Source organism: Malaclemys terrapin, chromosome 4 (assembly GCF_027887155.1).
Source record: "Malaclemys terrapin pileata isolate rMalTer1 chromosome 4, rMalTer1.hap1, whole genome shotgun sequence".
NCBI lineage: Eukaryota > Metazoa > Chordata > Testudines > Emydidae > Malaclemys > Malaclemys terrapin.
Genome location: NC_071508.1, coordinates 128,566,908 through 128,711,086, shown reverse-complemented (window position 1 = coordinate 128,711,086; position 144,179 = coordinate 128,566,908). Strand labels below are relative to the sequence as shown.

The 144,179-nt window shown below is 40.7% G+C and overlaps 1 protein-coding gene across 4 annotated transcripts; it reads left to right on the top strand.

Annotated features, from left to right (window-relative positions):
* The first annotated feature begins 26,952 nt into the window (after nucleotides 1-26,952).
* Nucleotides 26,953-129,567, top strand: BCL11B (BCL11 transcription factor B). Of its 4 annotated transcripts, none has more exons than XM_054027183.1 (4): nucleotides 26,953-27,747; nucleotides 41,527-41,892; nucleotides 73,017-73,232; nucleotides 122,456-129,567. In XM_054027183.1, the coding sequence occupies exons 1-4, from the start codon at nucleotides 27,690-27,692 to the stop codon at nucleotides 124,465-124,467; spliced, it is 2,652 nt and encodes an 883-aa protein (XP_053883158.1). In that variant the 5' UTR covers nucleotides 26,953-27,689; the 3' UTR covers nucleotides 124,468-129,567. The 4 variants fall into 4 exon arrangements, with proteins under 4 accessions (XP_053883158.1, XP_053883157.1, XP_053883160.1 ...); XM_054027182.1 differs by having other exon boundaries at nucleotides 41,524-41,892; XM_054027185.1 differs by lacking the exon at nucleotides 73,017-73,232.
* The last annotated feature ends 14,612 nt before the right edge of the window (nucleotides 129,568-144,179 follow it).

Genomic DNA, 144,179 nt, shown 5'->3' with positions numbered 1-144,179 from the left:
TCCTAATGAGAACCCAGGTATTTTCTTGACATACCGTCTTGCTCCACATAGCAGCTTCAAATCTTTGTAAGTTGATTGATTGCTTGCCCGCTTGATTGATTGATAGAGAAGTTCCACTGGGCTCACAGATACACTTGAGAAGAAAGGCTTTTGATGTCACTATGAACAAAGATAATGATAGACTTACAAATAATGCCAAATGCTGAGTATATGAATTAAGCAGAAACTAGCACTATTCTATGCACAGTAAGACTCGAAGAGGGGTGTGTGTGTGTGTGTGTGTGTGTGTGAGAGAGAGAGAGAGAGAGAGAGAGAGACCCACATATAGTTAAAGGCAACATTCTATTGTTAGGAACATTTGCAGGTCCATCTCCTGATTCTCCTGATGGCCTGCAGATACCTGCATGCAAACAGGGCAGGAGAAATTATTCCAAGGCCTTCTTTTCCTGCAGCACAGAGCTTGGTCTGGAAATGGGTTTCCAGCTCTGACATGCAGGGGCTGATCCCAAGAGGAATCAGATTGATTTTCCTACTATATGTATGTGAGGATCACAAATGTGCCTCTTCAGTGGCTGGGGCATTAGACATGGCATGTTGGTCAAAGGGCAGAGAATACTGTGATAAGTTTTGGGAACACAGTACATATTACAGGGCCATGGACTCCTCTACCCTTCTCTAAAAAACTTATTAACAACAACAGCAAAACACAAAAACTTTAAGGGGCACCTTGATCCTCAGCTGCTGCTGGGCCCATCCTTCTGTGCTGCCTTTGATCTGCACTCCCCTCTGTTCTGCACAATGACAAATGCACTGCACACAGGGGACAGAGTGCAGCACAGCAGGTAAGATCCTTTTAGCTAGAGCTGTGCAAAATGTTCATAGCAGAGCCTAAAATCACAAGATACTTGCTGAGCTTCAGGTTTCATTACAAACTTGAAACTTAGCCCATGCTTGTCAAAAGGTTTGTAAGACTATCTATCTATCTATCTATCTATCTGAGTTTCTAAAAAGAATGATTTCCACTGTATTTAGATGCTAGATAGATATAGAGCTTTGGATCAAAACACTGCTAACTTTACCGCTCCTCATGGGTCAACACAAAACCAGGTGAAGCAAGGTGATTAATTCCAGGAAAACGAGCAGTTCTTGAAAAATTAGAAATTTAGAACGCAATTCAGCAAGGTTTTTAAGCACCTAACTTGGAGTATCCAAGTAATCCCATTGATTTTCTTGTTGAGTCAGGGCCCAAATTGGGTTGTTTGAACCCCAAAACTCAAGCCAGAACATGGGGGTGTAAATCAAAATCACATGAATCCATGTGAAATTAAACCATGGTGTATCATGCCACTTTTCTTTCAGTATTTTGCTCACAGACATTCTGGGACAACAGAAATTCATAACAATAATGCTGTGCCCTTATTGTGCCTTTCAGTCAGCGATCTCACCTCACTTTGCAAAGATTAACAGGACGGGTAAGTGGCTTGCACAAGGTCAAACAGGAAATCACTGTCAGAGCTAGAACCCAGATCTTCTCACTTCCCAGCTACTGTCTTAACCACAAGCTCATTCTTCCTCCTGAATTAAATGCTGTATATTTCTGCTTCTACCAGTGACACATCATGGTTCACTTTGTATGGTTAAATGATCTTTGACTGGACATACTTGTGTGCCTTAGTGCACTTAAAACCAGATGATGTATCTGTTCAGCCTACAGCATGCTAAATAGTGATATAGATATACCTCCAGCCCCTTTTCAGAACTTTCTGCATCCTGTTTGAACTAACTATTCTCTCACTGCAAAACAAAGAGCTGATAATTTGTTCACTAGGAACTGTTTAAATTCAAACCTGACTCTGATACAACATGTGAAAATGTCATACTACAGCACATGACTCTTTTTTCATAGCGCTGACCTATGAACTCGAAAGCAACAAAGCCTGACTAGCTTTTACAGATGTTCCTATGTGAATGTAATCAGCACTGGATAGAGTCCAGTACCAGGACATGAAATACATCTGTTATAAAGTGCCACAGGACTCTTTGTTGCTTTTTACAGATCCAGACTAACACGGCTACCCCTCTGATACATGAAATGTACAGTGTTCATCTTGCTTTGCAAATTTCCACAGGCTTGGGGACATTAAAAGCAAAAGAATAGAAAGTATCTGGCTAACCCAGCTCAGGTTCAGTTGAGTCATTATGTTTTAATGCCCAACCTTTGTTTGTTTTCTATTTCTCCTTCGAGCTCTTTTGTCATGGAGGGTTAAAGATTACTGAGATAACTGGCAATAAATGTGCCTGGCATTGTGACTTTTGACCAATAATTATAACTTGGGTTGACTGAAAGGAAAATGTATCCAATTTTGTTCAACATCCTGTAGCAGCAAAAGTAACAAGGGTGTGAATTAAAACTTTAACCCTTTTTATTAATAGCAAAGGGAGGGAGGGGGACAGTCATTTCTCTCTCGGCCATGACCACGAGCATAGGCCCTGCTCTTTTATCATCAGCATGGACTTCAGGGCAGCCAACCTGGCCAACTGTTCCTTTGTCCGTTAGAACTCAAATGACTTGGTGCTGAGTGGACTTGAGAAATGACTCAGAGTTTCAATAGACACACACCCAGTTACTCGCTTTGCTGCAGACTGAAAATTTTTTAGAGTAACATTTATTTTTCAGAAGAAGCTTTCTAACTGAATGTGTAGCTTGTGCTAGACCTGCAGGCTGAAGTCCTATATTCAGCCACAAAATGGGTGCAGCTTGGACAGCGGCAGGGCAAACTGACCCTTACAACCCTGCGAACATGCTTCATTCCTATTTTTAAAAGGCTGCCTTTAAGGGTAAGAGAATATCTTCCCACTCAAGCCTCAGACTCTCTGCTGAGGCTTCTGGGACATAGATTCTGTTGCAGGAGATAGTGGACTAAGGCTTTCTCTCCATGTTGGATTGTAGTCATTGCTGGCCAGCCACCATAATAGCTCTGCTCCTCAACCTTCCAACACAAGGGATTCACCCTTAATTAAAGAGAAGACAGGAATTACTGAAGAGTGGAGTCTGTGTCCTACCTACAGTCATGACACAAGGCAATTATTACCTAGTTAACATGAAACTATATGTGTTACTTTGTGACAAGTACATAGTAATTCCACTGGAAATAATAGTAATAAGACATAATATTTCTGTGTACTCATATATCACTCTCCTCTCCAAATGTGTTACAAGGGTGATTAAGGATTGAAATACTTGCATTATAGGTGAGGAAAATGAGGTATAAAGAGAGTATGTAACCTGGGCAAGGCCACATAGCTAGTCTGTGGCAGAATTGTGATTATTTAGGCCAGGCCTATTTAAGCCAAGTCCTGTGCTCTAAGCCAGTGGCTCTCAACCTTTCCAGACTATTGTACCTCTTTCAGGAGTCTGATTTCTCTTGCGTACCCTCAAGTTTCACCTCACTTAAAAGCTACTTGCTTACACAATCAGTCATAAAAATACAAAAGTGTCACCGCACACTAATACTGAAAAACTGCTTACTGTCATTTACCACATAATTATAAAATAACTCAATTGGAATATAAATATTGTGCTTGCATTTCAGTGTATAGTATATAGAGTAGTATAAACAAGTCATTGTCTGTATGAAATTTTAGTTTGTACTGACTTCTCTGGTGTTTTTTATGTAGCCTGCTGTAAAACTAAGCAAATATCTAGATGAGTTGATGTACCCTTCTGAAAGACCTCTGCATGCAGTGGTTGAGAACAACTGCCTTAGTGAAGCCAGGCCAGACTGAAAATCTCACTGGTGCAGTTTGCCCCTGCTTAAAACCGTGGAGAGTTGCCCTTATGAAAATCATGGCTACTCCAGGGGTTTACACCACTGCAGCTGCACTGATGGGTGACATCCTAGTGTAGAAAAGGCCTAAGATCAACACCTATTCGTTACACATAGCCATCAGAGGTGGATAGCTACCAGCCTGACCTGTATTTGAACCAATAACCTAGATATGAAAGGTATCACAAAGCCACATCGCCAATATGCTGAGCCATCCAAGCCCCTGAATAACTAGACACAGTTGGTAAACAAATTTTTTTGTTTGTTTCCTCTTGTAAGTAGTTTCTAGCATCTTGGTGCCATGGAGTTAAAAAACAGCAGGTTTAGTTATTAATAATATGTTGTCATGACAATTTTTTGGGAAGAAACGATCCAGGAATACAGCAGCATTCCTAGGCTTAATAGTCTTTCTGGAGTGAGTCATCATTTTGAGGATTTACCCAGTTTTTAAGTTTAAAAAAATTCTTAGAGGCCAGCTTGTGAATCCTGCACTCACATGAGTGAAAGTTTCTCATATGAGTGGGCCCACTGAAGTTAATGGGAATACCCTCTATTCATCAGAGAGAGCAAGGGGTTCGTGCCTCCAGTAGGAGGCACTTGCAATTTCTGTTCAGTCCCAAATTCCAGACCAGCCAATGTGAAGGGCTAACATCCTTTCAGTAAAAAGATGTGATTTAATATAGTGGGACTAGATGGTTTAGGGTAATGAACTGTGGAGTCTTTCACCTCTCAGCGGCCCATTCAAATTCAGGATATTTAGTGAAGTGTGTTACCATGTGATAACTCTTTGGTTTCCCTGTGTAAGATGGAGTGGTGAGCTATTCCAGGTCCACTAGCCAAATTTCCACAAAAATCAGTGCCAAAGTTAAAACCCTGGGTGGAAGACTCAGTAGGCAAGCCCATAACTATCTAAGAATGGAGGTGGAGTTATCCTCCAGGTAAGGGTTGAGGCCTATTGATGGGGATATGTAGGGAAGTTTCTGCTGCCTGCTCTGTGGCTAAATAGGAAACTTCTACTGCAGTACTGTCAATACAAGACCTGTTATGTACACTGAAATTCACCACATTTTTTTCAATAAAGCCCTTTTACATTTGTGCTTTGTAGAGTGGTTTATTCAGCAGTTAAAGGTTTAATTAATTTAAAACATATGCATCTGGACTAAGCTGCAGTCCATGTGAGTCTTTCTCTTTCTGTGTGTTTCACAAACCTAGAGCAAAATTCAGTCAAAAACCATCCAGTTTTGTCTGACTGATTCAAAACCACGTAAAACCACAGAGCTTTTCATTGTTTCTACTGGACACCATAAATCAACCCAAGAAATTTGATTCAGACTCACATGTGACTCTTATTCAAGGTTCAATGAAAAGTTCACATTCCTAACTAAATCCTATGGCCTAAATTTCATACAACTTTAAAATGGCACTCCAAAAGCAAAAGCCTATGTTCAATGTGCTGAAGGTCCCTTAACATACTCCATGGAGTAAAGTGCAGCAGGACACAAACACTCAAGTACTGGTGCATTACAGCTTTGGCTTTAAAAAAGAGATGAGGGTACAAAAAAAAAATCAATTTTCTGGTGCCATTTTCCTTCCACGTCCTAAGTGGGCAGAATCTAAATTTTCACCCACAGCTTCCATGCATGTCCTGTAGAGTATCCCAACATTTGACCTAGATAAAGGCTTGAACCAAATCTCTGCATCTAAATACTCCCTGGCTTTGTAGGAGTCCTGATCAGAATTTAAACTTTCGACAAATCTCTAATTTGTAGCAAGGGACCATCTAGATCATCAGAGTTGATGATGATGATGAATTCAGTGGCTACGATTTCTAATGTCATCTAAACACCAGACAATTTTCAGGCCAGAAAGATCATACATTAGTCAAGTAGAGCATAAGAGACTGTATCACTGTATATGGAGTGAGCGTTATTGGCTAGGCAAGCATCTGATTTTTCCTAATTCCACTGTACAGTAAATCAAGATGTCAGAAGCCCTGTTCACAATATCCAAATATTACTGTGCTGTGGGACCTATTTACAACACTGTAGCTAGCACCTGATACAGTAAAGATGGTTTTACCTTGTAGTATAGGTGAGATTAAACTATATGTTCCAGTTGCATGAAAACACCTTACATTTTACCAAGTATTTAGCATGATTTGGGAACCTAATTAAAACACAACCGAATCACATCTCCAAGACCACACTATGTAGACAGTTGAGACACAGTTTGGTTTGTAGTGTAGACAAGACTGAACAATGTTTTAACTGTCTTTCTCAATCAGGCTAAAACCTTCAACTTTTCCCAGGCTGTAGAAGATTTGAGGTCATGATTAAAACACATTTTGACCCTATCTATCCTAAAAGCCACATGGTAGACATGGTTCAGACTTGTTTTAATCATATTCCTGGATAACGATGATGACTTTGAGCATTCATGTGTTTGTTATGTATAAACCATGTTAGGCGCTACTGTGTTGTAACTGGGTTGCAAGACATACTAGTTCTTTGTAGTATAGTTGGGAACTAAAAGCAAAGAGATTTGGGTTTGTAATCATACTCTTTTCCTATCCAACTGCTCCTCACTCCCTCAGTGACAGAACCCTCTTCTAAGTCTTTCCCTACCCCTGAAAGAGTTAAGTGCATCTTGTCAATGATATGCAGTTATCTGGAACTTTTGTTTATACAGAGTGGCAATAAAACCTTCAGTGCTCTAGGCCAGTGTAAGATGGGTCAATACAAGCTCCAGCAGTTGTATATAAATTAACCTTTTAAGGCTGGCCTAATCCATAATGATTCTTTGACAAGAATTATTCCAAGAGGCTGAGCTGCAACAAATTCTAACAGTGGTAGCTAATTAAGTAACTCACAACCGCTGAAAGCCCAGCTGCCTCATAAGATCAGATATCTGAGGGAACATTTTAAAAGGGTTTGACAATGTATTTCCACGATCCTTCTTAGAACGAGGGTCTCCAATGATCTTATGCTCTTAAAGTGCAGAATGAAAATATCAAGAGTCTGAATATATACATGAAGGATGTTTTGGAAGATTTTTTTGCTTTCACCGCAACACTGACAAAATATGAAATACGCTCCACTCCAGAATGCTGTAGTGGTCACCCAAGAGATCTCATTTGTTCTGTGAGAACAAGAGTTAGCCATGATGGTGTGATGGTGCTTTTGAACTGAGAAGCCTGCAGCATATTTGCAATTGTCAGAATTAAGAGTGAAGAAAGACAAAACAATCTCCCCACTCCTACCTTTGAAAATGTGTAATGACTATCTTGACGTGCACTGTATATTAAGCCCTGAATGTCTGTCTGAATGCAAATGATTCATTTGATTGCTAGCTGTTATATTTAACAAACAGGCATGATTCCGCTATCATTAAGGGGCAGAAAGATACTCTTCTGTGACCTGGGGAAACCTGAGCAGTGATGGAGTCTTTTAATGTCAGATTATGTTCCAAGTTGGGAAATACAAAGTGGGCTGACTAAAAGGAGAAAAAGCAAATGCATAATTGAAGGCAGTGAGAATAAACTTTTCCAAAAAGTTGTTTGTGGTTAAATGGCACCAGAGTCATGTCTTTTTCAATGAGCATCTGCAAAGTTTCTAGCAGTGAAACTGTGCACAGAACTGCACACTTGTCAAAACTTGCCTTCCTAGGCTAAAGTGGACACTTAAAGCAGCTCTCTGCTTTTAGAACTGGTCAGTCAGAATATGCCATAATCCCCCAAAGGTTCATTTCCACTTCCTTGGACATCTATCTACCTAATCCCTTTACTGATGGACATTAAACCTTTTGGATGAAAGGCACTAAAATATAAACTATTGCAACAGGTACATGGTCACATAGGTCTTTGCAGTTGTTGCTATACTGCAATGTCATACTCTTTCCTTCACTGTTATGGAAGAAGGACACTCATGCTCAATGGTGAGAAATACTTTTTTTGCAAACTGCCTGTGTCCAGTTTCTTTGCGGATTTTTAGCAAATCCCCTTAATGTGTTCTTTTTGTGGGGAGACCAAGGTTGTGTAGCCACTACAGTGCAGGGTGCTGAGTATCCCGTAAGAGTTGCTCAGCACCTGGAGGATCGAGCTCTTTGCAAAAAGGCAAAGAAAATGGAAATCTTTTTCTCATATCATGTTAGGTATACTTGCAGCTTTTGCTAGTGTACCTTCCTCTTTGAAAATTGACCCTGTTTTGTAAAGAGTTGTCCAACTAACATCGTGGGCCAGCAAACGTCACAGGCCAGCAAACTTTGCAAAACAACAGTAGGTGTGCGGAATTTGATTAAACTGGACAAAAAGTCACACCACAAAGATAAACTCACAACATACTAACTGTTTTCAGTTTCACGTAAAACACAGTACAGCTTTTAAAAAGCTTTAGCATCACTTCATCCATCCAAAGCTGCTCCTCCAATGTTACTAAATCTGTGACAAAGTTGGAGATGTCTGGGCCTTGCAAGGTTTTTTTCTAAAAAAGGAGGGTTGAATTTTGTTCTGACACACACCCAGTGATGCACTTATGCAAATCAAGGAAGCACCCCCATGGAGGCACTGCAGCACTGAGCCTCATTTTCTAGTACTGACTTTGGTGGTTTACAATCAATCAATAAGAAGCTGTCCAAAAATGAATCATTCAGCAAAGACAAATAACTTGGATAGGAGAAATATATCTTTGATCTAGCAAAGCGCTTACGTCAATGGGATGACTCATGCTTAAAGTTAAGCACATGCTTAATTGCTCTGCTGGATTGGAGCACAACATACAGAGTAACGGTTGCAAGATTTTCACTTTCTGGGAATGTTCTTGGAATGAACAGAAAAGAATGTCTCTTAGAAATGTTTGTGGGAAATGAATAAAAAGACATGTGAGTGCCATCACTCACATTTTATGTATGAAAGAATGTTCGCTGACTCTTTTTTATAGTATTCCCCAAACTATTCATCATGCAAACCTGTACCTAGTTTACAATAATAATGAAGAACGAGTTTTGTTGCCTTCTGCAATCTATTTATTTTGAATTGCGAAATTTTCAATAGCACTTCACTGGCCAACAGTCGAGCAGACATGGAGACAGAATGAATTTCCCAGTGTTTGGCCTTCCAGAATAAAGGTGAGGGCAACTGGTGATGCAGTGCTACTGCAGCCAGTCTGTGGATAACTAGAGGACTTTGGTCTCAAGAGCTCTCAGTCTGATGCCTTTCATGAGCACGACATTCGCTAAAAAGAAATTAAAAATCATAAAAGAAAAGTGCTAGAAAATCAGGTGCCTATGTTAAACCAGCCCCTGGCACTGATCTAACTTAAATGGTGAGTGCTTATGAGGCAGATAATCCAGCTTCTCATTGATCTTGGCAATGCTAGTAGGGGGCAATATTTACATTTGGTTCAATTGCTCTTGGACAATTTTTTTTCCACAGTATTAAACACAAAGAGACTTTCCATTAACACCAGGGAAGCAAGGCTTTTCCTTCATCTACTTTTTTGTCATCTATTTTTAAAAATGTATGGCTGGATTTTCTACTCCCTTATGCTGGTCTTATACTGGTATAAGTGCGCTGAAATCAGTAAAGTTGCACTGACACAAAACCAGAGCGATAAGCTGAAGAATCAGGCCCATAGTATTTATAGAGGCAATACAAATAAACTTTTACTTTCCTCTAGTGGCTGAGTTCCCCTTTGCCCCTCTTCCAGGAAAACAGCGCAAAATCATGTTCCTCCCATATTTCCTCCCTGTTTTCCCAAGCTCCCTTCTGTTCTAGCCTGTAACAATTGCTGCTCTTTGGTGAGTGGAGCTAGCAGTTCTGTCATGCACCGGGGAAATGAACAAGATCTCCTTCATGTTGTGGCATGATGATTTGGAACGTGTCCCTTTTCCAGTGATCCCAACGTGGGTGCTGCATCAACAAAAGTGGGGGCTGAGGTGACAGTAACCTGGGTATCAGAAGTGGCAGCACTGAGGAGCAAGCATCGGGGTCAACAGACTGTGCTTAGGCAGCATTCTCCCACTGTGAGATAAAGACAGTACCCTCCCCATTCCCCATTGTGTCCAGCATAGCTAACGAGTGGACCAAGGGCACAAAGGAGCCAACAGCAGCTCTTTGATTCTAGGGCCAGTTCTATGAGCACCCCAGCCCCATCATATACTAGAGCATCCCAGAGCCATCTGCCAGCCGGGGTAGCCAGAGCACAGTGCTCTGCCACAAGGTTATCCTCCTATCACTTGTGGGTGAAGCAGCCAGTCAAGCCAGCTCTATGCATGCTGAGGAGATCTGGCCAATTTCTGTTCCTTTGCACGACCACAGCAACAAAAAGGAGCTAGAATGGGCTGGAGAATCTGGCCCATACAATTTCTGACCCTTGCATCATAACCAGAGAAGGCCTTATTCTCAGCTGCCTTGCTTAGCCATTTAACACCTGTGCAAGCTGTGTGAAGAGCTAATGTAAAACACTACTGTACTGACTTGGTAGTATTTTACACTCACTTTGGACAGGCGGGTACTGGAGAATCAGGCCCAGAGCCTCTATGTTTTGTTTTATAAAGAGCAATGTATATTTCGCAATAGGCCTTATACACTTAATGTATATAATCATCAGAAGTTATTCCCTTAACCTATATTTTAAATAGATGGCTAAATTTGTGGTTTGCCTTCTATGCCTACAAGCTGGCATGTAGCCACGTGTTTGTACATTTCTTATTACAGATTATGGGCTGGATTCTAAAACCTGTTGCACCAATTTAAATCTGGAGTAATTCCACTTACACCAGTGCAAATAAGGCCAGACTGTGGCCCACTGTATTTCTTTGACTGTGCAGTTTCAGTGTATACAACTATCTGTAGCTACTTACACATACATTAATTATTGGTGAAATAGCCACCAACATTAATGTAATAACTGAGATCTCCTCACTTCTGGTAAGAAATTTGAAAGTAATCAGTTGTTTCTTTTGTTGGTGAAAACCAATAACGAATTTTTGCCTGTATAAAATGTCCTTCTCAATTGACTTTGCTTTACAAAAAATCTCAAATGAAAGCTGTATACAGTAATTACCTTCAAAAATAACAATGGGCAGAGATTGTAAGAGGGACATTTTTCATGATAAATGTATGAACGTAAAGATAACACTAACTATGAAACAGGACTAACTGTGTCTGTCTTTTTATTCCAACATATACACCGCTACCTCGATATAACACGACCCGATATAACACGAATTCGGATATAATGCGGTAAAGAAGTGCGCCGGAGGGGCGGGGCTGCGCACTCCGGTGGATCAAAGCAAGTTCAATATAATGCGGTTTCACCTATAATGCAGTAAGATTTTTTGGCTCCCGAGGACAGCGTTATATCGAGGTAGAGGTGTAATATGTAAAATATAAAGTATATTCTTAAAAGTGGCATATTTTATTGTAGATACATTTTGAAACTTTAATCAAGTTAACACATATAAGCAACAATAGTTGATACAATATGCCCTTTCATTCTCTTTGATTTATTGTTATCATTATTATTTATATTTTGGTAGTGCCTATGGTCCTCAACCAGGGATCCGGGCTCTATTCCACTAGGCATTGTACAAGCAAGTAATAAGAAGACAATCCCTCTCCCAGAGACCTTACAGACATTAAACTGGATGATGATGATGGCTACTATTAAAAACACCGATGCTCACATACACTTTGCAGGTGTAGATCTCAAAGCTCTTTACAAAAGAGGTAAGTACAATTTTTCCCATTTAGCAAATGGGAAACTGAGGCACAGAACAGTGCAGTGTCTTGCCCAAGGTCACGAAGCACTGGAACCCAGTTCTCTTGAGTCCCGGTCCAGTGCTTTAGCCACTTAGCTACTTGGGTCAGATTTTCAAAGGTATTTAAGACCGAAAGATGCAGATAGACTGTCATGGGGCTTTTCAAAAGCACCTAGCTGCTGAACTCCTGATGATTTCAATAGGAGTTTAGTACCTAGGTGCTTTTGAAAATCCTCCTAGGCACCAATCTGCATCTTTGGGGACCTAAATGTATTTAAAAATCGGGTCCAGAGTCCCTGCCCCAAAGAGCATACAATCTAATTTGAAGCAAGGTGCAAAAAGTGAATGCACCAAAAGGAGAGAAGGGAGAGCAGAGGCAAGGGCAACAGCAATAAAATCATGTGGTTGTGCAGATTAGTTATAGTACAACTTGCTGGTTCGAAGTCATTTGAAAGTCCTTCTCCTGCTCCACCTTTTATAAATATATAAATAAAACTAACCCTCCTGGATGGCTGCTCAACATAGCCATAACTGATTGGCTGATTTCTAGAGGGCTGCCTTGGTTCGACTTTTTTTGAGTATGTGTCTCACTCTGATTTATCCTCAGAACTCGAGCGGTTTAAAATGTACATAAGTGTTGGAAAGAGTTCAGAAAAGAGCTACAAGAACGATCTGAAGTCTGGAAAACCTGCTTTGGATGAAGAGGCTCAATCAATCTCAATTAGCTTATCAAAGAGAAGATTAAGAGGTGTTTTGCTCATGATCTAAAAGTACCTCAATGGGGAAGAGTTTTTTAACAGTAGACAGCTCTTTAATCTCAGGCATTATGAGCTCCAATTGCTGGAGGCTGAAGCTAGACAAATTCAGACTAGAAATAAGGTGTACATTTTTAACAGTGAGGGTAACTAACTATTGAAACAACTTACCCAGTAAAGTGGTGGATTCTCCATCACCTGCAGATGGGTATGTCTGAACAGCATCTGAGAGTGAGCCACCAGCCCGGGGGCCACACACTTGGGCTAGCAGCACTTGGGCTAGCATGCTAAAAATAGCAGTGTAGAGAGTGTTTTGATGTAAAATATAAAGTATATACTTAAAAGTTGCATAGCTCACACTCTGAAGTCCCCACTCTCCCCAGGCTTCAGAGCCTGAGCAACAACATCTAGACAGCTATTTGTAGAAGACTAGTGCAAGCCCTGCTGTCACAAGTCTGGGGACCCGGGCTAGGAGCCTTGCTCCCAGATCCTCAAAGGTATTTAGGCATCTAATTCACATTGATTTCCAATGGGCAGTGGGGCAGTGGTGAGCTGCCTGAATACTTTGAGGAGCTGGGCCTCAGTCAAGACTGGATATTTTCCTAAGAGATATACTAGAGTTCAAACAGAAGTTATGGACTTGATGAGCCTTATTGGGTGAGGTTCTTTGGCTTTGTTATGTAGGTTGTCAAATCATAACTATCCCTTCTGGCCTGGAAATCTAGAAATTTGTAATGTTTGAGGACAATGGGCCAATCTCAGAAAACTGAAAGGTTCGAATTGAATCAGCTCTAGGAACATGCAGTCTGAATGCTCAGTGTCCCAGAGAGCTACAAAATTAGTCTCCTCAAGGCACCTAAATGTTTCCCAATATTAATCAGGAAAAAATCAAGATCCTATGCATGTGGGAACATGCCCAGGCCAATGTGGGGTTAAATCTTAGTAGCTTCCCTCAGAGTCACAGGAGAGCATTCCAGTCCATCAGTGGGTGGACATAAATACTGCCATGGACGAAGCATGTACTCCATGCTGTGCAGTGCCAGCTATCACAGCTAGTGAAGAGAGGAAGCTGCCATATCTAATCCCTATACCTATCTTCCGTAACCCTGACTAGTTTCATGTGATTGGGGTCAGGAAATAAAATGTTAGCCTTCTGCCAGCACTCCTACGTGTCACACCTTCATTATACGCAGCCCTCAAGGGAAGCTGGCACTAGCTTGGAACAGTCCTTGCACTCAGGGACTGCTGTTGTGCCTGGCTCCTGCAGAGGAAGCTTTTTGTGCCCTCCCTTCCCCATTGTGCACCTGCACATTGCCAGGCGTGACTCAGCCCGCAATGGCATGGTGGCTGCTCTTTGTCAGCCAAAGCCCTAAGCTCGGCTGCCTGCGGTGACAATGGCTGGTGGCTCATTTTTGCAGTGTTATTATGCTAAATGACAAGCTGAAGCATGTCAAGCAAGCAAACTGTGGTACTGGCAACTGTAAGCACTCAAAAATCGTGAATTTGGCTGCCCAAAATCATGGGATTGGATTAAAAATCATGAGATTTTTTTAAAATAATAAAAGTTGGATTCTTTTTTTTTTTTTTTTTTTGCCTTCTGGTTGCTGAGCCTTAAGGATGCACTTGGATCACTTTCTCAAGCTTTTCTCTGCTAGAAACTTAACTTTATTTTAATTAAAACTGAGATTAACATGTAATCACATGAATCTGGGAGCTGGAGCTTTCAGAAAACTACCAAATATCACAAGACTTTCAATATAATCCTGAGAGTTGGCAGCACTGAAACAGTGGCTAGCCCAAGGGCATGGCTTATAGTCTCATTGAAAGTGCTGATGTGTACTTTTGAGAGCTAGGGGCTATCATATGGGAGTGGTGCATTTGTACCTGGTCTGTGGAAAGCTAGTGTGCGGCAGATGCTTTTGTAAGGGATGATACTGCTGTCTTTGAACTTTTATTCCCCTAGGTCCAGAGTTATTATTGTTTCAGTCCAGAGAGACACAATTTTTTCACCCTTAAAAAAGTCAGTACATCAGTACATCAGTCATCACAGTGACAAACAGCAGGGACATACTCTACCTCGGCTTCGAGTTCTGAAGTCTCTCGGTGTGTTGGAGCTGCTACTATTGTTATAAATGCTGTTGCTGCTGCTGGCCTTGAATTTTGTTATTTGAGGTCCAGAGGGATGCCCACCTCTTGGTGCACTGGTGTTGCAGTTCCTCCTGCATAACAGGTAAACAGAAGAACAGAGAAGTTACATCACCCCACAACCAGCGAGTGGCTGAATCCAGCTATAAAACCTGGTGACCATGAAAATGAGTGTATGAGCAAAGCAACAGATGCTGCCATAGCATCATTATTGACTACTAGCCTGTCAACCCCACTGGGGGATTTCTCGCTGGCTGGGCAAGGTTTAGGCATGTCACCATATGTCGAGCTGGTGTAATGATATTGGTGGTGGCATCGGCTGGAGAACTGAGAAAGCTGCTGGAGAAGTGGAAGAAGGGTGGGAATGGGCTGGTAGCAGCTGCAGAATAGTTAAGTACTCTAGTGAGCTCTGAAAGTGTGCATGGAGCTCTGTCTAGCTATCAGTAGTGGAGTGACTGATACCTCCAAGCCCTCCCATAAGCACATCCTTGAGAAGTTTTGAAACATTTCCTTCCAGACTGCCGGATAAATGAAAAGCATGGCAGCAGCACCACTTTTCCAGAGTAGGTGGAGCTCGAGGGAATAATATATCTCTGGTGTGGAACATCCATCAGCTGCCTAAAGCCTGTGTCCACCTCCTCCACCAGTTACAAAAAAGGCTGCAGACTCAGTGCCATCACCTTTCCCGTTAGCTGTGTGACAATCAACACCACAGCAGTGGGAGAAGAAAGAGCTCTCCTTGGTCTTGACCTGAAAGGACTGCATCATGGGGGGATTATTAGGCAGGGACTGGCAGGCTCTAATGCTGCTCCTACTGCTCCTGCTGCTACAGTACTGTGCCTCATCAGAGGGGATGCAGAGGCGTAGCAGGAGAGCAGCAGGAGAGTAGGATGCCACATGGCGAGGGGGAGGAAAAGAAAGAGGTGGAGGAGGAGGCAGACCGGAGATACAGTTTAATGTGTCACGCCAGGCCCCCACTGCTGCTTTCGTCTCTCACGCACGTTCATTATGCACTTAATTGGTGGGAGTGGGGTGGAGGAATGTTGTTAGCATTATTGTGTTGTTATGTTATGAATTCATATATAGGGTAAGCATTGACAGCATGCTCAGCACTGTACCTAAGGGAAAACATGGTCCTTGCCCTGAGGAGTTTACATTAAAGGCCACAATTCTCCCAACACATGAGTGATTTTATGCCCAAGGGATCCCACAGTGCGACTACCCATGTATATAAAGTTACTCATGCTTTTGTCTTCACCTCAGAAGGGATTGTTTTTATATCATGGCAGCTCACTCAAGCTAATGGAGACAAAGGGCACTGTAGATTTTACTTCAGGGTAGCTAGTTGAGGTAAACCTCATGTGTGGGGGGGGTACAGCATTGAACTCATCTGTAGCTACACTGAGGTAAAAACGATGGTGCCTGTCTTCACTGGGATTTTACATCAAGATGCACTTTTTTGCACTGAAGATGTAGTGTTTGCAGAGTTGGGCTCCAAATGGCAGTTAACAGCAGACACCAGGAGGATGTTTCCATTTGTGAGGAGAAGAGAAGCATTTATGGGTATCACGGAGAGAGCCACTCATTGGTTTGGGAGGGTTGTGGGACAATTGTTCATTTGCCTAGGGTTATTAATATACTCATTTAAAAATTATATTTGGGAAAAATGTGGGTCCAATCTTAGAGTGATTTATACTCAAAAAACTCTTTGGTTTCCTCCCATTTGGGGGATTGATTTTGAATTTTGGGGGAGTTGGGATTGGGGTCAGTTTTTTAAAAAAAAATTATTGTTTAAAAAAAAAAATTGAAAACGTAACCCTGGCACTTGCTGCAATGGTCATCGCCTTTAGCAGAAGTTTCCTGGTCTTGGTAGCTGCAATAGCATCACACAAAATCTACCTACCATTCAAAAGCAGCCCTTAAACTTGGACCAAAAGTTTGTTTTAGGTGTATGCTTTTAAAGGCTGCTTTTGATGAATGGATCTGAATTTTTCAGCTCCCTGCCATTCATTACATGCTGCTGTTGACCCCTACCTACCTTTAACTTTAGAACTTAGTTTTCATTTCCATTTATTTTGTATGGGGGCTGGTGATGAAAATTTTATTTTTAAAACCAACTGCTGTGTGCTATTGCACTGTGGCTGACCCCCTGCCTACCTTATGTTTCCTGCCATAAGTGTTTCCAGATTCAAATATTCCTCCATATCTACTGAAAAGTAGGGAACTTGAACCCGTATATCTTGAAAATCGGAGACTTAGGAGACTGGGGTTCAAATCTCTGCTCCATAACAAATATCCTGTATGACCTAGCACATGTTATTTAGTCTCTTTGTACTTCATTTCCTCAGCGGTAGAATGGGGATAATAGCCCTCCCCTACTTCACTGGGGTGTTCTGAAGATAAATCATTAAAAGATGGTGAGGTGATCAAATACCCTGGTAATGGGGGCCATGTAAGTCCCTAAGATATCTGAATATTGAGGTATTCACCCATCTTCAACAAGCCAGTCCAAATGCATGCACGTATCCAAACTTTCTGCAGTTGTCTGACTCTCCATCTCACACATCTCATTCTTCTTGCCAACACTTTTAGGCCTTATCTGCACAGCTAAAAAGGTACATTTTTACTATGGGGATAACTAACACACATGAGCTATCCTGATATAAAAATTCAGTGAAGACAGGCACTTTAGTTTTACTATGAGATAAGCAGACCTCTATCCCCTCCAGGTGTTGACCTTGGTGAATTTACCTCAGGGTAAAACTATAGTGCCTGGTCTTCACTGTGTTTTTACCTCAGGATGGCTCACATGTGTTAGTTACCCTGAGGTAAAAAATAGACATTCTTTTAGCAGTGAAGACAAGGCCTCAGATACTTCTTTATACTGCTCTTTTCCTTCACACAATTGCTACCCCACTGAGCCCCAGACCTGTTTCCTTCCTCTTTCCCCTAACTGTGGTTGGTTTCCTGTCTAACCCCACTGGCTTGGACTTAAAAGTCCACATTGTCAGTTCAGCCCCTCCTCCCCCCCCCACACACACCTCTTTTCATTCTCTCTGTCTCTCTCCCAACCAAGTCTGATCTGACCCTCTGATTCCTCTAGTTTCTTGATATTCCCTCAGGGCCATTGGAAGGTCCTCACAAAAAGTTTCAGTAGTCCAGGAGGCTGGATGCAGCATTGCATGCTTCAGGGCATCCTCAGACGGAAGGATTTCTAAGGGCAAGTCTACACTACAGCACTACATCAGAACAGCTGCACTGATGCAGCTATGTCGCTGTAAGCACGTCTGGTGAAGATGCGCTATGCTGACAGGAGAGTGCTCTCCCATTGGCATAATTACTCCACCTCCTCAAGAGGCGGAAGGTATGTTGGCAGGAGTGTCTCCTGCCGACATATCACTTGTGTGGACAGCCCTTAGGCCATGGTAACTTCAGATGCTTAGGGAGGTGTCTTTCTCAAATCCCTGAGTGATGTAAGTTACATCGACATAAGTGGTAGTGCCCTGACCTGCAGTAATGGCAATGGAGGCAGATGTAAAGACAGCAATTGGCCAAGCAGAGCCTTCCAGACCAGATGAGACCTCACAATGGGCACCAGCAAAAACAGAATAAGCTGAAGGAAGAACAGACCTTGGTTGCAGGGTGTGTGTGTAGCTTTGGAGAACATACCTGAATCAGCTTGTGTCATTGAGAATGTTCGCATTCACTTCCCTCATGGAAGGGTTGAAGTTTAAGCCAGCTCTTATTACTTGTCAACCAGTTTGCCCATTCATAGATCCTGACTGTATTATTCGTAATAGGAGATATAATGATAGTGGAGATAAAAATTAATTGCATAATATCGGGCAATAAAACAGCAATTCAACTGCCATTGTTTAAAAGGAAGGCTCATCATGATGCCACCGAGAAATAGGATTATTGATTAGAGCAGTGGTTCTCAATCAGGGGTATATATACCCATGAGGGTATTCAGAGGTCTTTCAAGGGGTACATCAACTCTTCTAGATATTTGCCTAGTTTTACAACAGACTACATAAACAAACTAAAATTTCATACATATAATGACTTATTTATACTACCCTATATATTATACAATGAAATGAGAGTACAATATTTATATTCCAATTGAGTTATTTTATAATTATATGGTAAAAATGAGACAGTAAGCAGTTTTTCAGTATTAATGTGCTGTGACACTTTTGTATTTTTATGTCTGATTTTGTAACCAAGTAGTTTTTTAGTGAGGTGAAACTTGGGGATACGCAAGAGAAATCAGACTCCTGAAGGGGCACAGTAGTCTGGAAAGGTTGAGAGCCACTGGATTAACATACAGGACTTGGCCTAAATAGTCCTGGCCTAAATAATCACAATTCTGCCACAGACTAGCTATGTGGCCTTGCCCAGGTTACTTACTCTCTTTATGCCTCATTTTTCTCACCTGAAAAGCAAGTATTTCAATCCATAACCACACTTGTAAAACACTTGGAGAGGAGAGTGATATATAAGTACACAATAATAATATTATGTCTTATTACTGTTATTTCCAGTGGAATCATTATGTACTTGCCACAAAGTAACACATATGGTTTCATATTAACCATGTAATAATTGCCTTGTGTCATGACTGTAGGTAGGACACAAACCTCGCTCTTCAATAATGTCTCTCTTGTCTTTAATTAAAGGTGAATCCTTTGTGTTGGAACTTATTCAGTGAATGCACATGTTTACAGTCTTCCAAGTAATTTACCATTCAACACTAATGCAAATCAATGGCCTCAAACAACTTATTTATTTTGTCCTGTACATGCTTGCACCTCTCGCTTTTAATTTCCAGTTTCTATTTTTACAAACTAAAGTGTTGAATTAAATATGTTCAGAAATATTTGCTCCAACCATCTCTCCTTTTGATCTAGGGACACGTACCCATCTATCTCTATGTCCTTCCCTGGAACAGTAACCCTGGGGGATACAATAGAGCATAGAGACGATACAATTTAATAAAGTCACAATAAAACATCCAAGGCCTTTCATACTTTTTCACTTTCTTTAACTCAATTTATTTTTCATTTCATGGATAGAGATTTAGTCCTGGTATTAGTTTATGATTTTGCTGAGAGAATTACTCAACACATACAAAAGGAAATATTATTTTTATTATTTATTTTGTGCCATGTATACCATAGGAAAAAAAACAGAGTTGAAATCACTTCAGTACCGCTGTGTTTTTCATTACAGAGTTATTACATATAGAAATTACTCCAAATTATCTGAAATGAATGGAAATTATGAGGTTTAAATTCCCCAGGTTACTGCAAGCACAGCACTGGAAATTTATTTTGTCATCTTGCTGAACATAATTGCTACAACAAAATTTCTTCCATTTTACTACCACAGCATAACTTATTTATACTAGTGTTGTTGTAATTTTACATCAATACGATGCATGGGAAGGAGTACACAGGTGGTAATTGAAAACAATAATTTGTAGTGTGGTCCAGGTGGAACAGTTGGCTCAAAAAAGACTTCAGTTGCTGTTCTGTAAAAGCTTTGCATCACCGTGGCCTTTTACCATGATATTATCAAACCTCTGGTCCATCAGGCACGGAGGTTGCCTAATTATCCTAAATTACATTTCAAAGTGTCAGCTGAGGTGAGGGGAACATGGGAGCTATCATTATGGCATTGACCTGCAGACCACAAGCAGGAGGCAAAAGCAATGTGTTTGGGGACATTGTAAAACTGGAACCAGAAAAGCCATAGACCTGATCCAAAAATCAGCAGGGACTCTGGTAAGTCAATGGAGTTACCCAGGTGGAAAACTGCAGTAAAGGGAGATCAGAATCCAGCACCACATGAAAAAAATGGTGACAGCCAATCGCAGACACTGCTCCTTATTTTCCTAAAATATTTTCCTACCACTTCCTATTAGCATGAAAAATGCCTGCTTTTTGGTTGTGAAAGGAAGTACTATTATTTGATCAGTTTCAATTAAGAAACACAAACTCTATGTTAAAGTGTTAAACGCATCGATGTTTCCTACATGGCTCCACTCCTTACCAACAAGAATGTGCAGTTTGGGTGCAATATACAATCACTCCCAGGCCAGACATGCTCACTTTTAAGTTCCCTAATTGTTGATAGGAATAATGAAGCTGCAGATGTTTATACTAAATCTAGAGACTGATGAATTTGCCAGTTTGAGTTCAGTTGTCCAAGTTACAAAAAAAAGATAAAAGAATTACCATAAATCTGCCCTATTTAAAGACCACAAAGCAGGGAGATTTTAGAGAATAGGAGAAAGACAAACGAGATGTCTTTCTTTTGTGATGTCCAGATTCATATTTTCATGATCCTTGAGAGACAGGCTGAAATGTTTTTTGTCATAAGTTTAAGTGGAAGATTTTATTGCCACATCGATATCCTAGAGGCCTTTGTTATTTCAAACAATTCCAAGGAGTTTAAATCCCCGTGAAATCATGGCTGGGGGAAGCTGATTGAAACCAACATTAGAAAGCAGAGGATGACAGGATCATCGCTCTGTTTCCCAAATTTCAGGATTTGTCAGTGCTGGATTGAGGAATGATTTCCCCCTCCCTCTCCCCATGCAAATTGAGTCCCGAGATAATGTTCGATATAGTTACATCATGGGACAACTTTTTTAAACGGGCTCTCACCAGGAAGATACCAACCCGTCTCTAATAGCGTCCCAACTTTTCGCACAGTTGTGCCAGCAGCGGGACCTCACAGCGTATCTGTCCTCGGTCTATTCCATGGAGCCATCCATGGCATTTAATGCACAGCGTTTTGCAAAGATGCAAGCAGCAATCCCTGCCTTGCATTCATTAGCAATAGCGAGCACGCCAGCCCTGCTGATAAAGGCCCCCTCACACCCCCAAAACAATGGAGAACTTTACCGGTCCCCCTCTTCTTTGGGTTTCAGTTAGATTCGGAAACCCGGGTATTTATTTCATGGCATGAAAGAACCCAAGTGGCATCTTCTCGTGATTCACGCACTGAGTCCCTTTCACTGGAGGGAGGGGGTTGATAAAGTGCCCCCCCCACACACACTCCCTGTAGTTCATCCGATTGTCTTGCTTTTGCCTGGAAAGTGGTACAGCAAAAAACAAACACACAAACAAAAACCCTAAGTAGGAGAGACAGAAAAGGAGCTGCCTTCTGGTTAGCAAGAGAGGCGCTCGGGTCACAAATGTCCTACCCCCTTTGAAGTCAATGGAAGTTTTGCCACTGCCCTCACGGGGGGCAGCCTCGACCATTTAGTGCTTGGGTCCAAGATACAAACAGGCTGCCGTTGTGTCTGCAGGGACCTGTCTCCCACAGACGCGGAGGGCCCGATCCTGCATGGCTGACTTAAAGCAACGCTCCCGTCTGCTCCAGACTTAGATGGGTGGGTTTTTCTTTGTTGGAGGTTTGTTTGGGGTTGTGTGGCTTCCCCCCTCCTCCTTGATGCGGGAGGGGGGCAGGATCAGGCCCCCATAGTTCAGCTGTCACTCAGTGAATGTTTGGAACGAGGATGGAGGCACAGAATTCAGCTGGAAAGGCAGAAGATTCCCAAGGAGCAGAGCACTGGGGATAAGCGTTGGGGATGTCAATGTTGCCGGGATGTTGCTTCCCAAATCCGGTCCCGAAGACGTCAGCAAATGACAGAGACAAAAAGTGGGACAACCCCAAGTCTAAAGAAAGAGCGAACTTTGCATCCCTTGTGGCTCTGTCAAGAAGTCTGGGGAGTGGTAGCAGATAATGCGTTATCCCCCTCAGCTTTCATTTGACTGACAGCCTGAAATACGCCAGTGTTCTCATTTAAGGCTCATCCTACCTCACTCATGACAAAGAAAATAAGGTGTCTTAGCGATGCTCTCTCCCTGTCTCATATTAACGGCTATCAAAGCCACAAATGAAAGAGACCCACCAAACTGTTCCTCTGATTGATGTTTTGCAGCCCCATTTACTGCTACAAAGTGATTTGCTACAAAAAAAATACACATTTTGAGTTATTATATCACCCACAAATTTGGTGCTACAACTATATAATTTTCAGAAATGATGTAAAATCATTGCGGACAAATATACAAGGAAGCCCCAAAGACCTCTTTTTATCTTTTTCTGTAATGGATCTGAAATGAGAGCTCATGGAGATACTTGTACAATATGTGAAGGCAGAATTGCCACCACGGGAGCTTTATGTAAATATGATCTAGTTAGATCCTGTGTTTCTATATCTCCTCGCAAGGCAGAGCGGATAAATAAGCCGATCGGACCAATGCCCTGTGTTTATACTCCTGTTCACAAACACCACAACTTAAAGATTCAAAGGGAACAGGAACGAGTAGACTTGTTTAAGCTAAGGTTGATTTCTCGCCCACTCTGCCCAGATCTCTGTAAAGAAACATATACTTCTAACTTAGCACGAGCTTTTCGAGTGAAGCATGTGAAGAAACCTAAAGTCACATCAGACAGACTTATTTGCAGAAATTCTTATTCTGCTGAAAAGTTGTTTGGCCAAAAGGGAGAGCGTGGAGACGGATTTAAAATGCGTTCAAGTGACAGATTCATCTCATCCTCTTGCAAGAATATTGGGAGTTCCTCTTTTACATTGAAGTTACAGTTATTTATACCCACGCCAAATTTCATCAGAAGACATCACATGCTTAAAAAAAAGCGGGGGCTGGAGGGCAGGGGACTCAGGAGCTAAACCACGTCTGCATGCCGAAAGCTCTTGACTCGCCATGCCTTGTTGCATATAGAATAAAATCGAATATTTAAAACTGTATTGGTTTGTTTTCCCTTAAGGAAGACGTTACTGGGTGAGAGTGATTTGTTATGATCCGTGTTATAGTATGAACAGAATGATCAGCACGTTGGGGCAGGGTTTTTGTTTTGCTTTGTTTCTCCTTTAAAATAAATAAACTAAAATCTGTAAAGCCTGTACAAAGACAGCGCTTCTTTTTTAATATTATTTTTCTTGTTCCTTTTTGTTAAGTGGCAAGCTGCCTTTTCTAGCTTTAATGTTCGTGTGTGTTTTTGTTATGTGTTAAAACAGTGCGATGGGGGGGGGAGAGAGAACAGAAAAGGAACTTGGACAAAGCAGTAAAATAATCAGTGGGACAGAAATCCTCTGACCATAGCGCTATTGTGGCTGGCCGCCTGGGGGAGGGAGAAATGGGGGGGGGGGAGTTCAGCTAGCCCCCAGAGAGAAGCAAGCCCCTCTTGTTTGTCTGCTGTCACCGATTGTGACTTGGATATCGACAGAGTGGGAAAACAAAACAGTGGGCCAGCTGCAGATGGAGGCGGGGTCGAGGGATAGGTCAAGGTTAGAAAGAGACTGCTATTGATCTGGCTTTGAACGCGAGACAGGGAGAGCAAAGAGACTAAAGGGGGAGCTGTGAGACAAGACATTAACAGCTTTCAGTGCTAATGATCACAAGTGCCAGACAAGGGAGAAAAGAGGAGACTGAAAAATCACTTTGGAATTTCCCCCCCATTGGGATATATTTTAGAAGGAGGAGGAAGAGAAGGCAGGCTTTACAAAAATGGTTCAGATAAGCTATGTGTAAGGCAATGCCAGCTCTTACACTAGACCTGATCGTACTTCAAAGGGAGAAAGACCGCGTCCATCCCAGGCTGAACCATTAGAGGCAATAAGGGAACGCAGCATGGTCAATCATTTATGTGTCCTTATCTTTGATTTGAATGGCCACTGTAAGACAGTGGTGAATCAACAAATGATGCCCAGGAACTTCCTGATAAGGGTTGCTTCAGGTACGTGCAGGTTCCTGCAACGATCTGAAACCGTCCAAAGTAATGCGAGATGGACTTTGCACCCACCCCGCTCCCCTGGCTGCCAGCAACGCCATTCGCGCTGCACCTTTAAACCAGGAGCAGCCAGTGGGTTTGCAAATGCCTCCCCCAGAATCGCGAGACACATTTTGTATGAGAGTCACACACACAAAGCCTGTTTGCCACGCCAAGCAAAGTGCAAGGAAATGGGGGGGTGGAGAGCATGGAGGGACCAAGAAAGAAAGAAAGACAGAAACTCTTCTTGGAATGAATGAAAGCGAACCCTTATAGGAAATGGCTGTAGAAATATGACTCAAGTATCTAGAAACGCATGAAGTGCAGTATGTGTGTGTGTGTGTGTGTGTGTGTGTGTGTGTGTGTGTGTGTGAGAGAGAGAGAGAGAGAGAGAGAGAGAGAGAGAGTCGGTAGAAATATTTTAAACTTTTTTTTTCTTTTTCTTTTTTGTATTTTCTTTGGACTTTCAGCTGCATTCCTGGAAAGGCTACAACCGACCCCTGTGGCATCCATCATGTTGACACCAGGTGGGGCTGGTGCTTTTCAAGCTTTAGGTAAAACGGGGGTGGAGCTGCAGGAAGAATGGTTCAGCAAAAGATCCACTGAAAGGCACGGGAGGGGACATTGCTGCTCCCCCAGCCCAGGTTCCGCGGAAGGCGTTTTTCCTCCCCACCTCCAGCTGCAGGCTACCTCGGACCTTTCTCCACCTCTGGCCCTTGCTGTGCCCCCCTTTTCTCACCCGATTGTTTGCACAACTTTTTGACAGGGCTCCGTGTGTGTTGGGGTGTGTGTATTTAAAGCAGCCGCGGCTCTCTGAATTCCCGCCCAGCTGCTGCGAGTTGTGTTACCACCACACTGTTCATTTTCTTTGTAGGACCCTGTTAAGCAAAACAAACAAACGCCAGGAAGAATCTAGGCAGCGTGCTAGGAGCTGAACTGGCTTTTCCATAGTTACTTACTATTAAGGGAGAACGATGGCTGAGCAGGGAGAAGAGGACATGGCAAGGTTGGCCCTGTGCCCGCCAACAAAACCCATCCCCAGGCCTGGTGGTGGGATTTCCTTGGCTTTCCCCATGTGAAATCCCCAAGTCAGAACCAGGATCTATGGAGAGAGTGGGGCTGACGAAGTAGAACTCATACATCTGAGAGGGTCTCGCTCTCTGTAGGGGGAGGCAGATTTCCCGACAGTTGCTGGAGGAGGCGAGTGAAGCTGGTTAGCCAAATTCTGCTCAAAGCAGATTAAGGGCACGGAGATGACTTTTGGTCCCCCAAGGCTCCCCTGCGACTTCACACACAGAAATATTAATTCAACGTAGAAAGCGAATGACACGAATGCGGAATGTCTTGCCCAGCGTGTTCAGGGTGAAGGCTGATGATTTTTATTGGATTTCACTGCAGCCCCCATATCTGGCTTCAAAGTCCTCCCCCCCCACCACACACTTCCCTCGCTCTGTCCAGACCTAGTGCTGAAAAGCACTTCGCAAAGAACAGTTTGCTTTTCGGGGGGGAGGGGGGAGGGAAAATACAGGGGGGTGGGAAGAAGGAGAGGGCGGGGAAAGGAAAGTTTTGTTTCCAAGAATCTTAAAGTTAGAAGCGCACTCAGCCGGGCATTTACCTGCCTGTGAAATCGAATGAAAAGTACATGCAGTGTCTTGTTCCGCCGTGATCTAAATGCCTCTGGATTCTCCCTGTCTTGGGTGAGTGCCACTAACTCACACAAAGATCTTCCCTGTCAGGAATTTTCACACGAACAACCACCATCACCACCACCAAAGGTCGAAGAGGTGTGCGTGTGTAAGAGACACAAAAAGAGTCTCCCGGTAGCATCACTCATAGATTAGGGAGAGAAAAATCTTTCCCCAGCCCACACAGATATTTGTGTTAGTGCAAAACTGTTTGAAATACACTGGGGATGTGCCTGCAGCTGAGTACCTGGGGTGCCGTCTGAAGGAAAGAAGCCCGCCCCAGCCCTTCACGCCAGTGATCCTAGAAATGGACCACAACGAAGCAAGACCCAGAGTCGAGCCCGGACCATGGAGATCCTATGCCATCATTAATAACAGAGCGGAGCGATCACTCTGCCAGGACCCCCGCCTCAGTCCCGCTGCCTGCGTCGCCCTGGGCTGTCCACTCCGATCCTGACCCCTCTTAGCCCGGGCGGCGGTGCCACGCTGCCTGGCATAACCCCCTGGCCGATTTAAGTCCAATCGAGGCACTTTGCCCCAGGGAGATCCCCAAGTCACTCCCTTAGTGAGTCCCCGGCCGGGGTGAACGACCCGCTAGAGCTGGTCTCAGCACGGACAGGACACTTAGAACAGGGTAGGGGGAAGTTTAGTTTGCATGATTATTATTTATCACGATGGTGATTATTGATCATTATTATTTCGCTGGCACTCGGAGTGCCGGTGAAGGAGGCAATGCACAAAGCCCGCAGCTGCTCCCGATCCATGCATGTGCTTTAGTTTGTGTGTGTGTATGTGTGTTTCTTGTTCTCTTGCAGGGTACAATGTTAAAAAGCCACCGCTAGTCGCCCCCAGTGCTCCTACTCTCTGGGTCTTTTTGTCTCTAGTGCAGATTAAACGTCACGTCCGCACTTGAACTTGAATTTTATCCCATTGTACAGAGGCAGCCCCAGCCATAGAGAGACAGAGCGCTCCCAGAGAACCAGGACTCCGCCATCTTCACATTGCAATATATAATAGTAATAGCCAGCACCAACCCAGCTGCACTGGGGGCTTCCTTCCTTCCAGTCCCAGTGCCAGGCGAGGGGGAGCAGTGCAAAGTGGTGCAGAGGCACTGGCAATCCAAAAGCACTAGGGCAAAGCAGTGCCACTTGAACTGGGAAAGAGGAGACACAGTTTTGGCTACCCCTTTAAAAAAACCCAGCAAGGGTCAATTTCTGAAAAAAATATTTTTGGGGGCATTTTTGTGTGTGTGGGCAATCCCCATTCTGTACTTTAAAAAAAAATCCTGATTTTTTACCCTCCTGGTGGAAGAAGTGCACTTGCCAATTTGCCAAGCACTCTGGAGAGAGAGAGGAAAAGTGTCACTGTTGGTGCAAATCCTCCTAAGTTCAAGAAGAGATTTGGAAGTCCAAGTGACAGAAGCAGTGGAGAAAAGACAGTGAGAGAGAGAGAGAGAGAAAAAAAGAAAGAGCTTTTCCTGATGATGTTTTTTTAATTCAGGGGGATATCCCACCTGGTGCACCAGAACAACAAAAAAAGAGGGGGTTTCTCGTCTCCATTTTATTTTATTTTTTAAAAAGAAGAAGAAATCAATAAAGAAGACGACGAAAGAGTGAACGAAAAAAAGAGGAGGAAGATCCGCCTCCCCCCACACATCCCCCCCAACCCAGTACAGCTCTCCGGGCGATGCCAGTGTAAATGCCAGGGCAATGTCCCGTCGCAAGCAGGGAAACCCGCAGCACTTGTCACAAAGAGAGATTATCACACGTAAGTTTGAACTTGAAACAAGAACGATCAGAAATCAAGGCTCAAAAGGGGGGAAAAGTCCAGGAAAAGCCAAGTCTAGTAAGTCACTTTAGAGACAGAGAGAGAAGGGGGGGGGTGGGAGAAAGAAGAGAAGGGAATTAAAGGGGGGAGGGTGTGTGTGGATGGGAGGAGGGGGGACTCGAGAAAACCAAAGTTTGCAGTGAATTTGCAGGCTGTGGCGGCGCGGGAGGGAGGCGGCAGGCGGCAGGCGGCGTGGGGCAGAGAAGGGGCCGGGGAAGGAGCTGGCGGTGGGGTCTCGGTGTTTTGGTTTGCAAAGCGCGCGTGCTGGCTGCAGTGGGAAGAGCCGGGGAAAGTTGGCGAGCACACGCGGCGGGGTGACAGCCGGCCGGGGGAAATGCGGGGAAGGGGAGCCGGGTGGGGGGGGGGAGGCGGGCAGTGGAGGAGAGCGGCGGGAGGACGGAGTGGAGGAGGGGGGGGACCCACGGAGAGGGAGCTGCCGCCGGGGAGCCCCTCTCGGCCAGCGCGCTCCGGGAGGAAAGGAGGCGAAGCCGGGACGGTCCCCGGCACCATGCGGGCAGGGGGATGGGGGAAGATCGCCGGCTGGGGGGGCTGAGATCCGGGCAGCCCTTGGGATGCGGGCGGGGGGAGGCGAAGTCGGTGAGGGAGAGCAGCGGGAGCCCGGAACGCTTGTCAGGCTCCAGGTAGCTGAGAAGGCGGCTGCCTTCCCCTAGCCCCCTACGGAAGGACCTGCCCAGGTGCCAAGGCACGAGAGGGGGCTCCTGCCCTTCTACCGGCCACCGACCCAGGCATGGCAGCGAGCGGGCCGGCGTGTTCCGCTGCGAGCCAGGACCCAGTTTGCAAGGGGGTGGGGGTGGGGAGAATTACCCCACGAGGCATCAGCTGCAGCAAATAATACTAATACTGCTAATAATCACAATCACAATAAAGCAACTAGGCAGGAGCCTTAGATCCACGCTGGGAACCCCTCCCCCCCCAAAAAGAGCCAGGGCAGGAGTGGGAGCTGCACTTTGCAAAAGCGCCCATTGTAAAAGAAAGAAAAGGTAATAAGATGTAACATCTCTACGAAGATCCGGGGGACAGTGCAGTTGTGTGTGCGTGTGTGTGTGTGTGTGTGCGCGCGTGCTACAGAAGCGGCTGCAATTGCACCTTCTCTGTGCACGTTCCCTCCCCTCCCACCCCTGTTTTTAGCGTTTATTTCCCTAATTCGCCATGCACAATTTTAGTGCAGTAAAAATCAAACCTCTTCTATGCAATGAAGATTGCAGGCAGGTTTTTCCCTTGCATGGCTCTCCGAAATCCCACCATCTGATGTGGAGGAAAAAATGTAGCCAAATAACAAGCAAACAGCAACAACAACAAAATAAGTCCCGAACTTGCTTTTAAAGGAGTGTTGCGCATGGAGCAAGCCAAGGGCTGAGTCGCAAACGCTGCAAATCCGAATATTTATGTTATATTTTAAAAAATTTAAATAAATAAATAAATAAATATATACGAGAGTCTCCCCTCCCCTGAAAACCAAGAATAGAAGCCATCTGCCAGGAGCATTTGGTGGTTGCGATCTCTCCTTTGTTACAGCTGATAAATTTTGTTTGTAAGAATTTGTTGGAAATACTTTTTTTTATTAGGTATCTTGGGTGGCGTTTGCCTTCTGAAATTTCAATTTCTTTTTTTTTTTTTTTTTTTTAGCTCATCTGGTTACTTCGTTTTTTTACTCCCATTTTTCCCCCCAACCAGCACCTGGTGCAACAAAATGAAGATGCATCTGATATTTGACTCTTTTTTTTGGGCGGGGGTGTTTTTTATTCATTGTTATTTTGCAACCAGATTTGCATGCCCATTTAAAAAAAGGTGACTCTCCTCCCATCCTTTTGTTATTTGCATTATTTTAAAAAAAAAAATCTGGTTTGGAAATTGCATTTTCCTTTTCCTTTTTTTGTGCGTGTGTGTAGGGGGAGGGTGATTGTTGATTTTTAAAAAACATCTGCATCATCAATTGCAATTTATACTACTTATTTTCCGTCTCATTTGCAAGGAGATACTTGGTTTTGAAAGGGGCCGTGGATTGTGTGGATAATCTGGTTTGTTGCGCACGTTTGAATTTGTTTAAAAGGGAGAAACATATTTTTTGGGGGAGGGAGGGGAGCCAGGTAGGTTCGTTCTTCAATTTCATCTTGTTTTCATATCGCCTTATTTGAAAGGATATAATGAGACAGGGAATCATTAATAAGGGTTCCAAGAAGCAGCGGGCACAATGGGTTTGGAGGGGAGCCTGTGAGGAATGGAAGGCAAAGCTGCATGCAGTTTCCCTCCCTCCCTTCTTGTATTTATCTATCTCTCCATCCTGAGGAAGCTGGCGGAGAAATCAGGATGCATACTGAATAGTGGCAGAAAAAAATAAAGGTATCAATTGGGGGGGAGAGGGGGAAAGCAGGAAATGCGGGCATTTTAGCACACATACACTGAGCCTAAGCTGCAGACTTTCAGAAGGGTGTTTTGCCAGACAGGAGTAGTCCTACCAGTTTTCAGGAGGCTTTAATTCATTATTAAAGAGCCAGTGTTTGTCCTGTGAAAAGGAGAGTTTGGAGAGTAGCTGGGGGGGGGGAAAAAGCCTAAACTAATAACCAAAACAACAACCCGGAATGAATTTGATATTGTTTCCTGAGATGCATATATTTGATGTTTACCTCTGCCTTTTTGGCATCTGTCTGGAGAAGTGCTTTGCAGGGTGGATAGGAGTTCTGTGCAAGGTGCAAAAAAAAAAAAAAAAAAAAAGGTTTTCTGACTCTGTTCCACTGATATTTATTGGGTTTCAGGTTGGTGTTCAAAGAAACATTTAGATAGTGAATGTGAAACAAGCAAGCAGGCTGCAATATATATAATATATATTTGTTCAAAAATTGGAACAATTATTATTATTTATAATCTGCAAAATTGAGTGGCCTATTTGCTTCACTCTAGGTTCCTCATACAGTGTTGCAATAGATATACTTGCAATGCAAAAAAGAGAAAAGAAATTTAAAACAAAAGTCTTGACCTTTATCCAGTGATGGAGACAAAAACTTGTACCTGAGCTAGTTAAATTTATAGACAAAGTGAAAAAAGGTCGTATACAGAAGAGATGATGGTATGCTGTAGAACTGCTCCATACCAAGAAAGATTATTTTGGTTTCATTAAAATTGCTTATTTTCCAATTTAACAATTTTTTAAACTAGAGAAATGTGTTTTAAAACTAGAATTATTTTTTGGAGTTGAAGGAAATGTGAAAGAGAATCCATGTAAAAAGCCTGCTTCTACCAGGCAAAATAAGCAAAATTAATAAAACAGTAGAAAATATGGAGGAAAAAAGCACAGTAAAATGATAAAATTCCAGATAGAGAACTAGAGTTCCCCAGCGAGATTTCTTTCATAACTGGTCAACAGGTTCCCTAAGAAGATTAATAATTTACCCTCTTAATTCGTATATGTACAAAGTAATTTAAGTAAAAGAAAAAACTAATAACATTTCTAGTACATAAAAGTTTTGCAAATTGCTTCTAAGTGCAAAGAACTCCACTTAAAATGCATTTAGATTTGCTGCAATTAATGCGCTTTTTGCCTTCAAAGAAAACAATTTCACCTAGTGTTACACATTGAGAATGTAAGATATTACTAAAAAATTAGCTAGGAAATGATTTTTGGAGATGGCTGCGTTTTTCTTAATACACGCATAGCTGTGCATACAAAAGCATAATGTGTTTTTTGAAGACATGTTACATGACAGCTTTAAGTAAGGCAATACAAAAGATGTGTTCTTTATCACTCTCCGGGATGCATTTTATTTACATTTATTTGTAATTTACTCATGAGATAAAAACAGCTCATTTTCATAACCTTCCTGGCTTTAAAAAATAGCATATTTTAAAAAGCCAACACGTTGTGGCTGTGTATTATGAATCTGTATTGCTTCCTAGTTTTTGCTTGATTTGCTTAGTGATTTAAATAGCTGTACGATGGATAAGAAAGCGTTTCACGTTGTTTCGTTGGTAGACAAATACAGAGAATATTTTGTCAAGCTTATTTAAACATTTAGCAAACAAGTCTAAGATTTTCCTATGGGGCTGTGTTTAATAGTAATGGTTTGTTGAATCCTTGTCTAGTGCAAAATGTATCTTGCTATGTTGAACAAAGGGATGTCTAGTGGCATATTTGACAATAATTATGACTTAGATGAGTGTGTGCTAGGTAAAATAGTACAAATTATAGATATCAGTGACTGACTTCCATTGACACCTATTCTGTTGTTTTTATCAGAACTGAGTTTGCTTTTAGCATAATCTTTTTGTTTAAAAATGCTTTGTACAAGGCATTTATTTCCCTTTCACATTTCCTATCTAGATTGCTTTGCGCTGTGGATTGTTTGTTGATATAAAATACTTTCCAAAATAAACTTTGCTGGCTTTTAGTTGAATTGCAAGTCTCAATTGTGCCCTCTGGCTTTAAGTGACATGTGTTGACAACTAGGGGGAGCTCATAGTCTGTATCATAGTAGATTATGGTTTGAATCATCCAGTACTGTAGTACTGGTGGGTGGGATACAATGGCTTGGGAAATAATAATCTGAGGCAGTTTATGTTGCTGCAAAATATTTTAAGTGTAAAGTTGAAGTATTGATTTTCATGCAAAGATCTATATAGTACTAGATGAGTGGGATTGCAAGTTAGATAAATCTATTTTTAAACAAATCATGACCGATTAACAGACTCCTGCAGTTAGAAGTTTTTAATTAAAATTAGTTTTTAACCGTGTCTTTTATCATCAATATATAATTTTTAAATTCTCAGTTTGTTGTTGTCAGATAAGGCTGATGATAGCCATAGGTATGGATTCATCGTAAAAAGACATGTGCATCTATTTATCTGCTTCCAGCGTATGTATAAACATACAGCAAATATTAGATAGAGAAGAAGATTGTGTACACTAAAAATGAACATGCACATTCATACAATTGTATGTGCTTACATTTCAGAAGGCTTGAAATCTCACTCGATTGTATCAAATTTTGGATAGCTTGTATTGCTTTTGATCCTTGAGTCCTTTTAACATACAGGCCGCAGTTCCTGTAAATAAAAATACGTCTTTCCCTAAAGAAATAAACACAAATCATATACAACGTGTAAAACTTTCCGTGGAATGAGCAATAGGCTAATATACAGGCTTCTACCATTCACTGTTTTAGTTTGCCCCTGTGCATTGTTGATAGACTTTAGTGGGACACTTTCTTGCCCAAACGTATAATTTAATGGCACACACATAGAAAGCTTTGATCACTGGATGTTAGGATATAATGTTTACCTCCCCAAGTCCGAGAAATTCATCAAGTTATAGTTTTGTTAACATAGCAATGACTTATTCTTATTTTAGGGCACAATATGTGGGTGGAGGTTATCCCGTGACAGGAAAGAGTGTTTTATTCTAACCTGAAAGAGAAATAAATTAGGTCAGACAAAAGATCAGGGCTGTCATCAACTGTAGAAAAAGCCTTCACTCTTGAGTACAGAGGGCCAGCAATTTATCTGATGATTTCTCTACTTCATTTAATGTTTGAATTGAGCTAGTTGGAAGCATATAGACAGCAGCCAGCTCATTTGACAGACCTGGAAGATGAAGAGCACAGTGGCTCAAACGCTGATGATGCTAACATTCTCCAGCTATGGGAAAACCTTTTCTGCAGAAACCTCAAACTTTGCTGATTGTGGCTTTGCTTCAATTCCACGACTGTAAATTTTGACTAAGAGACATAATACCTCCCCTCCCCCATACATTATAGTTGGGTAGAAACCCCCTGAGATTGAAACACGTTTTAAAAAGTCTCGCTGAAGAGACTTACTACAACCAAAATGGCTCTCCACTTCCGCTGAACATTTTCTTCTTTTGGTGGTTGTTCTGCAGCGCAGCAATCTTCTTTGGTTCTCCACGCCCAACACATTGTGTTAGAATTGTCTGTAGAATTTGGTCTTTCAAGGTTAAGAGTCAGGTAGCCTCAGAGACGGCTAGAGGAAAAGTAAGCTGCCTTTTGGGGCTGAATCATGACGCATAGTAAAGTTACGGGTGCCAGAAAAGCGCCTTGCGAAGTGTGTACCGCTGTTATATGCAGATAGATTTATATATATCTTTGTAATGAGGGGGGGAAAAAGACATCAATAACAGTGGGAAGCATTGATAAATGTATGATTCATTCAGCTGCTGCTACCACAGCACCTTCCTCTTTCATGTTTATTTACTTTCATAAAATGTGTCTATGCAGGCTGCACACTACGCACTGTTCCTTTGCACCCTCAAAGGCAGTTGTGTATTCAGAGTAAGTTACAGCTTCTAAACATCAGTTAAATTTGCTCACTGCTTTCCTCCCTAAAAAGCTGTTGCCTAGCCTATACCGTATCCCCTCGCTAGAGCTCTAAGCAGTAGTAGCTTTCCCCAAGGAATATATAAAAAATGCCTAAAGCAGGCTATTCGAAAACAAATTAAAGCAGAGGGACGCACTTCACGCATCGCAGGCACGCGCCAATGGAGGGGGTTAGAAGAATACCATCATTTTACTGGCAAAAGTGACACCAGATCGGGGATTTGATTAATGGTATGGCATTCACAGGGACTGAGTTCTGTATTTTTGACATATGCAAGTCTTTTGTGTAGTTGCCTCAATGGAAGAAATTCAATTTTTTTTGTCTGAAGCAGCTGATAATTTGTGTGTGTGCTGTTATGTGACCAGGGTACTTTCCAGAGACTCAGTACTAGACTAGCAGATTATAAAAAGGGAATCCAAAGTTAAGGGGGAGAAAAAAAAATCACTAGTTTACTTAACTTTTTTATGACCCCTTCCACTAAGCCACTGGCATAAGCCATAAATTCATTGAATGTTATAATGAATATGCTTCAATGAAAGTCGAAAAAATGGCTCGAGAAAGTTGTATACGAGTAACAGTGATTTATGCCTCATTCAGAACAGAACCTCTTTGGAGACTGAAATTTTAAAAAACAATATAGCTGTGTGTTTAAATCCACACGAGAAACAAAATACCTAATTTCCATCATGCTTTTTAAATATTTTGTTAAGCGTCTGTAATTCAGGGATTCTTTCCCAATACAGTTAAAAGCTTGTACCTCAGTACAGTTTTTTTTTTCTTTTCTTTTTGTGTATCCAGTATCTTTTTTGTATGTGTGTTTAGTTTTAAATAAAACAAATCTATTCACTTGGGAACAAAGAATGCTTTTATATCACATCATCACAATCCCTGTTTTATCTGTGAAGATTTACAGCTTTTGTGGTCTATAAAAGAACCGATGCATTTTAGGCTCTCAATAGCAGTAAATCTTTATTTTTTTTTCAAGAGCATCTAGTTTATTTAGGAAAGCATACATCACCCCTTTCTGTAACATTGTGTGTGTGTTGCTTCTGATTAAATTACATCTGAGAAATGCCCAAGATTCAAGTACACATTTGGAAATGCCTGGCTTTTGTTTTGTTTGGTATTTACATTGTTATTACTATTTCATTTCCGTTTGCATTTTTCTTATACTGTAATCCTTATTGCATTTTCTGCAGTGGCAGAGAGGTTTGTTCTGTCTCAGGTGTGGACTGAGGGTTAAACTGCGCTCTGAGAGGTTCAGGATACTTCTGAAATAGGTGTTTGATGTACTGTGTTGCAGAAGAGCCCTGAAACTCACAGCTGTGTGTTCTGTTTGCTAATGCATTAGATCTAAATGGGTTATTCCCCTCTCCCCTCCCCGCATACTAGTCCCTGTGCTGTCTAGTGATCGAAAATCATTAACATCTGAAGGCTGTGCAGTGGGCTATATGAAGCAGTGATCTCTGTCCAGTACCTAGTGGACAGGTGTTCACATCATAGCAAAAAACGCCCCTCTCTACCACAGTTGGAACTAATTGGCATGCTTGTGTGACTGTCTTAGCAGACTGAATGGTCCAAAGAGACTGAACTGTCCTCTACACCCACAGATTGTCCCCATAGGTCAAGGTTGAGGCACATTGGCCGGGCAGCTTGGGGAAGCTCATACAGCTGCTGCCTGTGCTGTTCTGTGGATAAGTGGAGAATCTGAATCTCTTGGGCTGTCATCATGCGCTTTTCACAGGCATGAGGTTCACTTAAAAGTAATACAAAAATATGAGTCTCTCTGTCAGTAGAGCTTTATTCCCTGTTGCTGCTGTTTTTCTCTTTACTAATCCATCCCCAGCTTTCTTTTTATGAAGAATTGATTTTTAATCATGTGGATCAGAAAAATTAAATATTGATGGCAGCTAAAACCGGCCATTGCTGCTGAGTGTGATGTTGGTGCAATTTAGACATAATACAATATCTAAACACTGCAATTCACAGCTGCGAAGATGAAAAGAATCTGTATGCAGGTTATTGCTAGACTTTGGATGGTGAGGAGATGAAGCCTTTGGTTTCCAAAGTATTAGTTGTAAGCAGGTAAAATCATGACACTGGGTGCTTCCGATAACCTAGCCACAGCGTGTGTTGTCTGTGCTATTTCAATAATTCAATTTTACAATAAGTGTGACATGCAGGTGTTGTCAATGGGACATCATTCTAAAGTCTAGTTTGTGGGTAACACCTTAAGGCAGTGGTTTTCAACCTTTTTTCATTTGCGGACCTCTAAAAAAATGTCGAATGGAGGTGCGGATGGAAATCTTAGACATAGTCTGCGGACTCCCAGGGGTCCGTGGTCCACAGGCGGTGAACCACTGTTCGATAGTTATGACTACCTTTCTCGGATCTCTTAGACATAGTCTGTGGACCCCAGGTTGAAATCCACTTCCCTGAGGGCCCAGTCTTTCCTTTGTGCCTTTTTACCAGGACAATGGGTAAAACATTAAAAGTAGGGATTTGGTTTCAAGGCACTGTAGAGTTTCCTGTGTTTCAGTGCAGTGACTGTCACATGAATCATGCAGCTGGTAACTCCACGTACATGGGGCATAGGCAGGAGGGAGCGTTTGCCATACCCTTGAAGGTAGAATGTCCCTGTAGATGGGGTGCAGCTGGCAAATGCCGCAAGATTTATCAGTTCATCATTACAAGTCGCAGTCAGATCTGGTTAATCTGAGCTCTGCTCATCTGGGACTGTGGAAGATTTACATGGTAACCGATCTCACAGTACCCATGGCAATTGGGGCACCCGTTAGCGCCTCTATAGTGAAGGCTGTGGCAGTGTTTCCATCAACCTCTGCTTTTATGGATTTGCTACTCAGCTGTAGAAACGGTTCATGGAGAAGAAATTTGACATGCAGGACCTTGTTCTGCAATCAGTTTTTTCTCTCCCACTTCTTTAAACAAAATAAAATATATTAACATTTCTTGTATTTTATGCTGTACGATAAGGGAGGGAAAATAAGAAAGAGGGCAGTGTATTGCTTTTGGGTTCTTTTGTATTTTTAGTATTTAAATACAACTAAAATATAGAAAGAAATGTAACACTCCCTATTATAGGACTCATCCAAAGCCCAGTGGGAGTCTTTAAATTGAGTTCCAAAGCCTTTGGATCAGGCCCAAGGTGTAGTAGCTGAAACTCTCTTGGTATTATGAATGAGCTTGAAGCATCTGAAAGTCAGAAACCATTGCAGGTGTAGTAATTTTAATATGGTGTGTTGGATAATATACACATGTGCATAAATGCTGTAATGGTGCCACCAGGCTAAGAATTGTAATGTCAATGGTATTGTGATAGAGCCGTTACAGTCTTGGATGAAAAAGCACTTTATTTTTAATGCAGATTGGTGCGATAGATAGTAACAGTGCTTAGAGATGCCGCTAGGAGTCTGACAAATACAGTGCTGTGAATGAACATTGTTTAAATACATTCACATGAAACCATTGAATGACACCAGTTTCAGAGGGTTCCCACTTTGGACACCATCTCTGCTCCATGGATCGCAATATTCCCTGTGAGCGATTACTGATGGGTTACTTGGAGAATGCATCGGGGTGTGGTGAGAGGCTGGGCACACCTTAACCCACCTGGCTGGAAGCAACTAGTTTTCACTTTGCCCTTTTCCATGTGAGGGCAGCTGGTGTTTTTTAGTTCCTTTCTTTTTTTTTGTGGTTCAGCTTTTCCTCCTTTTTAACATTCTGTTTTCAATAAATAATAATTAGAAAAAAACCTAAGTAATGGTGAAACCCAGCAGCCCAGCAACAGAAATGAAACCACAGAAAGCAAAGTTCAAATAATGCGAAGGAGCATCTCATTTTAAACCCACAAGCAGAGTCAGAGTTTTTGTTCAGAGTCTGGCCTAAACTGCCCAGTTGAAACTGCAGGGATCTTAAATGGTGGAGGACTTAACTTATGGTGTTATCCAAGCTTGGCACATGAGTTAAGGCTGGACGTTTAGCCTTTTCTGTCCTTACCTTTGTGAGTTTGTCTGTCCTGTAATGCTATTTGAATGTAGGTTTTTAGTGGCTTATCTTTGTTGAGAGGGAGCTTTTTTTGTTCTTTTCTGAGTCAAAAATGAATATGCAAATTGATATGGATAAAATGCATTTGAAGATATAGTCAGTGTTTTGCCTGACATTATTTTATGACCATTTCCAGGCCCCAGAGAAAGCCGTGTGTGTATCTTACATCGCTTTGGATTGATAGCTATCAGACCGATCTTGTTCTGGATGATTTGTTAAACTAAAATAAAAAATACAGTGGCGTGAAAATTATTGAATACTTTGGAACCCAGTTACTACCGATCACGAGGGCTTAGTGCACCCAGAAAATGAAAAGCTGATTTTCTGTAATGTGAAGACTGCCAAAATACGAAAGAATACCAGATGTTATTTTAAAAAATACTAGTGCAGAATCCTTGGAAAAAGAGAGAGAGTATAAATGAGCAGACATATGTGGACGTAACTAATATTCAGATTAGTTGTAGAATTGAAAAGCAGGAATTTTGAACAATTTTAGCAGCTAACAACTAAAAGATACTTCATATTTTCCACCCAGGCATAGTCAGAACCCTTATCAAATGAAGCAGTTTTGCTACATTTTCTGAAACAACAGGGGGAAAAAATCCTATACATCAAAAAGATAATAAAGTTGAGATCCATATGTGTTTTTATTTATCAGTAACATATACCAGGGTTAAACCTTTGTAATTTGAGAGACATATTTAATCTGAAAGCTGAACAGTGATGTTATATGAACCTGGTAACAGGCATTTTTCCCCCTCCGTACCACTTTTCCTTAGTTCAATTCAGTTCTCATTTTTATTTTGTCTTTTGCAGGTCTTTGTCCCATCTCCCTTTAGTTTGTGTTTTAATATTTTGACACTCTGCCCCCACTTAATAAGAATTCTAGCCAGAAATGGTGCACATATTTCTTAAAGACCTTTTTCACAGTCCTTTTCGTTTGGCTCTAAAATTATGTATATACAATTGGTAATTAAAGGTGCAATCTTTCTTCAATATAAACAATATTGCTCAATGTTAGATCATTAATGGGAACAGAAGCACTAAATAATTACCTTTTGCATTCTGACACACTATTCACAGAAATTCACTCTCTCCCCAGCAATCTTTGTTCAGCACAGGGTTATGATTACATATTCACTATGGCATAGCATCTTTTCAGAAAATAAATTGGTAAATTAATTATGTAGCATTGTCTTCAAACTCCTTTTAAACTTAGATTAGGGGGGAGGAAGTAATTAATCGTTTTCAGAAGGTGTATTATGCCTAGAGTTTAGTTACCTTGTAGATTTATTTTGTTATAAGTTAGTAAATTCAAAGCCCTATAGTATATATCTTCCGTCGATAGGATGTGACTTGCTCAGACATTTGTTTCATAGGATGCTAGTCCTATTCTTATTACCGTAGATATATGAAGCATAGTATTTTTTCTCACTTTGCATACTCTAAGCCAGTGGCTTTCAACCTTTTCAGACTACTGTATCCCTTTCAGGAGTCAGATTTGTCTTGCGTACCCCCAAGTTACACCTTATTTAAAAACTACTTGCTTACAAAATCAGTCATAAAAATACAAAAGTGTCACAGCACACTATTACTGAAAAATTGCTTACTTTTTCATTTTTACCATAATCTTAAAGTAAATCAATTGGAATATAAATATTGTACTAACATTTCAGTATATAGAGCAGTATAAAAAATCATTGTATGAAATTTTAGTTTGTACCGACTTCGCTAGTGATTTTTATGTAGCCTGTTGAAAAACTAGGGCAATATCTAGATGAGTTGATGTGCCCTACCCTGGTTGAGAACCACTGCTCTAAGCTGGTAGTGAATCCTGATGCAACTTGCGATACAGCTGGTGGAGGTACTAATCAGCAATTTATCTTGTAAAGGGAAGGCAGGGGTGAAGCCTCCTCTAAACTTTTTCTGTGGCTCAGAATGTTTAGTAACTTCCTAGATATAAAGCATATTTCTCCCATTTCTCCATCCCTTTTTGTATACTTTTTCTGCAGTTTGCTATATATCTGGGCAAAACTCCCATTGACTTCAAGGGAGGAGGATCCAATTCTATATTACGACATGCTGTTTACCCACTGCTTTGAGAGATTTGCACGCCTTCCCTTCTCCAGGAAACTGAAAAACAAAGCACTGATGCTAATGTAGAACTTTCCCCCTACTATTCCCTACTCCAGATTCAATAGTGTTGTCTCTCTACTTGCTGATTTACATACTGCTAGTTATCTATGTACTGTTGGGGCCAAATCCTGTACTCCTTTCTTAGGTAAAACTCCCTCAGGTAAAAGTCAATGGAGATTTTTGCCTGAGTAAAGACTAAGGTTTGTGAGTTTTGTCAGTTTGGCTGTAGAACAAAACAAAACATTTTGCTCTAGAAGAGGCTTGTCAACTACAATTATTTTAGATGTATTAATTAGCTTAGAATACTTAGTGATTGATTATGAAACTAATAGAAATTACATGTTCCTTCGAAACTGACTTGGGTGATCGGATAAAGAAATATTTTTTGAGGCTGAAGGTTTTAAGGTAATTATTTGAAACCCACACACTTTAATTCTCTATCAACTTAATACGAAAATGTTCTGTAAGTTGTAGAACTGTACTGAAATTTGGTGGTAGTAATAATGAGCAGAAAATTTAAAGTCCAGCTAATATTCCTACATGGAAATAAGTGAGTCTCTCTCTCTCTCTCTGCATAGGCTTTTGAAAAGTCCCTGACTTCTCACCACAGGCCATATCACCTTACTCACTTGAGTAGGTTAATGTAACTAATGCTGTTTGGCTGCCACTTAGCCTTGCTGCTGTCTATGTGTTTGGATAAGAGTGTGCTATAGGGAGCTCAGCCGTGCATTCCTCAAAGCACCCAAAACACCCATGGTAGTCAAGTGAGAGTTTTGAGTGTATAAGGATTGCTGGAGTGGGTCTGTGCTGGTTGGCAGGGAGATGCAGTAGGAATGAGAAGATGGGACAAAAAAGTAACCCTTTCAGAACGAAACTTGAGCATTGCAAAATGGCTCTTTGCTGATATTATTGCAGTGCTGGCAGCAGTTAGAAGGAGCTGTCAGGAAAGCTAGGCCAGGTCAGTCTATCATTTTGTTTCACAGACAGTCTTGGTTGCAAAATGTATTGAAATCATTATGGGGCGGGGAGGAAGACATGGAAAAGAAAAGAAAGATACAATCAGGCTGTTTTGGCTGACCTCATGGGGCATCATTCAGATTCTATGAACATTCAAACCAATCTCTCTCTCCTCCCCACCCCCTTTCCCTCTTTCTTCTTGTCCATGTAAAGCAGAGGCTGACCATGTGGAAACGGTGCTTGCTGACGAAGATGAGAGCCTGGCAATAGCGGAGCCGGGTGGCATCAGCATCGCCCCAGGTGGGACAGACCCCGATTTGTTAACCTGTGGACAGTGTCAGATGAACTTCCCCCTGGGAGACATCTTGGTTTTTATAGAGCACAAGAAGAAACAGTGCAATGGCACTGGTGGTGTCTGCTATGAAAAGAGCCTGGATAAGAGCAGCCCTCCCCCCTCCTCCCGCTCCGAGCTCAGGAAAGTGTCAGAGCCAGTGGAAATCGGGATCCAAGTCACACCCGATGAAGAAGACCGTCTTCTCACGCCTACAAAAGGAATTTGCCCCAAGCAGGAGAACATTGCAGGTACAGCATGTTTTACACTCAATCAGCTACCTAGGTAATCTTTTAAAGCAAGCCCTCTAGAAAGTGCTATGAAACGAAGTCTTCAATAGCAGGTCTTTATAGAGCCATTTGCCTGGAGCAACCTCGCTAGTCAGGGCTGCAGAAATAATATTGACCAATTTTTAATATGGCAATAGCTTTCTGTGAAGGGCCAGCTGTCAGTGAGACACGACTGTTTTCAGTGTTTGAAGTTGGTCTTCTGGGATAGCTGTAGATACAGCCTGTACACACAAATAAAGTTCAAGGCCCAGGGTCAGAGAGGCCATTTTGGTGGTGTCTTCCCCAAGTCGGAAGGCAAATAGTTCCGCTGGCCCAGAAAGACAACAGAACATTACACACTCGGGAAATTCATCCCAGTGCAGAGGCCTTATGCAACACTTAAAGCCTGCGGAAAGGGCCAAATCCTCATGCCATTGAAATCAATGGCAATATTCCCATTGATTTTAATGGGAGGAGGATTTGGTCCTGAGGAATAAAGTGGGGCTTACCTGGTGTATAGGGCCTTCCTCACTCCTTCTGCAATGGGGTGAATTTCAGTCTCATTATCCAGATGACATGTTGATGGGGCTGTGTTTACCAATGCCCTGTAAATCCTGGATTTTCATAGATGTAGGCGGAAAGGAAGGGAGCTATTCAAAAGCATGCCCCAAAAGGAGTTTTTGAAAGTAGAGACAAGCACGCGCTGGCCTGGGAGAGCAGATTACAGGCATTTCCTTTTCTAAAATGCTTGGATTTCTTGGAGAAATTGGATGGGTAGGTTAAAGCTGCCCCAAGGCCAGCACTTATTCAGCAGATCACCAGTGGTCTCACTGACCAGGACATTACAGGGGACTGTATCCACCTGGATGAGCTGTTCTGAAACCTTTTCTGCAGCGTACACGGCATGGAAAAGCTTTTCTATATCATCAAGTATATAGTGCGTTCCTTTGCTCTGCACCTATGCTTTCCTCAGTTACTAAGCACACACTGCTTATGACAGTTATGTGACTTGCTCTCTCTCTTAGTGTGCGGGTTTCCTGTACTATCAGAGCATGGGATCTTGAGTCAAACTTGTCTTCTTTGTGGAGTCCACTTTCTCCATCCAGTACCGAAGAGCAACAGGATGTAGTTATTGCTTTCAGTATGCTGGCTTCCATAGGAATTGCCATACTGGATCAGATCCGCTGGCCCAGTATCCCTTCTCCGCTAGTGACCACAGCACAACCCCAGTGGGGTCAGTGAGTATTACGTGTCCTCAGCAGGGCTTGAGCGACAGAAAATGTGTGTCGGTTACATCCGCTAGCTATAGCGGCTGTCTGTTTACTTTGAGCTACAGAGACTTATGCTGTTAACAGTGGAGGCTGCTGGTTCAAGCCCTGGTGTCTGCTGTTACATAAGTGGGATTTGAACTAGTGTGGGCATCAGATGCTCCAGATGAGCTTCCTCTGTTGAGAGGAAGTATGTAACCACTGCTGGTGTGTGCTATGCCGCCCGCCCTGTGATAGCTGCTATCTTGGCTGACACTGGAGAGCGAATCGGGGAACCTCCAAAGCTAAACACATGAGTCTCTATCAGATGATCTGAAGAGCCAGGCTCTGTAGCTAGGCACTGTAACAGACACACGTCTTCCCCTCAGTTAATGCACTTAGCCCCCAAGTTAGATCTTGAGCAGGTACTTTTCTGTCTTTCCCATTGGAATGTGATTAGTCAGAACATGCTGTCCCCCCATTTCCTCACAAGAGTGCATTAGCTTTTGAAGTGGAGCATGTGAATGTGGCAGTTTTTTGGGCATCAGAAGTAGCAGCATCATGAGCAGGTTGCACTATGGTAGTTCTCCCACCCGTTTCCCATGATTCCAAGAGGGCCTTGTGAATGCATTTCCTGGCAGATAGGGCTTCTTTGTGGTCTAATACCTTATTAAAGGGCCAGATCCCATTGAAATCAGTTGATTCAGGCATTGACTTTGATGGGAGCAAGAGAGAGCTCAAAGTGTGCCCTTGGCACCTGATTTTGCAGCCACTGAACCCATATTGCAAGGTACTGAGCACTCTCAACAACCATCGACCTCCATGGGAGTTGAAGGCATTTGGCACCTTGGAGGAGGTGCATAGTGCCTGACAGGATTGGGCCTAGAGTCTTTTCTGACGTTGCCAAACGTCATGCCCAAATGTAATCCATTGTGAAAACACACCGTTGGCCAATCCCAGACCAGAACCTAGTGCACCATTTCATGATGCTTTGGCTATTCTTTGGGTCAGACTCAGGGCAGCCAGGGCACTGCCACATGGAAGATTTGCAGAGGGAAAAAATGCTCACACATAAGTAAAAGGAATAAAAAAAAAAAAAGAAGCAAGCCAATCCAGAGCTCCTTATCTCTTTCACACTAACCTGAAGATCAAATGGAAATGTGTATGGGATATTCTGAATTTACAAAAATAAAAGGGGTTTATAGATTGATTGGGATTTTCTCTGCACTGCACTCAGATAGGGACTCACCACTAAATACTGCAGTAATAATGCTTTCTCAATTAGGAACTGAACTCTCAGATAAAAAGGTGGTGTCCTTCTATTTTTTTTAATAGCAGAGGATAGTTTTCAATGGTAGGATAAAAGCCTCACATTACAGCCATGGAGGGTAGCCATGAAAAACCCACAGAAGTCATTCACTGGAAAGGCTTTAGTGGGATATACCAGGCCCCTTATTTATATTTCAATAGAAAGGCTTTCTGCATTAGCCAAGAAAATCAGAATCTGCATTTAACATTAAAGGTATTTCCCAGTGAGAGGCTGTAGAGCATTGTTGTTAGATTTGTTAAAAAAAGAGGCTAAATACGATTTCATAAAAGGGAAACTTAATCTCTAAGGCAGCTTTCCCCTACCCCTGCCCCCTCCCTTTAGTTTTTTTTTTATTTTTTTGGTAATAATGCAGCAGCCTACAGTATTTTTACTTTATATATGACGAAAGATATTCTTAGCCCTTCTGCACTGTGACAGGAAGAATGGATTTTTTTATTCCACCAAGAAATATGTAAAATAATCCCTTAGAAGTATGGGGAGATATGTTTGTTCAAAGCATTTAAAATGCTATTTTAATCAAAGGCACAAAACACTCTACATGCTGTGTCAGCTAAAGGAGACCATTACATTTTAACAGCAAATCATGCTCCTTTTTTTCCCCTCTTAACCAACCCCCCTCCGCACACACTTTGAAACAAACTTTTTTTTTTATTAAATAAAAAGGAAAAGATTAAAGAATAAAAACTTCAGTGGCTCAAATGTATAAAGTAATTTATTATGGCGGAAGCATTAATTATTTTAGCTTAATTGAATTCTGAGGACTGCAGTAGTTGCATTTTTGTAGACAAGCTCTGTTTATTATTTCTGTGTGTAGATTAACAGTAAAGGAAACATAGATAACTTTCAGTTATTTATTGTAAAATAAACGTGTCAATTCATGTGTAAAGCAAGCTGTTCAAAGATAATTGAGTCTTTATATTTGAAGAGAGAAACCAGAAATCACCCACTTGCCACTCCGGCTCCCTGAAATATGCTGCCACCGCTGCTGCCCTCAAATAGGTTTCAGCTACTCTCCTTGATCCTGTGTTGTTTTCGTAGACCTTCTTGTTCAGTCGAAATGATTTGTGTGGCCTTCTGCTGCGTGACTTAAGCTGCACGACATTACAGCCCTCCGTGGCTGAGCATAGCCAAGGTAAGTCAAGCACCGAGCTTGGCTGAGCCACAGAACCCTCTTACTCTCTGCGTACGTGGGTGTTTCCTCCGGAGTGCCGGGAGGCAGCACATTGTAAAACTTTAATTCCAATTCAGGGTGCTCTGTAGTTGTGAGATTTTTTCTTTTTTGGAATGGTTGGGTTACAAGGTTCCATATTGCAAATTTCCAGCTGGATTCACGGCCTCAACCTGCCGAAGCCCTGAATTTTGTTCTTTAACATTCCATGATTTAGCCAAGTTCTTCTTTCTTTGATAGACCAATGGATAGCTTTCTTTCGTTCTTCCTTTCTTCACAGCCTTCATCTGAAGCCAGGTGTGACTCCACTTAATATGCTCAATGAATCCTACTTGACCACATCACTGGTGGCTTCACAATACTTGCATAGCTAACAAGAGACAAGTGGATCCTGAGGATCTGCAGGAGAGTGTGTGTGCGTGTGTGTGTGCGTATGTGTGTGTATAACACAAATCCAGAACTTTTGGACTGCCGTAACTTTGTCTCCTGACTCAGGATTAGATTTTAAAGACCTTTTGATATTGAAGTCTGTAGTGTTCTCTTAACTTGTAATTTGCTAGGCCGAACTTTGTTTGATCAAAGAGCTTTCTTTTTGTTATCACGAAAGCTGTCTATAAGATATGCTTTTGAATGTTACATGGCCAATATAAAGTCATGACTTGACTACAGGCGGTTTATTCTGCAAAAAATTTTTTTATTTTAAACTAGCTAACCTGTTTGGAAACCCGTTCTCGCTCTCCTGCAGAAAGCACTGTATTAACAGATGCTTCAGATTGTTCCACAACAAAATGAAGCCAGGCCAGTGAATTAGCTAGGAGTTGTCAATCACGGCATGTATCTTATAAATGTCAGTTGTTTTAGAAGAAGTACGAGAAATACAGTGGTGTTTTGTAGCTTGTCTTGCCTTCCTTGGATAGGTTCTGTGGTGTTTGTCTCTAGTTCACAAGTGTAGACCAGGAGCCATATATTTCCAAGCAGGGTGACCAAAACAACAGCAGAAATTCATTAGGACAGTGGAGTTAATTTCTGCAAAGACAGTGCTGGGAGTAGGAGTTAATTTGAATTCCTTGTCCATCCAGTTCAGGCTACCAGTACTGGGTTCCATCCATTATGGACTCGAACTAGATGTGTAAGGTGAAAAAAAAACAAAACCCTCCCTGTCAAATGTGGGATTTAACTGCAACCCCTGCTCCATGAATGTGCATTTCAGGCTTTTAAATGGTAAAACTGCCTGTAGAGAAACTAAATAACCGGCATGTGCTGGAAGCCAGAGATAAACACTGCCGCAGGTTGCCATGAAATAGGCTATTTGATATATTTAGAATTGTTATTTTTCTCCAAATTAAGATTAGTTAAATCCATGTGTGTTGTGTGAGTGATTGTTAACTCAATGGCATGGATTATCCTTTTTTCAAATCATGACAGCTAATTATTATTGCTGTCTAGTCTGAGACATTTACTTACAATGTACCATTATGGGCCCGTGCACCCATATTAACTATAGGACTCAGTCAGCCGTCACCATGCCTTCGTACGCCAGCAAAGGAAAATGCAAGCTGAGAAATCCTAGTTTGATCGCCCGTGATGTCAGACAGGTTGGGAACAGGTGGTCTGAGCAACACTGAGCTGGCATACGGCGCTGGAAACCAGTCAGCATTGGCTGATCTTCTCTTTAGGAAGTCTGCTGTGGCACCTGATCCCACCACCAGTAGCTCTTCAATACAGTAGCTGTAGCATGGATAATTTATCAGAGCAAGGAAAGCTGATGACTAGAAACAGTGTTAAACAGGAAGAAAAGGCTTCCGAAAATAACTGATATGAGGGCCTAAGAAAACCAGCTTACTGTAGGAGCTTTTTCCTTAGGCTTCTAGAGAAAACATTAAGGGCTTGATTCTCCTCTCATTTTTGCCATTTTCCTCTGGTGTAACTCCAGTGATGTCACTGGAGTTACCTTGATCTACCCTGCTGTGAGACCAGAATCAGGCGCTGTGATTTTTATCAGACGTTTATCAATATATTTTGCTAATTTGCATATCTAACATTGGAAAACAGAACCCCCCACCCCCAAGAAACAACAAAACACCCCAGCCATATCAGCCCCAAACCTGATGAGAGCAGCGGGTGCAGTGTTGCAATGGTTTAAAGAGCAAGTCTTTTGCCTCCGGAGACCTCGGTGGAGGCCCTGACTTGGGTCACAAGGGGAAAAACAAGTTGGATGATCTCATCCTTGTTTGTGCACATCACCAAATGAGTGCAAAATAAAGCATGTTGAGGAGTCTCTCTAGTCCAGAATGAAGAAGAGAAAATCAGTCCTGAGGTACATTCGTACAGCAAAGTGAGAACAATTGCACAGTGCCTGCCTGCATCATTCCTGGCTCTCTCCAGTGCCATAACTATGGTTCCACTCATCTGTAAGCTGTACACACTAATTCTGGGAGGGGAATTTCTCCAGTAGCAACTGCAGAAATATACTACAGCATTAAGGGTTTAAACCAATTTCTAACTGTGAGAGACCAGAATCAGACCTATGTGAGAGGGCAGATTATCCCACATCTGCCTGTTGCGGGGTTCTTACACTTTCCTCTGCAGTCTGGTGGTGGCCACTGTCAGAGACAGGACACTGTCTGATCTGATCCAGTATGGCAAGTCTTGTGTTCCTAGAATAGATTTCTTATTGGTTCCTCTTTGGCAGGTTAGCTGCTCAATAGTATAAAACCTTTGCCTGGTTCAGTTTCCACTGCCATTGGCTTAGTCAGGAATTGTAACTCTTCTGATGGATGAGTTTCCACTTCTAAACACAATGCAGAAGTTGTCCCTGGAGGGGACAGGAAAGCTAATGGGGGAAGTTCAGAGATACTCTTGAGCTACGTTCTGCTATTGAAGTGGAATAGGCTGCAACGGGAAAGCTTATGGCTGGTAACCACAGTCATGGTAGTGCTTATAGGGTAGGAGTGCACTATAACTTGTGTTGAGGGTCAGAGACCGGGTGATGAGAGGATGCAGAGAGTGAAAGGTGGACTTAGAACTGGACCAGGAAAGGGGAAAACATGCGTGAAAAATAAAAATATTAACCTAGTGCCCGTTAATCCTAAACCTGCGAAGAACTACACATACAGATACACATTTAACACTTAGCTAGACACACACATGTGCAGTTGTATGGCATCACTATAGGCATAGTGCCTTGGGCAGGTGTTTGAGGAGACACATGCACAGAGCTCCAGCACAGATAATCACAGAAATAACAGCTCTCATTTATTTGTCAGTATACAAAGTGTCCTGCAAAGGCACAACAGCAAATGTAGGAATCCTGGGAAGAGTTAAAGGTGAGAAACCCGCTTATTATGAAACCTTTTCTTTTCTCCTTTCTTGAACTTCTCCGCACCCGTTTGACACTTCTGATGTAGTCTTTGATGGTTGTTTTTCAACTATCCCATGGACAGACTAGACACCCTCTGCCCTGTGAATTGTGCTCGGTGTCAGGGGTTTCAGTGGCACTTTAACTTGTGTTTTTGCCAGTAGTCCATCCGATCAAAGCAAGCAAGGAAGCCAAATCCTGCTCTCCTTACTCTGTCGACAACTCCTCTTGATTTCAGTAGGGGCTACTGCTGAGAAAGATGAGAAGGATTTAGCCTGGATGGTGCAACATTTCTCCCAAAGTGGCTGAAATTTTGCTATTTAGATATTTTGGAAGAAACATTTTTTTAAAAAGAATGCTGCTGTCTATCAATTTGAAATCTAGACAAAATAAATAAAAGTAATTTCAGGTAAAACTCCCACCTCAGATTCTCCCTGCCAATTTTTGTGGTTTTATAATCATATTTTCTTATATTTCATAAATGTTTTTGTCTCCTGTTGCATCATGATAGACCCACACAAACAACAGGGGAAAGTGGCTGTCTGACTGACTGGTCAGGAGGAATAGTGAAAATGATTACTCACAAAGGGCAGGTACATCACTGCATTACTCCACTTTCACAACAGGGTAACTCCCTTGAAACCAGTGATGTTACACTGAACTGAGTGGGATAACGGAGCAGTGATTCAAGCCCAGCAAGCTGTCAAATGCACAAAGTAAAAAACTGAAAAAATAGGAACAAATATAATTTTTCCCTCTAATCTCTTTCAGTTACAGTCATCTTGTGACAATACTAGGTAAAACTTTTTCAGACAGAAATGTGATTTTTTTTTTCAAGTTGGAAGAAGGTCGTACAGTACTGGAGGTCAAATTCTCTTCTGATACCAATATAAATCTTGAGTAAATCCTCTGTGATGCTGGTGTCAGAGCAGAGTTTGCACTTTTTTTTAAAAAGAAGTGGGTTTGAATCCCCCTCATTTACATCAGCTTTACACTGGTATTACTCTTTTGATTTCAGTGGCATGACTCCTGATTTGCCCAGGACTAAGCAAAATCAAAATCTCCCCCATTAAAATGTTTCTCTGCCTTCATTGGGACCTCTGTTGCAGTTATATAGGGCGTGTGTGTGAGATGAGTGAGCATGTCTGATAATTATTACTACTGACAGGTTGATAGATTTTTAATGACAATATGATGGCAAAAGATGAACAAGTGCTGGTCATCCAATCATAAGTCATTTTCCTGATGTTCTTGCAAAAAAACAGTCCATTGCAAAATAAAGACATGCCCAGTAATTATAAAAACCTGCTATGGCGTTTGTTACTGCATGGAAAATAATAATAAAAATACTTTGTATGATTAGTGGAGTATTGACTGTAGGAGTGAGTTTGCTGAGGATTTAGAGGCTGCGCTGAAACCCTAGTTGGAAAGGACATTTACATGCACACCTTGTATTGTAGAAAAGCCAGCCTGCGAGTACAAATTATTGGATTGTTTGAGAATGATGGATGATCAATAAAAGCCACGGTTATGGTTTTACGATAAATAAGTAAATAAAAATAGATGCTCCTTTGCCTTTGCGGGACAGGACTGCAGTACCACAAGAGTAGGCTCCCATCATGTCTTGTGGAAGACTGTAGTGATTTCTCGGTCCATGTTTGAACCTATGCTGCCTAAACACACTGTGACCAAATCAGCTGTGACACAGGTTGCCCTTTCCCAGGGAGTCTGAGATTGGAACATTTTTCTATTGTAGCTAAAAATCATGAAATAATCATACATTTTGTACTAGAAAGACTTAGATTTCTCTGTCATGTCATCTCCTATCACTCAGAGGGCATTGATTTTAGGTTGAATTTCAGACCTGTGAACATGTAGACGAGAGAAGGGAGTTGGGGGGCAGGGAGAGCAAGAAGCAGAAGGAAAAAAAAGTCATATATGTGAAATGGTGTTGCTTAATTGACAAAGCTGGAAATAAATCCAGAGCCCCAGAGAAACTGGGTAGTTCGCAGTTTGAGAGACAGACACGTTGATTTCAGCAAAAGCATCCTTCTTTAGAATCACTTCTTGTCCCCATTCCCTCCCACCTTGGTAATTGGTGGGCTGTGCTGTATAAATCTTTAGAAAAAGTGGGTGGGGTATCTGGGGACTTAGTGTCTAAGCTCAGGAGCTAAGCCGGAAATCCCAGAGATGTAATGAAAACAAAACGGACTTTTCACTCGCGCTGTGGCATTCTGGCAGTGAGAACGCTTTCGTGAGCCAATGTTTTCATTGTAGGTTTTCTCGAGAGAAGTAGTGGAAACGAATCGTTAACCCCTTAACAGGAATAAATGTGGTTGCAGCAGAAGCAAAGCATTCTTGCTCTCAGTTGGCATGTTGGAGGGCTCTGGGTGGGTGAAGAAGTTGGGAGGAGACGCCACTTGTAAGAAATTGAATAATCTTAATGGCAGATGTGAAGTGGTTTCTTGGTGGTTGCTATTGTTTTCTTTTTGCATTTTGCATGTTTGCCTTTGCAGAATATTCAAGCAAGCTCAGCACTAACCACTGTTGAGTCCAACATCTCAGGACCTTCAGTATTGTGTTCTTGTGCTCGTTAGTGTATTTCTTGAGCGAGAAAGGGGGGACACGCTGCTTGTTTGTCTTTCAGCAGGGTCATGAAAGTCACAGATGGAGAAGACCAAGTTGTTGACCCTTGTCCTCTTTGCAAGAGCAGGGTATCTCTATCTATTCCATCCTTGACAAGATTACAGGACCAAGCACTTTCATAAGGACACATTAGCAAAAAGAAGATTTTTTTTCTCCCAGTAATTAAGCTAATTTACTTTAGCAGCTGGTTTTTGTGAAGAAATCATTCCCCCCTCTCAGCTGATTATACGCATTTTATTTTGATATTTTCTTTCACCTTTTGATCACGGGTGGCACTTACCATACCGCTCTCTCTCTCCAGTCTCTCATTAGGGTCTTTTATCTGCATTTATTCTTGCAAACAGTGTGGAGCATCAGACCCTTTTCTAGCTAGAGAGCATCTAATCTAGCCTTTAGAAACTTGCAGAGCAATTAAAATCATTAGACACCTCATTCCTGCTGTCCTAGATCCTCCTGTCCAACCTCGCCATGCTGGTTCTTGGAAGCGCAGTGCCATGCATAATTTGGGCATAATTGCACAGCTGCTGCAAGGGGGCTGTGTCTCTGCAGCTGACCTTGGTCAGTGCGTCTGGCCTCTGAATAGATGTTCGCCTTCTTTCTTTCCACTTTGACAGCTTTCCCCCCCTTCTCCTCGCCACCCTCTTCCCCAGCCCACTCCTTGTCTGTTCTCATTCTATAAACACCAAAGTGGAAAGGTATTCGTGAAGAAAACTGCCGTTGCAATGCACAAGGGCGGCTGGCGGATGGAGAGTTCCAGCTTGCTCTCTCTCTATGTACTTCCCTTTGGAACATTTAAAAAAAGAATAAATGTTGTTATTTAATAAATGACTCATCTGGATTTTTACACCAAGCCAATGTTTTTTACTGGTCATTTAAACAGGGCGGGGTGATGGGGGAGGAGCGGATACAGTAAGACAGCAAACAGGGATTAAACTGCCAGTCTCCTTTTAAGACATTTATTATTTTCAGAGTCAAACCCGTAGCTGGCTAATATAACTGTAAAAGTTGCTATTCGAATTATTGGCTAGGAATCCTGAAGTATTCTATTATAGCTGCTATTATTCTGCGCAAACAAATCCAGATTAGAATTTAGCATTTACTTGTTTTATTTATTAAAAAGACTCTCTGCTAATTTTTTCCCTCTTAACCCCTCCTCCCATTTTCTAGAGTGCCCTGTTACTAGCTCATAAAAAGAGTTTGAAACTGAAGCAAAGTTTCCTGAGTAAGATTTTCTTTTTCTTTCTGCCCCCCCCCGCCCCATGGTGGTAGCTAGACTTGGCCCAGTGCCAACCTGTCTTTCATCAAGTAAAGAGCCATTCCAAGTTGAAATTTATAGAGCAGAGTCCAGGTTCAAGGGCTGAAGCCCGCCAACCGCTCCAGCCTCTTTGTTACTGATTAATTCTGCAAGCAGTTCAGCTGGTTTGCTCACTTTTGCCTCCTCTTCACAGCGCTGCTGCATTGCTTCCTAGGCAGCAAGCGGTGGCTGCTGCTGCTTCCCCCCCCCCCCCCTTTGAGCAGCGATTCCCCCTTCTCTGCTTTGTTGTTTTAACCACTTGAGGGCTGAGTTGTGCAACAATGTCTTTAAATTAAAAAAACAAAATTCTCTGCCGCCTCTTATTTTACCACAGCTAGTTGTAAGTGTCTGGGGCTTCTCCTTTCACATCAACTCCCATTAAGGATTGCTTCTTGGCAGCGTTTGGACCCAAAGTTCCCATGTTTTAATTAGTTTATTCAGACGCATGCAGTGGGGTGAAATAGTTTCTTTCAGCTTTACCTGCAAAGGATGTTTCCTGTCACAGCGAGCAGTTTCCTGCATGGTGGGGTCTTAAAGAGGGGCCTCGAGGGGGGAAAGGGGCATAGGTCAAAACAGCAGCAACAGAAGGACAACTGCAGAAAGGTAGCTTAAAATGGGTATGGCCCTAATCCTGCAACGACGTTAGTGTGAAAACCTGTACCTCGTGAAGTCAATGGGAGCTTTGCCATCAGCTCCAGTGGGGCCTCAGTTTCATCCTTAGCGTGCACTTAGCTTTCTGAATGTGATCAGCGTCATTGAATTCACTGGGATTACTTGTGCATAAAGCTAAGCACGTCCATTAAGTGTTTGCAGGATTTCTGGCCTGCGTTCATATTTTCAGCCCAAGTGGACTGTGTGTGGGAAATGCATAGGGGTAGATAAGGAAGGTGTAGCAGGGCCGCCATGTTTAAGTGCCCTTGGGAAAAACCTGTAGAGCTATTACAAATATCCGAGGACTAATGTGTTGCGAATTGTGACACGATTAAGTTCTTAAAAGTATCCCAAGAAAATAAAAGACCAGTATGAATGGCTGGAAATTCATACCTGTTTTTCACTTCTTTTTATCTTTTACATTAATCAGAAATAAAATGGAGTGTAGGTGGTCATTTTGTTGTGGGCCTTTATTACCTCCAGGTACAAAGGAAAAAAAGTCTACTTTAAAATAGTTATTTAAGGAACTAAAAAGTCCTTAAAGAACCCCCCCAACCCCTCCCCCCACCCCAAAACAGTAGTTTCTGAATCCCCTGTATGCATCCTTACAATGAAGCTCTTAATTTCTTGTTTAAACATTTCTCCAAAGCTGTTCCTTAGGAAATAAAAAGGTACACTGTTTGCCTATAGCAGATTAAAAGTTTACCTTTAATGTGACCGCTTCTTAAGTCTAGTGTCGGAAGCATGTCTCTATTTTATGATATTGTGAAGCAGGTCTGGACCAGACACAATGCATTTAACTAAGAGAGAACAAGGTAGAATTTATATTTGTTTTATTTTTATTTTTATGGGGTATAATCAGAGACCTTTTCTGTGTCTGTCTGTCTCTTAAAACTTTTAAGTTTACAAATGGCAAGCACATGTAAACTACACTCAAAAATGTATTAACAAACAGTTAACCTTAAAAATCTAAAGTTCGGCAAAACTGAACTTTTTTTAGTCTAAGGACTGCTCTCTTTAATGACCTGGCAGAGAAATCTGAAGATGGCTTTTTTTTCTTTATAAAACATTTATAATTTCAGCACTGGAAAGTCAAACACACACAAACTCTAAAAAAGCTTTCACATCTGTCTCAGCCTGTGTGCTGATTCCCTGGGGTCCCATTTATAACAATCTAACAAGATAGAATCTGCCTTTGAATATCAGTAAATATGGCTAAAGATCACAAAACTGTACTCATAATTGTTCGAGACTAAAAGGCAGAATATAGTGTTTGATTAATGTTTATGGTACAGGGCTTCTTTGCAGAAAAAGATAAATCACTTAACCAACCTCCCCTCCCCCACCTCCCTTCCCCCAGCCTCCACCGCAGAAACCCTACCCCATTTTTGCAGCGTTCATCGTTTAGGGAGATGTGCTTTATTTTAGATTTTCAAGTTGATCAAAGGTGCCTAATTGTATGGGGGAATTTTTCTTGAAAGAGAGGCATTATTTCACTGATACTGTACAGGATCTGGTTTATTTACTGGGATTTATTTACCACCAAAAATTATCCATCAGTGTTCCCTCTAAGTCAGGGTACGTTGGCAGAGGAAGTCTGGTCTGATGCTGTCCTTGCTGGATCTTCCCTGTGGACTTCAGTCTCAGGAGCTCTGGATCAGACCCCTAAAATTCACTAAAAATATTCATTGGGGGAAAAATGCACAGAAATGGTTATAAGAGGTCATGAACAAGGACACTTGTTTATGTTTGAAGGGTTAGTGTTTGTCATCTAAGTGCTTATATTGTTGCAGCCTGTACAGCTGTTATCAAAGGTTCCGATTTGTTCAAAGGGATCGAGAACTATAGCATTAGTTATGTGGGGGTGGTATTGTACAATCTTGCATTCTGTTTTTTTCAGTGCCTCTCTAGGGATATTTGGGAACGGATTCCCATTGTCTCCACTGCTCATCTGGAATGCTGTATTATTTAGGGGAGAAATGCAAACTCTATCTATCTATCTATCTAATCTCTGCTAGTTAGCTCTTCTGAAAATCTTCTTAAAATGGTAACTCGGACTTTAAAATAATACATTTATTGGTGTTTAAAATTTTTGGCATTTCACAGAGGGGATGAGGAGAGGACTCAGAACTCTGCTCCATTATAAATGCTGCTCTAGATTCCCTTGAACTGATTTGATGAAGTGGCAAAGATGGTTTGCCCTCCAGAGATGCTGTGTATGCAAAGAGGGGGATAGATTTGTGCAACAGCATGTACTAATGTATATTCAGTGCTGTTCTCCCTCACATGCTTCTGCCTGTGCAAACACAGGCTCTGGGCCCTACCAGCAAAAAGTCTGCCTGGAGGAGTTGGGGGTTGTAGTCTAGAAAAGGCTAGAGGCCGCCTGTGCAGTCCAGGAAGTGGGAGGGGCCTGCTGTAGATGGGGTGTGGCTAGGATACCCAGCAAATGAGCTGGCTGATCCATGGTGAATTTAACAAAGAGAAAGGAGTGTGCTAGGGAATTAGGGTTAAAGAGGTAAAGCCTGCAGGGCAAGAGATGCGTATTTCCCAGAAAAGATTGTTTTTTATTGGAGAGAACAATGTGACTCTTCTGGGTGAAATGGTAACTAATATGCAGAGCGCCTTCATAGCAGAAACACCTTCCCCAGTATGCAATTAGGTAGGAACCTTTGCACTTTGAAAATCATTCTTGAATATCGCTGTTTAGCACTTGCAGCCAATAGGATATATTTGCCGATTTTCCCCACTGTGGCTACGACCCAGGCAGTTCCACCAGTAGTAGCAGTGATGGAAGCTCTAGTGTAGAGGTCTCCATACAACTCCCAGCAGTTTAAGCTCAGAGCAGGATTACATGGCTTTATGCTTTAAAACACCGGAGGCCATTGGTCCTTTCTCTGCCCTAGAACTGTCCCTGGTCCATGGAGCAAGGGTGGGACGTTTCTGTTAACATCTAGTGAGCACCAGAGTTTATGGTGCTTCTTCCCTTCCATCTCTTTAGAAACATCAACAAATCATGATGCCTATGTGAGGAAAGTATTTGCATCCCCATTTTATAGACGAGACCGAAAGATGGTAATGGCTTGACGTTCAGAGGTGCCCCCACATGGAGTGAAATTCAGTGGGAGCTGCAGGTACTCAATACCAAAAGTGACATGTCCAAAGCCACGGAAGGCAGTGGGTGTCAAAGACAGGATTAGACCTCAAGAGTTCCTGGCCTTCAGTTCTGTGCTCACATTGCTAGACCACTCTGCATGTTTTGCTATTTTGAGCAGCAAGACCATATCCCTCCAGGTTTTAGTGCTGTTATTGTGAAAACATAATATTCCCCCCTCCACACACACACCTCCCCAGCACATGTGAACACAGGTGAAATCACAGACTGAAGTTTAGGACCCTTTCTCTCCTTCCCCCCCTTTCAGCCCCTCCGCTGGTTACATGAATAGGGTGAATGCTGGCGGGGGCTTGATGTGTCACTTCTCAGTGGCACAGCATCGTTGCTGCTGTGGGCTCAAAGCCAAAAGATGGTTGCTGCTACGTAATTGAATAAGGATCTAAGTAAATTTTCACTCGGCACCTTCTGCAGTCAAAGAAAAAAGGAATACTTTGCCCAAACATAATAATTTTTCTTGTAGCCATGGGCTAGATCCTGCTTCTATTGAAAACATTGGGAATCTAGCCGTTAAGTTCAGCAGGTGCAGGATGGGATTCTCACCTCAACCACGTACACTGGTCCAAAGCTTGAGTCAGGATTCCTGCACTGTAGATACCCACAATTCATGTGCTAAGGGAGAAAGGGGGAAAAAAAAAGAAAAGATCTGTGGTAAAATCGTGCGACGCCCACGTAAATATTGTTTGTATGAATTGGGTCCTTCATCTTTTGTTAGCAGCAGCTTGTTAATTAACAGCAGATTAGTGCTGCTTTCTTCTGACACATGAATATATTTTGGGTTAGAAAATACTTGTACTCAATAAAACTGTGTGACTGAACAATTCAGAAAGTACTAGCGAAGCTCTGTAATGGATTCTCTTTTTATGCCTCCACAACCGCCCCCCCCTTCCTTCTTTAAATGCAAGCAGATTTCTGCAGTCTAGTGCAGAAGAGACACGTTAAACACAGCTAAATAAATCATGTTTACTCTTGGCGTTCTTGGTAGTGAAAAACCTATTGGCTGTTTTTACTTCCTTATTTCTCAGCATTTGCTTCCTACCTGTTTTTGAGTGAGTGCCCAGAAATAGTAGTTTTGTCAAAGGAGTGGATTATGCCAACCAGCAGTTTGCTCTGCCAAGTAAGCTGCTGGATTGCAAAACCCAGTGACTTTTTTTTCCCCAGTGACACTGAGCTACCTCCTGCCCAAAGAAATTAGGATGTAGAATATGGGTATTAAAACCTGCAGTATGGGGAGATGTAACTAGATACTAGTAGTTTGTGAGATCAGTTTAAGAAAATCAGAACATATATTACAGAAGCTTTTTTTTTTTTTTTTTTTTTAATCAAACTATTTGTGATTGTGAAGGAGGAAGGATTGGAGATAGCAGTAATAGGAACCAGACATTTTTCTCTTCTCTTAGTCATTCCCTGTCCCCCATCAGAATAGGTATGGATATAATTTCAGTGTTTTTTTTCTCCTCCAGATACCCTCTCAGATGTGAGGAAAAAGTGACTAAGCCTTTATTTTAACTGAGTTTTGACTCCATCCTCTCCTCAAATGCTCTGCTGTTGTGAAGAAAGTGGGTTGTTTTTCTTTTTGTTATTGTGCCTGTTAGGTTTATGATGGGGACTGCCATTCCATTTCCTGTTGGATTCCAAATGGCAGGCTTGATCCTGCAGTCTGTCTTTACTTAGGCAACACTTCCACTGATTTTGACAGGGGTTTCACCTGCGTACGGACTACGCTCACACCCTAGAAGTGGAAGGAAAGTCCCTTTTCCACAAAGACATACAGGGCCATATTCATCCGTGGTGCTGCTCCGTTGTAGTCAGTGAACTACGTCCTGTAGAGATGCCCAAACATGCCTGGAACTCCAGACTGTGGGCCAAATGCTGCATGATCGATTCAGGCAAAACTCCCACTGATTTGGAATTGAGATTATTTTAACAGTAGGACATTATCCTGCAGTCCTTTATGCCAGCAAAGTTACTGTTGAAACCAATGGGAGCTTCACATGAGTCAGCGCCCTCGTGAGTTTACTCAGGCTAGGTCTCTGCTACAAAACGTATGTTGGTATAATTATGTTGTTCAGGGGTGTGAAAGATCCACATCCCCGAGCGATGCAGTTATACTGACCTAACCCTGGTATAGACAGTGCTGTATTGACGGGAGAGCTTCTCCCGTCGACATAGCTACTGCCTCTCCAGGATGGTGGATTAACTACGCTGTTGGGAGAAGCGCTCCCATCAGCGTAGTAGTGTCTTCACTGAAGCACCACAGTGGTGCAGCTGTGTTAAGTGTAGACCTACCCTCAGTTTGATTGAAAAACTAGGAAAATACTCCTTTCCTTCCCGCCAAGGCCTCAATTGTGATTCTTTGGTCACATTGGACGGGTCTGTCCCTTCCCCCATGGGAGCCTGTGGAAATTTTACCTTCGATTTCAGTGGGAGAGGGATCAGGCCCTCGACGAAAATAGGAATTTCTGTGGCGTACCTAAAAATCCATCATTGTATATTCACCCCAGGGTGGAGGCTGCTTTGAGGCCCTTTCTAACTGGCGAGCTTTTTGGGGTGAGAGCATAAGGTGAGTGGCCACTCCGAGGGGCGTCCATTTCCTGCACATTCTTTTGGTGCATGCTGCATAGTAACTCTGAACAGGTTGGTGCAGAATAGGGGTGATTCTGTGAGCAAGCTGAAGTCAATGGCTGTGCTCTGTCCATTGCTGGGAGATGGTGAATTCCATATCCCCAGTCCCAACTCAGTTCCCTGCACAGAACTCAGGCTTTGTTCTTACACCTTAACTGAGCTTATTATTCGCAGTAGATTAATACTGTAAACAACCACATGTCCTGAGAAGCCAAATTAATTTCTTCCTTTGCTTTACTAAGTCCAGAAATGCCTGATCAGTTTCAGAACGGGAGGAAAAATAAAACAGAATCAAAGTTTGTATGTTATGATTCCTTTAAATTTCTGGTGGGAATACTCTGCGATCAAAATGATATTTCCATGGAGGCTTTTGCTGCCAGTTTGTTTAATTACATTAAACAGTGGTATAAACCTCAGCAGAACAGAAACCTCTCTTACAGCCAGTCAGTAGAATATTAAATCATAAGGAATAATGATACTAGTGTTAACGGGTTATAACATTCTTTATCAAATTAGTGCTCTAAGGTGTTACTTTGTTTTACCAGTTCTGATATGCATACACATTTTGCCTGATCACCTGCTAAAAGACTGGAAAACGGATTGAATTCTATTACAGAAAAATCAAGAAGTTGTTTTGAGTGATACATCAGAACACTGTGATTTCGCAGTCTTGATTCCACTCATCCTTTAAGGAAAGGTTCACAATATGTATATTGAAATGCCATCTACATCCAGAAAATCAGGGTTAAAAGGACTACTTTGTTGAAACTAATTACAGGGCGATTCAATTTTTTTAGTCAGTGACATTTCAGAAATTTGGCTTGAAACCTAAGAGGCCATAGAAAGATTTTGTTACAGTGTGATATAAAGCAGTAAGCTCCATTTTGAGTGTATAGACACTTCCATCAAAAACAAAACAAAAAAATCCACTGGCATTTATTTGACTAGGATAATAAAGATGAATTGACTATAACTTCCTTATGTTGAACATGGCTAAAATGGTTGTCTTTTGCTTGCCCTCTGATGGTGCAGTACTTCCGTCTTGTTCTCAACTTGGTTTTATGTTTTTAAACATCCTTTTTGATTCAGTAAATCAGTTTGGCTTCAGTTTCAGACAGACATACTAAGAAAGGGCCTGATTTGGCTGTATTCACAGTGGGACTATTTGCGGAGTAAGATACTACTCAGTATGAGTAAATGAGGTAGAATCAGGCCCAAAGAGAATATAATTACAGCGGTATGTCCTGTGGTGAAATGGTTCTCGTTTTCTTGAGGCTGAATTTGCTGTTATCCATCTGCCCTGGTTGTGAGGAACAAGGGGTTGTTTCTTGATTGTGCTAGTCTTTTACCTTCCCAGATGGAATTTGATCATCCAGTCTTCATCTAGTCAACATTCCTAAAGAGCCTGCAGCTGCTCTGATTGAAGCACTGGGCAAAACTATAATTGATTAATTTATCTAACACCAGGATTGGGTCCAAAATTTGTAACACATGGCTTCCTTTTGCAAATAAAATTTGATTCATTCCTCAATTATTTCACCTTTTAAAACTCCTATAATATCCTTTTCCTGCTTTTTTTGTCCACCTTAGATGGCTAATCAAAACCAATCTGCTTGGTTAATTTTCTTTTCATGTATCAATATTTTCTATTCATGTATCATTTTGTTATTTATTCAGATTTGTTGGCTGACCATTGAATTGAGAATTAAGCTTTTGACTTTTAAAATCCTCAGCACTCTTACAGCTTTGTGGATTGTATCAAATTTGCTGTTGGTCACTTTACCCACTTCATTTGTACATTCAAGGTATCAAACTTTGGCACATTTTAAGTCCTCACTAGTGGAGTTTTCTCCCCAGAGAGAAATCAAAGTCCACCCTTATTTTTTAAATCTATATTGAATATTTCCCCCCCCTAACTACTTGCCACTCTTTGCTATGTTTTAGTTTGCTTATGTGAAATGTCAGGGTGATTGTGAATAGCACTATATACACGGGGGGGGGGGGGAAGAGGGAGGGGGAAATTGTGGTTACAAATTTGTATGTAAAAAGTCAGGAAAAGCAAAAGTGAAATTGCTAGTAGTATAATTAACTCATCCACATTGTACGTGTATGCAATTTTTGATGACTAGAGGGACTATAAAATGTATAGCTTAATGCCCACATTATAAATACTGGATAAGTTAACATTGCTATCAGCAGGAGACTGGAAAAAGAAATATGTGGTACTCTCACAAACTTTGCTCACAAACCAAGCCCTGCTAAGTTGCAGCCTCTGTAGATATCACTTACAGAAGATAGCACGGATCTTCTTGTGCATGTGCTCTGCATACAGTGATATGAGCTGATCATCCTCCCTCCACTTTCTTGAGTTAACAGTGAAACAGTTGACATTGTTGATATTTAAATTGTTGTCATTAGTCTTCAGAGTTAACAACTGCTGAGCTGAATTGGGGCAGTTCGCAGCTCTCAGAGCTAGTGTTTCAAAATGTCTGTAGCCTCTGACAAACAGCACTTCATTGATTTACATCCCATTCAGAGCAGAAAGTTCCATCCTAGCCATGAGCATTTTAACATTTCCATTTCATTTGTGCCCATTCTTGGCTTTAACATTGCATCGAAGGGTTAAACATTACATTCGCTTGGTTTCTTTTAAGACAAAAAGAAGGAAAAGAAAGGAGGAGGGGCAGAAAAAAGAGACAGAATACCATAACTTTCTGCTCTTGTTCATTCCCTTCATTCTTTTGTTGGTCCTCTCTTCTCTCTTTGCCTCTCCCTTCTCTCTCCAGCCTTCCTTTCTCCTTAGTCTCGCGCTCTCTGTGCGTTTCACACCACCACATTTCTTGTTCCTTAGGTCTCCTGAGATTCGCCATAATAAGAAAACCACTTTTGAGACCAGAGAGCTGCTTAAGCCCCACTACAGTCTAATTCTGCCACCAGGTTTTTTCATTGGTGAGGGGTGATTTGTGGGGGACAGATGGAAAAAGAGGGGGGTAGAGGAGAAAGGAAAAAAGGGGTGAGGAGAATGGTATGGGGACAAATTTAGGGGCAGTTGGGGGGAGGAACTTGTCCAAGCCGCAAATTCCTTCTGCTTTCTTCTCTAAGGGCCAAATTCTTGTGTGCATTGAAATATGAGCAGCTGAGAACAAAATTTGGTCCCAAATGGACAAGTTCAGAAGCCAAATGGTCAGCATAATTGACCACTGGTTAGTCCAGGCTCCTGCCCTGCTTACTCACGTCCCTTCATTTTTGCATTTTAAAATAAGATCTATCTATCGATCGATCTATCTATCTATCTATCTATCTATCGTGTGTGTGTGTGTGTGTGTATGTTTGTGTCTTTGCCCACATGCAGCCCTGATTTCACCCCCTAATTCCCTCCATTAATTCCAGGATCTGTTAAATTGCTCTGATCACCTATTGGGGCGATTATATGTTTTAATTATGATTATATCAAGAATATTTGCTGAATATTCAGGACTAAAAATGTAAATCCCCACAAGGATTTGTATAACTATTGAAACTCCTCAGGATTTAATTATGAGAGCCAGGGAATGAAATCAGGGGAAAATTCATGCACTGTTTATTGTCAATCCTGTATTTAAAAAAAAAAAACGTCCACAATCAGAGTGATTATTATTATTTATTACTTTATTTCAGTAGCACCTAGAGGCGCCAGCTGAGATCAGGGCGCCATTGTGCTAGACACTGTACGTGCACGTAGTAAGAGATCCTGAAGAGGTTACAGTCTGAATAGACAAGACAGACAAAGGATGGGAGGGGAAACAGAAGCAGAGAGAGGTGAAGTGACTTGCCCAAGGTCACAGGAGGTTAGTGGTAGAACTGGGAGTAGATCCCCACTATCCTGACTCCCAGTCCAATGCTTGCTTTACTAGACCACACTAGCTCAAATGAGAAATGGTTTTGATGTCCTGTTTGTTAATGCTAGACACTTTAGGCCTGATTCTGCCCTCACTTACCCTCCCTTCTCTTCCTCCTGTCACTCCCTGATATTTAATACACCCTTATAGAAATGTAGGCAGCTACCAATGATGCAAACACTCTTGTCTTGAGGAGGAGAGAGCATGGTTTAATTTGGACCATAATAGCTTTGGGTTTTGGTGAGTAATTCTTTTCATATATTTAATGGGGGGGGGGGATTTAAAATAGCAAATATTTCTTAATTATTTTGCATTTTAACTGTGAGTGATAAAAAAATAACAAAGATAAATGAGCAGGTTTGGTTCAGTGATCCAGCTGTGACATTAGACAAAGTAGAATGTAAAGTCTTTGACCTGGTTCTCTAGCCAGGTCTATTGACCAGGTACAAGAGCCCCTGCATGAGATCCAGAGTGTGTTTTATATGGCTACTGATGAGTGGCATACAAAATACGCACTGTGACATCAGTTGTTGCCAAATAGTGGGACAAATAAAAATGAACATACCTGTCTTCTAAAGGGCAGGGTTTGGCACTCGATAAGCAATCTTCAGGGATATTAGGGGTCATCTGTGAAAATTCAGATGGTTTGTCGGGTAAGTAAAAATATCTTCATCCTACTCTTTAAACATGAAAACCCAAAATAGGACACACAATTATATGGATGATCAAAAACATAGAGATGTACTCACAAAGAGGATTTGCATGCACAAAACGGATATTTAGGCCTTTAGTAACCTCACGTGGGGTGTTTTAAGCTCAGTTTATTTATGTTTGTAAAGTGCTTCCAGAGCCCTGTATGGAAGGCATTAGTGAAATGAAAGTTGTTTATTATTAATTATTATTATTATTATTTGTATTACTGTTATTATTATTTATTTTATTATAGCTCCTGACTACTACTAGGACCCTACAACTTGCATGCACAATTTGGGGCCGTTAAATTTAGAGAGTGATTTATAAAAACGTGACCCTCATACTTTTCACATTGACTCCTTGTACTGAATGTGTATTCAGCTGATCCACTGAAAGATCATTTTCTGTCTAGAAGTGAGTAAATAGGATGCCTTTTAAAGACAGCTTAAGTAAATCTTTACCTTACATATAAATATGTGTTCTTATGATAGAGCATAAAATCTCCAAAGACAGAGCTGCAAAGGAACTGACTGTGTGAGCTGTTAGTTGCTTCCATGGCATTTTAAAAAAAAATACTACTATTAAAACAAAACCAAGGAATTGCATAGACAAAAGACAATGTTTACATTGTGTTAAGGCTCTGACATAAACTAACAAAAGTCAGGAAGTATAAAGTTGAGGTCACATTCATTCTTTTTAACCAGCTCTGTTGTGCTTAACCACTGCAGCATATATGTTATGTAATGTAATACTTCAGACTCCTACAAATGCTTAGACACAACAGGGCATGTTAGGAAGAGCTTGGCATTGTTCAGAAGACAAAGTCTCAGCTATAACTTTGCATTTCCTGAATGATGATGTTTAATCTTAACTTTATTTACATTTAGGCTTTTTTCCCCTTTACAGTGCTTAAATAATAGATATTTTTTTGTCTTTCTAAAAATGGATCAGCTATGGGAGAAAATCCCATCAGATCCATTCTGCCTTTTTAGAAAGGCTTCGTCTGTGGTGATTTTATGCAATTTGTGGCTTCATCCTTGTTCTTTAAAAAAAAAAAATAGCATTGAAATGATACATTCTGAATAAATCAGATAATTCTTTAATGATTCCTAGAATATGTTTTTTAGATTTTAAAATATGGGAATAATTAACCAGATTGTAAAAATCTGCAGAAAAGCCAAACAGGCCTGTGCAGCCCTGGGATCTAATAACAAAGAAGGTGAGTCCGATTTCCGCTGTCTTAAGAGAGACCCACGGAATGATGACCTACATGCCTTGGTCCCTTGAGCAGCAGGTTAGAGCTCAGCTATCTGGTGCTCAGTTAAGGTGGCACTCAACTTATATGGTATTGGAAATTTCAAAACAGTGGATGTTGTCTGCTGTTAATTAGATGTATTTTAACTGCAAAATGATTTTGGCAGCTAATACTGCTGTTATGTGCTTCAGTGTGAATCCTTAGTGGAACTATTAAAGTGTGAGAGCCTGAACTTACCAGACAGTTTGTAAAACTGCTGGATTTTTGTAGCATTGTTCAGAAACCCTGTCGGGAGGGGAGTCCCTTTCTCACTTGGAGAATGTTGTATGCACATTTCCAACCAACTAATCAGTTGGTTGGGACCTTCTTGAATTCCTCTTTGCCACCGGGCTTCCAAGGATGCTCACTACTCCTTACCTGGTACGTTTTTTTGTTTCCAGACTATGGCCACACCCAAGGATGGACTTCGTAGCGTAGGGACCACACATACTACTATAGAGCTTGATCTGCTTAGTGCAAAGCACCCTCGACTCCTGCCTGAGTCACATACAATACGTTGAGGACTTTCAACATTTTTGTAGCTCTGACTTCTAGTCCGTACCTCACTATGCAAGAGCACTACGCAAGAACAGACACCTAAAAAGCAATGCCCCAGAACAGACAGGGGAGTTATTCTGTATTTTCTTATCAATTTGTAACCAGGAAACTCCCAACCTTTTCCAGGGTAGATTTGACAAAAATGACTCGCACTTAATAAGCAAACAGTACATTTAATTATGGGGATATTTCTCCCCCCCCCCAGTCTTACTATATAGTTGTTTTCCCCCTTATAATTTAAAATAAAGTGGCTGGTACAATATTGAACCAATGAAAAGAAACTGGATTTGATTTTTTTTCTTTATTTGCTTGAATTTGAATTGGGTTATCTGCCTATCTTGTTTATGAAATTTTGTGCTGTCTTTGCTGCACAGACTGTGACTCCCAAATCTTCCACAGCTCCATTTCCATATTCCTGCGTGCTTGTTCTTTGTTAATCACTTGGCAAGCGCTTATTTGAATATTAAAAATTTCTTTAATCATCAAAGGCAGGAGCACAGCTTCATGAATATTCATATTTTTTTCCTCCTCAGACTGGATTCTAGTTCATTACCCTGCAGTAAAGCCAAACAGTCATCAATCGCGCTCATTACAGCCGCTGGCGTTTTGATTGGCTGCCTGCTGCTGGTAGCTTTCTCCCTCCCCCTGCCCCCCACCTCTCCCCTTCCCTTCTCTATGAGCTGTCGTGTACCTGCCAACAACAACAACAAAAAAATATCAACAGTGCAAGAATAAATTTCTCTGGTTGAAAAACAACTTTGCAAACTTGTCAAACAGTCCTCGTCACTTTTTTCTGTTTTACCTAAAAAAATAAAATAAAAAAAAATTAGAAGGGAGAAACTTGAGCTTTAGAGATGAATATTTGTCAAGAGAGTTGACGTAAGTTTCATTTGCATAATGACTTTGTACTTCTGCATTAATAAAATTTGCATATGAAGCCATGTTAATTACTCCTGATCATGCTTTTTGCATTCATGCATAGTAATTTTCTCCGACTTGTGAGAATTAATGTCTTGGCATGGGGGGGGAGAGAAGGGGGGGAAGTTAGGGTACTGTCAAGTTTCTGTGCCAGTGTCCCTCACTCACACTCTTTCTTCATGCTCACAACGTCGCAGTTATTCTATGACTCATTTATGCATTATCAGTTGGAATCCTTGGGATAAAGAAACATATCTATTCAAAGGGAAGCCTCGTTTGCCAAAAAAAAAACCCAAATGCCAAGCAGAACACCCCTTCCTTACAACATTGCATTTCATATTTGTAGATAAAGTTTAGCTGGAGAAAGAACAGTATAAATCAGGCAGTGTGTGAGTCTGAGAAATCACAAATAGTTGTGCGTGCTTCGGCTTGTAAGGTGTCATCGCTGGGGTGTCCGTACCTCTGAGTGTTTGTGTGCGATCATGCCTCTGTGTGTGTATACGCATGCACGCATGTATATGTTTTATGTGTGTATCTGCATATGCTCCTCTGTGTGTGTGAGAAAGGGGTATTTGGCTCTCCGTGTGTACATGCCATGGTATGTGTGTTACCACTGAAAACGGTTAGAGCCTCTATGAAAAATTCAGTACTGTACGTACTCGGTGTGTGTGTGTGCTTGCTTCCATGTGCCTGTGTGTGTCCCTATGCCTGTGTGTGTGCCACTATGCATATGTGTGCCTGACTTTGACATCTCTGTGTGTGTGTATGTGTGTGAGAGAGAAAATCCATGGTGAAGAGATTATAATAGTAGGTGGAAAAGGTTCGTATTGTAATATGTAACATAGATGAAACAATTCGTTTTAGGAAAGGCTTTCAGATCAGCGGGAGAGATTATCAAATAGATGCTCATTGCACTGTCGGATGTGTCTGACTCATGGCTGCAGCACGGTAAATACAGAATACCAGACTTCTCAGAAATAGCTGCAGGAGTGTACCTGAACACAATGGGATGGTGCAAGGATGGGTTTGCAACCTATACCCTGAATTTCCTGCTTGGGACTATCATCTGCCATTATTTTAAGAGCTATTTTATATAATGTAACTGAATCTGTCTGTCTGCCTATCTAGCTGTCTACCTGGACACGTGGGCAGAGAAGCAAGTATGTACATACAAAGGCACACATGCATTTGGAAGAGAGGCTTAAACAAATGTACACACACACAAACATACAGGCAAATACACAATTTCTGTATTCCGAGAAAGGAATACAAAAATACACACATATATACATGCACATTGGTCACAGTATAATACATAAAACAAGATCTCTTTTAATCTGGTGTCTGTCTTAAAAATCTGATACATTACGTTCCAAGGATAGGCTACAATTCCACCCTTGTACCACTCTGTTGTGCTTAGGTACTGTTCTGTAGATGTGTCTGAGAGGATTATTTTTTTTTCATATACAATACAGTATGTCCAGCCATGCCTAGGCAAGGTGAGAAGGATAATGAAAGGATAACATTTATGCTTGGATTGTGACTTTCCAGGGTTTTATCATTGTCAGCAAGATTCTTACACTCATTTCAATTTTGGGGGATTATATTTAATTTATCTTAATTTCTTAGACGCATAGACTCAAAGGTCAGAAGGGACCATCATGATTATCTAGTCTGACCTCCTGCACATGGCAGGCCACAGAACCTCACCCGCCCGCTCCTGTAATGGACCCCTAACCTCTGGCTGAGTTACTGAAATCCTCAAATCATGATAAAAAAACTTGAAGTTACAGAGAATCCACCATTTACACTAATTTAAACCTGCCCCATGCTGCAGAGGAAGGCGAAAACTCTCCAGGGTCTCTGCCAATCTGACCTTGGGGAAAATTCCTTCCTAACCCCAAATATGGTGATCAGTTAAACCCTGAACATGTGGGCAAGACGCACCAGCCAGATACCTGGGAAAATTATCTGTAGTAATTCTTCTTTGTAAGTGTAAAAATAGTGGGGAACAAAAATGACTCTCAGATGTATCTGGGAGTCAGTTCAGCTGTGATGTATATGCAATATAGAGCCTTTTTAAAGTGTAAGGAAAAATGTCTCCTCTCCCATATGCATCGGACATCTTTTATCCAGACTGTGATCTCTCTAGGCCTGCTTCACACTATTCTACCTGCAAAACTCCCATTGACATCAGTGGGAGCTACATATGCAGAATGAGTAGAAAATATGCAATAGAGATCTGCAGTGCAGGTGAGTGATTCTCCCATACTGACAGCAGAGGAGAATTAGGCCTCAAACATCTAGGCCTCAAACATCTATCTATCTATACTATATACTATAGATCGATAGATATAAAATACACTAAAACAATTAGATCAATGTTTCTAAAGTAGCTTCTAAAATTGCACCCACCTTTTCTTTACATCCAGGCTTCCTTGAGCCGAGACTGTGCAGGCTGGGCGTCTAGATTTCTGAGTATCTGATTTTCATGTGTAAATGTGATTTCCTCATCCTGGTTTGAGTTTTTTATATGTACAAAACTTGGATGTGAAGAAGCATGGACACAGTTTGACAGGCCAGTTATGGACTGGGCACTTGTCAAATTTTAGTCCCAGAGCCTGCAAACCTACACGTTAGTGTGATTGGGCCATTCTGGAAGTCTTTACTTTGTTTCCACTCTGTCCCTATTCTGGCAAAATCTTGCTGTGATGAATGAGACAGTTCTAGCTCTTAGTTACGCTAGTGTCAATCCAGAGTAACTCCAAGCCATTCATTGGGGCTACTCCAGAATTATAGTAGTGTGATTGGGAGCAGAATTTATCTCAGTGGGAGATCTGCTGAAGTAAAGAATGGGTAAATGCTGAGTATCTGATCTTTTGAATTAGGAGGGAGTTCATATATTTTTAAGGCCAGAAGGGACCATTTTGATCATCCAATCTGAGCTCCTGGATAACACTGGCCATAGAATTCAAGCCAGCGATTCCTGCATCGAGACCCGTAACTTGTGGCTGAGTTGAGAATGATCAGTATCTCACATCACTGTCTTAAAAGGGCAGATTTCTGCTTTTCTTGCATATGTCTATACTTAAACTGATGAGGCGTTACCCTACCTTTGTTTTCATCTTTAAAACACTCTTTGGGCTAGGGCTGCTTGGTACCCACTGAAAATGGGTTGGATGTGCAAAACCCAGACACATCCTTAATGTACACACCCTTATTGAGGTGCTGCTGGGCACCAGCGCTGCAATTTATACAACCAGAAGGAAGCTTTGTTTGTTTAAAAAAATGCCCTAATTTTCTCTGGCCACTTCCCTTGAACCCAGTGGATGAGGTTTCGCTGCGAGTTTATTTTCCAGGCACTTTGCATTTGCCAAGGTGCCACCTTGTCTGACCCTCAGATGCTTCAGAACGTTATTAAAAATGAAGGGAGAAATGAGAAAAAAGAAGGCACCGCCTGGTCTGTAACTGCTGACAGAGGAAGGCATGGCCTTGTGCTGGTCTGTAAGCCCTGGGAGTTTTCCTCTCTCACAGCACCAATCCATGCAGTTGTGGCATTGAAGACCTGCCACAGTTGTGTTTTATTGTTTATTGCTTCTCCCTTCTTTTCCTGCTCTTTGCCCCACTTTTGCTTTTTCCCCTGTTAGGAGTGTCCTTTTTGATACTTCATTTCCTTCCCTGACTAGAGCAGGACACCTTGGACTAGAATTTGGACCTGAGGGCTGTATTGCATCTTTTTATGATCCTGAGGGCTGTGGCTAAATGGAGCAGCTTGTAGCTACCCTGATCCTTAACACAGAGTTGTGGTCCGTTGAGATTTTAGGAAAGACTACTGTGCTTTGTTTTGATCCCGACATTTGGGTCATGCTGCATGCTGGGATCTGTGCTCCTTGCAGGCCTCACCTCTGTATTAAAGCTGAGTTCACCCACAGGTAGTATAGAATTCTGTAGGCCCCTAGGCAGAACTTTGGCCACCCCTAGTCTCCATTATAAGCTTTGGTTCTATTGAAAGGTGTAAGTGACTGGAGTACACGAGACCTGTACTCCTTCTGTATGTCCCAGTCCGTCTCTTAGAAACATTATGATGCAAACATTGTGCTGCCGCACATGGCTAGTTGGAGATCTGACTCTGCTTGCCGTATAATTTTGAATATTAATGCCCAATAGCCACCGTGTGTACTCGGATATCAAGCTCACAACTCTTCTCACAACACACAAGTTCCCCAGTAACCAGGTGGCTGAACCAAGCCAGCAGAGTGCCAACCTAATTCATTATACTATTTTTTAAAAATAAAAGTGCAATTATTCAATAGCTTTAGGATGCCTTCCCCCATTCTTAGGTCTTTATTGCGCTATAAAAATACTTCTCTTATTATTGTACTTTAAAATTACAATGAAGTGGCCTCTATATGTATACGTCTGACATCTGTTTCTTTTTGCCTGGCAAACAGTCATACTCAGAATGTAGTACAGATACAGTCCAGTTAATGGTTATCTTTACCTGTTTTTGAAGCATTTGCAGTGAGATCAAACAGTTCCAAAAAAAAATGCCCCATGAGCCATAGAGATGGCTTCTATTTAAAAGCAGTCCTTGCAAAAGAGCACAAATTTTATCCTTGATGCTTAGAGCTCAAGTATTTACACAGGGAATTTAGATTCTTCACTTGTGGTTTTGGCAAAAGCTTCACACAAATGTTTTGCACTGGTGGTCTCTTAGCCATTTAAGATAAACGACAAAATCAAATGCAGTCCTTGCAGACTAACGCTCTGGATGCTGTGCCAAGGATGAAGTATCCCTATTTGCCTCACATGTGTAACTGTCAGATCAACATGTAGCCATAGTTTTCGAACTGGGACTCTTGAGATGGAGAGGATGCATTATAACATGCTGCTTCTAATGTCATAGGGCTTATGGCAAAATAGTTCTTGATGCCCGGGTGTGTATATGTTTATGCACGCACATGCATGCACAGACAGAGTTGTCACCATTAAAACAAAATAGCAACAGCGTTTGCCAAAAGATACCCCACAATTAACACACTTATTTCCTGATCTAAATGTAGGGGAAAACCTGTGGTTTCCGAGGTACCACTGTGAGGTAATTGTTGGCAAATGCCAGCTTTTGAACGGTGACCACTGCACCACATAGGTTTATTTAGAAGCTACCCTGGATTAGTTACAACTCCTTGTTGAGTAATTAAATAAAAGTTATGGCTTTAAATAAACATATAGTACCAGATCTTCTGTTGAAATACATTTGTGTAGTTCCATTGACTTCAGTGGAATTGTGCTGATTTACAATATTGTGTGTGTGTGTGTGTGTATGTGTGTGTGTGTGTGTGTGTGAGTCTGCATGTGCATTTGTGCATAGGTATGTGTGTGTATACACATATTTTAAGATTTATATTCTTTTTTAAGTCATAGGCTCCTTTCTGACTAGTGCCTGGAGAAGAGAGGGTTTCCAGAGAAGCAGGAGAGGATTCTAAACACAGCTTAAATAGCAGAAGATTTCTAGCTGCGTTAAAAATAAATAACACAGTTTGAGGCTACAATATCATTTTTCAGCTATTAGGAAAAAGGTTGTTGCATTCTTTATAGGCTTGATAGGGAAACAGAATATACAAATGGGGCATGCAAAATGCGTAACTGGCTGCAGCTCAAATGGGAAGGAAGCACAGTGGCCCATGAATGCTTTATTCTGGGAGCTTGATTTCTGGCACCTATGTGAAGCCATTTGAGCTGTAAGTCGCTGCACTTTGTCTGCGCTGGTGGGTTGATCCTGTTTCAGCAGCAGCTCGGCAGAAAGCCTACCCAGTTTTGTGTCAGTTAAATGCATTAACACGCCATAAAACAAGAATCCCCCTTTTGATTCAGTCCCTAAGCACGTGCTGGTGGGTCTGGTAACTGCCTCCAGTTCTCATCTGCACCATCTTTGACCTTCTCTAGCTTCCCTCACCGGCCACCTCATCCCCTTTCCACGTCCCCCTCCCTTGGGCCCCTCCAGTCTGAGTTTGCTTCCAGAAAATTGCCTGTAGCAATCTGTGGTTTTGTAGTTCTTCAGGTCTCTTGCCTGCCCATCCCCCCCGGCCTGGCTTCTCCTCCCTGGCTTTCCAACGAGCCACACCAGTCTCAGCCTGACATATAAATTAGTTAAATAAAAATATGTAGCGAGTTAGGCCTAGTTGCCCTCCACCCCTCCTGTTTTCCCTGATGATGCCTGCTCTATCCCTTCAAACTTAGATCCGACTGACAGTTTTTTCTATTGTTTTTTCTCCAGGGCCGTCCAGGCCTGCAAAGCTGCTGGGGGCTCCCATAGCTGCCTCCTCCCACCCTCACACATCAGTGATCACGTCACCTCTCCGCGCATTGGCCTCTCTCCCGCCCTGCCTTAGCCTGCCCTGCTGTGGTGCCCGTGCAGTCTCAGTTGGCGGGACTCAGACTGAGACTCAGACTGAGACTTCAGGCACATTTGGATGTCATTGTCAGTTGTCAGGTAATAGAAACATTTTTTTTTTTTTTTTTTTTTTGCTATCTGAAGGTCAGTAGTGCTGCCAAGTGATGTCATTGTTACTGTGGGAGAGTGGTCTTCGCTGGGTTGTGTGGGGGAGACAGTGAAAACGTAAACATTCCTTCATCACTGAGGACGGGGAGTGGGAAAAGGGGTGTGAGTCCATTCCTTCCCCCCCCCCCATCTACCCACTTTCAGATGTCACCGCCAGCCACTGCTGGTCTGTTGATGCCACATTGTGAGCAAATGTCTGAGAATCCTCACATAATGTGATACCCTGGTATCAAGATTTCATCTCTGGGCTGTTTATTTTAAGCTTAATTGGATAACATTTAACATCTGAGGTCTTTTTTTCCTAATCATTTGTATTAAGGGCTTTCCTCAGAGTCCATGTGCATGCAGGATGTATGTGCTCCATGCACTTTTCTCCACGGCTTTTGAGAAAATGTTCCTCATTAACTTTTTTTTGTCTTCATTTTTTAAACCCTGACTCTTGTCACTGCCATGAAGGAAAGGCGATGTGGATTAGTGAAACCCAGGTAGCCAGGGAGGACCCTGACATGTGACTGACTAAAGAGTTGATGCCTGATCCTGCCATTTCAGACACAGGGATCTCTTTGACATCAATAGGTGTTCTGAGTGCAGCTTAGTTGAGGGATCAGGTCTGTAGTGAATTTAGGGGGTTAGAGGTGAAAATGGGAAGGGCCTAAAAGAAAATTCAGCTAAAGCAAAATCCTAAAGTGCTTACACAGGCAAAACTCCCATGTGTGCCAAATTCTGCAGTCCCTATTTGGGCAAACAGAATAATGCTGAGTAAATATTGCATATGGACTGCAGAATTTGGACAGTCAGGAAGGACTTAGCAGAGTGAGAAGTGAGTAAAGCCTTAAAGAGTTGGCCCTGATGACCTCTTGGGAGGGCCAGCATAAGCTTGTTTGCATACAGTTTTTCATTGTAGCATGTGCAGATAGAACCCTACCACAGTATAACAGTGACTATATATCAAGACAGAGTCCCTATGATTCAGTTTCTTTGGAAAATACCTGATTGTATTTCCTTAAATGTCTGCGGTCTTTCACTGGGGGATACTGAGGCTGAGGGAGAAAGTTAGGAACTTCAGATTTAATGTGATGAACAGAGATCGAAAGTTTTGCAAGTACAGTATTTTAAACCTTGAGTCTTGAAGGACGAAGAACTCTCAAGAGGAGGTTTAAAAAGACACAACAGAACCTCCTAGAGCCTGATTCAAAGCTTGAAGTCCACAGAAAGACTCCAGTTGACTTCAGTGGATGCTGGATTGGGCCCACAGTGCAGTGAGTTTTCATACACCAACTTTTCTCTAAGCACAAACTCTTTATATCCAGCATGACATTGCACAATGCAAAGAATTCAAATAATGTCTGCCAGCGATACGTGAAGTTGCACTATATCCAAGTTCCCTATAAGCAGGTTGCTTTCTCGTTGGGGTTGATTCTCCACTCTGTTAATCTGGCTTCACTTCATTGGCTTCAGTGGATTGACATTGCCATAAAACTAATATAATCAAGCCCTTATAAACCATTAACACAGTGTGTGAAGGTAGGCAGTTTTCCCCCCGTAACCAGTAAAACATACTGGAGGCAAGCTCCTATTTTCTGTTCCCCTCTCTTTTTTTTTTCTGATATAGAAGAGACCCGGTGTCTTTGATATGTAGGTAGTTGTAACAATGAACTGATACTCTTATTCCCTATTGCTTCTAAAACAAACATAGACAGTTAATGGCGAGAGAAGAAAGTAAAACTAAAAATAGAAAAGGAAGGAAGAACTAACTCATTACAGCACGTTGGAACACAAGGCTTTTCTATTTTACGTACTTTCATTTTATAGTTGAGCACTGCTAGTGTTTGGAATGATCTATTTGCTAAAAGAGTGATGCCAGCTTTGTGGGGAGATAGACCTGTTATCATGGCTTTCTATAATTACTGCTACAGTCTATGGCACTTAGAGAATAGGTTATATCAAAGCACATGCTAAGTGTTTATGACAGTAGTTGGTCAAGTTCTGCTTGAAAGAAACATTTTCTCTCCTTGGAAAGGAGACTCATATCTACTTAACCCTTTATTGTCTTCCATGTATAACGTTGAGAACATAGAACAAGGTCTTTCTTACACCCAAAATGTTTTGTGGAAATGAAACAAAAAGAACCTCTTTGTGTTGGCTATATAATAATACCAGTGATGATCTCAATGTTGTTTTCTTTCCTCTTCATATAATTATTTACACTGGAGAGTCACTTACTCCAGCTTTAGGGATCTGCTTGTGTCCCTGACTCGATTAGCTCTTTATTCTGTCAGGCTTGTTCCTGTTTCTGAGGAATTGTTTCATTCTTTGAACAAAAGCCATTAACATTACCCTCCTCTCTTCTCCCCACTCCATTTCTTACCTTTTTTATTTTTCAGCTCTTGCTTAAATGCTTAGTAAGGACCTCACATTTTTCAGTGTAGCCTCAACCTCTCTAAATCTGAGGGCAAGCAATTGCAGATGCATCTGTGGGCACCTAGTATCTCTGATTGTCACTCACAAATCAGGTCCTTAGGAGTCTGTGCAATTTGTGGCGGCAACAACCTGAGTTGTTGGCTGCATATGGGCGCCCACATGTCAAAGCTGCTGTTGAAAATTTGGTCCTGGATATGATTTGTCTTGTATACAACACACTGTTAAGTTGTGCAAATGGGAATTCATCCTGCATCATCTTGGGCTGTTTGTGCTCTTTAGAAATTTTGATGCTGATAATATTCAGTGTAGTCAATAATAACCACAACAAATGGATGCCATGGAAGTTCTGCTGTGGTGTGTGCTAGGCCACTTTTTGGTTGCTAGTTGCATATTCTGTTATGCTTTTGTTAATTTCTTTGTGTATAAGTAAACACAGGATGTAGAATTAGCAAGTTAGAGCTTACATATTAAAATATTATTATTTTACTATCTACACATATCACTGTTGCAGTGTCTTTTGTCCCTCAGAAGCTTCTGTCTGTTGAATTGGGCTCTCTTGTTTTAAACGTTTTTAGTGCCTATTTAATTAGAAGTTGGAACAGAGTCATGAAATTCACGGGGTTGTGTAGCTTGGATCTAAAATATAAATGGGCACAAAATTCACTTTGCTTTGTGTCTTGCCAGATCAGAGTGCTTTTTTTAATCTTCTTTTTTATTTTGTTTAAATTAATTCTGACAGCTTAGCTTAACTGTAAAATACATAACAAAGACATGCAAACGATTATTGAGTGACATAATTATATGTAAAATTATATGTATGTTTGTGTATACAGACACACTGGAAAACTTTCACTGAAGCCATTTTTCACAATACATCTTCACTATAAATACAGGCTGCTTTTTCAAGATCTGATTTATTAATATTGTACATTGAGGCTGAGATTTTCAAAGTGGCCTACGAAACCTGGATGCTCAATTCCCATTAAAATAAAAGAGAAATGGGCTATGAAAATCTCAGCCCAAGAGTACATGGCATTTTATGACATACTGTACAAACACAAAAAGTCTCTGCCCTGAAGATGGTACAATCCAAAGGCGCAATAAATGGAATTGCAGTTGGTACATTGCAATGCATATTGAAACAACATTCGTCTTTAATTTACCCATTATACTTGTATTCCTATGGGCTTGATCTAAATCCATTGGCACTGGCCCTGTGAGCATGGGTTTTATATACATATATAAAAATAATTAAATCTATCTAACATACATATATCTAATCAATCAGTGAAACAGCTTCCTTCCCACACAGACATATCTATAAGGAGGCAGAAAGCTATTGTAATACTTCAGTTGCATATTTAAAAGCAGCAAGTGGGCATTGACAGCAGTGATTAATGGGCAGGACTGTGAGGTTCAAGAACTAACACAGAGGAGCCATGGGGCCCTAGATCACATGGTAAGAACAATTTTCCTTTAATTCAAGGAATTGGCCATATTCGTTATTAAGACATTCTAATAATTACCCAATAATCTTGTAAAGTTAACATCAATTTATTTTGCTACTAAAATTTTGCTTACTGTATTATTTAACTAGTCCGGTGTTTTCTTGGCATGGGTTAAAGTGACAATAAAGTTAAAAGAAATACCTGTAAGTAAATAATAGGTTTTAACAGTAGAATATTTTTCCTCCTTTAGTTATATCACACTATTCATTTTGTGTTGGTTTATAACCTGAGTCAGCCAATGAGAAACGCTAGAAAAGACCACCCTGCTGTAAAAAAGCTTGATGCAATTAATACAGTCTGTCTAGAAAGCAATATTATTTCAAAAATTTTTATGTTAATGATATGGTATGTGTTCTGCACATTTCATACTAGAACAAGAAGCAAGCTTTTGTTTCATATCAGACTGGGTTTTATTAACACTGGAAGATCAATGGAAAACAAAACAATAATCAGAATGGAGAATGCAAACTCATCCTGCAAAAGCCTCCTCACTCATCAAGTCCCAGGACGATGGCTGATATGTTACTCCTCCCCCTCTTACTCAGTGGAATCTGAAAAAAAAAAAATCCATCCAAATTAGATTTCAGATCCACTTCCCCCCCTTTTTTTGGAGAGGAGAAAGAGGAGTTGGGCAGTGTGTGTGTGTGTGTGTGTGTGTGTGTGTGTGTGTGAATGCAGACAAAGAGCTACAGCTACATTAAAATCATTTGCAAATGTTTCTTCTCCATTATACTGTGAAAAAAAATGATTCACGCTAGAGTAGAACTGACTAAAATTTGTGCTCAGAAGAGACGTCTCTATTAGTCACTGATTACTTATATTTATTTACTTCTTTTAATGAAATATGTAATGCATTTTGAAGAATTTACTTCATGCACAGTGTTTAAAGTATGATCTATCGATCTATCTATCTCATATCCAGCCACAAACTAGACCTCATCATAAACTTATTTTTAATACATGGTATGTTTATCAAGAGACGAACAGGAGACTATAAAACAGCACAGAGGCAGCTAAAAGTAGGGCGCTTCACAGGGCAGCAGTGCTGGCAATATAAGTGAGGCTTAGCTTTGTTCTAGAAAGACACCCTATCAGTATAACTTAGTAAGCCCTAATTATGTAAAGTTAAGAGCCAGCAGGGCAAAAGGGGTATTTAAAGTTTGCTTAAAACTAGATGCCTGCAATTTCGAGACATCCAAGGAAAAAGAAAGGTGCTTAATTGCAATATTAATGGGTGGAACTGGATCCAGTAGTCTCAAGACAAAGGGGTTCAAAGAAACATTGCCTACAGTAGAGACAATGACTCCAACGTTTAGAGAGTTAACTGGATTGCATACCACTACGCCAAGCCCGAGAGTCTGAATTCTTCAAACGTTCCAAATGTAGAGCTAAATCAAAGAATTCTGTTTCAAATCCATACAAGATGTTGCTGTTTTTCTCCTCTGACAGGAGAAGCATTTGGAAGTGCAGTTTCTTTCTTTTTTTATAGCTGTCTTAAAAAGGAGTTTGGATGTTTAGCACAGCTGGTGCTCATTACATTATGCACTATCAATAAAATAGCATGTGTAATTAATTTTTAATGCAGTGCTATATGCAGCGCTTTAAAGCAGTTACTGTATGGGGAGAGCTGACACCGGTCACCGACATCAGAAATATTAAAATAGAGGGCTAGATTTTTGCATTTTTAAAGGGTGTGTGTATGTATGTCTGTGTGTGTGTGAGTGAGTGGGGAAGGGCTAATTATTAACCAGCAGTTCTCTGGCCATGATTAAATTTAAAAATATTGGAACAAGATAGATGGAGGTGTTTTTTAATTTATTTATGGGAATGGATGAATTTCCCATTACTGAGGGGCTCAGTGTATGGTAAATGATGGCTTGTTTAGGAAAAAATGTTTTCAAAGCAGGTAAACACCATTAGGCTAAGCAGTAAATTTGGTGGATTTGTATTTTTTAGTGACTGGTCTTTGTTAAATGCTGACCACAACTTGTCAGTATCAAGTGAGAAGCCTATTGAAAAAGGCAAAGTGGGATGTGAGGTTAAAAGAAACTAAAGGAGACGCATTTGAGTTTCTTCAGACCCCTTTTTTTTTAAAAGAGTGCTTTCTTGTGGCATTTCATCGGTCGCAATAAAAATAAACCCCAAATTTCTTCTCTTGAATCCTTTCATATTTGGAAGCAACGTCAATTTGAATGAGAGTAAGTAGAAGGATTAGGAAGCAGCACCGCTCATGGGGGAGTTGCTGCTGCTCTGACAAAGGACCCACTCACAAACAAACCCATTTACACTTTTGCTTTTTTTCTCTGCAAATTGGGGCTCATGCCATACTTTTCAGGAGACCCAAAATAAAAAGAGGACGCCCCCGCTAATAGGAATGTAGGTGGAGCTTAGGTGAATACATAGCTGCACACAGAAATCATATCAGGAAACACCTCCACTGCCAGTAGCAAGAGCAGACATATTTTCCTAGTTGAAATATTGTGCACATTCTTACTCAACAAAGAAGAAGGGATCCACTTTATTTTGCAGCAGGAGCAACAGGGTAACTACCGCGGATAATTTGTGCAGTAAGATCAACCGTTTGATTGCACTACCTTCTACCTGCCTCTCCACTCTTTCCCTAAATGCAGCCAGTCTCTTCGTAAACACTTCATAAAAAATATTAAAAACATGAAGAGGGGAAGGCTTGTGTGAAACAATAATCTGTTAGGAAATGAAGGACCAAATTAGGATTCGCACTGCCTCTCTGCAATCACTGGGCTTGCCTTTTGGCTGTGCAGTGCATGGGGTTTGTTTTTTTTGGTATTTTTTTTAGCACTGAGATTTTTAGACACACAGACACACAATACGTAGATGTTTGCAATTATTCTTTATTTCCCTCAGTAAAATCCCATTCATTTGTATGTAGCATATGCCAAACCGTTTGCTTGCATTGCTTCACCTGGCATGTGTAGCACTGAGTTATTCTGTCCCTTCAGAAATGATTTCTGTCATTGCTTTTCTTGGCACTTTCGATTTGGGGATGTGTGTATCTGTGTGTGTGTGTGGGGGGGGGGGGGGTGTGGGGGTGTGGGGGTGTGTGTAAGGAAATGTGCTAACTAGGCTTTTCAGACTCAGTGAGGAGGATTAGTGTCCTGCATGTAGACATATCTCTCACAGTCAAGGGCAAGTAGTCTAATGTATGAAATATCATTTAGATGTTATCAAGCCTGCGCGTTTGGCAGTGTGAAAAGCATTGGTAAGTGTACATTTCTTTGTGAACCTTTTAGTTTTTTAGAGGAACTGTGCCAGGTTCCCCACTGCAGTACCACAGCATAACTCCATTGAAGTCAAAGGAACTTACTGAGGTACCCATGGCACTTCTTTTGATAGGTAAATGACTGCGTACATATTTGGAGCATACATTTTCGTTTTCTTCTTTATTTGCTCTGTCGTTTCCATACATTTTTGTAACATATAAGTGTATCTAGTGCACTGGAGTGTGGCATGTCCCTTATGTAATCCTCTTCTTTCTGCCCTGTGGATGTTGTTGTTGTTCTTGTTTTGTTTTGTTTTTTTTAACCAATGTCCTTGGTACTAAAGACAAGGCCATTCACCATAGCAAGGATTGGGGAAGGAAGGTCTAATGAATCAGTAAAATGTGTACTTGGAAAGAAACAGGCAAAAATCCCACTTAGAGAAGGCTTACATTTTTTATGAATTCAGCTGTAAGAGTCAGAGGTCCTGGGACTTTTGGAATGAGGTTAATGCAGGCGCTGAATGAATATCTGACGAGACACGGGTATTTGGAATCTTTCCATAAAATTGTACTTTTATAATTATTCTTTGCTAATAAGAACCTAAGGAATCCGTGGGTAGAGAGAAGTCAATGTATACAACACACCTGCATCCTTTAGGTTTGTTTAAACACCACTTCCTTATTTTGGGCCATATCCCACTTGATTACTCACATAAACGGTCCTGGTGGAGTGTAAGGGGAGCGGCATTGGGCCCTTTGTCTTTTTGTCCTTCAATCCCACTCCTTCTGTATGGGTGGTTGACTCTTTAATTTTCATAATATTGACACATTATTTTGTTTTCTTTGTGTCTTGAATTGCTTGCTTTGAGCAGTTATAATTCTTTCAGAACACAAATGGTCCATTTTAGCATAGAGCTGTTCCTTTAATCTATTTTTATAAAACACTCCAATGATGATTCAGTGCTCACAAAAGCATACCCATGGCTTTTGTTTATTTCCTGGGTTTCAGTAAGCCTCTAAGTCATTCAGCTTCAGGAGGATTTGGGGTAATTTTTGAGTACCCACTTTCATGCCCTAACACTGAGCCATGCAGTAGCCTCCATGAGCCAGCAGAACAATGATCATACAGTGCCATCAGTCTTGTTGACAACAGGGGGAGCACATGTGGTACTTAGTCCTGTGAGTGTGTCTTCCTGAGAGGTGCTTTTCACTTCCATCAACTTCAGTGGTGTTACACCCGTTTATGCGAGCTGTGAATTTCGCCTATACAACCCAGGAAAGTATATAGCTTTAAATGAGAACCAATATATGGTTAGGAAGGATCTGTCATTTAAAAAATATTAACAATAAGTTATGTAAGAAATAAAAATTAACAGAACTGAATAGGATCTTAAAACAGCAGTAAACCTGCTTACATATAATCCATCTTTAAAAGAACTACTGTTATTTTAGTTCACATCTTCTAAAAGGTCTTTCTGGTTTTTTTTTCCCTCCAGTAGAACAGGGAGCGAATAAGTGCACGTATTATGACCTAGCACTGTTTAACATTTAAAGGGTGTCTAAAAATTAGGTCTGAGTGTTTACAGATTAATTAATCCAAATCCTTTATAAAAATATGTGTACCATTGATTGAGTTGGGAACAGGATATTTGTGGTTTTGCCTATACTGAGGACAACATTAAAATAAGTAACTTTACCCTTATGCAGAAGTCCTATAGAATTTAATAGAAAATAAACCCATTCTATAAATTTTTAAACCTTTTCATTTAATTAAAATAATATCCCTGTTATAAAATTCTGTAGTATGGTTATAAAAGCCCTATAGCATGGATATAACTTTCTATTACATTCAGTAGGTTTGTAGAATAATTTTGATAGAACCCTATTAAATTTCTGTAGAAACTTACTGGCTTCATCCTTATACATTCTGCAGGGCTTTGCCATAACAGGTAGGGTAAAAGATGCTATTGAAATGAGAGGCAATAGAGCTCTCTTATTCCTCCTCTTCACCATCATTGTCAAAGATCATTAGGATAAAGTCAATACATTCTTAAAAGCACAATCTCTTGAAACATTCAGTGGCCACTGGCCAGCAAGTCTGCTTTTCAAGGAGCAGGCAGATGATCCGGGTTGGGAATGGGCAGTGGAGGGTAGTTTTTTTTGTGATTATAGAACGGTACAACATAGCGTGATCCAAACCTTTGAGGGAAAATGAAGATGTACTGGGAAAAAAGCCATTGCCTTTTAATGTCGGGTTGAAGGCTGCCTTGTATAATTTTCTCCGTCCTTTCCCAGTAAGCTTGCCAGGACCATTGCACATCCCTCTGAGATGATAATCAATGATTAATTTTTTTTATTACACCAGAATTGGCAAAACCAAATACATCTTTTGTCTTGTTTATATTGTTGGTAGCTCTTTTTCTCCACCCCCTCCCTTTCTTCAGAGATTCCTGTTATCTCTGGTTAAACAATCTGGTCTACTGAGATTGTTAGAGGAAGGTGGCCCATGTGATTGTATTCCCCTGGGGATAGCACCACACACCCTGCTTCTCTGTAGTTCTCTTGGGAATGCTGGAGCATTTTGCACACAGACAGACAGACACCCCTCCTCCCCAACAGTGAGTCAATATTTTGGTTGCTTTGATATGTAATTAGAACAAGCTCTTCTGTCCGTGGCCTGCTTGACTTGTGGTGAATGACCACACACTTAATCCACACCTAATTTTTATCCTGGAATTTCCTATTTTGGGAACCTATTTTAATATTTTTAAAAATAATTATTCCCTTCACTTTCTTTGATTTCTTTCACCTTAGGAAAATTTCTCTTTATTTACCCTCCCCGCATTATTTTTAAACACATTTTTCAGAACCTCCTCTACAAAAGTCAATCCCAAAGTGAAATTATTGTAATTTTTTTTAAATGGAAGTATCAACTGAAAGAAAACACAGCTCACAACATGCAGATTTATTGAGCTAGCATGAGCTTCTTTAATAAGATTTTTTTTTTAAACTGGAATAAGAGCACTGTCCCTTTAAATCTGAACTCAAACTTTACTGGATATTTTACAGAGCCTGGTTTCATTTATAGTGGAGCCAGACTTGCTGTGTGAGAGCCGTCCGCATGCTGGAATTAGTCTTAAGCTTGCTTCTGTGGCGTTGCCAAATTCCATGTTTGTGTTTTATTTAGAATTCTTTTCACGGCCAGTCGAATCTGTTCAGGCACACACAGGCGCTGTTGCGCCCCATGGAGAAAATAAGCAAGCTTGCGTTTTCTTTGGCATAGGCCATGGCCACAAAAGACTGCGGTCTAAAAAAACATTTTTTAAAAGCTATTTTAACCCATAACAGATGTATAAAGTAGGCACACGCATGCCAGTTTCCTTAGTTTTAATTAAAAAATAATTACAGCTTTAATGGGATGCTAGTGACAAATTTGGATGAATGGTGGGTGACATTATCTCAAGGCTCACTTCAACTTATAAATTAGTGTATTTCTCTTGGCCGATGGTACAGATGAAATTAAACGAAGAAACAGATTAATATTTTTTAAAGTCACATTTAACCAAAAGAAAAAAAATACGGACTTCAGTACCTCATACTCTCATGAGGTTGCAGTATATGGGGAAAACATTTTCCCCCTGCTGATGAATGGTTGGAATGGATTTGGGCTCTGCTTTGCAAGTTACCTGTACCTTTTATAATTTCACTGGTAGTCGTGTTGCCAAATTATTGTGATTAATGTCAGCAGGCGATTCTATTTATAGCTACATCTAACTAGCTGATACAGTTTCTCCAATACAGGGAATTTTAAACATAAAACCATACGTGAATTCTGTATGTTGCAGTGGCAATCCCTAGATACGTCTGCTCATATGCTGGCCTTTTGGATAGTATTGCTTTAATTCTTCATAACTTGAGGCTATTTTCAATTTGGGGCTTTTAAGAATTACCAGAGACAGTGCTGGACTTGTGTGCAGATACCAATGATTTTTATTTATGAAGAAATAAACAAGGGAGCAATAAATATTAGATGGGCTAACCCCAAATCTTCTTCCAGTTGTTACTACAGACAGGTGTATGCCGAGCTAGGAAAGCAGGAGGAAAGAATTGTTATGGGAGGTGACTGGACTGGTAGATACTTAAGGAAGAGGAGAGGATGGACTGCTTAATTCAAAAGGGTATATTCTCCCCTCCCTGCACAAGCCCAGCTCTGTATGGGCACTGATAAGAAAGAAGACTCCAGCGTCAGCAAATTTCTTTATAGGAGAGGGCAAAATTCCATTTCCACACTCGCATAGCACATGGGTTTTCCTCCAATATTGTGCTCCGCTGGGTAAAACTTTCCAGATACGTGCACTTTCCAAACGGGAACAGGAGATCAGAATCATGATCCACTGGGTGGATCTGTGAGGGTAGTTTTGCCCATAGAGGACCAAATCATGCTTGCAGAACTCATAAGCATTCCCACTGTCTATAGTGGAATGGCTTGGGTGCATAAGATTTGGCCTCCAATGTAAAGGCAACTAAGAGTTGTTGAGGTACATATTAGTACAGGTAATAGGAGCTCATAACAGTAGCTTATCTTAGCCCAGAAATGTCCCTCTTTCTGTAACGTTTCCTTAAAAATATATCTATTGCGTTTTTCCTGGTTAAAAAATCAGCAGATTTCATTTATGAGTTTTTTATTAGCTCATCGTGACTGGCAAGCAACTTCATGCCTGACATTGGATTGAATTGGGCACCATCCTATTCCTGTTGAAATCGTGAAAGTTTAGATGTTTATTTCCAAGGGAGCAGGGTGGGGTCTCCCATGTTACCTGCTGACAGTAGGCTGCTATATCAGGCAAGACAAACACAGCAGTAGGAAGTCGTATTGTCTGGCCTGCTTGAAGAAGTTTAAATTCATTACTGTGATCTATCCTGCTTGATTTTTCCATTCTAATAAAAGCAGATCCTCTCTTGTTGGTGTCCATTACCTGAATCTAAGCCAAGCCAGATTCTCCAAAGATGTGACTCCTAGGGTTTAACCACAGTAAAAGAGAGATTTTCCTTTGTCAATTGAACGAGTATTTCTGAGGCAATGTTTCCCTAAACCTGAATTCCTCAGAAGTAAAAATTAAGTTCCAGTATTAAGAACATGAGTCATACCAGTGCAGATGAGAGTCATTTCAGCATTCCTGGAATTTTTGGAAGGGAAACATTACATTCAAGTTAATCCTTTCAATTATACCTTATTGCTAAAATAATCCACCAGGCATTCTGCAATAGAACCCCTCTGCTATTTGATTACAGTTCAGGCTTTGAAAATAGCACCTGAAAATTTTCAGACTCCTGAGATTCAATGTCTTAATTTTCTTTTTGTGTTGCTACACACAGGATGGTCTATTGCCTTCTTTATTCACTTCTTAGGATTTTTTTTTTAATAAATAGGGCTAATTTAATTTGTTCTGATGTGTCTCAAGTATCTAATTGCTGCTGTTGAGAATGATTAATGTCCAGTTGAAAGGATTCCACATCCATAAATGAGAATTGAAAACAGATGCTAGTTTGATGAAAGTGTGCTCCCCATTCCTTGTCTGCAGAGGCTCACAGAGCTGGCTGCTGAGATATAGCTATCTATCAGTAGATAGATGTTAGATGCAAAATACAGTTCATAGTCACAAACACATACACATTAAAAGCTGAGCGACCAGATAACAGCAAACAGTTTATCGAGGGACTTTAGCGCGAGTTGTAAACGAATATCCTCAGATTGTCATTCAGAAGTACTTGACAGACTTTGTCATTTTAAAAAAAACCTCCCTGGATTGATTGCAAATAGTTCTGTGTGAGGATTTGATCTTCAGTATTCATCAGTTGAGCTGTGCTGGTTAGTTGTCAAAAGTCAGATGAGTCACACAGAGCCTGATTTTCGGAGGTGCTCAGTCCTCAGGTTTAAGTCAATGCAAGCCGTGAGAACTCATGGGAAATTGGGCTCATGTTGTTGGGATTTTACTGGTGGGTTGGCAAGTGCACAAGCACTTTTCGCACAGGAAGTCATGCACATCTCAAAGTCGGTTTCTACAAATGAATGTGCCTGTGATTTTGCAATTTGCTAGTAAAACTTGATTGCATGCAAATTTGTGGAAAGGGGCAGATTCCAGGACAATTTTTTATAGTATCCAACCAGCTTTGACATGCGCACACACACACACAACACGTGCAGAAAGAGACAGATTTTATATAGCAATAACTACAGACAGTACCTATTCTGTAATACTTTTCACTTCAAGAGTATCTCAGCTTTATAAATTATATACACGGCAGATTCTCTTCACCCATCTAATACAGCCATCTCTGAGGTATCAGCCATGTATATCTCAGGGTGAGGGAGGAGAAATTTTGGCCAAGAACAAAAGGGCAGAGGCTTTTGAAAACTGGTAGGATCACCAGTGTTCACAAAGAGCAGACAGGATTTGTTTTTTAAAGTCACAGTAAAAAGATATGTGATGTGCTGTTAAAATGTTCTAGAGGGTGACTGAAAAAAAGTCTAATTTAATAGATAATTAGCAATTTGGAATTTATTCTTGAAATGGGCTTTACATTTATATTTTAGATTAAATCATCATTTATATAATGCATTTAGTTGAAAAGCTATATCACAGATCGCCACAAGTAAAAAGTTAAATGCATGGCAGGCTATTGTCTGTGTGGCGGGAGGTTCACATGTGTGCATGAGGGAGAAAAAGAGACGGGCAGAGAGAGAGCCTTAAGGACAGTGTGGGTATTAGCCTCTTCAATGCTCATCCTCTACCAGCTTCTGTGCTGCTGCAGCAGCATAAAAGTTGCAAAACACGAACAAGACTTCCATGGTGACCTTCCATTTACCTTGTATACGCATGGCAATGTAAGTATATTTCCAGGTATGTGAGAGCAGTGGAGAGATTTCTTTTGCATTTGTTTGTGTTGTAATATTAATGTTACTTAAATGTATTTTTTAAAAAGACCTTTGTTTCTTGTAACTCTTGTAGTTGTAAGGAACTGAGCAGCAAAGAACAGCAGAGCTGCATTCTTACCATGTGGAGTTAGGGTTACCACCCCTTCTGGGGACAAAATTCACCCTTTCAGTTTGTCCCCGGCCATTATGTGCCACTTAATTCCACTCAACTATGCTGTAATCTCAACTGTTCCCCACCAATATACCCCAGGCTTAAAGTGGACTAAAATAAATGCTAGGCCTTCCACTGTCTAATAATAGCTTCCTGTTAGTTTAAAACAAAAATTTCTTTTCATCTCCCCTCTGTCCTCCTTTCCCTTTCTCCCTCTTCTAAGCTCTCCTTTCTTGACATGGAAATACATTCAACTGTGGATGTTGTGAACACAATTACTACTCGTGAGACTCAATAGTGAGTTACATGTCTGTGAACTTTACTGGTTATGTCTGCAGTGTATAGGAGGAGCGCTCACTAAACGTCCAGGGTGAAATCTTGGCCGCATCAAAGTCAATACCAAAACTCCCACTGACTTTAATGGGACCGGAATTTTACTGTCAGAGTCCTGGCATAGTGTCCACTGCACTGGGTGGATTCTCTTAAGGGCAGTATTGTGCTTGGTTGTCTGGTTTGGAATCCAAGTGAGATGCTCTCAGGTGACTATAGTAGGAGCTTGGAGATTTAGATGATTTAGATGAAGATGATTTAGTTGGGGTTGGTCCTGCTTTGAGCAGGGGGTCGGACAAGATGACCTCCTGAGGTCTCTTCCAACCCTAATCTCTGATTCTATGATTCTATGAAAGAAAATTACCTCTTTGAGTTTGGCAGCTGCTCACTGTTCTGTTGGGCCAAACCAAATCACCAGACACAAACGATCTTTGAGGAGTTCCTTGTTTGGATTTTCAAATTTGGATCTGGATTTTGCAGTGCAGGGCCCATTGCTGGTTTGCATACAGTTCCTGAATGTGGTCAGTTGACTGGGTACCAGTGTACTAATAAATCAGAATCTTTTTGTTCCATCTCTTGTTTTATTGCTCTCCAAGGCTTTCCTATGAATAGTGTATATGACCCTCAGTGAATGCTGGAACTCCACACTGGTGGCAGTGTGACTGGTGTGGAGGCATCGAGAACTGTATATAAGCACATAGTATATCCAGAATTAGTGGTTTAGCATCAGAAAGCTCAAATCTTGTCTTCACTGGGAATCCACTAAGGGCAGAATTCTGTTCTTAGATTTGTATGGTGAATCATGACTCTTTTATATTCTGTTCTCGTCATACGTCATATCAGTGAGTTTGGAAGAGGATGACAATGGGATCAGACACCCAGAAAAGCAGTACACCCTGAGACCCAATCCGTGGGAAAGGCAGCCTTAGCAAACCAGCAACTGTCCTTTAAAGCTGGGAGGAAGGAAAACTCTCCTTTCCAGAGGACCCCAATGGAAGAACCAAACCAGGTATTTAGTGAGAGCAGAATAACTGCACCAAGAACTATCATGGATGGATTTGAAAATTTGGACCTGACTTTAATTGGTGAATAATGGAAGGTGTTAAAAAACAGATGAATGGTTTCTGCATTGTATTCTCTATTCCCTAGGATTTGGGACACCCAGATTAAGGTCCCTGTGCCTCCACATGTTTCCTGTGTGACCTTGGGAAAGTCATGTAGAGTTTGTGCCTCAGTTACCCATCTTAAAATGGAGATAATAGCACTTCCCTACCCCACAGGAGGCCTGTTTCAATAAATACATTACGGATTGTGTGGTACCCAGATACTGCGGTGATGGAGGTCATCTAAGTACTTAAGACAGACATGGAGAATATAGTTAGTTTGTAGATACTGCTCTTTCTGTGCTCTATTGGATGTCATGGAAACAAGACTGAAGGTTATTGATGAGACTGATTGGGATTGATATTTGTCTGACTATTGTTTTATAATCTTCACAAGCATAAAAGAATTACAGCTGTTAGTCCCCTCTTTGTGACAACAGTGGATCAGATTCTGCTCTCAGATATAACAGCACAATCACCTTGCAAATGAAGTTCATTGGAAATCAGTGGGGTTACACGGTTGTAACTGAGACCAGAATTTGGCTTGACATTGCACTGGGTTTTCTTTGTTAATTCTAGCTTCTAAACCTGGAAGAAATGGCTTTTTTATTACAGCAGTCCTTTAAGAGACCCCAGGAAAGCAAGGTGGAAATAGTTGAAGCTGCCAATGGCTAGTGGCAGTTTCGGCCTAATAAACTGCAAGTAAATAACTTGGTGATTAGCTGGAATTGGCAGGCTACTTAAACGCAGTGCTGAGTAGGTAGATGGTTTTCCCTGTCTACACCTTAATACTATATAACAGCATGGATAGATGCCTGGAAGACATGTGAGCCTCACTAGGGGCAGTCACCCAAAACTTGTTCTGCAACTACTGTGACATCTCTATTTGAGAATTATAATAATAATAAAAACAATATGCATTTATTTTAGCACCTTTTGTCCCAAGGAGCCCCGAGCACTTTCTGATTGAAGTGGGTGTAAACAATAAGCTTGAATTAGTCATTATGAGAGAGACATTTTTGCAGCTGAGAGACAGAACTGGAAGTGGAATTGGGTTCTCTTCTCATTTCTGCTACACATTCCCTGCATGAGCTTGGCCAAGTCATTTCACCTCCGTGTCTCTCCGTTTGTACAGCTATAGTGGGGAAAGCGCAAGGTAATAACACCTGTCTCACAGGAAGTGTCGTGAGGCTGAATTCAAGATGCTCAGATGCTGCGGCAGTGAGAGCAGCATATAGAACAGAATGAACTAATATTCATAAAGTGCTTTGAGATTTGGATGCAAAAAGTGTTGCTAACAACCGTGTGTACGGGATACAAAGCATGATTGAAATGGTGAAAAAAGTAACTCTTAGGGCATGGTTCAAAGCCCACTGAAATGGTCAGAAACACTTCCATTGATTTCACTGGGCTTTGGATCAGGCCCCTAATCCATTTGTAGTTCAGCAAACTTCATTTTTTTTTTTTTTTTTTTTTTTTGGTGGAGCAGATTCTGTTCAGTGTTTTAATTTCATTCTCTGCCTTTCCCCCATTCCTCTCCTCTGTGCTCCCTTACATCTCTGTCCATAATGACAGCCGTCCTGAGCAGTGAGACGGAGAGGACTCTGCTGTAATTCTCTTTACAGCTTCTGTCAGTTGACGCCATTTCTTTGGCAGCATGTGCATTAGGCTCCGTTGGACAAACTTGTTCTATATCCCTCCCTCTGTTGCGATTGGTTTTTTTTTTTTTGCTCTTGATGCCTTTCCCTCAGGGAGATTGCTGCTTCAAGGAGCAATTCCCCCCCTCCCCTATGTAGTAAACTGAGATTGAGAAATGCTAATTACCAGAGCGGATTGGTGTTGTATTCCCGAAGAAACATGAGGCATAAAGAGCAGAAAACATTATCAGGCTCCCTAACAAGAATAATACTTCCCAGTAATGTGTTGCCTCTCTGGCAGCCACAGAGTGTAGTTCACCCGTTCTTCTTAGTCATTTCATTAGTAAATATTTTTGGTAATGTGTGGTGTGATTTTTGTTAGTTTGGAAAGCACCCCGGACCAGTGTATTATACATGTATATTACACTGGTTTAGTATTCATAAATAATCAGCATCCTGTTGGTCTGTGAAGTCTTTTGAAATTAAGTGCAGGGTGACTGGGGGGATAGTGGTTTGTGTTGGCCCCATTTCTTTATTCTTTTCATCTTTGAAATGTGATCTTTCGGCTGCTCAGAAACGGGATCGTGTCTCTTTAAAACCTCACAACTTTTGTGAAAATATACAGGCAGGTCATCTTTGCTGATTCTGTATAATCAACCCTCACAACACCCTGGTGAGATGGGTAAGTAGGTTTATCCCCATTTTACAGGCAGGGAAAAAGAGGTGAAAACTGATGTAAGTGACTTGCTCAGAGGCACAGCCTTAGTAAATAGCAGAGCTGGGCACAGAACTGAAGAATTCCCAGCTTGCAGGCCTCTGATCAGACCACCTCTCTCTCTGTAGTAAACTACACACATGGCAAAATATACAGAAGCAGAAACTGTTCCTGTGCCAGCATGTGTGCGAGATACAACAATTTCTGCTTCAGCGGGTTAAAAAAAAGGAAATAAATAACATTATGTTCTACAGATGTGTTTCTAGTGGCGTTTATAGTCAAATCATGGGATCCATTCAGCTTTTATTCTGACTGACTAAATGAGTCAGTAAAAAAGGCCATTAAAGGTTTAAGTAGAGCTAGTTTTGCCTTGCTGACACTGAGAACTAGCGAACTTGCACTTGTTGGGGAAGCAGCGTCTATGGGTTGGATCTATGGTGTGTATACCAGTGATTGTTGGGAGATCAGTAATCCAGAACTATTGCTTTGTTTGGTGTTTCTGTGCAGAACTGAGAAAGAGGTTCCAACCCAATTCTGCAATACTTATCCCACAGTGGGTAGCACTTTTTGAAGCGATTAGTTGCATTGAGGGAACTATGAGTAATGTTACTCATCTTGAGTAAGGGTTGCAAAATCAGGACCTTTGTGTAATGCTTAAACCTAGTAACCTAGCCACTGACTTATCCTTACTAATATTTGGGCTTATTTCCCATGGGCATTTCCACTCACTTGGTGACTATCACTCACTTCCATGCTACTCTTCCAATCCATAATTGCATCTGACTGCCTTAAAGTAACAACTGTCCCTGATGCTCTCTAGTCTTCACCACACCTTCAGGAACAGGCAATGTGGGCACTCTTTCACCTGCACTCAGTCAGGGTTTGTTTGTAGTCTGTTGAGACTGCCCACTCTCTTTGCCTTGAAGAAATAGGGAGTGGCAATTCAACCACAGCACTTGTTACTCAGAAATGGGTGATCTGTAATGCTGATGTCCCCGTCCTGGGAAGCGCACTGGAAAGGGATGATCCATGCTCAGAAATAAATAACCAAATAATCCAAACATTGGGTGTTTCCAAGTTCTTTGTTCTGTAGCGAGAAAAAATCTAAGACTGTTAGAAATACAGATTTTCTTTTTCCCCGTTTATCATGTACTTCTATTAAAGTACGGATATACCTCCCTTTTGACTTCCAGCTGGGGGAAACTGAATGGTTCAGAAAAACAGTCCAGTTTGGAGAAGCATGCCATGATTAATCCTTATTGTTCATTATTTATATAGTGGCCGTACTGTAGACCCCAGTCAGGGTAAGTACCCTGTTGTGCTGGAGACTGTTCAAACAACAATAGAAGACACAATATCTGCCCTAAAGAGTTTACAATCAAAGTTTATCCAAATTGCCTGAACTGTCAACTCTGCAGAATTGAGCTTAAAATTGTAGGTGAGCTTTCTTCTATTTTCTGGTACCAGTAGAGGTAGAGAGAGTTTTCTCATAGTATCTCAATATTTCCACGTCTGACACTGGCCAGGCCCAGAAGGTTTGGAGGTTTAGGAGGAAAAATCATTTTAGCTTCAAGAAAAGGTTTAATCAATTCAAGTTTTGGGGGCTCCTGCTGGGTCATATTTTAACCATTCCCAGTTGCCTGCAAAAATGGAGTATGGAAGCAAAACTTGATGTAGCCCAAAGTCATCAAAGATATCCAAGGGTTAGAAGAACGTTTTTTTTTAATTCATTGCAGAGGAAGGAAGGTGCATACACATATAAAAATCTACTGATGAAAAGCACTATATAAGTTAGGTATTGTGATTATTATTTTTATTCCCATTGCCCTTCTCAACAAACAAACAAAAAACAATTGCCAAATTTGCTCTTGAAATTACCCCATGGTACTCATGCTTGGCACTTGTAGAATGTATTTATAATATGCTTTAAGGTAATATTGTACCTTGTCAGTGCACCTTTTATCCTAAAGCACTTCACCAAATGTAAATATGCCACACTACTGAAATGTAGCTACCACTGGGGTGGAGGCCAATATTTTACACAGCACTGTATACAGTCCAGTGAGAGGAGATGCAATTTTGGCTAAGGACATCTGGGCGAACCTCATTCATTCTGAAAGATGCCATGGGAGCTTGTGTCTACACAGAGCACAATCATACCTGATTTTTTAAATACATCATCTGAACCCCCAGTTAAGAATAAAGTTATCTTCCTCTGAAAGAGCAGGGAGTGACACAAACTGATCTGGATTTGAATCTGTGGCTCCAGGCATTCCTCATGTTCATCCATCTTAAACCAGTCATCTTCTCTGCTACTAAAAGCGTTGGGCCCAAATTACAAATCAGTGATCAGTTAAGATCTTTTAGTCTTGTGAACTGTCCCATGGAAATGTATGTGTAACTCCTCCTAAAGGTAGCAGTAGCGACAGACATCCAAGCGCTATTCCTTAATTATTTGCCTCCTCAGTACTAAACATTAGAACAAATAATTGAAGGTGATCTGAATTTTCTTTTATTTAGATAAAATAGTTTTAAGATCTCACATCACTAAGCAATATCTGTGAAGGTTTGAACAATGCAAATACAAAGATTTAAAAAAAAAAAAACAAGTCATTTGCAAAATATTTCCTCTTCTAGTTACTTGCCAATGCCTGAGTTCAAGATTCGGGTTTCCCCTGCAACATTTGATGTCACCGTTGGCACATAAACCAGGAATTCAGCTCCTTCCACTGGTTCAGGTGTTCATGATGGAATTGACTGCTGCAGAGAAACACAGAAGCCAGGGGTGCAATTTTGGGCCCACTGAAAACAATCCCTTTGATTTCATTTGGGTCAGGATTTCACGCCAGGACTTTGGTCCTAGTGGGTAAGGAGGAGAGGGGACTGGAGAGACAGTATTTTTGTTTCACAGCAACTTTTGGAAATTTGAGCAGAGTTTTTTCATCCCAGAACACAATGAAGGAGTCAAAGCAGGGGTTTGAACCTTACCTGCGTTTTCCACATCCCAGTTCAGTGCGAAAGCCTCTTTCCTGCTCACAAAATCTTCAAACCAATATGTCTCTGAAAGACATTTTAGCTTTGGCAACAATGAAATTGCATCAAACATGTTCCGACCAGCTCTAGTAAGGAGCTTGCAAGTTCACCTTTAAATAAAACCATTCATTTAAAACACACACGTCAGGATCTTTGTGTACAATAGAACGTAATAAAAGCTAGAAATGTATGAAGATTGTATTGCTTGGGTGATACAATTGCCCTGAAATAGCCTTTTTAATGTGCTAAAAACAAGAAAAACATGCCATTTACCTCCCCCATGTCCTGCACATTTTAGCCAGATTCCAAATAGGATCTGAAAGTCCAGAACATGGGCCATTCAGCCCTGAGCTGCTAAGGATGCCCTCTCAAACCTGGGAGGGAAATAGTGGAAACATACCTTGTAGAATGAATGCACTTGTCTGTTGGAGAGATGTAACTTCATTTGTCAGCTCTCACAAAACACACACTCATTTTATTTCCATTGCTGCACTTTTGGCTAGAACTGTTCAAACCCTGCAGGGTTCCATTCACAATGGTGTACGCAGAGCAAACTCTGCTCTCAGGTTCATGAGGGGTTGATGGTGAACCAGACCCTTCAGGTTTGCCTGGAGGTTCAAGTCTGATAAATTTAGAACTTCAGACCTCTTCATCCCTCCTAGCCCCAACTTAGCCCCTGGATTTCTTACTTAGGATTTGTTGTCTTCAAGGAGTTCCTGGTAATATTCTTTCCTATCCTTCTACTTTTTGGGGTTGGAGGGGGAAGAAAGAGGGGTTAGCTGTTCCTCATATCTTCTGTTCTTGATGGGACTTCAGTGAGGTTGCATGAAGCTTAATTCATTAGTGTTTGTAAAGTGCTTCTAGAGCCTTGGATACTGTAGATGGTGCTACAGAAGTACAGCCATCAATTGTCATCATTATTGTTATATAGTAAGTTCAGAACCTGATACCCAGCCCCAAAATTTAAATTATATAATTGCAGATCTGGTTCTCCCTAGATAACACAATTTGAAATAAAAATTTAGAAACTACACCCCCCCAGGTCTGTCTTCTCTCTTTCACTCTGTACGTTACGAAGTTCATCAGTAGTTGTAATTTAAAACTTGTGGAAAAAATTAAATAGGGATCCAGCAAGGGCCACACTACAGAGAACAAACATTGAAGTAGTCCATAGGTGACAATGTTGCGATCTGTAAACGATCTCAGCCACCTTCACATACACGGCTCCAAGAAAACCAAATGGCAGAATCTTCTCCATGCTCCACTGCCTTGACCTCACATTTCCAAGGATCTGGCAATAATTTGAAATCCTCTGTGTGAAAGGGCGGACTCAATCCTCACAACAGTATCCCGACCAGTTTCCTCTGCTTGAATGACTTTGAGAGGTAATTCCTTTCTCAGCTGCACACTGTCGGCCATATTCTGCTCTGACTTGCACCCTGTTGACTTCAGTGGGAAGTACACCCATGGAGCTGAGTGTCCTATTAGGGCCGAGATAATAAAAGTACATAATTTTGTGAACATTGCTGACTTCCTTTGTGACTAATTTTCACTTCGGCTTTAGGGATACTTTAAAATGTCTCCCAGACTTGGCACAAAGCAGCTCCTCTCCTCCCTGCTGCCCGAAGGCATCATAAGAAAAAATGATAAAAAGCTGTGAATGATTGAGCAGAGCAGTCTCTCTCCTTAGTTTTCCCACAGTGACAGTATCATTTCTCCATTAAAGTGCAATGTGGAATATGTGGCTTGATTTGGTGCAAGCCAAACACACTTTCTCTCCCCCGATGTTAAAAACGACAAGAAGTCGAAATATTCTGGTACGGGTCTAATTGAATTTGAAGTGCATGTGCCTCGTGTGTTGTTATCGTTGCAGAAAAGAATCCCCCATCCTTGATATATTTTTTGGTGTTTCTGTTAACACACAAAAATGAAAAAGTAAGGGGGAGCTCTTCCACAACAAATATAACCACATGCCATGGGATCTTTTGGAAACAAAATCTTTTTTTTTTGAATTTCTCTTCCAACTGTCCTTATTAAGATATTCATTCTTATAAGGGATGTTAAATAATTAAGCCTATGGAGGGGGCAACATCAACAAACGCTGGAATATATTTAAATAATGAAGAACTTCTTTAATTTGTACATGTAAAATAATTGCAGGCCGGTGGCAGGTTAAGCATTCATATTTATTAAAATGTACTTTCCTCCCTATTTAGAAGAGGAAGATTGTCTTTTCTTTTACTCTGCACAAGCCCCCATCACTTCAAGGCTTCCTTCTTTTCAGTCAAAAATCAATTATGCTTTGTGGTTGCTTTCCAAAAAAACACTTTGGTTGTCTGATTTTATTTCAGCTGAGAGTGCTCCAGTCATTCTCCTGGAAGCAGGAGAGAGGGTTGTAAAAAAAAAAAAAATACTGGGTCTGCTACCAAATATCTGGTGCTTCAGTATAGATTCCAAGCGATTCAGTATATTGACAGCAATCAGGATTCTCAAGCTGTTGAAACTTCCCCTCTAATTGAACTGGGAAAGGTAAACCAGTTTCAGTGCTCTGCACGCTGTAATTGCAATAATTTAATTTAGCTATTTAACCTGTAATTCAGTGGTATTTATTAAAGAGCATAGGAGAAAATGAGGCCATTAGGAGCCAGAGATGAATACATTGAAATGAAAATGAACACTTCTAACTGCTAGTTGACCTTCGTTTTGTAGCAGTTTTTATTAGGCTGGTCACGGTAATTACCGGGACGTGAATCATGGAGAAAAGTGAATAATTCTGTAATGAACATTTTTATTCATTATCTCACATTTTCAGGAACCAGGAAAGTATCGTGTAAAAGTATCTGCGATGTTCTCCTTTTGTTTGTTTTCCGACAAATAATGGTTTGTGGACAATAGCCCAGTGCAAAACATCATTCCACTGAGCGAATTTGTGTCATGCTAAATTGATGGGCCAGTGGTGTTCAGTATGCAGTGCACAGGGCTTCATGGTACACTTAGGGAGACAGAGTTGTTTGTAAATTGAATGGGAAAAACAATAGTAAACACAGGGCAATCAAGTTGCATATATTCAAAGCCAGAATAGGAAATTTTTTGGACATGATTTATCAGATTAAAAGTTTGAGTGACTCATGTTGAATGAGGAGAGCAGTTCCTATAGGGCCTGATGCCATCACCTTGGCTGATGCTGAGTAGTTCCTTTCTTTATGAATAGTTCCACTGAGATCTGTGGGACTGCTTGTGGAGTAAACTACTACACAGCATCAGTAGAGGTGGCAGAATTGGTCTTGTGGGGATAGATTGGGCCTTCATCTAACACAACCTGGCAGGGAAGTAGGAGGGGAGCAACGTATCCTCCGTGCAGTTCACATTAAAGCTGCCAAAGCTACAGTGGTTTTGGGGAGCATAGATGTTTTCCCTGGGAGCAACTGGGTGAGGAGTGGGGGGGAAGGGGAGTCATGGCTCTGACTTGTCCACTGGTCAGGGGAGTTGGTGGCTCTGCAGGGTGGAAGTCAAGGAGAAAGGAAGTATTGTGCACCCTATAAAGAAATGTTGCAAATTACTCCTCCATCCCTAGGAGCCTATGCACTGCCCTTTACTATAGCCTGTGTGCTAAATGTACAGTATAATCTACCAAGCATCCTACTCATGTCATCCTTTCGAGCCATAATGTTTCATTAAATCCTCTCTTTATATTGCAGCAAATTATTCAGGCCTTTAGCTTGAATAAGGATGAAAACTTGACACAGTTTTGTCATTTGTGCTGTGATTTATATTTTGTTCATTGTTCTTGCAAACTCTGGTTGCTCTGTATATCTCCCTCTTGTTTTCTTGCCATCCCATTGCTATTTATCCAACTGGACTCCACTAGGAACTAGCCTACTTCACTTGCCATAGTTCACAAGATTTTTAAAATTATTATTATCTGCTGTGACAAAGGGTAATCAATGCGTTACGTGTTATGGGGACAATTACTATTTGAAAGGCTGATAAGCCGTTGAAATTTCTCCAGCATATCTGCATTACTTGTGGCTACAATAATTCTAACTGTGATGGAGAGCTTGTTCTTAATAATATTAATAGCAATTATGCACACAGGTATGATTGCTAACTTTTTCAAACACGAATCAGTGCACCCAATAGATGGTCCCTGCTAAACACCATTGAATCTACTTAATTGTGACCACAAAACCCATACTAGATACCATGATGATGAACCTCAGTTGTGCTGACTTCTCATTTCCTGCATTATATTTATTTATTGGAGTTTTATGTAGTTCATATGCTGACTTTTAAAAGGAATAGGGATGTGAGTGTGCTTTAAAAACCCCAAGCAATGCACACTCCTGATATAATTTCCCTAATTTCTCTCATTGTCTTTATTTTGAGCAACATCCTGGTCCCACCAAAGTCACTGACCAGTCTCCCATTGACTTTGCTGGGGCTGCAATTTGCCATCCTGTGCACTATAGGTATCTTACGAACAATTACTGTTACGCTGTGGGCCACATGCTAAGATAAGAACTACAAGTGGTGTCAGACATCAAAAACTGGTGTAAGTGTTAAAGTAGCATAACTTGGAGAGTTTTGTCATTCACTTGGGCATGGAAAATGAGTGTAACTTAAATGCTGAGGAGGCTGGAGGAGAGTTCATATGGAATAGCAATCAAGAAGATGGTGTAAGATAAAGGTTTAGCTGACATTCTGCAGTTAGCTGCTTTCCCCTTTTGATGTGTAATCTGCACTCATTCTGCACAACCTAGTATGCCAGCTTCGTGAAAACTAGGCCACTTACACCCACTTTCTCATCCAGCTATGTCTGATACGTGATTTAACCCTCTGGTTACCTCAGCAAAGAATATGGTCCAGAGACTTCCATGGGAGCTGAAGTCACCACTGCCAGTTTGGGATTAGGCCCTCTGAGTTTAAAGTGCCTTGTCAGGGCTTTCCTGTGAGCATTAGTTGTCTTTGACTCAAAGGATAACTTTTTTTAGGATAACAACACATTCTGTTGATTCCTTATAGTTGAACAGAGATGTACCAATGCATATTACCCTCGCCGCCTGCCCTCCCCCGATTTCAGTGATCAGCCAGAGAATTTCACTTCACTCCAACCTCACAGTTTCTCGTTGTATTATTAGCATTTTTCTACTGTGGTGGCCAATTAACTACTAAATGTAATATGTTAATGGTGACTTCATATTGTCTGGGTAGTCGTGGATCTTAGAATGTTTAATATAACTCAGTATTCAAACAGCGGAACAGACACTGGTCTGTATTTCAAAGCTCATTTAGTCAATTTGGCTTTATTGATCCAAATTAGTAAGAATGAAACCTTTTGTGGTCTTAGGTATCTATCTATCTATCTATCTATCTATCTATCTATCTAAATTTGCGTATTAAAATGTTTAATAATTTTTCTACATATACATACACAAATATTACAGTTATGAGAGCCACATAAGTACTTATATTGAAAGAGACATAAAATAAACACACACACATGCAATATATTTCTCTCTCTCCATATATATATATATAGTTTGACCAATAAAAAGATTTTGTAAACACATGCCAGTATGGGATAACTATATACTTTGCTAGCAGAGGATCTCTTAAGCAATAGCCCCTGCTCCTGGGGACTGTACTGTGAGATAATTGACCTCCAGGGGAGTTATGCGTCTTGAGTTGAAAATAAGGGTGCTCGTAGTGGCATCAAGCTCAGTCATCTCACAGTCAATCCCCAGTGGAGAGGGCTGTTACAGTTAGAACAGGCCATTGGAAGAGATGTAGTTGTTTTAAGATGTGTTAGGATACTCAATCTTTAAAAATCATGTTCCTATATTGTGCAAACAAATATTGGCGGGGGAGTAAGCTATGCTAAATATTCTGAACATTCCCAGGCACTTCTAATATAAGTGCTAACTAGCAAATTGGTGGGGATACCTGGGGCGGTTCCATTGCTGCCATGGAGCTGACTGGCAAGTGGGTACAACTCTACTTCACTAGTGGATGTCATGCACCTGTATATGTCAGGGAACAACAAAGATAATGAATATAGGTTTTAAGGACAGAGAACCAAATTCTACCTTTGCATCCCATACAAACCCGCCAGGGTTGAATTAGGCTTAGAGCATGAGCCAAGGCTCTCAGTGTGTGTGAATGGATTTAACTCAGAAAATGGGCATGGCCCCTCTAGTCAGATCCTGATCACCCAAATGATAATAAGCTAAGCTGTCATGTGCTGGAACTTTGAAACTCTTCATCTGTCCGGTTGCTTGGTTACAGAATCATTTGTCATGTATTCTGGTAAAAGGGCGGGAGGTGTGGGGGGAGAAGATTACATGTGCTGTTGAAAATGCAATGAGCACATTCGATCATATCTAATTCCCATTTATATTACTGTGGACACCCCTACTGCCCAGCTGCCCTCTCAAAGACTCAGAGCTATGGGATTTTTTGACGCATGAATGAAGACTGGGAAGTGGGCCAGAACTCTGTTCATAGGCTTCTTCATCATTTATTACCTTCTAGTTTTAATTGTTTTCCTGCTTCTTTCCAGATATTTATCGGGGAAGAACTGTACTATGCATTGCAGATGCACGAGGTGGCAATTGGAGAGTGCTTGTTTGCTCAGAACACTATACAATAGATGAATCTTAAAAAATAGGGGAGACTATTTACATTAAAGGAAGAGGCCCATTTGTAAACCTTTTAGTACTTAAAGTGCACAAGTTTGACTTCTGCCTGTCCATTACAAGGGGGTAGAATATATAATAATCACCATATAACTGCCACCTGCATCCTTACAGCCATTGAAAACTGTTATTTCCTTGTGCCACCATTTCACAAATCCTATTGTAAATGGAGGGCTAAATTTATCCCTGGTGTAAACCTACAGTTGGTTTAGACCAGGGCAGAATTTGGTCCATTCTGCTTATGATGCCAACTGGGGTGGAAGTAAAATAAACAAAAGGCACCCAGAAAGACCCTGATTACAGGAAGTAAAATAAAGAAGTAGTTGTGTAATGGGTGGGGTGGGAATGACATTTTGTTTAAAATTATGTAGGAAACCCCGAACGGAATATGTTTGTTATAGATTTGTGCTTGAAATCTGCTCCATCCACTTGGATTTCCATGCACTTTTTTCAGAAAAATACATAGTGTGCTCCCCAATTTCCATTAATTTAAATGGGAATCAGGTATCCAAATCCCCTAGACAAATTTGAAATCTCACCTCTGTCTCTTTTGGATTCTCTGTTCACCCCATGATCATTTTTTCACTCAGGCAAAACCAGCCAATCATGTTACACAATTTTCATGCAATTTTCTGGCTCAACTCTCTTCTGATGTGTTTCAGCATCATATAGGACTGCTTTTCCCCTCTAAAGGAATGTCCTAGATGAGGATGCAAGGTCTTTGGCAGGGCAGCAAGAGAACTTTAATTGTATCAGCCAGCTTCCAGCTCCTACTGTTGACCCAAACAGTAGGTAGAACCCAGACGTGAAGGGATGGAATTGTGTGAAATGCAGCTCCAGCTTTCACTGGTTATACTGTTTGGCTTTCAGAGCTTTTATACTGTGAAGAAGATGTGAGAAGACTCTCAGAATCTTAAAGGGAGGTCAGGGTAGTTGACTGAACTAGGATTGACCACTTTGGTTTAAGTCCTCTTTGATTTGATGAAAAGATACAAGACTACTTTTATTTCTGCTTAGAGGGCTGGAGAATTAGGGGATCTTTCATGCCACAGTCCCATTATAGTTTTCAGGAAGACAAGGTAGTTTTCTGCGTGAAAACTAGTTTCTTCCCTCAAATATGAGTGCCAGAGTACATTGAGAATATTTGTGCATACATTAAGAGGCCTACAAAGTGGAAGAGATTTCTTATCATTTTAGAATTAAAGACTATTAGATCTAGGTGATCTTGTCCACCTCCTGGGCAGAGGGGTTGGCTTAGGGATGGCATTTTCCAATTTCTGTAACCCAGAAATTAGTCCATTATTTCTCCCAACATTACACTGACTTTTAGTGTTTGGCTCGTACCTTGGAGTGTTCATCATCAGGATTAGTGCATGTAGTCCACAAAAAAGGTAGTGACTTAGCTGTAAATTTAGCTTCTGAGACCCAGATTTACTTACACATCAGCGGCCTGATCTAAAGCCCAGTGAAGTCAGTGGGAATATTTTCATTTACTTCAATTGGTGTTGGATCAGGCCCTTGGAGACACTGGATTGTTCTACTGCATTATTGAGAATGGATTCCTTGTGAAGAGCAGAGTCCATGGTGCACAGATCAGTATAAGTAGACATTGCGCCAGATTCATCCACCTGAAGTTACATCAGGGATAAATTTTGGCCCAGTGAACAAAAAACCTCCTCAAATCCACTATGGATGGATCCAAATCACTGTAACCAAATTTACAGGTAAGAAATTACATTGCCTGCAGATATGAAATGGAATAATTCAGTAAATCTGTGAGTTATAGAACACCTGCCTTGAGAAAAATGTATGCCAGTTGATTTTATATAGTAGGTATATTTTTAAACATAATCATCAGTTTATGTGAATCAGCTTATTTGATTTAAAAATGTAAAAAATTGTCAGAATATCCAAATAGTAAGTCTGTGCTTATATGTTGGAGAGAAGGGATGTCTGGCTCAAGTGAAGAATGCATTATTTTCATTTCTCTCCTGAGCTCCTATTGATTGTTACTGGTAAGCAGCATTTATATAGTACCATAAAGGCTCTCCCATTGACTTCAGTGGAGCTGTGATTTCACTGTGATTTTCAGAGTGCCACTGAGACAAAGTAGCTCTGCTCTGCCCTGCCCTTTGCTCTGGGCTTTGCCTAAAAGGCACAGTGTTGTTCAGAGACCTCATTCAGCAAAGTACTTAAGCATGTTCTTAACTTTAAGCAGGTGAATAGTTCCATTGACTCTAATGGGTTCAATGGGATTACTCTGGTGCTTAATCTTAGGCACATGCTTAAATTTGTGAATCAGGTCCATAAGTACGAAGATGGAAAATACCTAGGGAATTATGCTGCCCACCTTCTGACAGTGTAAGATTGTTGCCTACAGTGTATTCTTAAGTACTTTCCCCCCCAGTTTTGTTTTAAATGACACAAGTGATAGGAATTTCATCAGTTCCCTTGAGAGGTTTATAGATCTTACTGTTAGGAAATATTTTCCTGATAATCAGCCTGTCCTGTCCTTGGCACAATTTTAGCCCATTACTTCTAGTTGAACCCCCTTGGATCACCCGAAACAGTTCCTTACCATTCTTGCTATCTACCCCATTCAGATACTTGTGGGTACTTACCACCTCACCTTCCACAGTTGTCACCTAGCCAAGCTTTGTGGGTAAAACAGGCATGTTTTTCACACTTAGGCCTGGTTCCTGCTTGCTTCCGGGTTCTTCTTGCAGCTGCCTGCCTCTTAAGTCCATTCGTTTTATCTTTGTGACTCTGCTATGCTATTGCGTCTTAGATAGAAAATAACTTCTTGCTGTAGGATCATGTAGAGTTAAGCAATTGGTTCAAACTGACAATGGCAAGGCAATCCAGAGTCAAGGTTGCCACTTAATCCTCCCTTCACTCTGTTGGGTTTAGCTGTTTCAAGGGTCTTAAAAGAGTGATCTCTCTTGATCACTGTTTGATCCAGGAACAAAGGGGTTGAGTTATGGACAGTACTCCTACCTCTGAATTTACATGCTTCTGTCAGCCTTAGTTACACACTTTGGGCCAGAGTCTGCTCTCAGTTACACCATGGTAAATGTTACTGAGATCTGAATCTGATCCATGGTGTTACTTTAAACGTTATTTCAGCATTTCATTCTCTTTGGGCTTTGTTTAAAGTGAGTTTGAAAAAATAATGATTCAACATAGTGTATAATTCTGAGCATCTTGATACTGGAAAGATGTTGGTAAATGGGAGGGAATTCAGAGAACAACAGCAGAATTGATTAAAGGGCTGGTGGGCTTGATTCACTAGGAAAGATAAAAAGAATGAAGTATGTATATACAAGTAGTATTACTATAAAGTGGCTATGGGGAGGGTGGATGGGAATATGATACAAGCATTTGAGGAGCATTCTGCCAATAGCATTGTGGGAGAAGAACATTGGAGGGTGGTCCAAGGGCATAAAAGCCCCAGTTCAGGAAGCCCTTGCTATTCAGAAAGGGCACTTAAAGTCAATGGGATTAAACCACATGTTTCAAGTTCAGCATGTGCTTAAGTGCTTTCCTGAATGGGGCTCATAACCATGAGTAAAGGATAAAACGAAGAAATGAGAAATTTCGGCTCAATATTAACCATGACTTACATTAGGATTTGGACGATTCTTCCAAGTAGACGTGGTTGAAAAAAATTCAAGTTTCGACAATTTTTGAACAAACAAAAATTCTGATCAACTCCCTCTCAGTGGATGGTGACGAAAGCCCCATTGCTCGGGACATCTAAAACTAGCCAGGGAAGAGCTCCAGAAGCCACACAGTATCTTTCAGGGGCAAAGGGCTGGACAAAACAATGTAAATAGGCTTTTTTTCCATTTCTAATTTCTGTGGGTCAAACTCTCAAGCCTTTTCTTACTCTGACAAAACTCCCATAGAATTCAGTAGGAGATTTGCCTGAGTAAGTTCTTGGTAAAAACGGAGGGTTTGATCCTGTCACCTGTACTTTGAATAATATAGTACTCTGATTCTGCCGCCTTTTCTTATGTTGAATAGTTCTTAACTGCACAAGCACTCTCGTTGAAGGCAACATGAATGAGCATAGCAGAATCTCACTGATTTCAATCCTGCCCTGAGTAGGGCTTGAGGATTTGGCCAATGATTCCATTATATCTCATAGTAACGTTGTCAGTGGAAATTAATGAAATACCCAGGCCTGGTCTACACACAAAGTTGCATTGGTTTAACTAAAGATGTATTCCAACTGATTTAGTGCAGCTTTGGGTATGTCTACACTACCTGCCGGATCGGCGGGCAGCGATTGATCCAGCGGGGATCGATTTATCGCGTCTAGTCGAGACCCCTAAGCGCTCTCCCGTCGACTACTGTACTCCACCACCGCGAGAGGCGCAGGCAGAGTTGACGGGGGAGCGGCAGCAGTCGACTCACCGCGGTGAAGACACCACGGTAAGTTGATCTAAGTACGTCGACTTCAGCTATGTTAGTCACGTAGCTGAAGTTGCGTAACTTAGATCGATCCCCTCCCCCCCAGTGTAGACCAGGCCTTTGTGTGTGGACACTCTTAAATCGATGCAAACCTGGCTTACACTGGTTAAGTTAGCCGCTGTGACAAGCTATAGAGACAGAACCAGTTTTAATTTGATGTGTCCACACAGGGATTTGCACTGGTTTAACTAAACACGTTTCATTAAACTAGTGCATATTTGTGTGTAGACAAATCCTCTCTTTCTCCTGACAATCATATTAGGCTGGTGAGTCCTTTAGACCCGATCTAATATAAATGGAATTTTTACCATGCAAATCTTATTACCTAACGTGCCAATGAAACTAATGGGATTTGGAGTAGAAAAAATCCTCTGGATGTGACATGGAGTTTGGAATATAAACACACAGCAAAAAAATTAAGGAACTGGAGCTGCTATTGCATAGGCTTAGTTTTGACTTAAGCAAGAGCCAGGTCCTGTGAACCCCTGATTTCAATAGTAACAGAGGGATGCTCAGTATGAGGTGAGAGATACTGAGTACCACACAGGCTGCAGACATACCAATACTTGTCTCATTTGTTTCAAAATGCATTTGGGGGGAAAAGCAGGAATAAAAAATACACCAAATGCGCCAGTTCAAGGACAAACATCCAGAGGAATTTATATTTTTCCAAAGGGAACCGTTTTTGCTGTGGAAGTCGGCAGAAAGCATCAGGAACACAAGATACATTTGGATGTGTTTTGACAATCTCTAGATCAAAAATGGCTGAACCTATTCAGATGAAATTTTGTTAAAATAAATAAAAAAAAAAAACCCCCAAAACCCCATGGCTCCAGGCTCTGAACCTGTGTGGCGTGTGTTGGGCTAAGGACACTGCAGATAGATGCGTTGTCAACCCCTGCAAAGCAAGGTTAGCAACAGAAATACTGCAGTTCTTTTAACTATATCAGTGCTACAGATGTGGATGTAACACAGCACAAGCCACAGAGGGTCCAATCTCACTGTCCTTACACAGGCAAAATTCCCATTGACTTTGCTGGGAGTTTGGCTTGTGGAAAGCTGGGTGGGGATTAGGCCTAAATCACATTTTTGAAAAACCCAATACATTAAGCTCTTTTTATGGTTCTGACTGTTATTTGGTTTCCTGTCATCCTGGAAGTCCAGGTATAATAAATAATACCATTTTTTAAATTAAATTAAATGAAACAATAAAAGACACTTCAGAAAAGTGGAGGAAAAAGGAGGAGGTCAGAGAGAAACAACTGAAATTCGATGTTCATTTTTGTGGAGTTGATGGTTATTATTCCCAAAGAAAATAATGTCCTTTTTTTATTTGCTTTTAACATTCTGCCCTTGGCATCTGTTCCATCCATTGTGGACTAACCTAGATCGTGTTCTGACAATGGGCTAAAGCAAGCACTTATTGAAGAGCATTCTCTACTTAATTACTTTTCTTTCTTCTGGAAGCTATTTTTTTATAATCACATGTTAATTGTGTATTAGCAGGCCTTTCTGATTAGTTGAAAACATAATGAAACCTTTGTAAACAACAGAGAGAATGAGAGAGAGAGGGGGATAGAGAAAGAGAAGAGAGAGAGGTGTGCAGTGGAGGCAGTGCTGCTGGAGGGGGAGTTTTTAAAGCCAGAAATAATATTAGGTGTCTAGATGCCATACAGTTTTGTACCTGGAAATTTGTCCTTTGAGTGACATCTTTCCTTGCTCAAATTAATCAATTTACCTTACAAGAGATTAAATGCATGGTGATGCATATTGCTGCCAATCTCCAACAGCAAGGCAGCAAATACAGCAAGTTGGAAAGTTGTATAGGACTGCAGCTGTTCCCTAACAAGTCAGTGCTATTCCTAAAGTGCATTCAGAATCCCTGCTTGTTTTTTTGTTCTTTTGTTTTTCCTTCTTCCAACCTTAAGTGGAAATATAGTGGTTGAGTTTCTTACTGATCTTTCAGTGATGTAGATTTCTTCCTCTTTTACATTTTATGCCCATTTGCTTTCAACAGCTTGGTTCTACTTCCCTGGTGCCCCCAAATCTCCCTCAGGTCAATGGAAATGCTGGTTGCGCAAGGAATGCAGGATTGGACATCAGATCTGTAGCAGGCTAGGAGATATCAGGGACCACTGTATGGTCTGTGCTGTCAGAAGAAGATCAGTCTTAGTGCCTGATCCTGGTAGTTGCTGAGCATACCCAACTTTTATTGACTTTGGTGAATCAGCAGAATCAGGCCTTTTCACTGAGTTGTTGTCTCTTTCTCTCTCTCTCTCTCATTCTCTCTCTCTCTCATTGTTTTCCAGAAAAACTGCATCTTAAACATAATTCACATTGGTTGTTTTTAAAGAGACCATCCTCCATTTGCAGTGCTCAGTTTTGAAGGGGCAGAAATTCCTCCCCCCTCCCTTTCTGGTGTTGCTTTAAAGCACCATGCTTACCGGGATTTTGCAGCTCTCCGCGTGTTATTAGAGAACGTGTGGCTGGGACAGTTAAAATGGGAGTGCTACTGTGTGCAAGAGCAATATTCACTGTAAGCTATCCAAGGAAATCCTGCCAAGGCAGTATATGAACAGCAGCCAAACAAAACACAGGCGCCTTTCCAGTGAAAACCAGCACACTTCTGCAAATAGAGGAAAAATTGACTTTCTGATTTGGAGTGTTTCTACAACTAAGAAGAATTACTACAGTGATTGTTCTAAAAATATTTTTAGGCAGCACATTCTCAGAGGGTTTGGGATACTTAGCATTCTTTAATTGTGATTCTCTTAGGTGATCAATCTGGATTGTATAGAAATAAAATATGACGTTTGTAGGGTTTGGAGGTTTTTTTAAGCCTGAATGGGCATTTTTTTCTGCAGTGTTGTAACAGCATAAAACAGCAGTTTTAAGGAGCAGAAATTGTATTTTTTATCTTTGCACTTCAGGAAATATATTCGTCTATTAATCTTTTGCAGCTACGCTCACATAGATCACATCTAAACTGCCTGATCTAGAGCAGCCCCCAAAATCCCTGCCTCTGTGGCTGAACCTTTTTGTAGTTTGTAGTATTTTATAGCATTTTCCCCTTAATATTTATACTTCTCATGTTTCTCCTCATTCTGCTTCTCTGTTCATTCAGCCTGGGCTTTTCCTTTAGAGGACTTAGAATCTTATCGGATCAACTTTACTATAAGATGCGACCGTAGGCATTCTGGCATTCAAATAATTTCCATAATGATGGAAATTGACTGGGATTCCACAAGTTTGTTTATTGCCAAGAATAAATAATGTATGTGCTCTTTTTTTTAACTGTTTTGCTAGCCTCAGCTACAGTTCCTGCAAAGAAGTCTTAATAATGGCACTTAAAAGTGGAGTCAATTTATCTAAACTGGGCAAAAGAACTAAGAGAGACCTGGAGAGCACTTTTTCTCCCTTCAACCCCTTCCCCTCCCCCCCATTATAGTGTAGTAAAAAAAAGACAGCAAAATTTGTCAGGGACTGATATTCAGCTAGTGCATTTCCTGTTTTTCAATGTGTGCATTTACTGAAGAAACAAAAAGTACTTAACAGAGATGATCCAAATTAACCCTTAGTGTAATGTCAACTGACGTCTTTGGGCTTTTTGCTGGGATGAACTAGGTCCTGTATTCTTAACTAACTGCCATGCAGCAGGCCAGATTTACCCCTGCATTGAAAACGATGGCCTGAGAATAGCAAATCCCAGTAAGCAAAAAGCCTAATCCAAAGCCCATTGAATCAAAGGAAAGACTCTAATTGGCTTTAGTGGACAGTGGATCAGGCACTTAAAAATAAACAATTTTTTTGGCCCTTTGAAATTAACTAATTGAATTTAGGGTAGTATTTTTATTCTTAACAAACATTAATTTATCCGAGTTTCCCTGGCAAAGTTCACAAAATAAACTTTCTACCACTAGACAGCTCGATCCTGAAATCCTTACTTGGGCAAAACTTCCTCTGGAGTGAATGGACAGGGTATAGACTGCAGGATCAGACCCCACATGTTTGAAAGGATAATAGAAAAGGCTAAGGAGGCCCTTCTAGTTCCTTGTGCTTTTCATCATCCCCCCCTTTGGGAGTATTGCAACTGTGTTCACCGTGAGAAAAATGAAGATTAAAAAGTCATCGTTCCAACCATGAATATAAGGATTGCTACCCACTGTGTTCAAATTAGAACATTTAATTTGTGTGACATATGCCATATCCAGTCACAGCAATAGCGTTCTGCATCTTTAAACCTTGACTCATAACAGTGGAACCAGGTGAGGTCTGGCCCCAGGTGCTGGATTGTGCATGCATTGCTGAACAATTTTCAAGGCATGTAGATTGGATGGTTGTAGAAGAGAAGAAAAAAACAGAGCTTTCCCCCCCTAAATGTTTGTGTGGGTTTGTCACAAGAGTGGGAAGCAGACAGATAGCACATCAATGTAATTCAGTTCTGACCTGGATCCCCTTTCTGACCTTCCTGAACTGGGCCTCCTTTTTGTACAGAGCCCCAGTTCTTCCAAACCTGGGGGATGGTTTGGTGCTATAGACAGTTGAGACCATGGATCTCATTTCACTTGTGTCCCTTCCATATTGAAAACCCGAGTTAAGTATCATTCATGGAGAAGGCCCCAGTAGACTTGCTGAGGTAAAGAGTAAGGACTGAGGAATGGGAATTTGTGGGCACAATTCCCAGGATCACTTTCCACTGCTACACAACTAGTCCATATATTGTTATGAAAAAATCACCAAATAGTGAAGGGTGTGCACTAATCCTTTCCAATATAAAACCAAAGATTTCATTTAACTATTTCACCTTCAAAACCCATGGGCAAGCATATTTGTGCCCCCTACTGTTTTTTTTCCATCATTTTTCCACCACATTTTTTCTGCCCCCGTGACTTTACGCCCTTGGTGGCTACCCCGCTCGCCCCACCCGGGTTACGGCTCTGTCCTGGCACACTCCTATTTAAGTCAATAGGGTTGCATGAGGGTAAATTAGAAGAGAATTTGGCCTGTGATCTGAGCTGAAGGTGTGTGGTTTCTAATTCCAGTCAGAACAGTTTGATATAGTAAAAATTACCAATACACGAGGAGGGTTTTATTCAGAGACATCTGTAGGTTGGCAGCTGTGCCAGTCATGTCAATTCTTTTAAATAACTGAAGCTATGAACTCGAGAATGTTAGCGTTTTTGTTGGTGACAGCATTGTGAATATTTGTGCACTATGACAGATTTATTTTTTTCCCAAGTGGATTTGGGGGGTGTAACACACGCACGTGTGGAGGGTTAGAGGGAGGGCTAGTCTCTCTTTTTTTTTTTTTTTTTTTTTAAAAACACCTCCTTAGCATTTTGCATATATCAGCATCCTAACAGAGTGGCTTGCTAATCACACTAGAAGATCCACTTTAAATTCAGGAATACTGCAACTTTGAAACTGTAACATTTTGACTGGCGAGAATGACCAGTCTTCTTTTCTATTTTGCAGTGAGCTAGTTGAAGGAAGCTGGCATTGTCACACAGTGAAAGCTCTGCAGAAGTGCCGCAGGTTTTTCATATGGAAATGTGAAATAATGGGGTGATTAAATAGAGCTGTATATTAAAGTACATCTGACATTAGAATTAGCATAATGTGCTCTAGCCCTAGGCTGAGTACTTTATTTGCCATCTGCGTCGGACCAAAATCCCCTGGGGAAGCGCTAAAATATTCTGAATAAACTCAGCCCGAGTTCTTATTGAGAGTAAAATACCATTTGTGGCACGTCGTATTGATTCGTCTTAATTGCGGTGCAGAAAAGAACATTCAGTTGCTGATGACTTTTGTACTCTGTGACAAGTCGGCTGGAGTTATTCTAACACTGCAGTTGGTTAACCTGAACAGACTGTCATGCTCGGAGAAGGAGAAAACCTTATTTTCAGCAGCATAAACCGCAATATCATCTCTCTGCTTTACTCCTTCTTATCTTGATGCATCATCCCTTTTTATTTTTAAAAGTACAGCCATCAACTAAAAAAAAATGGGACTTAGTTCAATTAGTCCAAGGAAATTCAAATTCTTACCCCCCCACACATCCTCTTTAAAAAAAAAAATATATCCAGAAACATCTGACCAGCTTTCATCTAAGCGAGTGAAAATCAGTGGAACTTGTCCTTGAGGATACATCTCCGGAACCATTAGTTCAAGAGATTTATTATGTATATTTTGTAAAAGCCAAGGTTTCTCCTGTGCTTAAGCCCACGGTCTTAGTCTGTTGTAGTGGTTTGATTTTTGTTAACTCTCCACTCAAATAGGTTGCTGAATACCTTTGAAAAAGTGCTTATAGCATGCACAAAAGATAAATATTTCATCTGAAGGAAAATACTTTGATGCTTCATGCAATTCTGTAACATTCATAAGGTCCAGTTTTTACCCTATAATTGCCTATCATTATACACAATTTACATATTCAAACATTCTCTACAAACCTTAGTCTAGCATGTTTTTATTACAAATTCAGATCAAGGGAATAACCTTTAACTTCAGAGACAAATGAGACAAATTTACAAGTGCATGTCTGCTGTTTTCTTGTGTTTTATAAATCCCTGTAGACCTGAACACTTTTGCTATAACGCCACTCAGAACAATATACATATATTACTACTTGTTTGTAGTGCTTCAGTAATGAGTCCCCTTTGTATTAGATAACCTATATAATTCAGCATCTAGGCTCTCCATAACGTCAATTATCTCCTCATAGCTAAATGTACATTCCATTAAAACAAGATTTACAGCCCTTATAATACTTCTTAGGATTGAACATGGAAATTTTGTGGATTTAAAGAAGCAGAGATGGGAGTTAGCATTTGTTAAAGAAGTAATGAATTAAAACAAAAGTGCTATTTCATTTACTAGCTATGAATAGATACCTAATACCCTAAAGAGATAGTTGCAATAAAACAGACACAAGCACTGAAAGAAAAAAAAATGTAAAATTTGTTTTCACCCTTTGGCTTATTTTATTGTCTCCTAATTTACTCTTTATTTTTCCATTAAATGACATGGACAATTTCCTTTATGTCTCCCTTCAAGTTCCTGTTCAGGTTTCTGGCCTCACAATTGCTGCCTGAAAGATCAGAAAATGGCACCTCAGAAAAGTCTGCTGGGCAAAAAAAAAAAAAGCGCTTGCCAGTTTTCCAACAAAGCTACTGTATAGGAAACAGATTTAAAGGGAAGCTGCTGGCATATTTCATATGTTGTAAAAAAGACTGACATTATTTCAAATGTATTTGAATGCCTTATGCAAAGAAAAGCCCTAAAAATGTCCTTGAGAAGTACAGTGGTTTTTCATGAATGCTATAAATGGGATCCTATATATAAACCGCCATACCATAGATACGTCCAATAGCCTTTTCATCTCACTAATGGGTACATTTTTCCACCCAATATTAAGGTACTGATGATTTTCACTATTTTATAGGCCACGTTTCTAATGCATCCATCCATCCATCCATCCACTCTCTGCTAACTGGTGTATAAGGTTCATAGAACCTACCTAAAAGAAGCAAATCTATTTAGATGCTGTGTATATGGAGTGAGTTGAAACTGTTGTATCACAAAGGGCTAATTTAAAAGTTAGCTCATTCACTACTGATCTCTCACTATTGATTTTCCTGTCCTCTCCTTACCTTTCGCACCTCTCCCTTTCTCTCTTTTATAAATTGCTTTGTATTTTAGAGTTTAACACCAATTAGAAGAATGTGTCCAGAGATGACTAACTTGTTCTCCTCTTCTATTTTATGCAGTGATTTCCATTCAGGGAACATAGTATTATGAGGTGCAATTTTTGCTATGCATGTTTTCTTTTTTCCCACTACATCGGAGGGGGAAGGTGTTTCTTTCTCTTAAAAGTGCTGAGCATCCACCTTCTGTGAACCTCAGGCCCCTCCAAGGTGTGCACCCAGAAACTGAGGCTTCCAAAATCACAGGTCACTTTTGAAATTGGAGATCTGGATGTACAACACTGCTATAATGTGCTGTGATAAAAATTAAGCTGCAATGTACAGCTAATGGCTTAGTGTACTGGCCCCTGGGTGTGCAAGCTTGAAGTTTGATTAGGGCACAACTGAAAATGAGTTGTTGGACATGCAGCCCTGTCTATATCTACCAAGAAACATCTTGCACCAACCCATATTACACATGGCTCTAGACTGAGCTGTTAGCCACTGATTTTTTTATGAGTGTTAAATTTCATCAAACATATTCAACAGTTTTTGGGGGAAAAAGTTAAATGAACAAAATCAACAACGCTGTTCGTTTGTTCACTCTGGGCCAGATTCTCATCCGTGTCATGCCGGTGTAACCTCTGTGATGGAGGTAAATGGAATTACTTTGGATTTATATCCCTGTAATCGAAAGCGGATACTGGCTCCGTGTACGCTAGTGTACAGTAAGCTTTACATCACTAGTTCTCCCTAGGATTCGTGCACTCTGTTCCTATTGACTTCAGCAGGAGATGCACATGGGTATCTGAGCATAACTTGGCCCAAAGTGACAGCTATGGTGCGTGATTGGCAGTTGGTCTTTTTGTTTTTCCCTGTGTTGGGTAAAAGAGTGTATTTGGCAAGAAGATAATGTTTATTATTGATTGCAATACTGATGCTTTGGTGTCTCGTTGAACATTTGCTCAGTGTGGGCCTGACCCAATGCCTTTTGAAATCAGTGGAGAACTCCAGTTGACTTCAATGAGCATAAAGAGCTGTCCCTATTTGTGGACCAGCTCGTAACCCTGCTGAAGACAATATTTTGCCACTGGCTTCAGTGTGGCAAGGATTTGGCGATACATAAAAATATTAGTATATTGGAGCAATAAGTCATGAAATCAGTTATTGCTATTGTAAATTTTCCACCTGGGAGAAACAAATTCTCTTCTGAGTATTTTCTTATTAATTAAAGGCCATGTTGGAGAAGGGGAAGCCTTGACAGAGTTGGAGAAATACTCAGAAAGTATGAAAGCTTATCTGAAGCCTTTCCAATCACAGCAGAGCAATTATTATTATTAGTCATGTTTATTAGGGCAGTGCCTAAGGACCAACCAATAATGGGGCCCCGATTGTGCTAGGCGCTGTACACAGAGTAGTAAACTAGGCAAGACAGATGCTGGATGAGAAAAAGGAGTATAATATGCACAAGCAGAATGAACAATGTCATAACAGCAAATGTCATGTTAGTTCCATTTTTTTTTAGAAGGAGGGATTTAAGTAGGATGGTAGAAACTAATGGAAAGAAAAAGACAAGTGAAGGAAGAGGGGATATAGAAGGGAAGGGAGGTGAGGACAGGACAAGGATATTAAAGGTTGGAGGGTAAGTGTGGAGTGAAGTTGAAGTAAAGAGACTGTGATGGATGGGGATGGAGAGCAAACTGCCCTTGCCCTCTTTCTACACACATTCCCATTATTTCCCCTCCCACCTTCCAAATTAATCTGATCCTTCTCCATCCGCAATTCTTCCCTTCACCTGACCACATTCCAAAATTCCCCCTCCCCAGATTCCAGCAGGATCCTTGGACACTCATTCCTGCTCTCTTTCGCCTTTACCTTCAATTCCTTCTCTCTGACCTTCCAGCAGGCACCTGTTTAAATCCCTACGTGCAGTGGATTTATCAAAACCAGCCAGTGTAATCTCTTCAAGCCCCCATCCCCCCAGGTGTTGAGGCTACCCTGTGACAGTGACATCCCAGAATCCATGTCCTCCTCCTCTTAATCCAAGGTCTCCCATGATTGAAGACAGCTACTGGCTCAGGAGAATGCTAAATCTGATGTGCTCTAAGGTGGATTTTAGCAAATCAGGTAGGTTAGTCGGCAGTCAGGAGAGGGAATGAATATTTATCTGAGTTGGGAACTGAGTGGTTCAGGAAAGTAATAATCAGGTCTGGAGACATTCTACCGAAGTCAAAAGAGGCCAACATTTTTTGCCATCTGATGGCTGATTTGTGGTCTGTGTGAAATGCATTGGTAGTCTTAATCCTGTTTTCAATAGACAAGTGTCATTTTCACAGGACACATCAGTGCTCAATAGACATTGCAAGATTTGAATGGACATGAAGACTATTGTCTAGTAATACCCAATGAGCCATCACTTCAGAACAAGGCTGACATTGGCTGGCTTATGTAGGGAAGTATGCACTCTACTAGTCGTCTTTGAACGGACCGAAGATTTAGGGGTTGTGTCACTTCGTCAGCTTTCACTGGCATCAAACTGAGCTATTATTAAAGAAATGTAAAAGTCAATGGTTCAGTCTTCGTTTGGGGTTCAGGTTAAAGCACTGGGTTGGCGATGCTTTGGAATTGGAGATCTAGGTCCAAGTCTTGGCTTACCCACATACCACATCTCGGACATTAAAAAAAACCTCCCTGTGCCTCAGTTGCCCTTCTGTAAAACAGAGATTAAAATACTTCCCTACCTCACAGGGATATTGTGGGAAGAAATTAATTAATGTTTGTGAGGTGCTAACATATTATGGCGATAAGGTCAAAGAAGTAAGTAGATAAATATTCTAGCTTGCTTTGGAGAGCTCAATTAACGGCACAGTTTGTGAAACCATTTCTGGGAGAAAAGACACTAGGGGCAAAATTGTGCTCTTGGATCCATATCACAGATCTCTTCGGAATGCTCCATAGAGCTGGCATGTGGGCGATGCAAGAGAGATTCCCACTGTGGATTCCTGGGAAGGATTTGGTCCCAGCCTGGATGTGCTTTCAAATGTTATTTACCCATAGATCTTGTTCACCATGAAACACTAAATCTTTTTAATGTCCTTCTCTTTAATGTCAGCTGGTCTTATGAGGAGACTTGTTAAACCAGTGCTTTCAATTATGGCGTTTTAATTTAATAATAATTCAATTAAAGGTGTGTTTTTATTGAGAATCTACGCTACCTTTATAGGTATTATTAGAGTAACCAGCATAATAAGAAGGAGTAATTATTTAAATGCTCATTAAAAAATCAAGTGGAAGAGGGCAAGAGTAACACTGGTGGAATGATAGTAGGAACGGGATACATGTCTGTTCCTGAGTGTTACAGTTAATGGGGTCCTTTCTTTAAAGCTTGCAAGTTTCTACTTTTCCTGAACTTCTAAAGCTGCAGTAAAGCAGCATTAAAATTCCTTACGTCATAACTTTGTAAAGCATACCAGAAACATTACCTAGAATGTATTGCTAGAGGTAAAGAATGACAGTAGTTATATGGACCCAACTTTGTGTATGCCACAGTCCTAGTGAGGGTCATGCGTGTCTGATTAAAGGGGGAAGTTTATTCTCTTGTTACAGCTAATGGAATTATTCAGTCCTGCTGAGAAGAGGGTTCGTAAGGCAGAGAATGTTTCTGTAACCCAAACAGAAAACAATGAATTCTCTCAAGTTTTGGTCACACTATGATTATTGTTTAATATGGCACCGAATATCTTACAGCGTTTAGGGGGAAATTCACTCTGCTGCTGAAGGCTCAAGGTTGAGCCTACAAAGGGAGGGTGTGAACTGATTGCAAGGGGAGGGCTCTGCATCACAAAACAGAGTTGTGCATTGGTCACAAATAGGCCTGCAGAGCGCCGGTCGGGGGTCCATAATTATGCATATGCATTGGAGCAGCTGACCCACAAAATCTAGTATCAGGGGGTAGCCGTGTTAGTCTGTATCTACAAAAACAACAAGGAGTCTGGTGGCATCTTAAAGACTAACAGATTTATTTGGGCATAAGCTTTCAGGTTTTTACTCACGAAAGCTTATGCCCAAATAAATCTGTTAGTCTTTAAGGTGCCACCAGACTCCTTGTTGTTTCCACAAAATCTAGTTGCTCTAGCATTGAGCTGGGCTTTAAGCAGAAGTTCGGTTGGGTGGAATTTACTCCACCGACCTGTCTGCTAGGTGCCCAACATAAAACCAGAATTTTATGGGTGGGCAAGGGGAGAGGAAGCTGAATTTAGCTTTGTTTTGTACCATTTATTAAAAAGAAAAAAAAGTCTTGTTATTGTTTTGACATTTTGAATCAAACTTAATCAATCACATAGCAAGGGAGGGAAAAAATGTTAATATTTCTGGCAAAGACCACCTTTAGCTATTATATGCAGAAAAGACAGAAGTGTTCAATAAATTCACGGTCTATAATTACCTACTCAGGGGAGGGGATATCTGATACTAGAGAGCTCTTTAATCTAACAGACAAAGGCATAACAAGATCCAGTGGCTGGAAATTGAACTCAGCAAAGTTCAAACTGGAAATAAGATACAGTTTTTTAATAGAGGGGATAATCAACATTTGGAACAGACTACCAAGGGAATTGGTAGATTCTGCATCACTTGGAGTCTTTAAATCAAAATTGGCTGTCCTTCTAAAAGATATGATCTAGTTCAACCATAAATTGTTGGACTAGCACTGAACTCCATGGCCTTATGCATGAGGTCAGACTGGATGATCATAGCAGTCCCTTTTGGCCTTAAAATCTATATATCTGTGAATCTGTAAACATATGTCCCCGGTCATTTTACGTTCTGTAGGTGCCCATCCTATGCTCTGGGTTCTCTTCCCACTATATAAATTACAGTATGAGGACTGGTCATCTCATCATAAATAAATACCCACCAATTAATAACAATAATAAAATAAACTCAAACCCTCCTTTGCTCCCCCAAAAGCCATTGAAATCAGAAATTTTGTCTGCTTAAAGATGATAGTATCATGCCCACATTCTTGAAATGTGTTCATTCAGGCCCCATTCAATAAAGCAACTGGCATATGCTTAACTTTAAGCACATGAGTAATCCCATGCCTGTTCAACAAAGCAGTTAAACATATGCTTAAATGTCATTGACTTCAGTGGGATTACTCATGTGGCTTAAAACTAAGCATGTGCTTAAGAGATAAAGAGAGCATGGCATAGCCACTGTAGCTAGTTGTTATAAAGTGGTTATTTAACTTCAGTGAAGTGGGCAAGAGACTGTGCCATATATCAAAAGTAGCCTTATAACAAAGAATTTTACAGTGTAGGTGCACTGCATTATTAAATATAAGAATCATTTTTGAGAAATACATGACTGTTCTTGGGCATGTTTAAAATATTTAGCAAGTTTTAGACTATAAAAATGTTCGGAGTGGATCTTCAAAGACTTTTTGACATTGTTCTGTACTTAAAAGTGAGCATCTACACTGCTCAGGGCAACTTCTAGGCAAGATAACCATGAAGTGATAATATGGAAATGAACATTTTATTTTATTTTTTTAAAAAGAGGCATCTAGGGAGAGCCTTTGAGGGTTGTGAAAGTATTAAAAAAAAAAAAAAGAAAGAAAAAGCTGTCAGAGCCCTGCTAGCCAGGTAGCCTGCAGTCAGTTTTGCCATTGTGTAGGGGTCTCCTGAACAGAAGAGTTTAGGGGCATAAAAGCTAAATAAAACAAAAAGAAAGAATACTGTTTCTGTTATGACTGGTATCTCATAAATCTTGTCTCAGCAATAAACACTAATTTGCTCTGTTTGAAAGAAAACTAAAAAGGAGTCGGGGAGAAGGAACTTTCCTCACTTGAATTTCACAGAGGTGAAGTTTTGGAGAACAAAACAAAACATCTGAGCTTCATATAACATGTAGTAGCAAGCTCCTAGCCAGCTGCCATTTTGAGGCTAATTTTTTTAATCAGCCATTTCAGTTTTAGATTAGCCTTGATCCTGAGCCTGCCCAGGAATTCCTTTTCTTACATATGTGCCTTTTCTGAAGTAAACTTTTTTTTTTTAACCTACAGCTGATTTTTTTGGGGGGGGGGGTTTGTTTGGATTTTGTCAGTTCTTGTACTAGATGAGCAAGCTTTTAAGAACACATACACACACACACACGCTTGTGCACACGTGCACAAAATTAAAAATAGAATAAAATATAATGCACAGTGTGACTTTTAAAAATGAAAGAATTGAACAACTGTGGGTATTAAATTGATTAATTAGAGTGGATAAAATGGAGGTGAAGGGTGCAGAGCACTCTTTATTTGGATGATACATGACCTTGTAAGACACTGCACTTCATTTGCTATTAGATCGCACTTGAGAAAGGGCTTTATTAAAACCATTCTAGGGTGAGCTGAGGTAAAACATATTGTTAAAAAAAGCTTTTGACAGAATATGTTATATATTTCAATGTGCTTCAGTGATTTCTGTCACTTTTTATACTACACATGTTGCTGTTCAAGAAAAGTTAAAAGTCTAGACATTTTCATCATATTTCTATAAGAAACAGAAATTTAAATAGTTGAAGTAATAATGGGAGCATTTAGTGTTGCTTCGACTTCAGAGTTGACATAAAACCCTATAACTGCCTCATCGCTAAGTAGATTTTAAAGGATACTGTATCTGCTCCATTTGGTGTGTGCATGCAGCTCTTATTAATGTCAATAGGAGTTATGTATGCATGTTAAAAGGAGAATATAGCCCCCGCACTTTTATTTACAATAGCTATTGTTACAGATTAATCACAAAAGTTTAGCATATTACTCTTAATTATCTCCCCTCCGATCGCAAAATAAGAACCTGTGGGAAAAGATCATGTCAATCAAACAAAAGTGCATTCCACGTCAGGTTTGTTTTTTGTAAAAGGCCTGATTCTACCACCTTGACTCACATGAATAGGCTATTAAAATCAGTAGCAGTGCTTGTGGTGTAAGGAACTACTCCCCCCAAAATATTCTACTGAATATATAATTAAAAATAGGCCTATTCATGTGAGTCAAGGTGGTAGAATCAGATATAATTTTCTCTATTCTCCCTTTTTGTAGGGACTCAGATGCTGTGATGATAAGGCCAGATAGCTAGATGGGTAGATAGATATCCCCCATCTTCCCTCTGTCTAAGGTTTCCTGTCAGCAGCCATTTCTGGAAGCTTAGAACACTGGAATACAGTCAGTGGCCGTTATTCTTCTCATGGTGTGTTTTGGTTTAAGTTTTCTTGGTTCCCATAGGTATGTCTAAACTGCAGTTAAACACCTGCAGCTGGCCCGTGTCTGTTAACTAAGGCTCGCTGAGTTTGGGCTGTGGGGCTATAAAATTGCAGTGTAGATGTTCAGGCTCGGACTGGCACCCAGGCTCTGGGACCACATGATATGGGAGGGTCCCAGAGCCTGGGTGCCAACCTTAGCCCAAATGTCTACACTACAATTTTATAGCCCCATAGCCAGAGTCAGCTGACACAGGCCATCCACGAGTGCTTTATTGCAGTGTAGACATACCTTGTGAGTCACTTAGCTTTAAAAAGGCAGTTTTGATCGTACAGTTGATTCACCTATAAACACTTCTGTTTTCAAGCATAATGGTTGAGCAACAGGCTTCTGCATAACCTAATACCTACAACTGGAAGTGGGTTGTAAAATTTAGATCCAGAGCCAAACTCTTGCAGTTGTTGCGAGCTGGGATTTGGTTCAGTCCATTATGCATAGGGAAAGACAGGAAGCTCAGTCCCGGTTCTGAACTTCAAAAAGTTTATTGCATTTGGGGTCAGGGCTCTGGTTTAGGTCCATCATTGCTCAGAATATATTAAGTCACAGAAAGAAATCCAAGAATTCAATTTTAGTTTTTCCATAAAAGGTAGCTATTTTCAAAAAGACACTTTTAAAAAAATGTCCTGAAGCGTGATTTTCAAGCTGACGTGTGTTTATGCATTTATAGGTGTTAGATTACTGCGGGAGCACTAAAGGGGAAAAGACCACTTTTTTGAAGATAGTAAAAAGTTTATATTGTGTCCAGGGTTGGAATATTTTAGCTAGTAAAATTATGACTGTAGTGCAGACTTGTCCACACCTGTCTTTTATGTAAACTGAATCAGGGTTAAAGGAATGTTTCCCACCTTATACAGTTGTTCAAAGGAAGCTAGAAAGGCAAATAGAAAGCCATGTTTTTGGCTCTGGTTACTATTTCTGCGATGGAGGGCAGGCTCAGGCTCAGAAATTCTTGGGATCCAGTTCAAGCACTGCCCGACATTTGTTACTGTTAATTGCAACTGTGCTGTCAGCTTTGATTACCGGATATTTCACTTGAGTGGCTTCTTGGTGTTTTGGCAAAGAGAATGTCAAAGTGGTTTATACAGGGATACGTTTTCCAAGCTCCTGTTGACTTTAATGGGACTTGTGCAGATAAATACCCACATACTGCTTTAAAAATTTAGGGGACAGCATGATTGAAGCATGTATAAATTAAATACAGCAAAGATCTGGGGTGTCTGCTGAGTAAAGTGTATAAAAATATAAAATTAAAGACTGAACGTGATACCACAGCCTATTTAGGTACCATAAAACAGATCTACCTCCTACATCATATTTTCTTTTGACTTTATACATAGCATTAAATCCCTTTAAACAATTATTTTACATGGAATAAATGTGTGAAGCGAGTTTGATCCCTAAATGCCAAAAATAAAATATATAGAAAAAATATATGGAGATATACCTATCTCATAGAACTGGAAGGGCCCCTGAAAGGACATTGAGTCCAGCTCCCTGCCTTCACTAACAGGACCAAGAACTGATTTTTGCCCCAGATTCCTAAGTGGCCCCCTCAAGGATTGAGCTCACAACCCTGGATTTAGTAGTCCAATGCTCAAACCACTGAGCTATCCCTTCCCCCCAAAAGTCCTTATGAAGGTTTTATATGATATAGTAGGTTTTATATGGTATAGTATATAAAGATATACACATAATGCAAGTATGTGTCATGTATGTCATACATATTCAGTGAATAAACATGTTGGATGAGTAAATACGCTGGGCAACATTTTATATCCATCAATAAATTGCGATTAAACCCCCCTTTCAGAAATTCCAAGAACTAAATCTGTTAACAAAATAAAGTACATGCCAATGGTATTTAAATATTCTCCACTGTATTATTTTTTGAGTGTTTTCTCTCTCTTTTTATTTTTTAGGTAAAGATGAGCCTTCAAGCTATATTTGCACAACATGCAAGCAGCCTTTTAATAGCGCTTGGTTCTTGCTTCAGCATGCCCAGAACACACATGGATTCCGCATCTACCTGGAAACCAGCCCTTCAAACAGTTCCCTTACTCCACGCATCACCATCCCTCCTCCTCTGGGACCAGAGACTGTTGCACAGTCCCCGCTGATGAATTTCCTTGGAGACAACAACCCTTTTAGTCTTTTGCGGATGACGGGCCCCATCCTACGTGATCACCCTGGGTTTGGTGACGGTCGGCTCCCCAACACACCTCCACTGTTCAGCCCACCGCCTCGTCATCATCTGGATCCACATCGCCTTAGTGCCGAAGAAATGGGGTTAGTTGCCCAGCATCCCAGTGCCTTTGACAGAGTTATGCGTTTAAACCCCATGGCAATTGAGTCCCCAGCGATGGATTTCTCCAGAAGGCTTCGAGAACTGGCAGGAAACAATTCTACCCCTCCTCCAGTCTCACCGAATCGCACCAACCCTATGCATCGCTTGTTGAATCCTTTCCAGCCTAGCCCTAAATCACCCTTTTTGAGCACCCCGCCATTGCCACCAATGCCCCCAAGCAGCACTACGCCGCCGCAGCCTCAGGCGAAGAGTAAGTCCTGTGAATTCTGTGGGAAAACATTCAAGTTCCAGAGTAATCTTATCGTGCACCGACGCAGTCATACAGGAGAAAAGCCCTACAAATGTCAACTCTGTGATCATGCTTGCTCCCAGGCCAGCAAGCTAAAACGTCATATGAAAACACATATGCACAAAGCTGGCTCCATGACAGGCAGGTCAGATGATGGACTCTCCACCACAAGTTCTCCTGAGCCAGGCACAAGTGAGCTCACTGGAGAGGGACTAAAATCCAGTGAGACGGATTTCAGGAATGAGAGTGATCCCTCCCTGGGCCATGACAATGAAGAAGAGGAAGAAGAAGAGGAGGAGGAAGAGGAGCTTGAAAATGAGAGCAGGCCAGAGTCAAGCTTCAGCATGGACTCAGAGCTAAGTCGTAACCGAGAGAACGGTTCCAAATCGCTACCAGATGAAAAATCCCTTGTCCTTGGAAAAGTTATAGAGAATGTAAGTCTTGGTGCCATCCAGCAATACAATGACATGCTAGCTGAAAAACAGAAGAGGAGTAGCTTCATGAAAAGGTCTTCTGATCAGCGAGACCTGTGTCCTCGAGACCTCTGTCAGAGAGACACAGGCGACGAAGACTCAGTGGCAGGAGAACTTGACCGCACTGAGGAAGGGACGGTCAATGGAAGAAACTTTGGCCCAGGAGAACCCTTCCCAGGCTTGTTCCCTCGCAAGCCAACACCTATCACGAGCCCCAGTTTAAACAACTCTTCTAAAAGAATAAAAATAGAGAAAGATTTGGACTTACCACCAGCAACAATAATACCTTCTGAAAATGTTTACTCCCAGTGGCTGGTAGGGTATGCAGCATCAAGGCACTTCATGAAGGATCCGTTTCTAGGATTCACAGACTCCCGACAATCCCCCTTTGCAACTTCTTCTGAGCATTCTTCAGAGAACGGAAGCCTGCGTTTCTCCACTCCACCAGGTGACATGTTGGATGGGGGTCTCTCAGGGCGCAGTGGGACAGCGAGCGGAGGCAGCACTCCCCACATCAGTGGACCTGGTCCCGGTCGACCCAGTTCAAAGGAAGGGCGGAGGAGCGATACATGCGAGTACTGTGGCAAGGTCTTTAAGAACTGCAGCAACTTAACGGTGCACCGCCGGAGCCACACTGGAGAGCGGCCTTACAAATGCGAGCTCTGCAACTATGCATGTGCCCAGAGCAGTAAGCTGACACGTCATATGAAAACGCATGGCCAGATAGGGAAGGAGGTCTACCGCTGCGACATTTGTCAGATGCCCTTCAGTGTTTACAGCACCCTGGAGAAACACATGAAAAAGTGGCATGGAGAACATTTGCTGACAAATGACGTCAAAATTGAGCAGGCAGAAAGAAGCTAAGACCCCCACTGGGTTAAATCTGGGGTCTAGGTAACATTTAATTTGTACAGTTTAACTATTGCCAACTGAGAAAAGCTGACCTAACTTGCCTCCGTAAACATAACTTAGCATAACTATAGTAGGTGCCAGACCTTGGCACTTAAATATAACCTGTGTCTACAAAGTTCTATTAAACCTGAGGGTTGATTAAGGCAGTAAAATTGTGGAGCCTTTTAACTGTGCAATAATTTCTGTATTTATTGGGTTTTTGTAATTTTTTGGCATGTGCAGGTACTTTTTTTTTATTCTTTCTGTTTAAATTTCTTTTAAAATTTTGTTGGGTATCCCTTTTTAATTTTACCCAGTAGTAGCCTGAGATTACTTGCATTGTAGGGGGAGAGGCATATCTTTTTAAATTATAATTTTGGGGCCGCTGCTTTGTTGAAATTTAAGCTAAGCATGTGTAATTTCTTGTGAAGAAGCCAACATTTTAACGGAATTCTTTCTTTTCTTCTTCTTCTTCTTCCTTTTTTGTAAAATAACCTTGGAGATTAGGGAAAATAAAATTGTACAGCGGATAACAATCTTTAAAATTAGCACTTTCTTTTGGAATTGGATCTGATATGTAGCACTGACAATGTCGCTAAAGATAGAGGCCTTTTCTGTATAGATTTCAACATTAAAGTTATGTCAACTAAAAAGACATGGGTGCAGGTATTTTCTGAAGGCAGCTACATTGAACAAAGCAATAACATTCTTAATTGTGGATTATTATCAGATAGTTTCTTAGCATTATTAATGATATGTACTGAGATGCCGCCATTTTGTCACTGTTCCAGGTTCAGTAATTAAAATAACCGAAAGAATCCTCACAGTTGTAATAAAAGCTCTTTTAAGGTATTGTAGCATCCTTCTCCACCCTTGGATGAATAAAATGCCATTCTTTTAGTTTAACACACACACACACACACACACACACACACACAAATCTAAACGAGTTTGGGATATATGTACAAACCCCTAACTTAGCTCAGTAGTATACTGCAACTAGAATCGCTGTAATTAAGGCAGTTGTAACTAGGGCTGATTGGTAGTTTCTCAATCCGCTAGAATATAATTTATAAGGTATTTGGATGGCGAGTAGAAAATATCAGGATTATCTCATATAATGCACAACGATGTTATTGTGAGGAAGGGGAAAAATTAATCATTATACGTGTAATGGGCTGATTCTACTCCCACTGAAGTCAATGAGAGTTTTCCTATTGACTTAATTGGGAGCAGGAGCAGGCCCTATATGAGCAAAGCATTGTAGGAAAAAAATGCAGCTGCTCTGTTTTCCAATTGTTTTATTTTTTAGCATATTAGGACTAATAATAACGAAGAGTGGACAATTAAGGTTAGACATTTTGATTATGTTGACCCGCACTTTAAAACTTTCGTTTGTGTTTAAGAGAAAATGGCTTCTGAACAAGAAATTACAGCATATTCGTCTCCTTGGCCCAAAGGTGGGTTAAACTGTAAGGGAACAGCTGAGATTAAGTGTCAGTGTTGCTAAGCATGGCATTCACAATACTGGCACTATAAAGAAAAATAAAATAAAAATAATTTATTGGACAGTTTTTCTACTGCCATTCAATTTGACGTGAGTGCCTTGAAAACTGATCTTCCTATCTGAGTCTCTTGAGACAAATGCAAAACGTTTTTGTGAAATGAAAAGACTTTTAAAAAAGTAAAACAAGAAAAGTACATTCTTTAAGGGGAAAAAAAAGAGCCACATTTACTTTAAAAAAATTACTGGTTGAAGATAGTGGACATGAAAATGCCATAAGACCCAATCAAATGAAGATGCATACCCAGCACAACTTCGGACATCCATTAGCTGAATTATTCTCAGCCTTTTTTTTTTCAGGACAACGCTGCTTAGGAAATGGAATGGAAATGATTTACTGCTGAATTAAAACTCATATGACACAAATTACAAGTTATCATTGAATGAGAAAAAAACAATTCAGGAACAATGGCTAATTTTTTTTAAAAGTTAAATTTAGTGCACTCTGTCTTAAAATACGTTTACAGTATTGAATACATACAAGGGTAAAAAAAATTGTGTGTATGTGTGTTTGAGCAATCTTTTTTTTTTTTTTTCAAAGTTTGCTTAATAGGTTATTAAAAAAATGCCGTGATGGCCATGTGTATATTGTTTTCTTTTGGTGACGGGGTTTTAGTATATATTATATATATTAAAATTTCTTGATTACTGTCAAAGTGGACCAGTATTTGTAATAATGGAGAATGCTTGGGCATTTTACAAAACCAGAAAGAAAAAACAAAAAAACAAAAAACCAGAAAAAAAAAAACCTTTTTCTTTTTTCCTTGAAAATGTTGCAGTAAAATTTAAATGGTGGGTCTATAAATTTGTTCTTGTCACTGTAACTGTAAAGTCTTGAGTTTTAGTAAATTTTTTTCTGCCTTGGGTGTTGAATTTTTATTTCAAAAAATGTATAGAAACTTGTATTTGGGGATTAAAAGGTGATTGCTACACCATGTAGAAAAAGTATGTAGAAAAAAGTGCTTAATATTGTTATTGCTTTGCAGAAAAAAATCACGTTTCTGACCTATACCTATTTTTCTCTTCCCCCTCCCCTCCCTTCTGGAATGGATATTGATATTGGTTGATTCATATGATGTAGGCACTCGCTGTATTTTTACTGAAGCTTGTAATTTTTTAACTGTACGCTTGTCCTTTTAAAGGGATTTAATGTACCTTTTTGTTAGTGAATTTGGAAATAAAAATAAAAACAAACAAACAGGCTGCCAATAATATATTTTTTTAATTTGGCAGGATAAAATATTGCAAAAAAAAAAAAATTTGTATGTTAAGTCCTTATTGTACAGGAAAAAAAGGGGAGGGGGGAGGGGTTGTTAGACGACCTTTAAGTAAAAGAAACAAAACAAAATAATTAAGTGCTTTTTTTCATTTTATTTTATTTTATTTTGTTCACAGATGATTTTAGTTGTATATATTTTTTTTGTCAGAAATGGCCTACAAAAAAAAGTGCTGTTCCCACAGGGCTCTAATATCGTCAAAGTTGCCTGGACCCCTTGCATCAAGGTTTTACCAGGTATGGGTGAACCAGGCTGGATGGTTATTGCCTATTCATGTTAAGGGAAATTCATTTTTTGTAAAGATGTTTGAAGTAACATTCCACAGATTCCTCTTCTAGAGAGAGAGAGAGGAGATTTTTTCCCCCTTGCAAATGATTAGCTGTTTAGAGCATCTTCTCTACCGCCACTGCCTCCCACTCACTCCCCTAACTCCTGCCCTCCAGAATAAAGTAAATTTACTCTTTAAAAGCGAGAGCTGTTGCATCTGCTTTGACATAGGTAAAGTGCCCTGCTCTTGGTACAATTGTAATTTGGATTGAAGTAAAATTGGTCCAGGCACAGCCCTCGTTTTCCCTGTCAGAACAGGACCTATTCCATGTACAGGTCTTGCCAGTCCATGTTATTATCTGCTTTGCTGCTGTACTCCTAATTGTACATTCCATACATTTCTGAATGTTTGAGGGACTGGGATGAAATTCTGTGCCTTTTGATTTCTCTTTTCTATTCTCTCTCTCTCTTTTTTTGGTCGGGATGGGGACAAGTAGCAGAAGTGGCAATGACATTCTATTGAATATTTTAAGGTGGGAGAGAAGGAGGAAATTGCATTGTTTCAGAAAAAGGTGGTAAAAAAACACCATTCTAAATTCTTCCTTCTCTTTCATCTGTGCAATGCAGTTGAAGCCATTGGGATGGCATGGTTGTAACTGAGAGCAGAATTTGACCCAGCTATCTTGCAGATGCTGCCTTCTTGCTTGACTACATCCTATCCTAAGATTTACCTTTTGGGTGAAGTTTTGATTTCAGTTACGCTGGTGTAAATCACGATTAATTCATAAGATTCACTCCTGATTTATACCAGTGTAACTGAGATCGGAATCTGGCCCCTTAAAGGCATATACTACTTTATAGTGAAAACGCTAATCTTTGTTACACTGGTGTAAATCTGGAGTAACCTCATGGAATTCAGTGGAGTACCCCCTGAATATACACCAGTCTAATGAAGATCAGCATTGAATCCTAGGTTTCCAGTCTAAGACCAGTTCCTTGAAAGAAAAAAAAATCAACTTTCATTTTAAAGCAAATTGCTCGGGAGCACCACTAGTCCTATTGTTTCTTACTAAGGTAGTTAAACCAGCAGTTGTCTAATCGTGTGACTTAAATCATTCATAAACCAATGGTAAGTCACCCAAAAAGCACAAGGAATGTGTTTCTACAGACTGTAGTAACAATGGAGACCCTCTTCTTCCTGTTTAGGAGAATCATACTTTACTAGGCCATAAGCACAATATTACATAGACATACAGTAGCTATTATGCTGCCATATTTATATTCACAATTCAGTTTAACATTTTATTAAGTTGAAATGTATTACTTCCAGTGCCCGCTTCTGTTTCCATTGAAGTCAATAGCAAAACTTCAGTTGACTTCTGTGGAGCAGGAGTGGGCCCGTAATCTCGTTTTTGGGAAGGAAAATATCTATATGAAAAAAAGGGGTCAAAAATCAGCATTTCATCCCAGTCCTGAGTACAAGACAGTCCAAGATTTTGTTTATCAGAAGCAAACTCATTTTTATGGTGCTCTTTGTATTTTAGAACTGCAAAGCAAAGTAATGTTGATTTAAGTTGTTTGCATTTGTACCGGCAAGGCAAAATATTTTTATTACCTTTTTCTATTACTTATTGTATGAGCTTTTGTTGTTTACTTGGAGGTTTTGTCTTTTACTACAAGTTTGGAACTATTTATTATTGCTTGGTATTTGTGCTCTGTTTAAAAAACAAGAGCACTTTTTTTTTATTATGGATAAAATGTTGAGATGGCTGGAGGTCATTTCAATATGGCTTAGTGAAATATTTATTGTTCCTTTTATTCTCTGTACAAGATTTTTGGCCTCTTTTTTCCCTTATTGTCACAATGTTGAGTTCAGCATGTGTCTACCATTTCATTTGTACGCTCGTTCAAAACAACGTTTGTTCCAGTTTCAAGTTATAAAAATAAATTGGACTTTTGACTTGATCTCCAAATCTTGTCTTTCCTGTTTATTTTAAATTTGGGAGGACCTGAAAAACTGAGGATCATTATGGTTCATTAGACTTACGGAATATCTTTGTATCAGTTCAGTTAGGTATCGATTCAGGAAAGCATCCCTATTCAGAAAGGGCACTTGAGCACTTGTTTAACTTTAAGCATGTGCTTAAATCCCACTAAAGCCAATGAGACTTAAGTGTATACTTAAAGTAAGGCATGTGCTTAAGGGCATTCCTGAATTGGAGCCTTAAACAATGCAAGCTGGAGCAATGTTTGAAACACTTAAAATGTCCCGGAACAAGTAGCTTTAAGTACTAAAAGGTAAGCGTGATTGTTTCTGTTTTTTTCTGAGCTGAACTTTGCTCTCAAGCCCCCACCCAGCAAAGTACTTAAGGATATACTTCACTTTTAGCATGTGAGCAGTCCCAGCGGTTTAAGTTTGTTAGGGGCTTTGCTGGATCAGGGCCTCTGTTCTCTGATGTAAATATGGAGTAATGCCATTCATTGACTTAACTGAGAGCAGAATTTGGCCCACACAGTATGGGCTTCCAAGCAATATTTTACAGATACCAAAATTTACCTTTAGATACACATTTGCCTTTCTGACTGAGTGCAGGGGGAGTTACGTATATACATCTAAAGGCAGAATTAGGCTCAGTTTGGAGAGTATTGTAAAGATGGAGACAATTATAGCTCAACAGAATCTACCACCCTCTTCTTCCCTATCAAGCCAACACTTTTAACAACTGTAAGAAAACCTTGACTGGGATAATTGTATACAAAACTGCTATTAGACAATTCAAGATTTATTTGTGAAACTTTGATGGCCAGATTCTTAACTCACTTAGGTCCTGATATAGCAAAATATGTAAGTAGGTGCCATATTTCTAAGCTTGTGAGTAATCTCCTTGTCTTCAATAGGACTACTCATGCTTAAATTATGCTTTGGTCAAACACAGGTTACTGGGCTCAATACAGGTGTAACTGGGTGAAATTTAATGGCCTGTAATATACAGGAGGTCAGATGATCAGGTGGTCCCTTGTGCCCTTAATATCTATGAATCTTAAAGTTATGTGTGTGCTTATGTGCTTTGCTGAATCGGGGCTAGACTGATGTAATAGTTAAACTATTCTAACAGTTATGGTAGTGTGAGATGAGAATCAGGCTCTTTGACAATTAAATTGGATTAATGTTCATGCTCTTATAATTTCCAAAATGCCAAGTAAGGTACATCTTAAAGGCACTCTGCAACAGAAGAATTCATTTAAAGGACACTATATTTTATTTTTAAGTTTCATATATTTTTCATTTCAATGTGCATTTTCCCTAAACAATAAGGCCTGATTCTGATCTCACTTACTACTGTTTTATACCACTTTGTAGCTTCCCTGACTTAAACAGAGCAACTCCTCAGATACACTGGTGTGAATGAAAGATCAGAATTAGGCCGGTTTGTTAGACCATTAATGAAAAGCGAAACAACAAATACTAGCAAAGCAAACGTGTTCACAAATTCAAATGAATATTTGTGGAATGTTTTTGCAGTATTTACCAAGCTTTGATCGTATTCTGATTTTTCTTGTGCATGGGTATAAATCAGGAAGTACTCTATTGAAATCAGTGGAGTTACACCAGTTTAGTAAAACTGTTGTGAAATCAGAATCAGGCCCCCAGTAATCAAGGTCTGATATGTGATGAACTGAAAAGTATTTTAAACTTAAAAAACAAAAATCTTTTAACTCAATTTTTCTTTTCAGAATCCCTTTAAATTACCTTTTTCTTAGCATTATTGTAATAAAGGAACATGAGGTTATAAAGCCAATTTAATTTTGAAGGGCCAGATTCTTACTTATATTAATTTGAGACCAGTGTAGCTTTATGGATTTAATAGGCTTACTCCTGATTTACATAAATATATGTGAGATCAGAATCTGAGCCAGTGAGTTTACTGGCAGGAAATTTACATAAGTTTTAGGGCCATATTGCAGAATATTAGCAGAAAATATAATAACTAATATTCACACCATACAGTGGATTCTAAGGGTTGCATTGCATTCTAAGGCCAGTCAGGGAACAGAAATGTACATGTGATCTATGTGTCCAGTCAAAATAGCTTGAAGATTGAACACTTGCAATGTGAGATTTGTGAACAGACCAAGAATTTGTTGCAGAAATCATTCAGGAAATAATTCTGAATAACAGATACATTTAAGAAAATTTGATCAATTTGTAAAACAAAAAAAGAGGCAATATTTGTCTAGTGGTTGATTTGCTATGAATTATTCTCCCAGCTCAGCTAAACACTGACCTTTAGTTATTCAATGACAACATGTATTCCATTTTCTGTCAGATGACAGACTATTCTTTCCTGGAAAGGATCACACATGTTAGAGATGGAAAAGACCCATTCGTTCGTATCGTCCATCCCTTACCAAATGCAAGATTGTTCCCTACAATACATTTCCTAGATGTTACTATAGGCAGAATAGGATAAAACATCATTTCATATTTAAATTCTAAAAAATATATGATTGTTAAAAAAAAAGTGTGAACCTATTCTGTCCCTGTCACTCTTCTTGTAGGTTTTATCATGACAAGTTACAATATGGGACTACTGTGTTGGTCAAAGTAATGCACATTTTTAAGTGCATAGGTGGATCAGGGCTTTGGGATGAAAACTATTTCAGGAAAATACAGTTCTAATTATACTTTCCAATCAATTGGTGGTCAAGGGGCAAGTATGCTACATAGAGACGAAATACCCAGTACAGATTTCCTTTTCTTCACACATGTTTGGATTTAGAGGTGTGTGTGTGTGTGTGTGTGTGTGTGTGTGCGCGTACGCCTAGATGCTTGAGACTATCTCCTGCAGTAAGTTCAGATCATTTAGATATTTTCATGTGGAGCTGGCAAGCTACAGCACTGGTTAAGGTTGAAGTCATTGGTATATCAGAGCACATCAAAGCTAATGAAAATGAGAAGGAAAGCAATCAGTGCAGTGATACATATATCTACACAGAGTGGCAATCAATTAAAATAACTTCAAAAATATATACAGTGCTCTTTAAAAAAAAAGGTTTTACCATTGAGAATTATTGTTTATCAGTTTAGCCTGTGCTGTACTGTGTGTGTAGGGTGGTGGTGTTTGTACTTGCTTATATAATATATAAAATCAGATTCCGATCTCTAGTACACTGGTGAAAATCTAAAATACTGAGTTCACTTGAGTTACTCCTGATTTCCAGTTGTGTAACTGAGATCAGATCCTAGTCCCCATACTGTAGCCCTGGTTCATTCCTGTGTTCCCCAATTTGATGCTGCTGTAACTGCACTGAAATTGATTATAACTGAATAATGCAGTGGTGAATCTCTATATATGTATTTGAAACCCCATATAGAAACCTCAGTTTGCACAACGATTATAAGGATGTAAATCCATCCCTACTGAACTGTCCTGTGGACACCCTCAACATCCTTCAGCTGTTGATTTCTACTGGCAGAAACAGTACTCCCAGCAAGAAGAAGTTAGGGAACAGTAGACTAATAGACCTATTTCTTAGCTCCAAAACCTAGTTACCAGCTGGAAACAGGATCCAACTGAACATTGTCAACTAGGATTCCCACTAGGGTGCAGGTATAAGGCACAGTGGTGGTGTAAGCAAAACATTCCTTCCTGTAAAACTTACATGTCAGGCTTACAACGGGGAAGCTCTTCCATGAGACTTAGTTGCTGGTTATAATGTCTTTTGTTTACTCTTGGATTTTGCACAACTCACTCATCATCTGGCCAGCACATTATTTGAAATTAACACAAAAATTCAGCCCCATAAAAAGATGTGGAAGTAGAGATTTCTGAACACCTCTGATCTGATATTCAGGGGCAGCTGTAAAACACATAGCAATGCTGCCCTTCTGTTCCTTTCTTAAAGACATAATTCTATAAATAGTTTTTTCCTAATATGCATGTAATTAAAATACATAATTAAGCGGCTATAACTATTTCATTCCTTTGGGGGAAAAGGGGGGGTTATATTTCTCTTTCACTACTTCTTGTTGATGTGAAAAGTGTATGTAAATTACTCTCTTTTCCGTACCTTTTACCAAATTTAGAAACTCATAGTTCCCCTGCTGTGTGATGCAGAGGAACAATTTACAAGAAGGTGGGAGCACAAAAACCACAGTGGGGTGAGTTATCTACTGTGGAAACCATAGAGAGCAAACTCTATTTAGTGAGAGCTCCATGGCTTGGGGAGGAGACACATTTCTGGAGTGAGGCAGAGGGTCCAAGGGAGCAAGCTCTTTATATGACTCCTCCCATTGTGAACCAAGGGCAATCCCACCAGCAGAGCCAGGGGAAGACGATATTGATATCAATGGCAGTTTTGCCAGTGTGAGGATGTCTGTGGTTGGCAGAAACCAAGCACTCTGCAGAAAATGCCTTGAATTTTTATTACAAATGCAACACAATGTAGCTTTATTGAGCAAAGCATCGTTCTTGCAAACTATCCCAAAATGATCTGTAGAGTGAAATAATACAATGACAGAGTTAAATCGGAAAATAAGAGCAGGGGGAGGGAGATGTTGAGATATAAGCAAAGTAGAAAATGGTTTTCACTAAGGCTGTCGATTAATTACAGTTAACTCACTCAATTAACTCAAAAAATTGCAATTAAAAAAATTAATCGTAATTCATAGCGGTTTTAATCACACTGTTAAACAATGGAATACCAATTGAAATGTATTAAATGTATGTGGATGTTTTTCTACATTTTCAAATATATTGATTTCAATTACAACACAGCATACAAAGTATACAGTGCTCACTTTATATTATCATTTTTATTACAAATATTTGCACTGTAAAAATTATAAAAGAAATATTTTTTCAATTCAGCTCATACAAGTATTGTAGTGCAATCACTATCATGAAAGTGCAACTTACAAATGAGGATTTTTTTGTTACATAACTGCACTCAAAAACAAAACAGTGTAAAACATTCAAGCCTACAAATACACTCAGTCCTACTTCTTGTTCAGCCACTTGCTAAGACAAACAAGTTTGTTTACATTTACGGGAGATAATGCTGCCCACTTCTTATTTACAATGTCATCTGACATGAGAACAGGTGTTTGCATGGCACTTTTGTAGCCAGCATAGCAAGGTATTTACATGCCAGGTATGCTAAACATTCGTATGCCCCTTCATGCTTCTATGCTGATGATGCTCATTAAAAAATAATGCATTAATTAAATTTGTGACTGAACTCGGGGTGGGGGGGGGAGAATTGTATGTCTCCTGCTATTTTACCCGCATTCTGCCATATACTTCATGTTATAGCAGTCTCAGATGATGACCAAGCACATGTTGTTCATTTTAAGAACACTTTCACTACAGATTTGACAAAATGCAAAGAAGGTACCAATGTGAGATTTCTAAAGATAGCTACAGCACTTGACCCAAGGTTTAAAAATCTGAAGTGCCTTCCAAAATCTGAGAGGCACTAGATGTGGAGCATGCTTCCAGGAGTCTTAAAAGAGCAACACTCAGATGCGGAAACTACAGAAGCCGAACCACCAAAAAAGGAAATCAACCTTCTGCTGGTGGCATCTGACTCAGATGATGAAAATGAACATCTGTTGGTCTGCACTGCTTTGGATCGTTATTTAGCAGAACCCGTCATCAGCATGGACCCATGTCCTCTGGAAGGGTGGTTGAAGCATGAAGGGACATATGAATCCTTACCGCATCTAGCATGTAAATATCTTGCGACACCGGCTACAACAGTGCCACGTGACCACCTGTTCTCACTTTCAGGAGACATTGTATACAAGAAGTGGGCAGCATTATCTCCTGCAAATGTAAATAAACTTGTTTGCTAAGCGATTGGCTGAACAAAAAGTAGGACTGAGTGGACTTGTAGGCTCTAAAGTTTTACATTATTTTATTTTTGAATGCAGTTATTTTTTATACCTAATTCTACATTTGTAAGTTCAACATTCATGATAAATAGATTGCACTACAGTACTTGTATTAGGTGAAGTGAAAAATACTATTTCTTTTGTTTTTACAGCGCAAATATTTGTAATAAAAATAAATATTTGTATTCTGTGTTGTAACTGAAATCAATATATTTGAAAATGTAGAAAACATCCAAAAATATTTAAATAAATGGTATCCTCTTATTGTTTAATAGTGTGATTAATCGTGATTAATTTTTTTAATCGCTTGACAGCCCCAGTTTTCAGCTGAGATTTGTAACCAGATGGAGCACTGGTGAATCAAGCCTTTTAGATGGTGGGTACAATTTTCAAAAACAGCTAACTGATTTAGGAGTCTATGTCCCATTTACAAAGTGACTGAAGCCCAATGGCAGTTAGACACCTAAATATCTTTCAGGATCTAGGTCTGAAACACTTAGGCGCCTAAGTCCCATTTACTTCCACTCTGTCTCTCCCAGTGGGGGGAGAGAGAGAGAGAAAAAAGAGAGAGAGAGAGATCTCCAATGGATATAAAATACTTTAAAGTTTTTCTATTTAGTGTCCTAATCCTGCAATGAAAGATATACAGGTGGAACCCTGAGCCCACTTTGGACCAATAGCAGAACTGGTGTCTAATGGCCTGATTGCCTTCTATTTAGAGTCAATGGCAGAATTCCCATTGATTTCAGTAGCGCAGGATGAAGCCCTAAAATAGAAATCTAAATTTTCAGCCAGATTTCAGCAGTGTTCTTTTAATTTTACATGAAGAGAGAAGCACTGAATACTACACCAGATATAAACCCCTTCAGCATTTGGGGAAGTTCAGATCTAGATCAATACTTGAGGCCAATCTCCTTAGACATCTGAGAGAATAAATTTTAGCCCTTATGGTTATGCAGAAAAGCATGAAAATGACCCAAGTGCATTCTAAAGGCTAAAAAACCAGATGGCAAATAAAAAGTACTCAAAATGTATTTTAAAATGTCTCATGATTTTAAAGACAATCTCATTGGTGGCTTGCCTCATGATTTTTTAACATTTAAGGTTGGGAGTACTGTAGGTCTTCCCCATCTCTGATTTCCATTATATTCTCAAGCAAGTTATGGAAAACTGATCCTTTCATTTCAGACAAAACACATGGATTAGATCCTCAGCTAGCATAAATCAGCAGAGCTCTGTTGTATCCAATGGGGTTAGCCTGATTTACACCAGTGGAGGATATGACCCAATAATTATAGTTAGTTTAAGATGTGCTACTCAAACTAGAGCTATGGATGTTTTAATATCTGACAGAGAAACCTGTATGGATTGTTCCAAAGGATTGATTTGGTGTAATAGCCTTCAAAGTTTCTGAAGACAGTCTGAAGTTTCCTTACATTGTTTTGTCAGTCTGAGTCCAGCTTCTCAAATAGGTTTGCTCTCAAAGGAGCAGCGGCGAATCATCAGTGCTAGGTTTGTCAGGCAGATTTTGTCTATCTCCTTGAACTTCCGTGATACGTCTGGATGATCAGACTGCAGAATTAAGTAGCTTTCATGTCATTTCAGTCCAATATAATTTGCAAAGCAATTTTTACCCAAAGGTATGTTCTTGTCTTGATGTGCAAGGCTTGGCCACATGGCTCAGAGAAAATGACATGCCTATCCCCACTCTAAAAATGCAGAGGATAGTGTTTTATTTGTTACCAGCATGCAAGGACATGATTTCACATCAACCGTTTAATTCAAATGCTGAGTGATTTTTGAATGCAAAGGCAACTTGTTTTTCTTCCCCATCACGTTTTTTCTAAGCACAGCACCTTGGTCATTTCTTCCTCTAGCCAAGCAAGAACAGACTTTGCTCTCTCCTAAGCTTGTTAATGCCACTCTGTAAATCACCTAGAGGGGACTTTCTTTGTTATGATGAGGCACTCCAGACCCTTGGGTCTGGGTGTTCTGGTCCAGATTTTTAAAGATACTTAAGCAACTAAATTCCCATTGATCTCAATGGAAGTTAGCGTAAATGCCTTTAAAAATCTGGCCCTCTGCCATTACAACCCTGTCACACCATGCTGGTCTAGGGAGTTTAGGAACAGCTGAACTACATTTTCCACACACAACAGACACTGGAGCAACCTACACATGTAAATATAAAGTGTCCTTTTGTTTTAGTTTATGTCTACTAGCAATGGTTTGTATTCTAGTTCATTTGAGGTACTTCCTGCACATTCAAGGCATTCTGTGTAGTGAGCTTTCAAACTCTAAATTTTCCAAGTGCTTCAAATAGAGCTGAACCAATGGGGTATGTGAATGTAGATTCCAGGCATAGGATACTGTTTATCTGCATGTAAGGAGAAGTACACTTGACTTCATAAGCCATCTATATTCAACACACAAGACACCAACGCCACAATGAGCAGCCTTCATCAGTAAGCAGTGACAGAACAGCTTGGATCAATGAGAAATGGGTGTCTGAACTCCATCAGAATGATCTGCTCATCCTGATGTGCAAGTAACAGCTGCCTCCAATGTTTCTTTGAAGACTAAGTATCTGGGGTGGCAAAGAATTTCTCCATGGAAGGAAGGTCATTGGCCCAAGCGCTAAAGATGATGCACTAGGATGCATTTTATATAGGACCTAATCATCAGCTGGTGCAAATCAGGTGTACATTACTCCCTCTGAGGACCAAATGCTGCTTGCCTTACTTAAGTAAGTAGTTCCATTACTGTCAGCAGCAAGCAAGATCAGGAGGATTTCAATATACAAATATTGATAAGAGGCAGTTAGCTAGTGTAATTGCAAACAGGGCAGATAGGCACTGCTGCTCAAAACAGAAAGTTGACAGCAACACAATATCTCAACTGGGTCAAGCAGAGCACTTATTTGGGGAGGAGACTGCACCTCTTCCAAACCACTTAGTGGGCATGTCCTAGCTGTAATGCAAATGCTTGGGACATGGGATAAAGGCTACGGTCTATGTCATCAGTCACATTCAAAAAGACAATTGATCTTAGTTTCTTCCAAAACAGGAATGATCCATAAAAAAAGAAAGACCCCCCCCAAAAAACATTTAACATTTAAACCAGGGATTTTAAAAAGAGACTAAACAGAGTTGAGACGCCCAACACCCATTTAATTGCAATGGGAATTGGGTGTCTAACTCCTTGTGGTTCCTTTGAAAATCCCAGCCTAAGAGATTTGAAATCTCAATAGAGATCTAGCAAAACAAAACCCAGCCAAAAGACAAGGGTGGGACTTCAATGCGCTGTCTAAACAGCTATTTTTAGAGTGCTATCCTGAGCCCTGCTATCCTGAGCCTGTCAACCCGGGCTGGAGGCTCGCTGTCGCGGGCTGTCTAGACGTGCCCTAAGAGTACGTCCTCCCACACATACACCATCCCACTAACACTCTGTATCAGGCACGTTTCTAAATACAATGGATGTTTTCATACTTTTGTGTCTGCCTTATTTTGCTGTGATGATATGTGTCTTTTTTGCTTAGTTCATTTAAAAATTGTCTCAGACTTGCAGGTATTCTAGCCTTTCAAGTGAGCATCGGGCTGAATGCAGATTGAATGCCATGTGTTCCAAAGGATGAATTGCATTTTGGGTCAAAAATCATACAGAATATACAAAGTGTTTGATCCACTAGTCCCAGTAGGTCATCTGAGGGGCATTCTTAATTTTGACCTCAGGTCCAGAAAGTTTTAAGGGAAAATCCTGCCCCCACCTTCCCAAGTGCAGAACATCCCTGACAGAGGACAAAGGAACATTCTGCTGCATGGGTTAGAGTAAGGAAGAGCAAAACATCTCAGTAGGAAGCTTCATCCCTTCCTCCTGCACGTAGACGTGGCCACAGTGATACATTTATCACCTCCACTCTGGTTTATTGTAATTTACTATGTGTGAAGCTGAAGACAATGTACAGTTCCCGCTAGTACAAAATGTGGCTTCCCACCTCTTCCACGGTCTAAGTCACCGTGAGCACATGCTTAAGTCCCTCTACTGGTTCCCAATCAGTTTTAGATACCAGTTTATGGCCTGGGTCCTAATTTACAGAGCAATTAATGGCTCAAACACCAGCTACATTAAAGACCAAATTTCGATCTATGAATCACCAGGATAGCTGTGCAAACTGTATGAGAGCTGGGGACAAGCATGCTCAGTAGACAGCATCTAATATGAAACAGTCTTCAAGAGGGGATTAGGGGAATCCAGAGTCTTGTCATCTGTAGGAAACACTGCAAAACTTTCCTCTTTGAAAGTGCCTTTCCCCTATAGCAGGAATTACATTCACAACACAGACCCCCCACCTACCCACTGGCTGGATGGTGTGTTATAGGCATCAAAGCAAAGGTTGGTCTTGAAGAGGGATTTGAAGGAGAAGAAGACCTTATGGATTAATTCAGGGAGGATATTCTATACATAAGAGCAGCGTGAAAGATGGCATAGAGACAGTTGGGGAAGAGGCTGAAAAATGGGGCATGAAGCTGCCATTATTGACAGACCAGAGCAGGTGCAGAGGGAGGGAGAGGTGACAAGCTGGGAGACAAAAGAGGGAAAGGCCAATTTGTGAGGTGCCTTGAAGCTTCAACTTGCTGTGGTGAAAGGCGATGAGCCTGTTGGGGGAGGGGATCAGAGGGACATGGAAGGAAGATGATCCTTGTACAGCGGTTCTCAAACTTCGTTGCACTGTGATCCCCTTCTGATAACAAAAATTACTACATGACTCCAGGAGCGGGGACTGAAGCCTGAGCCTGCCTGAACCCCAGATGCCCTGGGTGAGGGGGCCAAAGACAAAGCCGAGGCCGAATGGCAGCTTCAGCCCTGGCCAGGGGGCTTGTAACCTGAGCCCTGGGTGGTGGGGCTTGGGCTTTGTTTTCTGCCCTGAACCCCAGCAAGTCTAATGCCAGCCCTGGCAACCCCATGACCCTCTTTGGGGACCCAAACCACAGTTTGAGAACTGCTGTCCTAGTATATTTTCCAAGTTAATACCTACTATGTCTTTACCATGCTATTGTAAAGTCACCAGACAAGTAACACTCAGCAGTGATCACAGCTGTGTATTTTGCAAATAACCAACACATTTGAACAGCCTATTGTCTATGAATCGTGACCTTTCAGTGATGTATTGTTTTTTCCTGAGATGTGGAGCTTCTTTGTCATCTGAGCTTGATTCGTAGTTTAGGTTTTTCAGAAAGCCAATGGGCTGTATAACACCTCTCAGGGGCCAGCCTAGTGCAATTTAGGGTTGTTTTAGTTACAGACAATATTTTAAATTTAGGTTATAAAAGAGATGTAGGGCCACTGCAATGCTCTTTTGTATATTTCTCCAGCCTCAAATCCACACATCTCTAAGCTGACATTTTCTACTCAGTAGTTTTTAATGTTATATGGATTTTTAAGAAGTATAATTTATGCCAGCTCCATTTAATGATGCACCTTTAACCAAAGATGAAACACTACCCGTGTTGCTTTTGATTTAGCCCTTTTGGCCTGGTTGCTGCAGATCATTTTAGCAAGGAAAAGGTTGTCTGCAGTATGAATCCCCCAACCAGTGAAACTACTTTGTCTTAATTACCTCAGGACGAGAGAGTGCCCCTGAAGCAATCATCTTTGTTTGTTAACACACCCTATCTGCTGCACTGTTCCCCATAAATAAAACATGACCAAGATTACAATGTCATGTTCCTGTGGACTCCAGACCCTAGTAACTGCTCAAGTAGAATGCACAAAAGCATCCCACAGCAACCTGGTGCATATCAGAGGGCATCAAGGAATGTTTTTCATTCCTAAGCAACCACATGCGTACTGCTTTCTAATATTAAACACAATGTTTGCTCAAATGCTAACGGAAAGTACAGGAAATATACTTTGTTTCTCCTTTGTCACTGGTAAACTACGGATCACAGGCCAGCTCTTTGGCTGGTGAACTCAGCAGAGCTCCAAAATGTGTTGCAAGTTTTTACCGCTTCAAATTGTCTAATTACAGTTCATACCTACAGTATTAGTAATTACTGCAAAATTTGCAGGAGCGTGTTACAGGTAAGGTTAGTAGAGGGTTTATGAATTTACAAGCATTTTTTGTCACTATAAATGCATCCGATCATTAAGGCTGTGCCAGTGTTGTTGTGTTCTCCGGGTGGAAGCTTGGCACTCCAGCGCTTAGTCTGGGAACAAATTTGCTCACATAATCTGCTTTCAAACACACCATTTGGCCTTTTAAAAAGTAATGGGGTGGAGTGAGAAAGCACCTGTTGTGAAATATTCCACACTGGCTTTGCTTCTTAAAAGGAAATTGGGCAGGTCGGGCCAGATTGTGCCATCCGTATGCATCCTGAGTAATGCAGTGGGGATTGCAGAGACAAGAACTACTTAATAGGAATATGCGTAGCAGCATCGGCTCCTTAGTGAATGACTTAAGGCTAGATCATATCTGTTGGGCACAGCCCAGAGTAAGGGGCTGGGTGGAACTGCCTGGCCCTGGGGTAGCTTGGAAATACTTCACTGAGCTTTTTGGTACATTATGAGGGATGTGTATGCTACTATACCCCTTCAGGGGGTGTAGCTTAGTCTTCGCCCGCATGCTGGTCTTGTTCTGTGGGTTAGTGTAGAAGAGGGGTGGGATGGTGGGCCTGCACCTCCTCTTTGCCCCTCTATGCCCCATTAGGGCACCATGCACCCCCAAAGGATTAGCACAAAGCTGTCCCTGTGCTCCTGCCTGGACCTTATACTGACGGTGCAAGTTCCCTCCCTCCTACTCCTTAAGCCCCTCATTGCACACTTGCAGAAGGGCCAAGAACGATCTGGCACTAAGCAAGTCATTTCCAGTCTCCTCCCTCCCTCTCATCCTGACCTCCCCAACCCCCCTCAAAAAGCAAAACAAAAACAAACCCAAAATGTCAGTGCACTTAGTGCTACTGGAAGATGCCACATTGGCTGCTCTGAAAAATGAAGCCACCTTCCATTTGTCCATAGAGTAGGTACAATCCAGGCAGTACATGATTCCTCACACGGCTCACCAAAGTACCTCAACCCTGGCCTGGGGAGACCATCGTTAGGGGTGAAAGCATAGTGCAGTTTCCGTGTTCATTCATCCCTGGAGTGTATCTTAGTCCCTGTGTCTCTTCATTACGTGAGGTAGTTCTTGTCCTGTCTGTTTAAAGAACCAATTCGTACCAACTGTGCTGATTTTTGAGAGATAGACAAACTTCCTTTGGGGACTGGGACCAACAACTCCTCTTACAGAAGACACCAAACATGCATCAGAAGAGGTTCTCTACTATCAATTGAATGTTCTATAGAATATGGAAGGCAGCTCCTGATGCTTGGTGTAGGCCATATAGTTTATTCAGTTGTGATTTCAGAGGTGCTTTTTTTTGACAGCCTTTGGCACTAAACACAGGACTCTAACTCTCCATAGAATTCTTCAGTCTTTTTAATGATTTTTGCCCTGTCATTGATTCAGTTCCGTTATTTTTCTGGCACTGTAATAAAATGGTATGTCCCTTTCTTGTGCTTTTTTCCGACTACTGTATTTTCAAGTTTTTGTTTTGTTTGTTCATTGTTGTCTTGAGAAGTTCAATATGTTCTTCCTGGTTTCCTTTCTCATCTTTGCTTTTATAGCTTTATACAGATTTACAAAAATCTGCCTCGTTTCTTGTGTTTAAATCTCTTTATATTTCACTCCTTATCTGTAGCACTTTCCTTGTTTCCTCAGATACAACCTTGGCTTTTATCTGGCATCTTCATTTCAGCCTCTCTTGGCAACTGTCTGCAAAACCTCTGCTATTTCTTCATTCATGGCACTGATATTGGGATTAGTCTGAGCTTGCGATTTCCTGGCTTTTGCCAGTTAGCATCACAGCCTTAATATTATGTACACATAATGTTTTGTATTTAAAACAGATCTGGTCAAAATGTAGAATAAGGAGAGGAAAAAAAAAAAGGACTGCCAAAGTAATAGCTTCCTCGCCAGAATTTTATGCCCTAAACATCTGCTGGACAATGGCTTCACTCTTGAAAATAAATATGAAAATCTTTGGGCCAAATCCACTTCCTGGTGTAAACTGGCATAGCTCCATTGACTTTAATGGAAATATGTTGACTTATCCCAGCTGAGGATCTGGGTCTTGTTAATTTGATTTCCCTTATTCAAAGCCATTATGCATAGAACATTTCAGTCAATTTTAAAGCAGGGAAGGGAAATCTTACAGGACTAGAGTGTGACTTGGACTCTACATGCCCATGCAAGTGGGCCAAAACCCTCTTCATATCTCTCCATGGGGTCCTTTGAGGCATTGGGTTCAGGCATGCAGGAGTAGGTGGGAGCTGTGCATCAGTTATGTTATAGGAATCTGGTTATTATGTGTCTGTCAAAATGGTGAATGACCCACCACTTTAAAAACATAAATCATTTTGTGTCATTGGTTTTTAAATAGGTCTACCCAGTGTAATCAGTGGGGAATTCTGCTCTTAAACTGATGACAGTGATGTGCCACAATGATACCTAAGGGCAAGACTAAGTATCAGATCCTCACCTGATCTAAATCAACATTGTTGGATCCCTGCTGATTTACACTAGCTGTGCACTGACCTTGAGACATACGTGTTGCCCGGAGTAAGGGCCAGTGTATAGTTGTGC

What these genes read in the sequence shown, in the direction of transcription:
- BCL11B (XM_054027182.1), top strand. Translation starts at nt 27,690, where the DNA reads ATGTCCCGTCGCAAGCAGGGAAACCCGCAGCACTTGTCACAAAGAGAG. An exon ending in ACAAAGAGAGATTATCACAC is followed by an intron (nt 27,748 to 41,523) that starts GTAAGTTTGAAC and finishes GTCCATGTAAAG; the next exon opens with CAGAGGCTGACCATGTGGAA. An exon ending in CAAGCAGGAGAACATTGCAG is followed by an intron (nt 41,893 to 73,016) that starts GTACAGCATGTT and finishes TTTTTTCTCCAG; the next exon opens with GGCCGTCCAGGCCTGCAAAG.